We start from the raw sequence: 143,777 nt of genomic DNA, 5'->3' as shown, positions 1-143,777 counted from the left end.
TCAGAAGAGAAACGAGAATCTTAGGTCATGTTGCAGAGTTTATGCAAACATCGTCTAATTCTTATTTATTTGGTTAACACTTTGGGGCAGAAGAAAAAAGTCAAATGTTATAGTTTCAGCATCAAAAACATATGTAAAGCAGCTCTTACTCGCCCACACAGTTGACGGAAACTGCCCCTTTGGAAGGAGCACAGAAGAATGTCTCTGTGTTGCTGAGTTTTTACGTTTTTGACTTACCAGATCAAGGACAGATGTGAGTGTATTTTTCAACTTCATAACCAACAGGGAGTATTGCAACTTAAAGCAGCTGGGGGAGAAAGCTGTGTATAATACAATGTTCTTTCTGCAAACTGACTTATTTTAATGGGCAAAATGGGAGGCAATGGGGCAGATACCTTGATTCACTGGGAAAAACATGATTTGGGTAAGTAAGGGGACATCCTGGCGTTTCTCCTGGTATTAAGGGAAGTCCCTATCACTCCCTCAGAGAAAAGGTCTCTCTTCAAAATGATGTCCAACTGTCTTTTCTGTCCAAGGCCCAAATCTGCTAGGAATGCCATTTGGGGGCAGGAGCCAGGTAGAGAATTTCTTACTAGGTGCAAAACCCTGTTACGTGTTACATGTATTATCTCATTTGATTTCTAGAATAATCTTTCAAGGAAGGTATTGCAGATCCTCAGGGCCTTACCCAAAAATACTTGGGGTCTGATGTGTCTTGGAATTAAGCCTTTTCCTCCCAGATTTTAGTAAAGGAATAATATGGGCACCCAGTACATGACCCCCCATCTAGGATCAGCGGTAGCATGCTTTGATTAAACACATGAGTATTTTTACCTTTAGTGGGACAAAAGTAAAGCTATCCATTACTTCATATTAATTCAGGTCAGACTTTGCCTCTAAATGAGTTTTTGTGCCAAAAATTTAGGGAAAAAGGTGAGGCTTTCTGTTTTCAGAGCTTTTGGGATTTCAGAATGACAAGAAGGCTATTTGGACTTGTACTGTAAGGCCCACACAACAGGTAAGGAAATTTGTTCATTCTTTGTATTTCAGTCTCTTCTAATTTTAAACAATCGTTTCTCCATGAACTCCTTCTCAGCCTTCATAATTTGAGGTCAACCAGTTCTGGCCTTTCCAGGCCTCCTTCCGGGGCCATGGGCCGGCTGCTCTGGCTGAATCTCAAGGGCTGCCCCCCACCCCCACCCCCACCCCCGATTTCCTCAGCTGCTCGGGGAATTAACACCACCCTCCCTTTATGTAAACCCACTTCCTCCTCCTGTCTCCTAAAGAAGGAAGATCAGTGGGCAAACAAAAAGCAAAAATATGGCTCATTTTTTAAAAAAAATGAGGCACCGATGACTCCCCTTCCTGGGACTCCCATGGCTTAGGAGCTGATATTTGTGGCTCTAGAACATTCCCTGTCTCTTGAACAATGTTTCCAGGACAGCAGGGAAGGCTCTCTGTCCATCCACATACAGGGACCATAACTCAACATGTAATAACCCCTTGCCCAGGGTGGTCTTGGGAGGAAGAAATCAAAGGCCCTAGCAGAGGTAGGCAGGCATCTCCCCGACTGTGAGGTGTGCATGGTACCCACAGGAGAGATGCATTTGTGGGCGTGGCCCAGGTGAACACTACTGGCAAAGCTTAGATGGCAAGACTGAGCTGAGTCCACCCTTCTGTGTGAGGGAGAGTGGGTGTCGCTCTGAGCTGGGTCCAAGTCAGCTCCTTTGCAAAAGCAGGAGCATCCTTGACAGTCTCTGCCTGCTCCCTCCTGCCTAATTTCTGGCCAAGGGGAAGCAAGGGGTCCAGAGCCAGCCGATAGACCAAAGCTATGAGGAGTTGGATGTGTGATGGGCTGGCGTCTCCCTGTTCCTGTCCGGCAGGACTGCCAGCTCCTGTATAAATCCCAGGGACAGGGGACAGGGTTGGTGGGTTCTTGATAACTGCTCTGCAGGTTACAGGGAGTTGGAGGGCCCCAAATTTGATTTCTGCCCCTTCAGGCAGATTGTGAGTGTCTTTCAAGGTGGTGACAAAGCCCCACTATCCACAGAGCCAGCGGAGGAGAGCTGGCGATGGAAGAGCTGGGACTCAGTCTCACAGCAGCAGGAAGAAAAGTTCTGCCTGAGTGCAGGAGCTCTGCAGTATACTTGGCTCCCCTGCTGACCCAGCTAATGTTCTAACTTTCAAAGAACAGGTAGGAGTCTGACAGGCTCACCGAAAATAGAGAAAAATAAATCTTCCTCGAGAACTTTTAAAATCATCTTTTTCCCTCCATTTCTGAAGGGACTTGGGCCCACGTTCTTGCCTGGGGAGAAACTGTTCCAGAGAGGGGAAGGAGTGGGGAGGGAGGAAGAGGGAGGGGAGGGGAGAGGAGCCTGGGACGGGGGCGCAGCACTGGGAAGATGCCCCTGAGGGTGGAGGGAGTTCTGGTGGGGACGCTATAAACAAGAGACGGTGCAGAAAATGCAACCCCATCTGGCTCCCATTCGCTGGGTGATGGCTTCATGCCAGGCACTGTGCTGAGGGCTGATGTGGGGACTATCACCCTCTGTCATCAATTCTAGAAAACATCCACTGCATACTTTAGTATCACCAAACTTTGGATGTGTCTGAGTGTTCATGGCATCTCAGCACTGAGTCAGAATTTAATTGGCAGCGTTTTTAGAAATCTTTTTGCAGTGGTACATAAGATAATGGTGCATCTTATAACTGAGGGTGTCTTATATGTGCATAAGTCAAGTATTAGCCCATCTCACAGATGAGACACTTGACGCCCAGAGAAGTTAAGAGACCTGCCCGAGGCCACACAGCTACTCTTTGGACTTGACACAAGGTCCACCTGAACCTCAGTTGCTGGCTTCCAGTGGGGCAGGAGCTGGAAGTGCCATCCCTGCAGGGAGTGGGATGTTCTCTCCCTGTCCTGAGGATGGAGAGGGGGCATTGCAAGATCTGGCCCAGTCTGCTGGGCTATGGGATGGGATGGGGTGGGAAAGAAGGGCACAGGGCTGGCCAGCCTCCAGGTTTGTGGGGTATCTCCTCCCAGGGCATTTTTTGCACCCAGGGTTCTGTTTTTGTCACTGCTCATCCCTTAAACCTCAGCTGATTTTGCAAATCTGCCTCTAAATTTGATGCATTTTAACTCAGAGTAACCAAATGGGTGAAGAAAATTTTCACAAGGTCTTTGTCCTTTGGATCAAGAATGACTCATTCATTCTTGGATTGGAAAAATCAACATTGTGAAAATGACTATACTACCCAAAGCAATTCACAGATTCAACTCAATCCCTATCAAATTACCAATGGCATTTTTCACAGAACTAGAACAAGAAATCTTACGATTTGTATGGAAACACAAAAGACCCCGAATAGACAAAGCAATCTTGAGAAGGAAAGACGGAGCTGGTGGAATCACGCTCCCTGACTTCAAACTATACTACAAGGCTACGGTGATCAAGACAGTATGGTACTGGCACAAAAACAGAAATATAGATCAATGGAACCGAATAGAGAGCCCAGAGATGAGCCCAGAGATAATCCCACACACATATGGGCACCTTATCTTTGACAAAGGAGGCAAGAATATACAATGGAAAAAAGACAGCCTCTTCAATAAGTGGTGCTGGGCAAATTGGACAGCTACATGTAAAAGAATGAAATTAGAACACTTCCTAACACCATACACAAAAATAAACTCCAAATGGATTAAAGACCTACATGTAAGACCAGACACTATAAAAAAAACTCTTAGAGGAAAACATAGGCAGAACACTCTATGACATCCATCAAAGCAGGATCCTTTTTGACCCACCTCCTAGAATCATGGAAATAAAATCAAAACTAAACAAATGGGATCTAATAAAACTTAAAAGCTTTTGCACAGCAAAAGAAACCATAAACAAGACAAGAAGACAACCCTCAGAATGGGAGAAAATATTTGCTAATGGAGCAATGGACAAAGAATTAATCTCCAAAATATACAAGCAGCTCATGCAGCTCAATATCAAAAAAGCAAGTAACTCAATCCAAAAATGGGTGGAAGACCTAAATAGTCAGTTCTCCAAAGAAGACATACAGATGGCCAACAGACACATGAAAAGATGCTCAACATCACTACTCATTAGAGAAATGCAAGTCAAAGCCACAGTGAGGTATCACCTCACACTGGTCAGAATGGCCATCATCAAAAAATCTAGAAACAATAAATGCTGGAGAGGGTGCAGAAAAAAGGGAACCCTCCTGCATTGTTGGCAGGAATGTAAATTGGTACAGCCACTATGGAAAACAGTATGGAGGTTCCTGAGAAAACCAAAAATAGAACTACCATATGACCCAGCAATCCCACTACTGGGCACATACCCTGAGAAAACTATAATCCAAAAAGAAACATGTACTACAATGTTCATTGCAGCACTATTTACAATAGCCAGGACATGGAAGCAACCTAAACGCACATCAACAGATGAATGTATAAAGAAGATGTGGCACATATATACAATGGAATACTACTCAACCATAAAAAGGAATGAAACTGAGTTATTTGCAGTGAGGTGGATAGACCTAGAGTCTGTCATACAGAGCAAAGTAAGCCAGAAAGAGAAAAACAAATACCGTATGCTAACTCATATATATGGAATCTAAAAAAATGGTACTGATGAACTCAGTGACAGAGCAAGAATAAAGATGCAGATGCGGAGAATGGACTTCAGGACATGGCCCGGGGTGGGGTGGGGTGGGAGGGCTGAGGTGAAGTGGGATGAAGTGAGAGAGTAGCATTGACTATACACACTATCAAATGTAAAACAGATAGCTAGTGCATAACACAGGGAGATAAACTTGATGATGGGTGATGACTTAGAGAGCTGGGATAGGGAAGGTGGGAAGGAGTTGCGGGAGGGAGGGGATATGGGGATATATGTATAAATACAGCTGATTCACTTTGTTGTACAGCAAAAACTGGCACAACAGTGTAAAGCAATTATAGTCCAATAAAGAGCTTAAAAAAAAAAAAGTTATTCATTCTTTCAGAGAGGCAGTGGGGAAGTAGAGGCCAAACTTTGAAGTCAGGTGCATCAGGATTTGAATCCTGGCTTTTTCTGCTTTTTAGCAAGTTGGTAAGTTCCTTAGACTCACTGAGCCCCAGAGTCTTCATCTGTAAATGCAAGTAATAATGACAAATACCTGGAAATACTTTTGTGAGAATTTTGTGTATGGAAAATTCCTGAAGTGTGGTAGGAGCTCAGTAAATGAAAATTACTCTTTTATTATTAGTAGTAGTAGTAATATTATTATGGTGATGATGGTGATGATGGTGATAGTGATGATGGTGGTGGTGATGGTGATGGTGATGATGGTGGTGGTGATGGTGATGACGGTGGTAGTGATGGTGATGACGGTGATGATGATGATGGTGATGATGGTGATGGTAGTGATGATGGTGATGGTGATGGTGGTGATGGAGGTGATGATGGTGATGGTGATGGTGATGGTGGTGATGATGGTGATGGTGGTGATGATGGTGATGGTGGTGGTGGTGATGATGGTGATGGTGATGGTGATGATGGTGGTGATGATGGTGATGACGATGATGATGGTGATGAAGATGACGAATGACACACAGGACCTTTCTCTCCAGTGCCTCACACCTTTTACATTCTTCCTAGGCCCTGCCACCCCTGTCGTCTTGGCTCCCTAGTTGCTGGGTTGAGGTTCTCCTTTCTGGCCACAGATGCAGCCCTGACACTGTGATTGACACGATGCCTGCTCCCACCCAGCCCTGCCCTCTCTTGGGCTCCCCCAAGAAGGAGCAGCTCTGGGATGAGGGGGCTATGACTCTCCCCCCAGCACCCCAGGGGTCGGCTCCACCATCACACTTCCACCTACATCCATTTCAGCCCCTTTCAGCTCCCAGCTTCTTCGGGCTAAGGGTCTGCATTGGAGAAGACAACAGTAACAGCCTCCTCCAACAGCTTCTGGGTGTCATTTCCTGACTGGGGTTCCCCATGCTGGGGGTGGGACAGCACCCAACTTGCCCCAAGGGCTCCCTGGGCAGATTAAGCTGTGGCCCTTGCCTAGGTGCTCCTGACACCCTGACATGCCCGGTCACAGCCCCCAAGATGTTCGGGCATCCTGGGATCCACAGCCCAGGCCCTCACTTGAGGCCCCAGTTCACATTTACCTCTGCTACTTCTCACCACAAGCCTGGGAGAAAAGGATTGTGATGCCTGTTTCCCAGATGAAGCAATGCAGGCCCAGAGAAGCTAAGTGTCAAGTCCAAGCTCACACAGCCTAGGTGTGGACATGACCTAGATTTGAGCTCAGGGCTGATCTCAAAGACCTCATGACCCTCTACCATGCCTTAAACCCAGATGCTCAGATCAACTGCCAGGGCAGCTGTCATTTGCCACAGAGTCTGGCCTAAAGCAGGAGAAAAGTGGGGGAAGGACCATTTTGGAAAAAGAGCTCAGGGAGAAAGAACAGGGCTGGAAATCCAACTGCTGGGGGACTGGTACTGCGGCCTATTTCCCAGAGTTGAGAGCTGGGCCCTCAGCTTTCTCTAGCCAGATGTGGGAGTGAGGGTGGAAGTGCCCCAAGGGTTTCCCACCTTGTCCCTTTGGGCTTGTTCTAGAGGAAGATCTGTGATGCCTTTGCTGAGAACTCCCACGAATCTGCTCAGAAAGAATATGACCACAGGAACGTTCTAGAAAAAATGGTTCCCACTACTACCCTTTAGCCAGAGCTTATAGCTCCACTCCTGTGGGTGTTTACAAACCAGTCCAAAAGTGACAGGAGAATTTCAGGTATCTGAAAAAATAGTCATCAAGTTCCAGCCCCTGGCAAGCAGTAAAAAATTCACTTCCATGGCAGTGACTTGTGTGGTTCCCATTCTCCTGTCCCTTTGCCTGAGATACCCTCTCCCCAGCTTTCTCTATCTGGGGGACTCCTAGACCTCCTCCAAGACCCAACTCAAACGTCACCTCCTCCGAGATGCCATCCCGGATCTTTCCAGGAACATGGTGAGTGCCTCCTCTGAGGTTGCAGACGCCTCTCAGAAACCTGTTAGAGAGTTGTCAGTTTACTTCCTCGTCATTCTCAGTAGCAGCACAGTAGGTGCTCAATAAATGCAGGTGGAAAAAATACCTCCATGAATACCAGCCCATCTAGCTTAGTTTGTGTTGGAAACTGCAGGGAAGCCATAAGTTAGATCTTCACATCAGCCTGTTGTGGTACATTTCCTCTGAAGATTAATGACAGTGGCCGTAATTAAAGAAACAACAATTGCTGCCAAGGTCTCCACTTGCTTCTGAGGTCTGGATGGAGTGAGTATGGTGCAATTTGGTCCTGGTAGCCTTGTCTTTACTGCCCTCTTGTGGCCAAAAATGTTGCTGTCACGTGGAAAAGCAGATTTCATCGTGGTCACAGAGAGGGAGATATTTTTGCTTCCTGGAACACAGTGTTTTTCGGATCCCTGAATATTTTGATCCAGTCCCACAGACCCTGTATGTGTCTGTGATCCTCCCTCCAGGGCCTTGAAAATATGTTAAATGCTAAATAAATAACTAATAAGGCCTGATCGGCCTTAAAATGAGCATCAGAGATTCCAAGTGTCCATCAGCTCTGGCTTAGCACTGTCTCGGGTACTTGGCTGTGGAAAGGAAGGGAATGACAAAGTATGTGGCACATTTCTGCCCTTGAAGACCTGACAGTCTATTTGTAAAACCTTCACCAAAAGTGAGTGGTTCAGGGTGACACTATAGGATACTGTACACTAGTAGAGAAACATAAAAATACCTGTCAACCTAACAGCCAAGCTTCAGAACCAGACAGCCCTGGGTGTATACCCTGGTCCCACCACTTACTGCCTAGGTGACCTTGAACAAGTTATTTCACCACATTGGACGTTTCCTCCTCTGCAAAATGAGTGTAGTAAGTAAGAGTTCCTCCTTTACAGAGTCGTGATGATTAAATAAGATGACTCATGTTAAGACCTGAACATGATGCCCGGCACAGAGCAACTCCCATAAGTGTTAGCTGTTATTGTTATAAGTAAGATTTCTAATTGTCACGTGCAGGTAGAGAACAGGGTGGGATGTAATAGAGTGGGATAAATATACTTCTAATTATGGCCTTCTCTAAAGCGGAGCTCCTTAGTTTTTTTTATTCTCAGAACCCACTGTAATAAGGTGTTTATTAATATGATAGTGTATGAATGGCAAAATGACTCATAGGGCTGCCCTGTCTCAAGACTTCATGGAAGAGGTAGGCTATCAGCTGACTCTAGCCAGAGTCACTGGTTTAAATTTCTCCCTCCTTTCCCATGACAGACATCACTAATCAAACATTTCTCCTTCCATACCTGTGGCAGACATCACTAATCAATCATTTCTCATTCCACACCTGCGGCAGACATCACTAGTCAATCATAGCTCACTCTCTTTCTCTCTCTCTCACATAGACCAAGTCTATGATCTCAGAGTTCTCATTACAGAGCTCCAGTGGGAGCTGAGTGGGAAAATGGCAGACAGTCTAATTTACCTTTCCAGGTCTTGACACATGGGTAGTTAAAGATGTATGGAGGGGGGTGCATCTTAGCCAGGGGGAGTAACGTAAGCTAAATTAGGAGCGAGAAGACAGATCTGATAGGAAAAGGGAGTAGAGAGAGGCTGCTTTCTGGAGCCCTGGGACTCCAGGCTGATTGCAGCAGTTGGCGAAGGGAATCTCTGAAGGTCGTTGGGCAGGCGTTATGTGATCGTGGTCCATTGGCGGCAAGATCTGGCAGCTCGTGCCAGGCAGATGGGAAAACGGCCTGAGTCCTGAGGAGAGGCGAGGAGGGCTGGAACTCAGGGCAAGCCGCGGATGGAGACCAACACCTAGGACGCCAGGAAGGCAGCTTTTGTGGGTTTGCTGCTCCTGGCGCAGCAAGAACCGAGGAGGTGGTGCCGTCAAAGCTGCCTGTCTGACCTTGAACTCTGCAGGCTGGGAGAACAACGGCACCTCCGACGGGGAGGGGAGTGGGCACAGAGGAGAGGATGTGCTTTGTTTGGGGGCCGGGGGTGGAGTTGGAGGTGCCTTGGAGACCGACAGTGGCAATTTCCTGTGGGCAGCTGGAAATGGGAGACGGCAACCAGAGCGAGAGCCGCAGATATTAAAAAGGAAGAGAGAAAAAGGTTAATGCTTTACAGGTCCGGCCCCGTTTTTACTCAAAGCAGTGTGGGTAGAAAAAGAGAGCAGGCATTCAGGAAAGAGATAAACTGGGTGAAGGTCACGGCTTAATTAAGAGGCATTTGCGGCAATCCTGTTATTCCAAAAGATACTGCGTATCTGGGTCAAGTGTCCTTTTCACAATATCACCTAAAATGAGTAGGAAAAAAGTGTTCTCTGGTAATAGGGAACAGTAAGTCTCATGCACAGGACCCTGAATGTCCCCGTTGCTAAGAAAGAAAGTGTATGTTTAACTGAAATACCCCAGCAATCAGAAGAGAGGTCAGAGGGATGATTCCTTTAATAGGAGCCTCCATTTCCTAATGTGAAATAAAGTCACTTGGGCTCAAAGGTCAAACAGACCTGGATTTGAACCTCAGCTCCACCACTTCCTAGCTGTGTGACCTTGGACAAGATACTTAACCTCTCTGAACCTTGATTCCCTCCTCCATAAAATGGAGATAATAGAGGACAGTTCATAGGGCTGTTGTGGTAATCAAGTGAAATAATGTATATAAAGGTTTGGTCCAGTACTTGACACATAATAAGCATTGAATGTACAAGAGAGTTTTCTTTTTATCCTATCACCTTTTTTAGGAACAGATTTTAAACAAGCAGCGATTCGTTTCATGACTGATTTGATTCCTGGGAAGCGCTCTGAGGGAGACAGAGACATTTCTTCATCCATTACATCACCTACTGAGTGACAAAGTGTGAGGGGATTCAGGAATTCTGTAGGAGATTAACAGCTCACTGGCCACATTCCGTGGGCTTGTGCCTCAGCTGGGGTCTGGAGGGCTCTGCTGTCTGCTCCCCAGTGTCCTTTCTCATTCCCACCAATGTCTGCATGACACAGGAGTTCCTGAGGGGTCACGTGGACTTGTGTGATGGCCTTCTTGACTCATGGGTGGGGATGCCTTACCAACCCAAAGGAATGTCCTTGAACTATGGCCAGTGAGCAAAGGCAAGGTCCTTACTTGACCCAGGCCTGTCCTTGAAGAGACCTTGGAGAATTCCTACCACTGATGGCCAGTGGCAGACGAGAAAACTGCGAGGTTCTGGAAGGTTCCAGTTCATAGATTAGAGTTTAGGGTAGAAAGGCAATTTGTTGTAGGGGGGTTAAACTTGCAGTATAATAACAATATCTAACATTTACTGTGCAATTATTATGTGCCAAGAACTGTTTGAACTACATACTAACTCACTCCATCCTTACCATGACCTAAAAGGGAATTATCATCCCCATTTTACAGATGGATCACTGAGGCCCAGAGACATTAACAAACTTCTCTGAGGTCTCCCAGTTACTAAGTAGCAGAAGAATGATTTGAACCCAGGAAGCCTGACTTCAGAGCCTGTACTCTTAACCACTGTGCTATAGCTGTGCCCCAGGCTGGTCTCCACACTTAAGGGAGAGGAAGGGCCACGGTTAAGGCCTGGCCTCTTGAGAAAAGGCTCCGCTGGTAAAGAAATTGCCCATAAGTGTGGTTTTCCCAGGCTGAGCCCACCTCGGTGGAATGTTCTGCCCAGTGCCAGGCAGCTGGATAAAGAGGCTTTCCGTCAGATGTTCCCTGGTGGTGAGTCACCCTCAGGATGCTGCTGGACTCCTCTCAGGCCCCTGTTCTTTTATTTCTTTGTTCCTTTCCTGGGGATAAATAGGACACAGAGAATTTCTCTAATTCCTATATTTACTCATATGATCTTCTTAACCCCCAACAATTTTTAATAGGAAAGGTTAAAAGTTCCCTGTGAAACCATCCTTCTCCCAACTCATGGGGACCTGGTGAGACAGCCCAGGGGGTGTGGCTAAATGGCTCCTTGTTGAAAGTGTAACCCGGGGGCTTGATCTCTGTTCCCATCTCTGTATCTGCTCCCAGGAAGCCACTGAGGCTGGGAGGCAGGGCTGGAGTGGTGGGAAAGCACTGATGTTCTCAGGCTCTCAGCTTCAGAAGTAGAAGAAAAAGGGTTCCTTCCTGGCTAGGGGACACCCAGAAAATAGCATCTGTAACAATATTCTCTTGCAGCCACTGGCAGAAAGGTATGATGGTGACCTTAGAGTCTTAGTTCAAACCGCAGGTAGAAGTGGTAGAGACAGAAATATGGAAAGGTGGCTCAGGTCACACTGGCTTTTGGAGACTATAAATACACAGATAACTCCTTGTGATGTCCTGTCCCCGGGTCCACATAGAGCCCGTCAGGCCAGGAATGAACGATGGCGTCCAGTCATTCATGGTTCCATTCATTCATTCATTCCACACACGAGCATCCTGCCACGAGCTTTGCACACAAGGCCCAAATGGACCCAGTCTCCAGGGAGCCTACAGTCTGGAAGAGAGCAGACCTCAGGCCCCCGGCTGGAGGTCCACACAGCCCCAGACTGCTGTTGGGAAGCTCGGAAATCCACAGGGCCTCTCCCTGATGACCTCACTAGGATGACACTGGCCAGGTGACTCCACTGAGGGCTTGGGAGGAGGAAGGGAGGTGGCAGCAGGCACCACTTGCGGTCCCCCACAAAGTGAACCGCCCGATGACCCCGAGACCCGAGCTTGGCCAGCCCCTTTTCTCTGCCCATTCTCAGGAAGCTTTGGGCGGATGTGCTGGTTGGGACTTGCCCAGGTTGAAGGTGTAGAGCTATTCCTTCTTCCTTCCCCTGTTCCCACCATCACCCAACCTATTCAAACCACACTGGGTCAAGGGAACAAGAGGACACAGCACACTGCCATGCTTCTGCTTTGAGGGGCAGGCAGAAGCTCACAGAGGTTAAATGCCCATGTTGGGCGCCAGATCCACCTCAATAGGACAGGCCAATCATTTGTCAGCGTCAGCTCATGTTCTCCTCTCAACATCCGGCCAGGAGGGGATGCTCTTCTCCCCACTGTCTACATGAGCAAATGGATGCCTGGAGGAGTGAACAATTGCCAAAGGTCCAACAGCCAGTGTGTGACTTTTCCACCAGGACCCACAGCAGATATCCAAACCAGGTCAGTCTGATCTTAAGCCAGGCTCTTAGCCCCGGATGCATTTTGCTTGGTTATTTCTGATTTCCATTTGATTCCCCACCTCACACCTATAAGGGAGAACACCACATAAGAAGTCATTAATCATAATCCAACAACCCTCTTCAGCATTTCACGGGTGCTGAGTTCACGTCGGTGACCAACACAGGCACAGTCTCTGTCCTGATTCAGTCAACAGGTTTCTGAACGCCTATGGTGGCCTGGCTCTGTTGGAGGAGCTGGGACTCTAGCAATTGACCTAGCAGACAAGGTCCTGTCCTCAAGGGGCATGAGTTCTGATGAGGAAGATGGGCAGCAGATACAGAATGGCCGGGAGTAAATGGAGCTACGAGGAGAAGTCAGAATAAGGAATAAGGGCTCAGAGCGTGGTGGGAGTGGGATGCCCTTCAAGTTGAGAGGTCAAGGGGAAGATGTCTCAGAGTGAGTGACATTTGAGCAGATACCCAAATAACTGAGGAAATGAGCCACGTGGATACTGAGGAGGGGAAGGTGCAAAGGGCATTCCAGGCAGAAGGAAAGGCAAACACACAATCCCTAATAAGGGAGCAGCTGGGGGCACAGGAGGACCAGCAAGTGTGGGGGTAGCAGGGGAAGAAACATTAGGCGAGGCCAGATCAGCAGATGACACAGGAGCCTGGGGTCCCCAGTGGACTCTGAGTGAGACCAGTAGCCCCCTGGAGATTCTGGTGACCCAACAGAGAAACACAATCACTGTGTCTCTCCTAGTACAGACCAGTGGTTCTCAACTGGGGACGATTTGCCCCACCCTGGGAAAATTTTGTCTAGAGACATTTTTGGTGTTGTGTTACTGGCATCTACCGGGCGGGGGCCAGGGAGAATGCTAAAATGCACTGAACAGCCCCCTCCGCCCCCAAAAAAGAATGATCTGACCTAGGGTGTCAATGGTGCTGAGGCTGAGAAAGCCAGGTGTAGACCCAGGAATGGGCAACATTCTCTTAGGAAGACGGCAGGGAGCCACAAATGCAGCATCAGAGCCCCTCGGTCCTGCCCCACCCCCATCTCCACACACAGCATTTCCTTCTCAGCTCCAAAAACCAGTTCGAGGGGGTGGGGGTGGGGGTGGGGGGGACACATTCCAGGCCAGTTCCTGCTGCTTGGTGCCTGCTGTGTGTGAGGGTGATGAATTTTCTGTGCTCAGGGCCATCCGTGTACACAGCCCTGGCGTCGTGCGCGCATCCTGCATTCTCAAGTGTAATTTATTAGACCTAATCCCCGTCTGGGATAGCGGTACGTCGTCCCTGTAGAAATGCTGGGGAGGAGGATGTGCCCCATTATTATTTCATTAGAACACCACTGGGTATTGCAGGAGTCCCCGAGTAGATGTCACACGCTTCTCGGGTGATTTAGACAAGACAGCCAGGGGCCCCTAGAACTCAGGACAAATACCCACAGATTTCCATACACGCATCCCTTCTCATGACTAAATACCTCCTTTTCACTTCTTGCCAATTTTGTCCTTCTGCAGCGGGAGCGTAGACAAAGATTTTAAAGGAAGCATCAAACACTTAGTGCTTTCTCAACAATGTGAGTAGAAGATTCAAAAGCTAGTGCAGCAGCAAAGTTTCCACCTCAGAACTGTGGCTCGCAGTTTGCCTCGGAGATCAGCATTGACGGAGCTGCTAAGGTAGGCAGCATTCCAGACATTCTCTTAGAATGTGTGGCGCTCAGCCACTCCACACATGCAGAGTGAGGGGAAAGGAGCAGAAGCATGACGCGATCTCGAGCCTCTGCTCCCCTCAGAAACGGTCAGCACTCTCTCAATCACCTGATTGTGCCCTTAATTCCCCGTCCCCCTTCCCATGCGTGAGATCAGCTCTAACATGCTCTAGGTGGTGGGTTTTAAGGTCAGTGGATTCTAATTCCCCAACTCACGAAGGTAAATTTCTCTTCGTGTGTTCATTTCAGCTCAAAGATACCTTCTTGGGGTCCTTGCTTCCCATCCCATTGCATGGAGTCTCCACTTGTTTTGATTTGGGAAAGATCCATGGACCTTTCTTTTTCCGATACCTCAAGGGGCTCACAGCTTGTCCAAGTCACCGGTTGTCATCCATTTGACAGCTTCACCCATCACTAGGGGAAGCAGCTGGCCCAGGAATGGGCAGCAGAAGCCCTGCCGAGTCAGAACCTTGGGTTCAATCCTAATGCTACGCTGTGGTAACTGAGATACTGTTGGGAAGTCATTTCCCTTCTCCAAACCTCAGTCTTCTTATCTGGCAAATGGGAATCATTGCACTTATGTCTTTGCATTGTGGTGAGTGGCAAATAAAACAATGCATGTGAAAGCAGTTTTCATACCGCAAAGGGCAACGTATCAACTCTACTCTTATATGTCATTTTGCTGTGAACTGATGAAATGAGAAGCAGCAGGGTGATGTGAAGGGACATAGCTCCTCCTCCCAGGGTGTGGTCAGAGCCCAGGGCTTGGTCTGTGCCAGGAGGAGGCCACCACATCCGTTGTCACCATCTCATTAGCCAAGCGGGAGAAGAGAGAAGGAAGGGGGCCCGTCTGCCTCCGCGACAGGTTCAAGCTTCCATATTTGAACATCCCGATGGTCAGCCTTTCCCCAGGAAGAAAATATCTGACAACATAAGACACCAGGAGGGCCCTCTCCTTCCCCTTTCGCTCCATGTCCGACCACGCAGTCACAGAGGAAAGTTCACACACGAAGTTTCGAAGACGTTTCTGTTTAGTTCATCAGTAGCGGCCGCCTAAGAATGATTCCAGGCCTGAGAAGCATTTTAAGCCTTTTTAAGCTCCAAAGATTAGGGTGAAACAGGGAGGGGGGTGGGAAGAGGACAGATAAACAGCAGCGTAGAGAGCGTTCTCCATGTGGAGAAGGAGATTCTGTACTTTGGTGAGATTAATCCCCAAACTGAAACCCGCCCTGCACATGTTCTGAGAAAGGAGAGCCGAGATAAGAGAAAGGCCCCCGGCAAAGCCCCGGCGTTGAGCTGTTTGTGGAAACGCAGACTGTGTCCTTTCCCTGCAGCCAGAGGACAGAAAGACAAGCCCGCAGAGGACGAATAGAGGGTGAGAGCTTCCTTAGGACAGTTGGGGGCAGTGCAAGAGGGAAGAGGGAAAGGAGCAGCTGTCACGTGTGTGATGCTCAGATGTTCTGTCAAACCACCAAAGTGTCTTTCCTTCTCAGCCTGGGCACCACTGACCTGCCTGTTCGCACACCATTCAGAGCCAAGACTGAGGGGCAGGGCAGGCTGGCTTTGCAGAAGGACACTCGCAGAGGACCTTAACATGTGCCCGAGGAAGCCACCCCCCTCTTGCAACATGCCTGGTTTCTGACCCCAAGACCCTGGCCCTTTCCAGGGAGGCAGCCTTCAGTTCCAAAGAAATCCAAGTCCTGCTTGAAGACTGAAGATTGCCATCAGAGAGGCTAACAGGATGAAGGACCTGAAGGTGAGTCCCAACAGGGTTCATGCCACCTGACCCAACAGGAGTGATGCCGCAGGACTTCCAAGAGAGCTGAGCGCTTCCAAGAGGACAGCGCACATTTGGAGGCATTGCTGACTTAAAATAACAGTCACAGGAGTTCGCAATCACCCTGTAAGGACTGAACTACCACGTCTGCAGGCAGGAGCCTGCCGGCCGCAGCTGTCAGGAGCAGGAACAGGACAGGACCCAGGGCACAGGAAGGGCCCTGGAAAGAGGGGCTGGTGGGGAGAGGGGCTCAGAAGGTGGCACAAATGACCAGGCCCAAAATCAAGAAAGAAGAGAAGGAGAGTAATGACCAGAGGGGAGGGAGATGGCTCCTGGCTACAAGAAGAACTGCAGTTTTTCCCTTCCCCTTCTGTCCGAGGCTTAGAAGAATGCCAGGTGGGATTCAGACCTGCACTGGAGACCCACATGGACGCTGGGAGGTGGGAGGAGGATGGTCTGCAGGTCTGGGCAGGGCTGTAGGAAGGAAAGAACCCGGAGCATCACCTCAAGGGGCCATTCAGGGAAGGAAAAGACTCTGGGAGCACAAGGAAGGATGCCCGCTGATGGGGGTTTGGGAACCTCGGGGCAGGTGCATTCTGACCTGGTCTGGGGTCCCGGGCTTCTCTGTTGACAAATTAATTTTCCCCACCTGCAGTCATGTGATGAGGAAGGGTTTGCATCCCTGTCCCCAATCTGAAGTATCCCCAGGAGCATGAGGTGAGAGTGGGATGGGGGTGGGGGGGGCATGCCAGAAAAGAGAATAATCTGTGCAGCTAGCCTGGAACCTGGGGAGAGGTACGCTGATGGAGAGTTACACAGGCTTAACTGGGTTTCCATTACATTCCTTCTATCCTTGTCCCCATTCCCTGCTGCAATTTTACCTGTCTTTATCTTTTGAAAAAAAAATTAATATATGAGTATTTTAGAATTTATCAAATATTTTTAAATGTTTATCAAAACCACTGAAATACACACTTAAAATTTTTTTTACATTTTAAAACTGTATCAATGTGACGTATGCAATTAAAAATACAGCACTCAATGGCTTATGAAAAACAACCTTCCTCTCTCAAGCTCAGAGGCAACTTCTTTTTAATTTTTAAAATTGTTTCTGTTTTTAGTTCTTCTGAGGACCTTTTCCAAATACTCTGCTTCCATCATCACTTCTTGTTTTATCGACTATGCACTATATCTGTTGACCTTCTACTCAGATAGATGAGGGTCGGGTTCATTCAGGACACTCACCCATCTCTCCTCCCTCCTCCTCCCCAGTAGAACTAAATCACAGTTCTTGGTTCCTCTATTGGTCACCTTTGTCGAAATAATAAATCGGTCTAAATTGTCTGAATATGTATCATTTAAAAATAGGTATTATTTACACACACGTATATGTCTGTATCTGCTGCAGTGTCTTTCTTTCCTATGTTTCATCAGTTTTTTTCACCATGTCTTCTTCTACATGATCTCAAAATAGCTGAAAAAATTTGGTCAGCTGGGTGGAATTACCACTTTCAATTTTGTTACTGTCCCACAGGGAGGCAAGAAGGAGAGAGTGATGTGTGTGAGGAGGTGATGTCCCCAGCTCTGGAAACTGGCCCAGATGAAGTGAAAGGATCAAGGTCCACCCTACTTTTGCCTACATACATGTCTGCCAAGCCCGGGAGGCACATCAGCACAGGCGTCCTCTTGCCTGTGTGGACCCTCCTTTCCAAATCTCCCCTTTTCAGCAGCCAGCTCCTAATTGTTGAGTCTGCATCCTCACCCCTTCGAGGAACAGTCACCCACAGGCCACTCAGGAAGTCCCCCTCCCCCTCAGCAGTTTCCAGCTCTGCTTCCTGCCCTCCTCAGCTGGTCATGGATTCAACAAATATTCCCTGAGCAACCACCTGTGCTTAGACACTGAGAACACAGATGTGTACAAGACAGACAAGGCCCCTGAAGCTTGGGAGAGGGGCCTAAGAGGCCAGTGAAAGCGATTTCCATGGTGGTCCAGTGGTTAAGACTCCATGCTTCCACTGCAAGGGATGCAGGTTTGATCCCTCGATGGGGAACTAAGATCCCACATGCCTCAAGGCAGGGCCAAAAAAATAAAATAAAAGAGGCCAGTGAAAGGGACAGCCAGCAAATAAACTACCATAAGGGATGTTGAGATCAAAAATAATAGACCTTCTCTTCTCTGAAGAGAAATGCCACCAGGCATCTAAGTTGAGACCAGATCATACAAAGGAACCAGCTTCCTAAAGAGCAGGCTGAAGGGGGGCCCAAGAAGAGGAAAGTGAACGTGCAAAGGCCCTGTGGCAGTGATGAGGAGCAGCATGTGTTCAAGGAACCGAGAGGAAGACCTTCAGCTGGAGCTTGGAGAACAAAGGGGAGAATGGTTCAAGGTGAGGTGGCCAGCAGGCAAGGGCAGACCATGGAGGTTAGCCAAGTAAGGAGTCTGGACTGTATTCTAAGCACATGAGGAAGGCACTAAAGGATTTCAGCAGGGAAGCAACAGGACCCCATTTTTGTGCCTTACGATGCCCTTTCTGGAGAATGGACTGGAGGCATCAATGGAGTTCCTCTTTATGAACCAGAGGCATGGACACCCCATCTTTCTTGAGGCAAGGGGTTCATCTCCCCTCCAGATGTTTTCATCTGTGGCCAGCAAGTGGTTCAGGCATCTGGGAGAAAAGACGGTGCTTAACAGAAGAGCCATTCAAACCAAGGTGCCTGCTTGGCCACATCTAATGTGGCGACTCTCACATCACAAACCAACAAAAGGCGCGCCGGCTTTGAGTGGCACCATCCCAGGGCGAGTGGAGTCTGCTGGGCGGGGGAGGCAGCAGCCTGACAGCCTTCCTTCCCCAGGAGTTCAAACTGGGAATCGGAAGACTGGAATTACAGCCAAATGCATTTCAGTCCTCTATTAACATTTTTTTTTTTTTATCACCTGAACTCTTTCCCGGTCTCCCTGGCTCCACAGCAGGGGTCCCCATGTGATTTCTGCCGGGATCCACCCCCACTTTCAGGGAACAGGGTTTGAGGTGCTGCCCCTCCACTTTTCAAAGCCTTTCCCCTGGTCATCAGAGAGTGTCTGCTCAGGGTTGGGTTCTGTGAAATCAGGGACTTTCTCCCCCGCCTGTCTCCTTCCTCTCCCTCCCTCCACCCCTCCACTTTTTCCTCTTTTTATATCAAGTTATCTGTTCAGAGCAAAGCCATCTCCGGGAGCTGCCTGGATGGGATCTTGTTGCCCATCAAAGCCGCAGAACCTTTCTCGGGCCCAGCTAGCAGTGTCTGTCAAAACTTGAACTGCTGCAGCCCTTTTTGGAGGCAGCTCTCGCCTTCTTGGAGCTGTAGTGCAGGAAGTGTCACTTGTAAAGGCCCAGCGTGGGCTGGCGTCAGCCTGTGGGCTGGTGGTTAGGGTCATGGTTTGCTAAAGAAAGTCAGGCTTGAGCCAGCTCTCAGTTCTATAAGACTCATTCCTTGGTGAGGAAAGGCTCTAGAGTCAGAATGTGTTAGTTCACATCCTGGTGACACCAGTGACTAGTGGTGAGATGGAGGGCAGGCAGTTTAACTGCTCGGAGACTCAGTTTTCTCATCTATAAAATGGGGCTAATGATGGTAGCATCCTCTTCACAGGGGCACTGAGAGGATGAAATAAGATTAAAATACATGTAAAGCACTTAGCACATGGAAATAGTCAAGGAGGTGGGTGCTGGGATCATAGCAAAAGCACAGAAGTTTCCAAATTTGCCACAGGAAACAAAGGCAAGGGGAGGATTTCCCTAGCTTCTCCCCTTCATCAGCCCTTCAATCTTTCACTAGCGCCCCCCAGTGGCCAAGCCTGCCAAAAGCCAGAGGGCAAGAGAGCTGATTAACGTGATTCGCTCCTAAAGCAGGGAGAGGACAGGGAATGGTTCTGAGAACAGGGAGACATCCGTGGGCAGTGTGCACCCACGTGCGTGCCTCCACACGTGGGGTGTGTGCAGTCTGGGCTGCAAGCTCATAAATATAATACATCAAGGAATAATAGCAAAGCCCTTTGCATAACGTACCCTAGTTAATCTTAAAACCCTGTGACATAAGGAAACTGAGGCTCCCAAGGCTTGATGTACCCAAGATCACGCAAGTTGCCAGCAGTGACTCCAGAATGGCAGCCCAGTCAGTCTTACCCAGAGCAGTAGCTCCCAGGCACCACGCCACCCAGCCCCCCAAGGTAGCTTGGGCTCCCTCTGCTGTCAAGACCAGGGTCCCTTTGCACTGAGACGTGGCTGAAGGGGCCGACGTCAGGAACAGGGGTCTGCTCCTTCAGGAAATGCCCCAGGGCAGCCTCTCCCGCTTTCATTTTTTCATATCTCTGTGCTTTACCACCTAAAACTGCTTCCTCAGCAACACTCCATCATCTGGTAGCACAGGAAAACCAGAAAGGATCAATTACCCCCAAATAAATAAATAAGTGGTTGCTCTGGGGAAGAAAAAATATTGAATTCTTTTCAGATAAATGCAGTGTAAATTGGTTTCTGACAAGAAATCCAAATAATTGCCTTCCCTCTCTCCCTCCCCTCCCCAAGGCTCCAGGTAAGTCTGGGCAGGTCCTGGGCAGAACGGTGGGGGAAGGAGGAGGACAGCAGCTCTCCTGTCAACCCAAAGAGCAAGACCCCCAGCTGGACCTGTTCTCCCTCAGCATCAAGGACCAGGGTCTGAGATGGAGTCAGCAGGTCTTTAGCAAGCTGGTCAGCGAGCCACCAAAACTTGTTCATTTTTGTTTTCCTTTTTGGGGGGAGAAAAGGGATGGGGAGAGGAAAGATGATCTCATGTCATTTTTATAATGAATCAGTTGGGCCTATACTAGCAGGAAGACCAGACTCTACCCGCCTTGAGCCCTCCCACTACTGAACTGTGTAATCATCCCGGAAGCTTACTCAATCCAGAAAGGGAATCAGAATCCAAAAACCAGGAGGAGAAAAAGCTGGGAGCAGGAGACAAAGGTCAAGAGCTGGCCTGTGGATGTGCTTTCATGAGACACACACAACAGCGGCCAACACAGGTTAAAAAAATCGGTGAAAGAGTTGTCAACGTTTAGAAATCAGAAGAACTCAGGATTTCTGCCTTCTCTTGAAAAAACTAACCTTCTGGCCACACTAGGCCCACCTTCAGCAGGGCTAGGATGCTGGCATTGGGTGGGGCCATCCCCAGCTCACCCAGGCTCCACCACCCCCTGTTGCTCCCCACCCTGAAGCTGAATGTTAATTACCCTCCATGCCACCCTCTGGCTGTTTTCCTTACGTGTCCCCCACTCTATTCATTTCCAATTACCTGCCTGGCCCCTGCAGGCATCTACATTAGCAGCCCCGGTCTCATTAGCCTGTTGCTGCCATCGCTCTGTCCTTGTCAATTGCCAGCAGTTTCCATGGGGCCACACAGAGCCCCAGACCTGCCCTCCCAAAGTTTCTTCACACTCTGATTCCACTGGAAGCCTTCAGGCAGACTAGCAATTTACTCTCGGTTCCTTGAAATGCGTTGTCCCTCCTGCCCCCAAGCCTCTGCTTAGGCATTTCCCCCTCATCATGCTTTCCTTATTTTTCCTTTAACAACTAAATGCTAGCCTCACTATTAGTTTTCTATTGCTGCCATAACATTTTACCATACTTAGTGGCTTACACAACACAAGTTTCTTTCTTTGTAGTTCTGTGGGTCAGATACCCAACGTGGGTCTCAGAGGGTCTCAAGGTGTCTGCAGGGCTACATTCCTTGCTGATCCCTGTTCTTTCACTGTCTCTCAGCTGAGGGCCATTTCTCAGCTTCTAAAGGCCACCCATGTTCTTGACTCACAGCCCTCTTTCTCCATCTTAAATATCTGGCCTCTCTCACACTCTGGGCATTTTTTAAAATTTTTATTTATTTGCTTTTTTGGCCACTCCCTGTGGCTTGTGGGATCTTAGTTCTGCCACCAGGGGTTGAACCTGGGCCATGGCAGTGAAAGCCCAGAATCTAACCACTAGGCAACCAGGGAACTCCCTTCACACTTTGAATCTCTCCTTTTTCTTCTATCTCATCCCTCTGACCCAGTGAGGAAAAGTTCTCTGCCTTTAAGGACTCATGTCTTTAAGGACTCACGTCCTAGCATCTCACGGTCCAAACACTTAATCACATCTGCAAAGTCCCTTTTGTGACATAAGGTAACATTTTAACATATTCACAAGTTCCGTGGGATTAGGGTGTGGGCATCTTTGGGGGCCATTATTTTGTCTTTCTATTCTGTTCTATTCTATTCTATTCTATTCTATTCTATTCTATTCTAATCTATCTTAGAAACCCAACTTAAATCTTACATGTTCTAAAAAGTCCTTCTTAACAATTTACTTTCTAGACTACTGTGCTGTGTGACTTTGAGAGAGTCACTTGGCCTCTGTTTCTCATTTCCATTGGGTGCATGGTGTGCTAGTGAATGTTTAGTAGCTGGCTCTCGAGGGTAGGGGAGAAGCCCTGATCTATAGCATTTGCCAACTTCTTTTCTTTTTATTTGTGGGAAATTTTTAAATTTGTTTAGCTACACCATACGGCTTGTGGGATCTTAGTTCCCTGACCAGAGATCGATCCCAGACCCTCAGTAATGAAGGCATGAATCCTAACCGCTGGACCATCAGGGAATTCCCTGAGTTTGCCAACTTCTATAATCTCTTCTTATATGATTGATTTTAAGCTACTAATGTGATGTTACTGAACATAGAAATGTGGACAGTCAGCTCCTGGGAGCCAGTGTAAGTCAGCTCCAGCGCACCACTGCTCCTGGGTAAAATGAAGAATTGACTAATTGATTCAAATATCACTGACGAATCAATGATTTCTCAAAATCCAGGAAAATCTGATTTTGTGTGTAAGTGTGTCCCTCTCTGGGGCTGGTGCCATCTCCAGTGTAAATACTATCAGAGAACTGGTTTTATGAGATGGGGCTGGAAGGATATCAGATATCTTTCAAAGATATCAGAGAACTGGTTTTATGATGAAAGGGCTGGAAAAAACTAACTAGAAAGAGACCTAGAGACCCAGAGACCTCTGGGGTCTGTCAACCTCAATGTGATCACCAAGTCCCAAATCCAACCACAAAATGAGTTTGTTTTAGAAAAAGTACGCTTTTTTTCTAGAAACTAATTCAGATGTATAATGATAATTATTGTGATTCCCTTGGGTACACATTTCAAGCAGAGGAATCAAATGAAGAATGCCAGACTCAGAAAAGAACCATTAGGATGTTGTACAAAGTACATCAATAATTTTCTCGTCGTATGTGAATTCATTTGTGATTGCTGAATTTCTTGCTCTAAGGCAGCCCGAGAAAATAATAGCGGCATTTATTGAGCACTTACTACATGCAAGGTACTGTACAAAGACCTTCACATGTGTTATCGAATTCAATTGGCCTTATTCATCCCAACTGGTTGAATAACCAACCAGTCTCAGATCGTTGGGCCAGAAGATAAAGGCACTGGGATCTAAACCCCGAACTCCCAGCTCCATTGTTCCTGCCCCTGAATGACAGCCCTCAAGATGGGCTCCCAGCAGAGATCCGTGCAGGAGCCAGCGGGAGGGGTTGGCCTGGAGCCAGAACTGGCAGGAGCACAAGTATTGACAGAGAAGAGCAGCCTGTTTCTGAAATAACCAGTTCCTATGGGCCCATTGACAGATGCTCCCTGTACTTATTTGCTGTTTCTGCTGCTTCCCTTTACTCAGCTCCAGGGATGGATAGACTCAGATCCAGTCTGAGTCTATCCATCTCCAGAGGGTACCACTGCTTGTTTCTAAGCCTGCCTTCATCTCTCTTTTTCCTTCCTTTTCCCTGTTTCGAGATCCTTGTTAGCTCACATGCCCCTAAGGTGACATATATACACTCACTTCATTCAGAAAACAATTACTGAGCACCTATGGTGTGTCATGTGCTGGACTTTCAAAAATGAGAGAATCACAGGCTCAGCCTCAAAGTGTCCCCAAGAGTAACACACCAAGGTCTGAAGATCAAAAATGTTAAGATGCAGGAGCCCTCAGGGTAGAGAGTAAACGCCAACTTCTAGAGGAAGAAAGCTTCCCCCAGGAGGACTGTGGAGCCGAGATTTAAAAGAGAAATGGGTGGACTTCTCCAGGCACCAGAGGTGGGAGAAGATGTTCCTGGCAGGGGAACCACAACTGTAGATAAACAAAGGCATCGGGCAGGCCTGTGGCTGGAGCTTAGGGTGGGTGTTTAGGATGGACATTGGGAAGTAGGACGGTAGTTGGGAACAGGGCTGGTGGGGAGAGGAGAAAGCAAGTCACCAGAGGCCAGCTTAGCAGGGCCTCCTGTGTCACGCAAATCATTCTGGACTTTGTCCTGTAGCCATTGAGGCACCGTTGATGAGTTCTAAGCAGGTGAGTGACACAACCAGATTGACGTTTTAGAAGATGGCTCTCTGGCACGGGGAAAAGTGGGTTTGAGGGCAGGGCTGAGAAACCGGATGCTACTGTAAAGGTCCAGGCGGGGATATTCAGGGCTTGAGCTCAAACGTGGTGATGAGGGTGGGGCCGAGAGAACAGATGTGAAGTGTATTTGGCTGGGCACACACTCAGGCCAACAAACGCACGTGCATCCTTTGTAGGGACCCTGCCCGAGGGATGAGCCAGGCCTGTGAGCTAGAAGAAGCACATTCCACAGACTCCGGCCAGCGGGAGGAGAAAGTGAACTCTGGAGAAAGGGGGTTCCTCAAGACAAAATCACCTGTCTCCAGGTGAACTGATAGGTGCTGACTACACAAACGGCTGCAGAAGTGGTCGCTGGGTACAAGGCATGGCGACAGCACACAAATCAACATTTAACAGTTCAGGGGAGAGGCAGATCAGCCAGGGCAAGAACAGAATCGAGCCTTGCATTGGGGAGGTCATCGAGCTTATGGAACAATCCAGACCTTCATCACCACCTGGGCAAAATTGGAAGAATGAATGACAGTTTTGCAGTTGAGAAAACTGAGGCTCAGAGAAGTTGCTGGTTGAGAAGCAGCTAGAACTCAACCCTGGTCTCTGGAGACCAAGTTTATCTTCTGGCCACATTGTCCTGACTTCCTCTTCTCAAATTCTGTGACTCAAGTCATCTGTTCTACGTGGTCTAACACCTGACCAGACTCTAGTTATGTCACAGGGTAGTAACAGCTTAACATTTGAGGTCTAGGCTACGTGGCAGAAGATGCTCTAAACACCATAGATGCTGTTTGACCTAAGGCCATGTGTCCATTCAACAGCTGCCAGGGTCTTTGGAAAATAACAGGGTCTCTGCTAACTAGAGGAGGGGAAGCTCCATGGCTTTCCCTCTCAACCTGCTACCTGGTGGCATTACAGTAGAAGTAGTTCTGCCACAAGGACCAGGAGCCACAAAGTCACCCACACGCGGTTACGTCCCCACATCTGCCTTTTCAGGCATCCTGACACCACTTTGCAGAAAAGGGTTACTTTGCAATCACAGCTGGACGGCAGGCTCAGCTGGTCTTCTGGTTGGACCAGGAGTCGGAGACAAGACCAAAAGGAGGTCTAGACCTGGAATTCTTCTCTGAAGGGGTTGGGTGCCATCTTCATCAGCTTCTTTCCTTTTGTTTATGTCTGGGCAGCGGTGCTCACTCCATCATTTCAATCAATCATCTATCTTGAAATTGCTCATTTTATCCACAAAACTTTAATATTTGACATCGTTTATGCTAATTAACTGAGCCTTTGGTGCAACTTTACATAGTAAAATGTGAAGCCCCACCATAGATACTCTGGAGGGTGGGTCATTTAATGAATGGTCTTGCAGCACTCACTATGTGCTGGCATGATTCCAAGCACTGTGAACTTGACACGTCATAACCCATTTAATCGTCGTTAACAGCCCCATGAGGTACATACTCACATTGTTCTCAAGTCCCAAATGAGAAAAGTGAGTCATAGAAGAGTTAAGGGCTGCTTCCCCAGATGGGGTGTGAGGACCCTGAAAGTGAGACTGTGGAGGTCTGTTCTCTAACCTCCATCCACAGAGCCAAGCCCAGTGCTGGACACAAAAGAAATATGTGTTGGTGATAGACAAGAGTCGCCCATATGGCAATTGGCTTTACTAAGTTGCCTGAGGTTAGAATGTGTGGTTAAGTACTAGTTAGCTGAGAGCTACCCTGTAATGACTAATGGAGCCCATTTTGCGTCTATCATTCTTCCAATATGCTTTCCTCCAAAATTGGCCTCCGCAAGGTCTTGTTTTCCTAGATGTCTGTAAGTTTGCTTCCTTGGTCTTTTCTCAACAGAGACGGAAGTCTCTGATGCATCTTAGGTTGCCATAGCACCCCCCACTCAATCAATTCCCCTAAAATGAATGAAAGAATGCATGATTCAGGAAGACAAATCCTGAACCCACAGGGGTGTGTGTGTGTGTGTGTATTGCTGTTGTTGTTGTTTCCAATTTTGTCTCTTTCTATAAAAATCTGCTTCATTGATTGTCATGCCAATTTGCAGGAAGATGTATAGTTTCCATAATAAATTAAAAGTAAACCAAGAAATGGAAGAGAAAAGGTGAGAAAAATGAACATAAATCAAGTACATACTGTGTGCCAGACACTCTCACATGTAGCATCTCATTTAACACAAAAAACGTACATAAAGCAGGCTCAGAGAGGTTAAGCAACTTGCCCAAGCTCACACAGCAAGTAAACAGCTTTGCCACTGGGTCTGTCTGATTCCAACCTAGGCTCTTGCCACCGCACCACAGAGGCAGCAAGAAAATGTGCTTAGGAAAGATGTCAGTGTCAGGCAGTATCTAGAAAATGTACATTTTAGAGAAGTGCTCGGAGGTCTGCCTTCCTCCAAAGAGAAAAGGCTTTTGAAAATTTCTCTGCACCCTCTATTCAGAACACTGACAAGTCTAGACAGAAAGGGACACCCAAATCTCAAGATCCCTCTTGTCTTTCAGGTTTTCCATTATATCGAAGGGAGGGGAAATTTTCCTACATGTAAGATGTATGTAGAATTTTATTCAAAAATGTTTAATAAATCAAAGACGCACTTAGAACTAGCAGCATCACACAACCCAGGTGATAGCGTTTTGTGAGGCTAGAGATCCGAAGGGGATCTTGTGTTTCTGCAGAACTGAGTGACAGGAGGGGAGAGACAGGGTGGGGGAATACACTCTCTGCCGTGGACGACCACGAAACAGAGGAAATTTAAAATGAAAGAGGGAAGATTGAAGCCTCCCTGAAAGACCAAAGAAAGGAAAGAAGCACAAACTGTCAGATCAATTATTGTGTGAAGATCCTGAGGTGTTATAATTCATATTGGATTGCATTGCGTTTGGGGGTTACAAAGTTGTACTGCGTCGATGTTTTTTGTTTGTTTGTTTGTCTTAATTTTTATTTTTATTTTATTTATTTATTTATTTAGGCTGTGTTGGATCTTTGTTACTGCGCCCTGGCTTTCTCTAGTTGCGGAGAGCAGGGACTACTCTTTCGTTGCAGTACACAGGCTTCTCAGTGTGGTGGTTTCTCTTGTTGCGGAGCACAGGCTCTAGGCACATCAGTTTCAGTAGTTGTGGTGCATGGACTTAGTTGCTCCACGGCATATGGGATCTTCCCAGACCAGGGATAGAACCTGTGTCCCCTGCATTGGCAGGCGGATTCTTAACCACTGCACCTGGAAGTTCCACATCAATGGTTTTTATATCTTTCCAAACCTCATACAGGAGCCAGAACTACCAATGACCAAAGACCAGGGATCTCTTTGGCAAGAGGGATGCAGCTTTAATTTGGAGTCCATGGTGAGCCTTTGCCAAAAGAAAGGCTTCTGGCATCTGATCAGCTGCCCACTGTCCCTTTATCCATCCATTCATCCAACCAACCAACCATCCACTCGTCCATTCACCCAACAAATAAATAGTAATACTCCATACCAGGCCCTGAGCTACAGGATAAGTTTGGGCAGTAGATACAATAGACAAGGTCCCTGATCTTACAGAGAATACTGTGTGTCTTAAAAGAATCCACATGAGTTCAGATCAAATGGGATCTCAATAAGAATTTAGGATTTCACTCGAAGTGCAAAAGGAAGATATCAAAGAGTTTTAAGCAGGGGCATGACATAATCTGATTAGGCTTTTCTACAATACATGTGATTCTATGGTGGAGACTGGATTTAAGAGCAGGCAAGAGTGGAAACAGGCAGAGCAGTGAAGGGGCTATTGCAGGAGATTAGGCAGGAGATCATGTGGGTTTGGGCTAGGGTGGAAGGTGCTAGAAGATTTGACATACATTCTGGAGGTAGAAACATGCTGATGAGTTGGGTTTGGGGGAGGAGAGGAAGAGACAAGTGATGATTTCCAGGTTTCCAAGTTGAAAAGCCACGTGTGTGCTGGTGTCATTGTCTAAGATGCGGAGGATTGGAAGAGGGAGGCTGTTGATTCTTCCCATCCTCCAACCGGAATTTTTTGAGTATTTACTATGTGCTGGAAACTCAACACCTGCTTCTAAGAGAAAGAAGTGAATCTATGTCATGGGTTCATCCAGACTCCTGGCTTGGCCTGATAGACAGAGACCCTTCATGGGTGATGTCGATGGACTATGTGGATTTCAGGATCACGAGTGTGTCCGTGAGTTTCCCCATCCTGTTTACTCGACTCTGACTTGTGCTCATCGGATCACAAGGTTTTTAAAAAATGAAAATTGACCTGGAATTGGTCACAGGAAAAAAGTCTTTATTTCTCCTATAAAATTGATTTAAGTATAATGAAAATCATGCCAAACGATCAGGGTTTTCCATTTCCTTTGGTGAGCTTAGCTATAAATTTGTAGCTTGGCTTGCTTAGTAACTACACAGAGTTTATGGTTCCCGTAATAGCATTCTGGTTTTCTCCTTGATATTGATTAGCTCAACTAAACATCTGTCACTGTCTGCCCCCACGGACCTGGATCAGTCTGGCCATGTCTGTGGCTCCAGCCATCTCTGATCAGACCAAGTATTGACTAGGGATGTTCATTCAAAACTTGGCTGAGCCATTCAGGTTTCCTGAATTGGATATTTGAACGAAGGGATGTGGGGTAAATTTCCAGTTAATAGTTGCAGCGGGTGCTCTAGAGTGCGCCCCCAGATCCCTCCTTCGCAAATGAAGCCCTCTTTCTCTCAGCGGCCAGCTGTTGGCTGCTAGGGGCTCTCAGCCATTCCTTTCTGAGTGTTACTCTTACCCAGGGTTGCCTTGCTCAAACTCATGCCTCTTTCGCAGGAATAGCCCCTATCCAGTGACAAGACAGTCTCAGTACAAAGTTCTAGCCCCTTTGGCTCATAGCAGGACAACACTGAAGGCCATCCCAGTGCCCGAACATTCCACGAAATGGGCCTCTGTTGTGACCGCCTTGCTGGTCAACTTTTCCCCTGCTTGCCTCACTCGCTCATGGGTTTTGGTCCTGAAAGTACTCTCCAACAAATTTCCTGCGCACACATCTCAACATGCCTGTTCCCAGGAAACCCAACCTAAAACAAGTGTCGGCCGTTGCTGGAGGACACGATTTCTCTACTAAACACTGGGCACGTTGCTGCCCCTAAGAATAAGTAACAGTAAAGAAGCCGAGATGTGGAAATTGGTCAGGCAATGGGCACTCTTTGCTTTTAGACATGTTGTTTTCTTCAAAAGTTCTTATGTGGCTTGCAGCAAAGAGCAAAACCACTAGCTCAAGACTCTCAAGTCTATGCAGTAGAGTAGGAAGAGCTTCAACCCTGGCTCTGTCTCAAGCTCTGTGACCTTGTGTCATTTACTTAACCTCTCTGAACCTCTGAGTTTCTTTATCTGTTAAATGGGCCAAATCACCTTGCAGGGTAGTTACAAAGACTGTATGAGCTCAGGATTGTAAAAGCACCTGGAATGCAGAAGCTGCTCCGTAAATGCTGGTCTCTTTTCACAAACACGGGGTGAGGGATACCCTGGTATCTTCTAGGCCAGAGAATGGGGTGTGTGGTACAATGGATCTGAGCATACTGAGCTGTGCTGGGGGGTGTGAGGCAGACTGGGGAAAGGTTACTGCCCCACAACAAGTTAACAAGCCATCTCCCTTTCCCCCCAAAAGAGGGGGCCCCTGGAAGTGAATGGATCAGGCAGAGGTCTCTGGGAACAATGGGAAAGAGCAGTGACACGTCCCTGCACGATGTCGTCTCTGATTAGGGATGTCTTGAAGAATTTAGCCAAAGACCAGCCACATGACTCTGAGTGAGAATCATCATGGAAATGTAACTCCATGAGGCTGGCTCCTGGTCTGCTTCTGTATTCCCAACAGCACCGCCTGGCACATAGTAGGTGCTCAATAAATACCTGTAGAAGGAATGATGAATGATCTTTAGTCCCCCTACCCCACAAAGAAGTTCTGATGATTCTGGGGTTTGGGGGGCATAGTTTCTGGGTAAACACTCAGAGGGCAGCAGTTTCATCAGCCCAGGGCCCCCTCCCATGTTTCCCAATGTGTCTCCATTATTTTCCAAGGCCCCTCAAGTTGTGCAATGCTTTGGCTACAGCTGCAGCACTCTCTCCTAGAGTACTGATCCACAAACCATGGCCCTCTTTTCGTAAATACGGTTTTATTGGAACGTGGCCATGGCCATTGACATAAGTACTGTCACCCCTCAGTGTCTGGGGAGGATTGGGTCTAGGACCCTCCGCAGATACCAAAATCCATGGATGCTCAAGTATCTTATATAAAATGGTGCAGTATTTGCATAAAACCTGTACACATCCTCCTACAACATCTAATACAAAGTAAATGCTATATAAATATTTACATTGTAAATACAATGTATATGCTATGTAAATAGTTGCCAGCACACAGCAAATTCAAGTTTTGCTTTTTGGAACTTTCTACAACTTTTTAAAAATATATTTTTGATCTGTGGTTGGGTGAATCTGTGGATGCAGAGCAGTGGATATGGAGTGCCAAATGTATTAGCTGTGGCCGCTATTGTGTGAAAAGGGCAGGATTGAGGACTCGCAACATAAACTGAAGGGCCAGAAAAAAACCTAAAACTTTTATTATCTGGCACTTTCAGAAGTTTGTTGACTCTTGTTCCAGAGAGAACAAGTGAGACAAGGGTGCCCCCAAGAAGACAGTCATTCTGTTCCTGGATTGGAGATTAGACTCACTGAACACAGGTCACTGTTCAAAAGGACTAGTTTGTCATGTGATACAGCTTTATCTGAGGAGTTGGAAAAAACCTGTGAGGTTCTGGGGGCTCAGCAAGTACCATCCCTGACACCTAAGCCAGTGTGTTTTGCAAAGTCCACTTTACACCAGCTGCTGCACTCAGCACCTTACTTTTATGCTGTCATGTACACCTTGTGGTAACGCCATGCAGTGGGAACCATGGCATCTCTATCTTGCAGACACGGAGACCAAGACTGAAAGAGAGTAAATGACTGACCCACTGTCCACAGCGAAGATGTGGCGGAGCTGGGGCTCACCCCAGGTCAGTTTTGAGTCCGGGCTGCTGTTCTTGGCCCCTTCCCTCTGCTACCTTCCCATACTGAAGGCCTGGCAGGAAGAGGATGGTTGTTATTGGGTTGGCCAAAAAGTTCGTTTGGGTTTTTCTGTAACATCTTGTAAACAATAAACATGAGGCGGGTTTGTCCAGGCCCAACAGATGTCATGTAAGCCAGTACATCAAAGCCTGGGTCTCCAGCAAGGGCATCGTGAGAGAGTTTTCCCTTAGGGTAGAAGAATCAGCCTACTAGAGAACCAGAGTCCCAAGGCCTCCTGAGGCAGGACAGAGGCTCTCTCCAGCAGCATGTAACCCTACACAAGAGAAAATGTCCCCCAGAGTTCGAGAGAATAGATTGACTTGATCACATCTGAAACCCCCCCCCCGCCCCGGGATGAGGGCTGAAGTCTCTGTTTGGATTTAAAAAACAGAGATCCCAGGTAGGTTTTGTTCCAACGCCTCAGATAAAGCCATATCACATGACAAACTAGTCCTTTTGTCCCCCTAAATTAAAAGGATTAAGCATCTTTTAGAGAATTCTCTCTTTTAGGGCTATGTGCAGAAATTTACTCAAGTTCACATTGCCATGATAACAAAACTTTAGGGAAATGAGAAAATATGTGGGAGGCCTGTGGTTATTACACGAAGAGCACAATTGTTCACTTTTTGTTGGTGATAAAGGGACGATTACATGTCAGGGAAACGAATCCGGATTCTAAAGGTGAATAACAAACTCACTGGGTCACTTCCTGTTGACACAGGAAGAAAAGCTTCTGGTTTGTTTTCTGGGAATCTCTCCACAAAGTCAGAAGGTCACTAGTTCACACGAGGCTGTGGAGGCTAAAAGAGATGCCTAAGTCACGTGAGTGATTCAGAGATATGCCTTGCCTGGAATTTCCATTTCCACTTTTTACAGCCCTAGCTGATGCTACGAGGGCTCCAGCTTCGAACCTGGAAAACGGCAGCCTCTTCATGCACGCTGCCCCTTTGACCCTTGCTCTGTGACCAGATAACCAGCAACAGTGTCAACACCACACCAATGACCCACTTAGCCACGATCACCACCATCATCACCTTCTAGTCTGCAGAAGCTTCCCACTCACAAGGATGTCTGTTCCATCACCTTGTTTCATTCTTTTTCAGACTTACCACTAACTAAAATCAACGTGTGTATTCTTTCATGGTCCACCTAACGCCCCCTCAACCAGAAAGCATGTTCCATAAGAGCAAAATTCACGTCTGTCTCCTCTGTCCTGGTGTGGCCCACGCCAGGCTCACAGCAGATCATCAGTGGATAATCGATCGATATTCATGTAGTGTCTATGAATAAACGGAAGGGTGTTTACAAGTGCACGGATACTTCAGCTTTCCATACCCAGTTTTGCTTTTCACATTGAGATGGCTATGCTATCTAAGCCGCCCAGGTTACCAAGTATCCAGCTGTCACTGTAAGAAACTGGTTATTCCTTTGCTCATTCATTCATGATGTGTTTATCGAACACCAATCCTGAGCTAGGCAAGTGCCAGGCATCCCCACCAGGAATTCAATGGTGAGCAAAACAGAGTGCCCACCTCATGAGCTTTCGGTCCAGTGGGGGCAGTGGGGGGGGCAGGTATTAATGGAAGAGCAACACAGGTGTGGAATTATGACCTTGATATGTGCTGTGAAGGAAAAGCTCTTGCAGGGCTTCTGAGGAAGTAGTGTTTGGGCTGAAATCCAAAAGGTGGATTAAGTAGGTGGGTATCTAAACGAACTTGCTAAAGAGTGATCAGGGTTAGAGTTAGGAACAGAGTTAGGGGTGGAATAAGGATTAGGGGAAGAATAGGGGAAGGTTAGAGAAGAACTTTTCCAGAAAAGTATGTGTGTATTATAGGGTTCAGATGGATGTGGACCAGGGGTGAGATGATGGCTGCCTAAAATAGGGTGGAGACAAAATAAGTGGAGAACAGAAGACAAATTGGGGGTAATTTGGGTGGTAAAATGGCAGGACTTGATTTGTCCTTCAAGGGCCGTCTATCTGGTGGCTGAGGCACTGACTTTGGCATCCTCCTGGGCTGGTACCTGTGGGGCCCTCCGTGACCAGCAACCTGGCTTCCAAAGGTAGAAGCAGCCACTGAGGAGTCCAAGCACATGGGCCAAGTAGGGATGGCAGATGGGTGAACAGGAGGCCCAGGTCGGCGGCAGGGTTTCAGGACCTGGATTTAGGACCCAGGTGAGAGGATTCCTGGAGCCCTTGCATAGATTATTGTGGGCAGTCAGATGTTTACAGGAGCTCACAGTGATACCTATTAAAGAGATCAATTGTATCCACGAGCACCCACGCTTCAGAGGGAACGTGCTCTGTATAGTACTACCCGCAGCCAGTGCAGCTGAAAAAGAAACATAGGAAACAATTGGCCCCAAATACGAGCACCATGGGTTTCTTTCTCCCTCTTGATCAAAGAAAGACTCCGATGAGAGGAAAAAAAAATAATTAAAAAGTTAAAACCTTATGTAAAGAAATTTAAAAGAAAACTTTTGAAGCCAACAAGCAACCATGGGCACTGCTTCAAAGGGCCCGGAATCAATGTTTGTCAATAGCAGTTTTGCATCCTTTAATTTATCTTTCATGAATATAAAGCGTGATGTTATTAGGAGCCCATCCAAGCCTTAATTCTGCTTGAGATTTGATGAATCAGAACTCTATTAACATTCTGTTCGAATCAGCAATGTCAGAGGCCTGTGGCAGGAGTTTCACCCGATTAGGGCTTTCATCCTGTGGCTGAGATGCCAGTTAACCATCAGGCCTTCTGCACTGAGCACTCGGCAGCCGCCCCCCCCACCCCCCACCCCAGGAGCCAGGGGTACCTTATCTCTGTTGCTTTCTTTGGAGACTTTCTCTCCAGAAAAGAAACCAGCCCCATGACTCAGCCCAGCCCCGAAGTTACCATTTGTTTAATCAAGATAGTTGGTTTGCAAAACATTAAACATTAAACAGTATTTGATACCTAGTTAATAATTTGCATCCTCTTCATTTGTTCCTGAATCCTTGGAGACTGACATCCCCCCCCACCCCCAAAGGCATAGACAACACAAGAAATTGTATTAAGAGCAAAACAAGAGTTCTTAAACTACAAAGATGTTTGCCAGAATGTCTGCTCTCCATGTTCTGCTGTTAATGGTTCTGGCGGGAAAGACAGCCTTCGGGGTAAGTGTTCTTTTCAAATATCTATAGTTGAGAGAGTCTGAGGTTATTAGGAGGACCAAACCAGCTGGGCCAGGAGCGATGAGAAACTTTAGTTGTGAAAGACTAGTGTTGCCAGGTAGAATATGTCCCGATTTCAAGCATTAATGCAGGCCTGTCATGTTGGTTGCTATTAAGCGGCTAGTTCCGTGAAGCCGTGCAATTGACTTGAGCCCTCTTGGAGCAGAGTCTCTAGGAAGACCTTCCAACTAAGGAGATTGGAGCAAGAAAATCTGCTAAGGCTGTGCGTTGTCATCCGGCATGGATCTCAGAGATCCCTTTGGGAAGCCACTGAAAGCTACAAACTCTCTCTCTCTGCACGTGCCAATACACATGCCCAGTTCTCCAGCTATTTCGGGCAACACTAGGGTAAGAATCCCCATGCTTTGGCCTTAGAGGAGAATCCTGCTGGCAACAGGTTTGCTTAGATGGATTAGATTTGGAGAGAAGTTTTGTGGGCAGTACTTCTTCTCCCATCACCCTGTGACGGTGGCGGTAGTGAACGGCGCAGAGAGGTGAGCAGGAGCCCAAGGGAGGTCGTGGTGAGCAGGGAAGGAAAGTGACATCAGGGGTCCTCGCATAGGGGACTCATGACATTTGGGAGCAGATGAGTTGTGGAGGTGTCAGCTCCTGCTGTGTGCTGTTGTGGTCCAAGAGTGTAAGCTGGGTCTCTGTGGGCATGTGAGAGGGGGCCTGCACCAGACATTGCGCCTCTTGGAGTTCCACACTGGATGGGTTTGAGGTGTGAGTGAGGGCTTGGGAGCCAGGATTTGAATCTCAGCTTTGCTGCATTCTAGCTGTGGAACATTGAGCAAGTAACATCATCTCTAAGAGCCTCAGCTTCCTCTGCTGCAAACCGAGTGATAATCTCCCCCAGATTTGGGGAAGGTCACAACTGACTGAACAGAGCAATGCATATGGCTTTCAATACATGTTAGCTCTTTTCCCTTGAAATTTCCAAAGTGAGCATGAGTTCTCTATAAACATCAGAGAATGCGCCTCTTTGTTGGAGTGGGGGTGGGGTGAGTAGAGAACAAGAAATTACAGTTGTAACCTTTTTATCATAGTAAATACCTTTGCATCTTATTTCGCATTTCACTCCATAGAGCTTTTCCTGCAGGAAACAGATTAAATTCCAGGTTTTCTGATTAGCACGCTTTAAAAACAACAGCTTCTCCTCCCCTTTTGGTAAATTGTACTCAGACACCTTCCTTAGTCCCATGTTAAGCTGCCAATGACTCACTTTTGGACAAGTTTTCTTTTCCAGTGATGACGTGCGTGTGTGTGTGTGTGTGTGTGTGTGTGTGTGTGGTGTGGCTACAATGACCAGCTGTTATCAAACCCCCTACATGACTGATTGTTGTTGGATGTCTGGGGCCAAGACCCAGCAGAAATACCTCAGGTCTAGAGAAAAGTGATAGAAATTATCAGAGGTTCAAAAGGGGCCCAGAGAAAGTACCAGTCAGAAAGAATTAGATCCTAAAGTTTGCAGGCAAGGAAGAGAGTGGATACAGCCTGTTTGAAGTTCACCAAAAGATAATGATCCTCCCAAATTCCTTTTTTGCAAGCCCCAGTGAAGTTTTAGGGTTAGCGATGAAATTATAAGTCAATAATGGATAAAAGAGAAAATATGAGAGATAGCCTTTAGGCAATGAGCTTAGTCAATTCCAAAGAGAGGATTCAGTGCTTTGGAATGTTTTCTTGCCCCAGATGTGTGCCAGACAGGTGGTCGGGAGGGCGGCTTGTGTTCCATAGGCCAGTACACAGACATCCAGGGGAAAGTGCCAACTCACTCAGATGTTGAGAGAGTTTGGGGCATCATCGGGAAGGAAGAGGCCACATAGCCAGATGGACGGGGTAGCCTCTCCTGCCACAGGTAGCTAAAAATAATAACCAACTGCTACCATTGAGTGAGAAATCCTGTGTGCCCGGCTCTGTGCTTTTCATGGCTTGGTCTTAGGGTCCTAAGTAGGCACTGTTATTGCTCCCAGCTTACAGATCAGGAGCTGGGTAACATGTCCTCAAGTCACACAGCTGGCAGAGCTGAGTTCTAGACGATGGCTGCTGTCCTTCTGTCTGGATAAGGTCTCTTGCCCAGGGCCCTGGCTGAGGATAAGATTTCTTTGGTCCATGTAGCTTCAGGGCATGGTCCTTCCTGTGGGGATGGGAGGCTCTTAGACCAGGGCCCTGTTTGCGTAACAGGCTCCAGGTGCCTCTGAAACTTTAAAGAAGAGCAGTCACAGGGTCTCTGATTGCTGCCCATTGGAAAGATGCCTAGAGACCCTCCCATGAGTTCAGATCATGCAGCAAACATTATGATGACTTCTCTGTGGGTTCGTCTTTAACTTAGGTTTTTATTCAGATGTGCACGATCCAAAAACGGTGCGGTCAAATATTATTGCCGTGGATTCCAGGGACTCCCTCCTAGTGCCTCCCTGGTCTGGTCTAGGTTTATTTTTCCTTACCTATCAGTTTTGAATACCTGTCCCCAGCACAGTCTTGTAGTGTTACTCCCATTTTCTGAAGGAGAAACAAGCCCAAAGATGTTGAACTGACTTCCCAGCCGGGATTGAGACCCAGCTCTGTCCAACTCCTCGCCCATCACAGGAGGCCCACGTAACTGTACGTGCACCATTCCCAGGGCTCGGACATCTCTCCTTGCTGTGGCTCGTAGGGTGATTTGGGGTGCCGCTGGGCTCAGCCATAACGCAATTTGACCTCTTCCAGGTTCAGAAGCCGGAGGACAAGTCTTGTCAGGCCTGCCCTTCTTATCTCAGCGCATCCTCAACAGTGGGCCTTATAATTAAAATGAATGTTTGCTCCCATTTCTGAGCTTTTTAAACCCTAGAGTTTAAACTCAAGAACTCTAGAACTTCAGAATCCTGCTAGGTAGAGAGTCACAAAAATGTCTGCATAGACCAGAGTTTGCAAATTTGTGGTTTGGGGTACATTCTGCTCACAGTCTCTGAGTTTTATTTTGCGGGTAGAAGTTCAGCCTGAAGAGTATTTTCATTTCCTTTCAATTGCTTGGTGACATCTGAGAATCAGAACATTTCACGTAACAATGCAGCCCCCCACCTTTTCTTGAAAATCAGACATTCTAGTAACACGAGGCTCCCATTCCTGCACAGCACCAGGGGAAGGAGGAACTACGGCTGCTTCTGGTATTAGAAACCGAAGCCTCCCAGATCCCACAGGCCCCAACACTCTCTATTTTTGACACCCTCTCTGCTTAATGGATATACATTGTATGCCTCATTCTACCTTGGAGAGAGAGAGACGAACAGAGAGAGAGTGCTTGTCTGGTTATTGTTTAGAATCACCAAGGATGCTGACGTTTTAGAGCCAGTTTTGGATGGTCAAGTAACAGGGCTCAGTGTCTGATTAATTCAAGCATCCAAATCCACACCAGCCCCCAGGACCGAACAAGGCTTTTGACGAGAAGACAAGAACCGCCCTTTTCAAAGCATCGCTGCTCCAGAATGTCAGAGTCCCTTTCAGGCCTAGGAGACATCCCTTCCTCTTGCTGTAACCCATTCAGAGGCTTATGGAAAAGAGAGGGACTGAGTTGCACTGCATGTTCTTATAGATTAAAAAAAAAAAAAAACACTGATCCTAAGTACAAGTCCAACTCATTAGCTTTGGCAGTGTACACTGGTATTTAGGGAAATCAGGTTGCAGGAAATCGCATGTGTGTGTAGGCACAGATATATTTATATTTTCAATTCATTAGAGTTTCCTAAATGCAAAAGCAATTCTGCTGTCACAGAGAAACAGCATGGCAGAATATTCGGCAGCCGGGATTTTAAATAAAACATGCTTTTTCTTCATAATTAATATAACAAGGTTTCCTGGCTTAGGACTTGGCAAAGATCCCAGGAAAAATGGGGGGGGGGGGTTCGTGTGACGTGCTTGTGACCCGACGAACAAATTTCAGGAAGAGTTGGTGCTGAGCGAGCTCTCCTCAATCACTTCGTAATTTGAAAAAAGAAAATTCAAACTCATTGACCACAGTGACTAATAATGATAATTAATAGCAGCAAGTATTCATTAAGTTTATTGTCTTTACCATACATCAGCTATTGTGTGCTTTACTTTCATGATCTCACGTAAAGCTTCCCAACAGCCCTATGAGGTAAGGACCACTGTCATCCTCGTTTTACAGATAAGAAACGCAGCTTTACAGAAATTAAATAATCTGCATAAATGGCCGCCCTGTGAGGTTTCAGAGCTGGAATTCAAACCCAGGTCTGCCTGATGCCAGTTCCATGCTATCACCGTGGTATTAGAGCTTGCTGTGCCAGGCACTACCCTGCAATGACTGAGACTTTCAATGCGGAATGGCACGTGTCCAGAAGGGCAGTGGCCTCAGACTCCAGCTTCGGGCCGGAGGAAAAGCCACTCCCATCTGGAGGCTCCTGCAACAATCCCTGAGGCTTTGCTTTCCAACACCAGAAGGATCAAGTCTTGCTAGGTGGCTAACCCATTAGCTCAGTGCTTTCAAAACTTCAGTCATGAATGAATCCATCTTCCGAAATGTTGCCAAAGCCCAGACTAGTTTCTTAATACTTTTGTTGAACAGACTCACTTTTTGTCTGCCTAAATAGATATACTGTTAAAGGAAATCATCACTACTATAAGTGGGAAAATCAAAGAAAATGAAATAATGCCATTGAACTCTAACTGGCTGCAGCTGTCATACTAAAACTCAGAGCGGAAGCCTGTTTTCTCCTTATTAGGCGGGAAGATTGGCAAGAGGTAGAGGGTAGGGACATATCAGCACCACCCCAAGACTGTCTTTGTGATGGGATTTAAAGAGTTAACAGTAAAACTGAGAAGCGAATGACTCTTTCACACTGTGGGTTTTTTTGTTTTTGTTTTGCTTTTTATTTATTTATTTATTTTAAGCTGTTTATTGGAATATAATTGCTTTACACTCTTGTACCAGCTTTTGAGGTACACCAAAATGAATCAGCTGTATTTATACATATATCCCCATATCCCCTCCCTCCCGTGACTCCCTCCCACCCTCCCTGTCCTGGCCCTCCAAGGCATCACCCATCATCGAGCTGATCTCCCTTTGTTATACAGCAACTTCCCACTAGCTATCTATTTTACAGTTGGTAGTGTAAATATGTCTATGCTACTCTCTCACTTTGTCCCAGATTCCCCTTCATCATGCTGTGTTTTGATGTGATGTCTCTCCTTGGCCAGGCACCACCCAAATCAGCTTGGGTACCAGCAGTGGTTCACATCCCACACCAGGGAAAGCACAGAAGTAAAGACAGCTTCAGGGGAGGTGTTGGTTCCCATCAGTGGGAAGTTACTTTCCTAAGAACCCCTGGGCTTTTCCCAAGAACCAACTGGCCAAGGAGGTGAACGTGGGTGCTTGTGCCCTTGTGGTGGGCCTCAAACTCAACCCCAACCCACTCTTTTGTTTTGTTTGTTCGTCTGCATTTTCAAAGGGCTCAGAAGTGCAGTATCACATCCAGAAACCAGTGTTTGTTTTCATCCAATCTCCTTATCTTGGATGGTCTCACTCCCTATCCTTCAGCCCCTCCCCCTAAGCTCCTGGGATGACCCATTTGTACCAATATTTCTCACCCAGTGCTTACCTGAAGAGTAACCCATTGCAAATGCTGTAATTTCCCTGAGCAGATAAATCCTAAATCGAACATCGGGTTGGGTAAGAGAATTCTTTCTTTTATCATTGGGAAAACTGAGGCACAAAGAGATTTAACAATTTGCACAGGAGCAAAGATAGACTCACCCATCTCCTTGGCCAGGAGCTTCAGACCTAAGAGAGGTAAAATCAAAGTGTGGCCGAGGGCAGAGTCAGCTGGGGGCTGGTTGAAAATGTATGTTCTGGGCCCACTCCAGGCCCATGGCAACACAACCTCTACAAGTGGGGCCCACGGATCTGAATTTTTATCAAAAGCTCTCCAGAAAAAAATAGAAATTCCCAGGGTCTACAAATGGGACTCTCCTCTCCTCCCTGCCCCATCCCTGCTTGCCTCACGAAGCTGCAGTCCAGTCCCCAGTTAACTGGGCAGAGGTCTGTATAGGTGGCTCTGAGCCAGGCACAGGTGACTGGTCTCAGAGTGAGGAGATCCCGCCTTGAGTTCCTTCCCTGGCCCAATATACCTGTGTCCTTACAGGAGCCATGTCACCCTGTTGGGGCTGAGCTTCCTCCTCTGCACATCAAGGGTCCAGACCAGCTCCTCTTCATAGTGCCTCCTGGCTCATTGCTGTGGTCCTGTCAACAGCTTCATCCAGGCTCTCCAGAAGGAAACCAGCCACAGGGACCACTGGCTGATGCCTTCTCCTTTGGTGTCTGAATTTCTCCGTTAGAGCCATCCCTCTTTACCCTGAGCTTCAGATGAAAGCAAAGCCACAGTGAAGATGCCAGTCCTGGGACAGGTTGCACAGCTGTGTGCTAAAGCAAGAACGAGATTCCTTATGACTACAAAGGACTGAGTGGCACCACTTCACACCTGTTAGGATGCCTAGAACCTTTTAAAAATGGAAAGTAACAAGTATTGGTGAGGATGTGGAAAAATCAGAACCCTCATTTATTGCTGGTGAGAAAGGAAATTGGTGCAGCCACTGTGGAAAAGAGTATGGTGGTTTCTTAAAAAGTTAAGCATAGAATTACCATATGACCTAGCCACTCCACTTCTAGTATCAATCCAAAAGAATGGAAACCAGAGAAGCAAACAGTTGTCTGTAAACCAATGTTCACGGCAGTCTTATTCATATAGCCAAAAGATATAAACAACCTGTGTCCATTAACCGATGAATGGATAAACCAATTGTGATATACAATGGAATACTATTCAGCCATAAAAAGAAACAAATTCTTGAGATATGCTACAACATGGACAAACCTTGAAAACATGCATCGTGAACTAAAGCCAGTCACGGAAGGACACATACTGTGTGACTCCACTTATATGAGGTACCTAGAATAGGCGAATGCATAGAGGCAGAGTGGAATAGAGGTTACTAGGGGCTTGGAGGAAGAAGGAAGAGTTTATGTTGGGGACGATGAAAACGTTTTGGGTATAGATAGTGGTGATGGTTACATAACATTGTGAATGCAATTAATGTCACTGAGTGGTATACTTAAAATGGTTAAAATGAAAAATATTATGCCGTAAATATTTTACAATTTAAAAAATGACTGAGGCTTTGCACAATTGTTCATCTCGTGATGTAGCTTTTTTTGCAGGAGAGGCCAGAGCTGGAGGATGGTGTGAGGCAGCAGTTGGGTTGGCCACTGGGGCACAGGAAACCCCTGTCCTCTGTCACCTCCCCCTCTCACCCTACCCTTGGGGACTGGCCCTGCTAGGCTGTGTACTCCTGTCCCTGGCTCGCCTTCCAGCCCTGCAGCTACAGCCTCACTTGGCCGTGGTGCAGAGTTCTCTCCTCCCCAGCTGCCTTTAGGAGCAATGCAAATCCTTCCCTGGAGTGCAGTGACATCAGGTCTACCACAAGGTCATGGTAGAACAGCAAGGAGAAAGAGGTGGCTGGAATTTGAATCCCAATCTCTTACCTACCAGGCGAAGGATTTTTCTGCTATTGGTTCATTCTAAGTCGAGCTTCTGACCCCAAAGGTCAGGTCTAGCCCCACCTCTCCCCTCTACTGCTTCCCAGTCCTCTGAGAACAGTTCCTATCCGTTAATTCCTGGAACTCATCATCGCAGAATTTTAGCCTCTGCCTTTTTGTTTTATTTTCTAGAATGTTTAGAATTGTGAAAGGTAGAGGAAGAACCCGTGTTGAAACAACTAGATTAAAGGTAGGACAGATGAGATTAGACCTCAATGCCCTCCACCCCTGAGGAGATTACGCTGTAAAAGCTGAAATCAGTATGACTCGGACACAGGATCCTTCTTTCTGCCCCTCCCTGCCTTTCCCACCAACCATCTTTAGCCTAGAAGACACCAGGTCATGAGACATGCTCCCTGGTGACTGGGGTCGGGGGGGTGGTATATTAACATTGCTAATAATTTGCTTCTAACTGGAGAAGGCCAAAGTCCTGAGCCACAGATCCATTGTGAAAGCCCAATTGTAGATGGACCAGCAGTTGTATCTAGAGGGGTGTCTCTGAGTCTACTGCAAAGCAGCTACCTTTTCATGTGCAAGAAGCAGCTATTCCCAGCCCTCTAAGAGAAACTGGGGTAGTTGTGACCCCTCAGCCCTGGTGAGACTGGGAATAAATGTGGTGGAAGAAGCAGGCAGTGGCTTGTGTGTTTTTGATCTGGGTGGAGATGTTTGCTGAGATGTGTTTGTCACAGTGGACTGGCTGACGTTCCAGATGACTTTTGTCCCTTCCCCAGATGGCCCTGGAGCCCAGTGGCCCTCCCTGTGTCTGCCAGGCCTGGGCTAGTCTGGAGAGGACTTTCACAAAGCTTTCCAAGAACAGGAGCCTGATCTCTTCACCAGGCTCAATGCCCTGCCTCTCTTAGGGTTAGGTAGCTCTCCCGCTTCCTTCTCCATCCTTGCATCACCATTTGTGCAGGCCGTGCGTCCCTCATCCTTCACAGCAAGGCTCTGGCGTAAGACTGGTTCCGTTCTAGTCTGGCTCCAGGGTTTACTGGCTCAGTTACTTTGGCCAACTTAATCTCTGCAAACCTGTTTTCTTACCTCTAAAATGGACATAAGTATAGTACTTCAATTATCAAGGATTCTGTGCAATCAATGAGACAAAATGCACATAAAACATTTAGCACAGTCCTTGGCAACTGTCAGGTCTTCATAGATGTGAGCTGAGATCATAGCTCTCACCACCACCACCCCCTCCTCCTTCTTCCCTTACATCAATGACCTTCCTCTTTGGATTTGCAAGTCCCAGGAGTAGGAGTTCTTATCATTTCCCTGTTTCTGTGGAAAAACCAAATGGAATAATGGGATGAAAGGAGGCAAATATTGTGTCTGTCCATGCCCCCAGCCCTCACCATCACCCAGGTTAGTTTCAGGATCCAGGTATATGGCACAAAGAACTGGCTGTTGTCTTAGCCGTTCTCGTTTGGTCCCCCAACATCCAGCCTGGTGTTTGGGCTGCTGATGTGCACATTTCACCACAGTCTCTTTCTGTGGGTGGATCTAGTGATTCACAAAATGAGTGGGCCTCCTTGGGACCCCTGGGACCCCCCTGACATGCAGCCCAGGCTGCACAGCTGGGTGGCAGCTGCTTCAGACTCCCTGAAAGCCCGTAGGATCTGAAGGGCCCCCAGCCCCTGAAAGTCCTGCTTTCTTTTTGTTTGGTTTCCCTCTGGGCTCCAGCTGCGGCTCCAACTCCTGGGAAGGGCACGTCTGCCACCTGCTGGCAGTGGGCCTCACAGCACCTGGCTGTCCCTCAGGCTCCAGTTTTCAGCTAAGATTTGGGGCTCTGGCCCTAGCTCATGTCCTGGAGGGCTGGATGAAGACAGGTAGAGAGAGTCAGGCCCTGCCCTCCAGACAAGCTCTACGGAGAGAAGATGAGGCAGGCAAAGGACCGGGACCAAGGCCGCATCGACTAGCTGTGATGAGGATGAGATTGAAGGAGGGGTAACATTTGTTCTCAGGGTCCCCTCACGCCCATTCTCTGGCATCTGCCTGGCACTCAAGCCCAGCGGTGTCAATGTCAGATGCTCCCCCTCAAGCACCCCAGGCCCAGAAACACCCTGAGACCTGAACCTGCCCTTCCTCTGCCAATCCTACCCGCCACTACCAACCCCCCACCAAACAAAACCCCCACGTCTTGTCTCATTTCCTGCAGAAACAGGGCAGGGGAATTGTGACGCATTTAAACAGGCACAGTCCAGACAACGAATGGGCTCTCTCCCTTTCTTTGCAGGCTTTTCTCTTCTCCAGCTTTTTATTTTGTAATTTGTCAAACCTCCAGAAAAGTGGAAAGAATAATACACTGAATATCGTTCACCCAGATAGATGCAACACTGAACATTTACCACAATTGCTTTCTGCCGTGATCACCTATGTGTATGCATTGGTTTTGCTTGGTTGGTTGGTTGGTTGGTTGGTTGCATCATTTGCTGCATCATTTGCACCTAAACTGCAGAAACCCCCCTCCCTACTTCAGCATCTTCTAAGAATAAGGATGTTTTCCTACAAAACCATATTACCAGTATCACTCTCAAGGAATTCAACATTGACACAATAATACTCTCTAATGTAAGTCTTTATTCAAATTTCCCAATTGTCCCAATAATACCATTTAGGGGTCTTTCTTTCTCTTTCTTTTTCTTTCTTTCTTTCTTTCTTTCTTTCTTTCTTTCTTTCTTTCTTTCTTTCTTTCTTTTTCTTTCTTTTTCTTTCTTTCTTGCTTTCCTTCTTTTCTTTCTTTCTCTTTCTTTCTCCTTTTATTCCTTTTTTCCTTCCTTCCTTTCTTTCTTTCTTTCTTTCCTTCTTTTCTTTCTCTTTCTTTCTCCTTTTATTCCTTTTTTCCTTTCTTTCTTTCTTTCTTTCTTTCTTTCTTTCTTTCTTTCTTTCTTTCTTTCTTTCTTTCTTTCTTTCTTTCTTTCTTTCTTTCTCTTATTTAGGATCCAATAAATGACCCCACAGTGCATTTCGTTGTCAGGTCTCTCTAGTCTCATTTAATAAAGAACAGTCTTCCCATCTTTTTTGTCTTTTATGACACCAATAATCTCGCAGAGTCGAGACTAATTGTTTTGTAGAAAGCCCACGATTCGGGCCCGTCGTGTTCCTCATGAGCAGATTTAGGATAAGCACTTATGTCCAGAGTACTACAAGTTGATATTGTGCCCTATGTATGTACATCATGTCAGAATGCATTCTTTCTTTTTACCATATTACCCAAAAATGGCTGAGGAGGCTACAGAGAAATGGAAAATTAAAACTTCTGCTGAGGGTAGAGGAAGAAAATATACCAAACTGCCTAGACTGGGTACCAGGAAGATGCATCACACTGATGGCAGCTTCCTGGTCACCAAGACCCACCCAAAGGGAAACAAGACAGACCTCTTGTTTTCTAAGTCAGAGGTCAGCAAACTTTGTCTGTAAAGTGCCAGATAGGAAATATTTGGGACTATACTGTCTGTGTCAAAAATTCCCTGCAATTGCAGCACAAGAGAAGACAGACAATATGCAAGCAGGTGGGCGTGGCCATGTTCCAGTAAAACTTTATTGGCAAAAACACAACTGCTGGATTCGGCCCAAGGGCCTTTGTTTGCTGACCTCTAATTTAAGTGAAAGAAAATATTCCATCTATTACATAAGTAAAATTTTCCTTTTCTGGTAAGTACTGCATTGTAAACAAACAAACAAACAACAACAAAAAACCCCAAAACCACTACCACCACCAACAAAAAACACTATTCCTATCATTATATATTTTTTCAGCAAAACTTTTTGAGGCATGCCATGTGCCAAGTACCGTGCTCAATATTGGATAAATATGTCAGTGATGAAACAGACAAAAGCCTCCTCTTCCTTGTCGAGGGCAGAGTTTGATGTGAGAAACAGCTAACATGCACATAAACATAAAAGTACAAGCTGTGATGAGGACCATGGAGGAAATGAATGGGTGCAGAGACAAAGCAATGGGGGCATGTTATACTGACGGGGAGGCAGGGAAGATGACATTTAAGCTGAAACTTAGTGATGGTCATGGGGGGGTGAGAGGGGGGAGAGCTTTCTAGGCAGAGGGAAAAGCAAGTGCAAACACCCTGAGGTGGAAAGAGCTCGGCTAGTGCCATTTTGAACCCAGGTGTGGCTGGAGATTAGTAAAGAGCAGCAGGAGAGAGGGATATGGGGGGAGGTTTATAGGTCATGGTCGGTGTTTGTATTTTATTTCAAGAATAATAAGAAGTAATTGGAGAGATTATGCATCTGTCCATCTCCAACCTTAAGGAGCTGTCACTGGAGGCAATTACCTAGACTTGGGCATGAATCCGAATCCTATCACAGCAGTGTGATAGCTGAGCTTCAACTTTCTTGTCTGTAAACGGCTAATAAAAGCCTCTTCATAGGGTTGTTGTAAGAGTTAAATGCAGCCATGTATAGTCAGGCAGAGGAGATGCAGAGTCCACGCTGATCACTGTAACTGACTAGATGGTCAGTACCCCGGGGGGCCATGCATGGTTCCAGCATGGGAACAGGTAAGTGCAAGCACTGCCCATCTATCCTGGGGAGAAAGAGTGATGTTTTGGATGCTCAGCCAGCCCATGAAGAGTGGGGAACGTCATCAAATAGGCCCCGCCCCCTCGCTCTCCAATCTACGCCTCCTTCCCCACCCCCCCCTCCCCAGCCATCGGAAAGTATCTAGGGCTCCTGTGCCCTGGCTATGACCCCGAAAAGGCTCCTTTCCGCTTGCAGGGGCTCAGGAAAGCGCCCAGCCAGCTCCGAGGACTCAACCTTGCTCCGCTCTGTGTTGTTTTGTTTTTCAGTTCTCCTGGCTGTCTTTACTCACAGACGCGGACCCAGGTGAGTGTGCGGACCACCCCGGGGCTGCCCACCCCACAGGCTGGTTCTGGGATGGAGAAAAGGGGGCCTATACATGTGAGCGTGGGCATGACCTCAGGGTTCCGATGGTTCAGAAGTGGACGGACCCCTTCGAGGATTTTCCCGGAGAAATACACTCCCGGGTGGTTCTGTGTCCACACAATGCTTCACACAATTTCGAGTTGCCTGTGGATGCCCCTGATGTCCAGTCTCATGACCCCAAGGGAAAAAATCACTGAAGTAGTTAAACCTCTTCATTTTATGGAGAAGGAAACTGGGGCCCAGAGAGGGGAAGCAACCTGCCCCAGGCCACACAGCCTATTAGTGGCTGAGATGAGACAGATAGGCTAAGGTAAAGTGAGGGTGTCTTGAGCAATGGCTCCAGGCAGGCCAGCCCTGCGCCACCCTGTTGTCTCCACCCCTTCAGCGGGGAGCCAGCACCTCTGTGCTGAGAGGGTGGGGCCATGCAGGCAGCCCCAAACTGGCCCACCCCTGCCGAGGCCTCCTACCAGCTGCCCCACTGGGTTGCTCCTCCGCCTGGTTCATTTCCTCAATGTTCTGTCACATAGGCTCTTCTATCACAGACACAGATGCCACCTCTCACCTACTTCCTGTCCTGTTTCCTCTGCCTGGTGCCCTCAGGCCTGGGCTGAGCAGAGCTGCCCCTTCCTGCCACACCATCCATCTCTTGGTCCCTGTCTCCGGGTCCGAGTCTCCCCTTTGCTGCTCTGAGATCCAAGGGAGAAAGCTCCACTCACTATTTCACTGGGGCAGAGGACGCATCCCCCTGGTAGCGACCTGTGTTGGTCACCCGCAGAGGATAAGAGCCAGGCACACAGCACACGGAGGTTACAGTCACGCCTAAACTTTGGATCAAGGGTCTCTTTGGAGCAAAGATGGTGATAACTGGGTCAAGTTCAGCTTGACAGTCAATATTCTCTGGCAGCAAAGCCCTGGATGGTAAGACAGACTTGTGCCAGCTCAAGGTAAGCGATGCTTGGACCTTGTCTCACCCTGTGTGCTCAGGGAATGTTTGTGGACTTGGATAGAAAGATACATGAGCATGGTGTGGGGGTTTTGAAAGGATCTGTGTCTTTCCCCAAAACAAAGGAGGACGTTAAATTCAACAACATACAATTCAATTCCTTGGAAGACTCACATTTCAGGGGGCTACCCCCGCTGGCCAGGCCAGCATCTGCACATGGCATCCAGGGAGGGTTCAAAGCCAAGGGATGGGAAGAGCTGCCCCCTCCGCAGCCTTCAGCACGAACTGCTCAGGCACCACTGAAGGGGCTGCTTTGGTCTGGGTGCCCGAGAGACAGCGCTGCAGAGCTGCAAGTTCGCACAGAGGAAGAAACAGGACATTGAGGACTCAAGGAACCTCAATCTCTTCAAGTATTTGAAAAGCAGCCCCATCCCTAGTCCATGAGGTGGACTTTGTGGGAACGAAGAGGAGTATTTACCTCAAGACACCTTACTGCCACCTGCCAGAAAGTTGCAAAAGACATCTACAACGACTATGTGTTTATGACACCCTGGATTGGGCAGTGAACAACACGAACAACTCTATGCAGTGGCCCTACTGAACAAACATCACAGAAAGGGGAGTGGATGCATTCTATGTGTCCATAAGGCTTTCAGCTTTAATTAAACAGATTGGAAACTATAGGGTCAGATTTGATCTGCAAACAGGAAGAACTTCCTAACTGACAGAGTTGTCAAAAAATCTGAATGGGCTTTTGGGCTCTTGGAAGGTAGTGAGCTCTCCATCTCTGGTGGTATTCAAACACAGGCTGAAAAACCACTTAGTAGGGAGTGGAAAGTGTGGGATTTAACATACTGAGATTCTGGGCTTTATAAGAACTCTGCCAATGGCTTCTGATAGTTTGGTAAGTAGATGAAGGGACCCTGGAACAGGCCACCTGCAGGCTCCCAAGTCCATCTCAAGGTATTCTGTCAGCCTCTGGCTGTGGAACAGGGTGAGATGTAATGGCTGAGTGTTCTAAAAACACCACTGTTTGTGTCTGATTTAATTTCACCTGAGGGTTGTACTTTGATGGAATTTGTCAGATTCCCTGCTGGCTTTAGACAACGGTGTAGCCAGGGAAACTCTGTGCTCACGTCCACAGGCAAGCTGCTACTGTAGTTGGTCTTGCTGGAGACAGCGCATGGTGAGGGCCTGGCTGGAGCAGAAGGGGCCCGGGCCACAGTCCCCAACGGGTGGCAGAGGAGGTGACCATCAAACAACACAGACTCTGCCCATCTCCCCAAAGCAGGTGACGTGACAGCTCACAGGCCTGCGGAAATGCCTCTTCAAAGCTGGCTAGACTCTGCCCAGCAACACAGGCTGAGCCCATCCATCAGCTGTCCTGCCGCCTGCCAGCGAGGGTCTCTGCTGGGCTTGCCCTGTCAGCCGGATTGGAAGCGTCAAATGCAGGCCGACAGGGCTGGGGTTTGGGGGAGGCCTTGGAGGACCTGTCTGTGCCGTGGTGATGGATGGTGCCAACAGGGACGGCATTCCAGGGATTTTTATTCTGTTCTACACATCTGGCAAGCTCTTTAACCCGAGCAGCTGCAAAGCCCCATCCCAGGACCTCTTGAGTTTTTCCAAGAGACCCCGTGTATGGACCACGATAATCCTGGTCAAGGGCCCTGGAGCCTGGGCCGAAAGAGATGTCCCAGTGCGTGTTACTTCCTGGAAGCTAAAACCCACGGAGTTTCAGGAAACAAACCCACAAGAGGCTCCCAAGCTCATAAAATAGCAAACCAGACTTGGACTTAGGTAGACCTGGGTTCTGATACCATCTCCTTCTGCCTTAGTTTTCCCTTTTCTACAAAATAGGAATAATAATACCTATGCCATAGGGGATTTTTTTAAGGTTGAATAAGATTACATGCAACCACATTTATTTCGTATAGTCACCAATACCTAGAAAATACGCAGTACGTAATAACCTGCTATTTGGATTATTTGAGTTAACTCAGGATACTCTTACCATTCTTCCTGATAAATTCTAAAAACAGACTCCGATAATTAGACAAATCCACAGGGTTTCTTTTTAGACCTGATATGAAATGCTTCTGACAGCTGCACCATTCTTCCCCCAAAGCTTTCTCCTTTTCTGTAGCCTAGAGAAAGTCTCAGATAATCTGTATTTGAACCTGGGGTGCTTTTTTACAATTTACCAATGGAACCAAATTTCATGTCAGGCTGCATGCGATCCTCTCTCCCCAGGACAGCCCTTGGACAAATTTCTGCACTCCTACTGAGCTCATCGGGTATTTCCTTCAGCAAATATCCATGACCCAAATCTCACAGAGTCTGTTTCCCGAATTCCCTGCTGATTCTGCACCCGGCAGACCCCATCTTTGCTGGCAGACCCCACTGTGTGCTGGCCAGTCAGAAGGCAGGGAGGCTTGGCCACAGAGGGAAAGCTTGAGCTGTCAAATACACGTATTTGTTGCACGTAGGACTCTGTGCTGGGCACAGTGGGGTGGAAAGAGGAATAGACACGGCCCTTACTCCTAAGAAGCCAACTATCTAGTTGCAGGAAACAGATGAGATAGACCAAGTTAAATGCAAAACACAAGAGAGACGTGCTCTTTGAGATCCACCCATAACACCTAAAACTCTGCAACCACCTGGGCCATAGAGGGGTTCTACTATCTAAACTTTGTATCCCACTGGCAACTCGATATTAATCAAGCCGTGCATTATTCCTGGTGATACAGTTGACCCTTGAACAATTTGAGGGTGAGGGGTGCTGACCCCCCATACAGTCACAAATCCACTTGGACATCCCCCAAGCTTAACTGCTGATAGCCTACTGTTGACTAGAAGCCTTACCGATAACATAGTCGATTAACACAATTTTGTATGTTATATGTATTAGAGAGTGTATTCTTACAAATAAGCTAGAGAAAAGAAAATCTTATTAAGAAAACCATAAGGAAGAGAAAATACACTTACAGTACATATATGTACGTATTTACTGAAAAAAATCCACATATAAGCAGACCCATGCATGCAGTTCAAACTGTGCTGTTTAAGGGTCAACTGTTCATTACCCCAAACTTAGTGTCTTAAATTCTTAACCATGTATTAGGGCTTAATTCTTTGGGTTGGCAATTCAGACTGGGTTCACCTGGTCAATTCTGGCCTAGACAGGGTCAGCTGAGTTGGCTGGGCCTCCTCATGTGTCTGTATTCAGCTGGGAGATTAGCTGGGCTTTCTTACGTGTTTGAGGCCTTGGCTGGGTCCTACTGCTGCCTCACATGTCCCATTATCCTCCTTAGAATAGCCACAACTTGTTCACATGGCAGTCACAGGGGTCCACGGGAGAGAGAAAGAGAAGCTTGGACCTGGCACACAATGCTTCCACTAGAAGCAATAGGCAGAGCAAGTCCCAAGGCCAGCCCAGACCCAAGGGGTGGAGAAATTGACTCCATCTTTTGGTGGGAGGAGCTGCAAAGGCACATTGCAAAAGGTGTGGCCACAGGGAGGGGTGAAGAATCAGGGCCCTTTTATTTCATCAGACCGGCTCACACCGCACCAGAGTGTCAATGTAGAACTTGAGGCTACCAGCTAGACTCGGCCACATCCAGCCTCCCTCCCTCTTCACTACCCTTTTATCTCTTTCCTTGGCTGCCTTTCTTCCCTGACCCATCCCAGACTCAAGGCTCCATTGACTCGAGGCCGCATCTCACTCTTTTTTTCATGATTCTCCACTGTTCCCAATACTTTCCTGCACCTGGCATAATATTTGGTCCATTGTAGGTGCACAATATGTATTTCTTACACAGGCAATGGAATGAAGTAAAAACAGAATAGAAAAGACAAAATAAGCTTTAAGTCTGGAGGTAGAGAAACCCTCCCAGGTGAATCTTCTAAAAGCATTTTCAAAGATGCTGCAACCCACCCCAAGGGTCAAGGATGTTGGTGCCCTCCCTCGCACAGTCTTCTCACCGGATGGCTTCTGGTGATCTGGGGCCACTGAGCCTCTGCTGCTTCTATCCAACCTCAGCCAAGGGCCCTGAGCCCTGGAGAACAGCAGGGACTCACGGCCTCACTTAGCAGGGGTATAATTCAAAATCTATGTGTTTTATTCCTTCCTAAGCTGCACTGAGAGGTGATCAGACCTTGTAAATAGGGCTGGATTCAAGTCAAAACCCTCCAACAGACATCTCATTTCATCCATCCCCCATCACCTGGAAAAATCATAGCATTCCATCTGTATGTAAAAAAACCTTCCCTTGTTTCCAAATACCTGCAAAAGAAATGATTCTTAATGGTCTAACCAAGATTAGCCAATCTGACCCTCACCTTGTGGCAGTGATGGGAGAAATTACAGGAGCTATTCGAAGGCGTTTATCTATAAACACCTGTTGGAAAAACAAAAATCACTTCTTCAAAGAAAAAAGAAAGAAAGAAATGGGGCGATCATCTCATTACCAAACCCCTTGTCTCTCCCAAATGTCAGTTTGAAAATCTTTCATGTCAAACTCAGAAAAACATTTTTTCCCCTCACTTTCTCACTCCCTTTCTCTGCTTTATCACGCTAGATGGAAAGAAACTTTATTTGCTCCAGGAAGACAATGGCCTTATCTTCAGCCTCGATCCTCATGCCCGGAAAGGTGGCCTCCTCTGGGAGCATTTTCATAGTTGGGGGAAGCAGCTCAGGAGAAATAATGAGGAAGCAGAGGGAGTCTTGACTTGACACTGCGATAAATGAGGTGAAACTTTGGCAAGGAACCAGAGTTGGCGTATTCAAAAAGGAAATAAAAAGATAGTTCCATTTTAATGGGAAATATAAAACAGCCATTGTGCAAAAGTCGATTTTTCAAAAGCCAGAGAGATAAAGACTATACGGGAATGACTGAGAGATGAGTAAGATAATGCGATTGATAATCAGGCTTAGGTAAAGTGCCATCCTCCAAGCCATCAGCTGGCTCCGTGGGAGTGCCTTTTCAAGTCGGCCCTCTGCACTTCCTATTACCTCATTATCATATGCATCTCTGGACAGCTTCCTTACAGCTTCAACTTACCGACTTGCCACACGCCTGCTAGCAGCCAGAGAGAGCAAAGTCAACCCAACTTTCTTCAAATCCCAAACTCCTCTCCATCCGCCACAGAGCTACCAGCATCTTCCAAGGCCCCAGACAACAGAGAGTTTGAGTCCAGCCTTACACACACCTGCTCTTCCCAATGGACCGGTCTAGTGTGAGGTTTACGACCACGGGCAATGCCATACGCTGCCCTTTCTTTCAATGGGCAAGAACCCTGAACCGTCTCAAGGTTGTCCTTGAGCGATTCCTAATTAGCAGGCCGGATATACAAAGGGAGTGATTGGACCCCTTTCCCGAGGGTAAGTGTGAATGATGTGAGGCAGCGTGAGAGGCCTGCTGAAGTAGCTGAGAGAGTACAATTTAGGGCTATAAGGAGATCAACTGCCTTAGTTCATGTGCTGCCGTTTAATAGTATGTGACCTTGGACAAGTTACTTAACCTATGTTGGCCTCAGGTTTCTAAGCTTAAAGTAGAGATGATAATACACCTCCAAGAGTTTTATGAGAATGAAATGGGGTGGTTCATGTGAAACGCTTAGTCCAGAGCCTGGTACATAGTAAATGCTCAGTAAATATTAACGGTTATGATGACTCTATAGAAACAACTTTGGAGTAATTTGATGCTGCAGCCGGAAGGAAAATGACACGTTTCTTTGACTTTATTAAGCTAAGGTGACTGTTAAAGTCCCACTGAGAAATTTCATTCACAGAACGACCCAACAAAGCACTCAAGTGCACTGGATCTGACCCTGGGCAGATCTCATATAGGACCTCGGAGACGTCCTAAGCCCCAGTCATCTTCCTGCTATTTACAGGTGAGGAAACTGAGGCATGGAGAATATGGTTGGCTTGTCCAAGGTCACGGTTAGTGAAAAGCCAGAACTTGATGTCTTATTCCCATTTCCAATCACATGCTCTTGAGCTTGCCAAATGCCAGTGCTGGCTCACTAGGTGATAACAACCCCCTCAAATGAAACCTCATGGTACCCAACCCCTTCTATCCATCCCATCAGTGTCAGGAGCTGGAAAGACACATGAACCCTCCTTCAGGAGCTAGATATCATCGGAAAAGGAGGTTTTCAGTGAAATAAAATGGTGACTTCTTTAGGTCTAACAATTAGGGTTTCTTCTGTCCTGTTCCATGTCTGTAGATTGGACTCCTGACCAGAACGAGTACAGCCAAGAGTATTATGAGGAAGAGAATGTCAGCAGTACAGCTGCCTATCCCGAGAACCCTGACTGGTACTACGCAGAGGACGGTAGGTACCAAAGCTGTTTGGGGGGCCCTCCTGGGAGGAGGGCAGCACACCTGGCAGAGAGTTTGTGAGTGACCACATGCAAGGGCTCTCTCTCCTCCTCCTCTCTGACCAGCATCATAAAACAGGCATTAAAACATTATTTAGACTGGCTTTTTTTTTTTCAGTTAAAATCATATATGATGAAAACTGTGGAGGTTCTTAGAGACCATCCCTCCCCCCCTCAAATGACACGTGAAGCAAGTGAGGAGTTGACTTCGCCAAGGTCATGCAGCACGTTAGTGCTTTTTCATTCAGGTCTCCCGACACTGTGGGTTAGAGTCACATTCAACATCATTCCTGAGCTTTCGTGACAGGCGGATCTTGATGCAGACGAGTCTCAGTCAGCATTAGGCATCAGAATGTCGCATTCACAGATTTGGCACGGGGATGTCCCTTTCACCTGTGCTGGGTTTTTATTTCTCTTTTCACTCTTTGGAAGCTTTGCACAGTTGTTAGGTTGTGTGCATGTGTGTGTGTGTGTTTGTGTGTGTACTCGTACATGTGTCCTTCAGCCACATTTGTTTTTGTTTTTGTGGCTTCTTAACCCAAGCAATGGGACAGAAAGGAAAATGAGAAGCTGGGCCTAAGCAAAGCCATGTGACTAAACCAGGAGAAGGATGGAAAGCACTTAGCAGCTGGAATAAAAGCTGTGCAACTGCGAAGTGGCCTGGAAGGCAGGGCCAAGATACGGGGCATCAGGGGAACATCAGAAGGGACCATCAAAACAAGAGCCAGGCCCAGGGATCCTAGTTCCTGAACCAAAGAACAATGTGTGTGAACAGAAGGATAAAGAATTCCCCAAGGGCACATCCATTCAGACAACCATGAAAAGCCAAAGGCACAGATGAAATATGACAAAATCTAACTGAACAAGTAGTTGAAGAAAGATGAAGGCCACTGGGTCATTTCCTCCTCGCCGTCAATTCTTCTGTCCCCCTCTTGCCTTTGGTCTTCTTTCCTGATGTTCAGAAAGCTTGTGTTTCATTAGGGGTGGGTTTTCGTTCCCCACTCCTGACCTCCACCCCTGGGCACTGGGAGTAGGGGAGGTCTTCAGGCTTGTGAAATGCCTTCAGCATCAGAGACAGACCCCGTGGCACTCCCAGCGAGACTGGGAGGAGAGAGACACTGGTGACGGGAAAGGGGAGTTACTCAACGAGAAAGGCCCCATCCAAAGCTGGGCCGAGGGAGACAGTCACGACTCCTTCTCGCCTCTCCTCTCACTAACCTGAATCCCTCCCTCTGGTCTAGTGATGGCAGTTTTCCTGGCTCTTTAAGGGCAATGCGTGTTTCCCTCTCCCCAATCACTGGCTATGCAGTTTGTCTCTCATTTGGGGCAGGAGATGGAAATTCAATGAGTGGATGGGGGCTTCTTGCCTGCTGTGCATTGCAACATTGACCTCTGCCCACGTGTTCTTAGATCCATGCCTATCCAACCCCTGTGCGCATGGTGGGGACTGCCTCATCAGCGGGGCCACCTTCACCTGCAGCTGTCCAGCCCCTTTCTCTGGAAACAAGTGTCAGAATGGTGAGTGCACCTTCACCAGATTCACTCTTCCCTCTGTGTTGAACAAGAGGCAGTTTCCTCTCCAATTCTAGGGGGTAAAGACAGGTTCAGTAATCCCGTGGATAGCCTGACAACCACACATATATTATGCATAATGGGTTCCTCAACATGGTCACAGGAGCGTCTCACTGACTCCTCACCCCCACATGTTAGATAGGACTAGTATGTCCATTCACAGATGAGAACATTGAGGGTAAGAGGAGATAAGAGCTGGATTCTGAACAAGATGTATTCTAAACTCAGGATGCATCATTGTTGTTGTTTAGAGGGTTTAGACCAACTTTAACAGAGAGATGTTGTTCTCAAATAGGAGAGCAGGAAGGCTCTCAGGACACATAAGGCCTAACCTTATTAGATAAAGGGAGCCCAGAGCATACAGGGGACTTGCTCATGGTCACACAGCTAGTTAGGGGAAGGGCAGAAATTAGAGACTTGGTGCCTGACTCCCAGCCCCATGCTCTCTCTTTCTGCTGTTCTCACTCATGGAGACTCTGATAAAAGATGTGTCTGCCTTTAGTGACCACTTGTGGGCATAACATGAAGCTATCTGATAAGGTGTTGGGAATAGAATTCTTATGGGCTAATTGTACCCCTAGAGCGAACCTGGATTCTGTCCCATCTAGCAGTCATCTAAGTTGGGTGGGGGAGGCAGTGAGGGTATTATGGTTGACTTCTTTTCTCTGTGCCCTCTTCAGTTATTCCTACCAATTTCAATCCTACGAAGTCTTTCAATAAGTGTTTCAGGGTGGTTTGGGATATCAGGCACAAACATAGTACCTAGGTTTATCCCTCAGGTTCTTGGAAGAATGACAAAACTGTAAATGGAATATAAAACCAGCTATAAAATGGAGAAACTCAAATTGCAGCTCAGCTCTACTTTTTTTAAAGGTGTAAAAATTGCCAAGGTGTTTATAAAGATAGAATAATAAAGACTGTGAGCATTAGGAACTCATAGGGAACTGGGAAGCAATCATCCATGAACGAAGGATAAGAGAAAAGCCTTGACTGGGGCGGGGGTGGTAGCATGGTGTTTCAGAACCATGGACAGGGGCAATGCTCTGTCAGTGACCATCACCATCTCCCCCGCCCCCCTCCCAAACATTGTACTGTACAGGTACCTTTCAAAGTAAAATGTGCCCCAAATAATGTCCTGTACTTTGGCCCTACTTCTCTATTGATCTCCTACAGTGCAAAACAAGTGCAAGAACAACCCCTGTGGCCGGGGAAACTGTCTCATTACTCAGAGTCCCCCTTACTACCGCTGTGCTTGTAAACACCCTTACGGGGGTCCAGACTGCTCCACAGGTAAGTGGTGGAGGCTTCTTCTATGTTAAGCTCTCTCTACCCTGGCTTGTGCCTGGGATGTCGGTGTCCTACCATGGGGAGGTCCAGATACATCCCACGTTTTGGTAGCATCCAAGATGGCCCTTTTAACTAGGACTTTTTAAGATTTGTTATCTCTGGAGAGTACAGTGGGAATTGACTGGTCTGTGTCCCTGCCAAAAAAAATCATCTTGAAACTCACTTCATCTAGGAAGTAAGCCCCAGTCTATTTCTAGAGTGGTCCAAGTATATTTCTTCACTGCTATGAGTCAGGCATTGTCCCAGGAGATTTACACTCTCTCTCACGTTCTCCCAAAAACACTACAAGAAAGAGTTTTACAGATGAAGAAACCGAAGTTCAGAGAGGTTAGCTAATTTGCTCATGGTCACACAGCTGTCAAGGGGCAAAGCTAAGTTTCAACCTAGCTCAGACTAGCCCCCAAATTCCTGCTTAGTCTCTGGGTCTTGCTATTCCTTACGGAGCAACCCATATACTTATACACTCTTTTCTGCTGGCCTCCGTCTTATTGCTTCATCCATGTTTGCTTATGTTCTTAAGGTTTGTGTGTATGTTTCCTAGTGTGTCCGTGGGTCTCTTTCCCCTTTGATGACCCATCTTTTGTGAAAGGATGGACACCAGAAAAGTGCCATCAGTATCTCCTCATCAGCTCAGATGTAGCTGCAACTCCTTCTAAAGAGGCTTCCCAGACCCACTTCCTGTGTTCACAGTGGCTCCTGCGTGCAGGCCAAATCCCTGCCAAAATGGAGGAACCTGCTCCCGGCACAGGCGGAGATCCAAGTTCACCTGTACCTGTCCCAACCAGTTCAAGGGGAAATTCTGTGAGATAGGTATGGGTCTCTACCATTACTTCATCAGAAACTCAGGGACACATGTGAGGCCTCTGAAATCCTTTATCTGTTGGGGTTTTGTTGCCAGAAGATGGTTCAAGTCTATTCCCAAGCTCTGCTAGTGTCTCAGCCTTCCAATCTAGGGTGTAAGATATATCTGGCTCCATGAAGAGGGGGTAGTAAACTGGGATGCAGTGTAGGCAAGTCAGACACACCTGGGCACCCTTGGGCCTCAACCCACCTACCACCGGTTCTTGTTTGAGCCAAAATTAAAGAACTCAGCTGCCACCCCCACCGCCACGATATTCCATGTTTTTAAGCTGAGCTGAATGTGGAACATTCTCAAACCACTTTCTTTCTGGGAACGTGTGGTGAAATCTCAGGGTGATCAATATACAGGCCCAATCCTCTCACCACCTGATACACTTGCCAAGTCCTTTCCAGGCGTGGCACGCCAGTTGGTCTCAGTTCTCACGTTCCCGCTTGCTCTCTCCGAGGGTCTGATGACTGCTATGTTGGCGACGGCTACTCTTACCGAGGGAAAGTGAGTAAGACAGTCAACCAGCACTCGTGCCTTTACTGGAACTCCCACCTCCTCTTGCAGGAGAATTACAACATGTTTATGGAAGATGCTGAGGCCCACGGGATTGGGGAACACAACTTCTGCAGGTAAAACTTACCTTCCTCCCTCTGCTCCGTCTTGGCCACTTGTCATCATGAAGATTTGTTTGTCCCTTCCCCCTGCTCCTAGTTTTCCTGGGCCAGCTTAGAAATTTTGGAACAGAACACTGAAACTCATCACCTTTCTTTCTGGGAAGATTTTCTGACTCTGAATAGGTTAGGTTATGCTGCTGTAACAAACAACCCCCAAATCCCAGTGGCTTGAACACACCAGTGTTTATTTCTCACTAATGCTACATGTGTCATGCAAGTTGGGGGTGGTGGTGGGGGGATCCTTAGCTCCACAAAGTTACTCAAATACCCAAGAAGGGCAAGGAGACACTGGAACATGGAGCATGAGATTTTTACTACCTCAACCTAGAAGCGACGCATCATTTTAGCACACATATTTCACTGGCCAGAGACAGTCATATAGTCCCACATAACTTCAAGGGAGAAGTGGAACTTCAGAGGAGAAAACGGGACATTTGGCGAGCATTACAGTCTCTGCCACAAGGATGTGCAGGTTTTCCCAAATAAGAACATTGCTATTTCTATCCCGTGTGATGACTAGTTACCTTCTTCCCCATCTGCTGCCTCCAGACCATTCTGTCAGCTTCCTCCCACTTGCTCATTGTCTAACCAAGGCCAAGGACATGCATGGTCTGCATATAGAAGCAGGGGTTTTGTGTATGGCTTTAAACTGATTCCGTTGAGCAAGAGGATTTCCCTTGCACAAAACACAAGTTCCCTTCCACTTTCACTGATGTGGAGCTGTTCCTCCCATGGGGCTGTCTTCTGGATAGCCGCTCTCAGAGAATTCCCATGCACAGAATTTGAAGGTTTGGACAGAGGAGCCCTGCTCTCACCGTGTTTCTGTAGTTATTTCACTTTCCTGACAAAGAAGGATCTTCAACGGGGATCTCAGTTATTTCCCTGCAAACGATGTAATACGTCCCATGAATCTGGCACAAAGCTTGTGAACTACTTCCTTGTTATTGAGATTCTCCTCCGGAAGTTAAGATTTGACCCCAAAACTATAACCACCCTTATATGTCAAGGTTTGCTAACCTGTTGGAGGAACGGAATGGAATGTGGTCCCAGAGGGATGCAAGAGCTTAGTACTCTCTTACTCAAAGGTCCTTTAATGCAAGAGCTTAGTACTCTCTTACTCAAAGGTCCTTCCAGTGTGTTCACCAAGTCTTGACCCTGGCTTATTTTGTCTTTTATTTTAGAAACCCAGATGGAGACAAAAAGCCCTGGTGTTTCTTTAAAGTGAACCATGCAAAGGTGAAATGGGAGTACTGTGATGTCCCTGCCTGCTCAGCCCTAGGTAAGACTGTGACTGTCTGGAGGCGAGCGTAGTGGGGAGGTTGCAGAGCCATAGGCATGTGTTCGTGGAACTCCCTGTCTCTCCTACCCCTGTCCTCCCACAACACCTGCTTTACCACTTGCTGTCCCAGTGGCAACCCAGCTGCCCAGTCCTCTGCTCCCCTCTCGGGAGGTTGAGCAGACCTGGATACCTTTGTAAACTCAGGCTTCCTGACTCCCAATCAGTACACTCAGCAAATATTGATCGATCACTTGCTCGGTGCCATGTACTATGCCGGGACTTCAGTGTAAGTGGTGATCAGACATCGGCTGGGCCTCCACAGCCTCTCAGGATGCAACATGGACTGAATTCCACCCTCACAGTCTTCCTGCCAGGCTGCCTTGGTCCACCTCTCTACCCACGTCTGAAGCAATGCACCCTTCCATCCTGCTCAATGGAATTACTTCCCTGGACAGTTTCATTTCTGTGCCTTTGCTCTTATGGTCACCTCTGTCTGTAGTACTCTGTCCCACACCTGCTCTTGTCCATATCCAACCATTCTTTGAGAATCAACCCAAGTAAGCACTCCTTCAGGAAGTCCTCCCTGAATTACCAAGTGAAGTATTATCTCTCCCTTCCTATAAACCCTATGGAATAGATTGGGCACCACCCATACACCATGGTTGCTCTCTCCGTTGCACGGCAGTCATCTGTGCAAATGTCTTATCTCCCCCACTCTACTTCATCTGAATATCTTCCCCTAGGCACCAAAAAAGCCTCCAAAATATATGTGTGCATTAACAAATAGTTAAATACATACCCAGGGAGGATTTATATACTTATACACACATTTTTATTGAAATATAGTTGCTGTACAATATTATGTAAGTTACAGGTGTACACTACAGTGGTTCACAATTTTTAAAGGTTGTACTACATTTATAGTTATTATAAAATGTTGGCTATTTTCCCCCTGCTGTACAATATATCCTTGCAGCTTATTTTATACCTAATAGTTCATATCTCTTAATCCCCTACCCCTGTCTTGCCCCTCCCCTCTCCTGTCTCCCTACTGCTAACCACTAATTTGTTCTCTATATCTGTGGGTCTGTTTCTTTTTTTGTTATATTCACTAATCTGAAGTATTTTTAAGGTTCCACATATAAGTGAAACACATTTTTATGTGTGTGTATACACGTCAAAATAGGAAAAGGTGACATCTCCATCATTAACTCTATAGACTTGCTTTGTATTAATCAATGTCCACAAATGTTAACTGCACACGTGCCTACCCTGTATGCACCAGCATAGTCTCTTAGCTCTGGACACTAGCTAAACTTCTGGATGCAGAGCCACACCTCTGACAAGGTCCTTCTGAGGAGCTGGAGGGAGGGTGAGACGTGTGATTTATTTTTCTTGTGTTTCACAGACATTGCCAGCCCAGAGGGAAGCCCCACAGAGTCCTTGACGAAATTTCCTGCGTTTGACTCGTGTGGGAGGACTGAGATAGCAGAGAGGACGGTCAAGAGGATCTACGGAGGCTTAAAGAGCACCGCGGGCAAGCACCCGTGGCAGGCGTCCCTGCAGACCTCATTGCGACTGACCATCTCCATGCCGCAGGGCCACTTCTGTGGGGGGGCGCTGATCCACCCCTGCTGGGTGTTGACTGCCGCCCATTGCACCGAGTAGGTGCCTGCTGGGAGCAGGGCTCAGGGTGGCTGGAATCTCTGGGGGTGTTCTCCTCTTCCTATCTGATCGGCATCTTGGTGACTCTGGCAGGACTAGGGGGTCTGGTCTTGCTCCAAGAGCAAAGGAGTGTTTCCTTAAAACCAGACGGAAGAGAGCTCCCATGCTAATCATGTGCATTACGTGTGTTATGACATTCGAGCCTCAAAGCTAGCTACTGAAAGGCAAGCAGGAGAGTTTTGTTAGCAAGACCATGATTCCAGATGAGGATGCCAAGGTGCAAGAAGTTCAGGTCATCTGTCAAAGGGCACACAGCTCACCAGGAGCAGATCCAGGGCGTGGCTCCAGTCTCTCAAATTCCAGGGCTAGCTCCTGATCATCTTACTTTCCCTTGTAGCTTAAAAGCCAAATATCTAAAAGTGGTGCTAGGGGATCAGGACCTGAAGAAGACAGAATTCCATGAACAGAGCTTTGGGGTGGAGAAGATACTCAAGTACAGCCACTATGTCGAAAGAGACGACATTCCCTACAACGACATCGGCAAGTCTCTTCTATCAGGGCTCTCCTGTGGGTCTTGTCCTGGGTGGATTTCTCTACTGACGGAAAGCTGGGGTTTGGTTCTAGAAGGTGCTCCTGTCTTGTCGCTCCCTCATAGACCCTGTCAGGTAGAGCATTTATTCCAGAGCTTTTTAGTTCTGAAAGGTCTGTGTTACAGTTGCAGGTAAATGTGCACAAGCTCTTAAATCTAGGGGAAGAGATGCTGGGAGCATTGTGTTGTGGAGAGAGCTCAGCCTTGAATCCCAGCTCTCCCACTTACCAGCCGGCTTCACCCCTCTAAGCCTCAATTCCCTCTTCTGTAAAACGGGGACACTGATGTACAGCGCTCCACTTCCTATGTGCTAAGTGACATGATGTACGTGTCCCCGTGCACATTTGGCACCTGGTAGGCAATGATGTACTTAAGCTTCTTGCTCCTCAGTTCTGTATCCTATTTCTCCATTCACCCAGCCCTCACTCTTCCCCCTCAATATTTTCCCCCCTTAAAGCCTGTTTTTTAAAAATGGATTAGAAATGATTTCAAGCTCCACTATTATTTCTTGATATTACTGTCAGCCTGAAGTGTTACTACTCCTCCCCAGATGCAGCTTAACAGAATGACCTGATAAGAGAAAAAACTTTTGGGAGTGGGGCTTTGCTATGAGCACCTTCCAGTCAAGTTGAAACTGATGCTTCTTTGACAGAGAGGGTATCATTGCCCATTTCCCCTTTCTCTACCTAGCTCTGCTCAAGCTAAAGCCCGTGGATGGTCACTGTGCTCTGGAATCCAAATACGTGAAAACTGTGTGTTTGCCCAATGGTCCCTTTCCCTCTGGGACTGAGTGCCACATCTCTGGCTGGGGTGTTACAGAAACAGGTGAGTCTGGCCATGCGTTCTCCTGAGGTCCAGGTGAGTTACATCCACCAGACAAGACAGGGTCACATTCACCTGCCCTCCTGAATCAGTGTTATAGTCAAAATGTATAAACAAAAAAAAAGAGATTGCCCCATATCTCAAGCTCTAGTTGAATCTCATCACCTTCAAGGACTCTTCTCTGATCTCCATATCTGTCCTTGGCCCCAACCCTAGATCCTTGACTTTCACCCAGCATTCATCCTATATCCATGGAGAACTTTCTCCTTTCCTAGGTAGACTGGAAAGAGAATAAATTAGAAAGAAGATGGATTTTGGAGTCAGACAGACTTGTGTTAGGTTTTTAGCTTTGTCAGTTGGACAGCTGCGTTTCCGTTTCCCAATAACCTCCTAGGTTTGGAATCATGATAACAGGAGACGATAGATTTCTCCAGAGATATTCATTAAGTCAGCCCCTGGGGGGCAGAGGTCAGGTTTCATTCTTCGTCTCTCCCCAGGGTTTGTGGCTCTAGTGTGACCCTTGGCCCCTTCCCAAGGGGCCACAGACATCCACCTACTCAAAGGAGGGGTGTGGGCAGGTGGGTTTGATTTGCCCCAAGTCCCTAGAAGATGAATAAAAATACAGATTGTTCAATTCCCTAGAAATTTCAAGGGCTTCCCTTGCAGGCTTTAAAAACAGGTGCTTTGTTCCAGGCTCTCTACATTAATAGCATTCTATAAAATTGTGTTAAATCAAGCTATTGATTTGTCTTTAGGATTTGGTCTTATCTAAAAAAGTAACCGAAAGTCTACTTTTGTTGTAGTACTGACAAGATTATATACTCTGATATATGAAATTCAGAAGTATATATCATTTCTTTCAAATATTCAGAATAGATTTCTCTTCCTCCCAAATTTTGTTCTTAATAATGGAAAACAAGAATCACTTTAAATAGGCCTGTATTCATTAATAAAGTGAAGTGTAATACACAAATTTGTCAGAAGATTCTTCTTTTGGAAAATAAGATTTCTGGTAGGTAATTAAATTTAGGGTTAACCAGAAAACTTTTTTGTAGCTAACTTTATTGGAGTTCATCTAAACCTTTCAACATCATCATGCTGATGAGAGATTGAGCTGAACAGAGGTTCTTTAGGGGCAGAAATACCTGCTCTGGGAAGTAGATAATCTAGGTTATCAACCAGGGCACTTCATGCGTCCTAAAGAGTCTAGTACGTGCAGCCCTCTGCCAGGCATGGGACATTAAATATAGGTTTAAGGCAACATCCCTGCTCACCCGACCTCACCATCTAGCTGGGGAGACAGAGGAGGGTATAAATGATTCTGCCCCACTGTGATAAGCAGAGCACTAAAGGTCTGTAAAGCCATCATGATGGCTGAAAGCAAAGAGCCCCCAGCCCTGAAAGATGAGGCATCTCTGCCCATCTCCGGACAAAACCCTTTCTTTTTTTTTTTTGTTTTTTTTGTTTTTTTTGTTTTTTTTTAATTTATTTGTTATTTTTTGGGGGGTACACCAGTGCAATCAGCTGTTTTTATACACATATCCCCATGTTCCCTCCCTCCCTCAACTCCCTTCCCACCCTCCCTCGAGTCCACCCCACCCTCCCTGTCCCAGTCCTCTAAGGCATCGTCCATCCTCGAGTTGAACTCCCTTTGTTATACAACAACTTCCCAATGGCTATTTAACAGTTGGTACTATATATATGTCTGTGCTACTCTCTCGAAGGACAAAACCCTTTCTGTCTGAGCTCAGGGCTGGTGGTCCTCTTCTGACTGCTGCTGGCTTCTGGTGGGGCAGGTTCCACCCTGGTCTCTACAGTGGCAACCTCTTTTCTCTGCCCCTCAGGAGAAGGGTCCCGCCAGCTCCTGGATGCCAAAGTCAAGCTGATCAGCAACACTGTGTGCAACTCCCGCCAATTGTATGACCGTATGATCGACGACAGCATGATTTGTGCGGGAAACCTCCAGAAGCCTGGGCAAGACTCCTGCCAGGTCAGAGACTCCAAATGGCACTTGGAGAAGGAGAAGCCAGCAGGACCTTACACCGGGCACAGAGGGCCCATAGAGTCCTGGGCTGGGAGGCGGGTTCAGAGACCCCCCTGCCATTCAGCTAAGGTGGGCATGTCTGTCTTCAGGCAAAGCCGAATCCACATCAAACCAGGACGACTCAGCATAATAATCACAGTGGTCACTTTGCCCGCACTGTCAAATTTAATTCTTGCAACAGTCTGGTGAAGGGGATGTCATTATCACCATCGTACAGATGCTTAGAGAAATTGTCTTGGCCTGTAGCACCTGGGTGGTGAGTGGCAGAGCGGGCATTTGCTCCACTGTGTTTAAATGTGAAGATGGTGCTTCTGGCCTCAGCACTGGGCAGCTTGTCTGCAAATCCCAATGAGCAGGGAACAGTCCCAAAGACCAGTGGTTAGAAGGAGAAAGATGAGAGGCCCGAGAGTTCACAATAACATTGGCTAACCATTAGGATTTAAGTGTGTGTGTGTGTGTGTGTGTGTATGTGTGTGTGTGAAGGGGGGGAAGATTTAGCCCTAATAAATTCACTGGCTGAGGGGCTCCTCTGTGGCCAGAGCCGATTTAGAGCCTTCCTGACACCCGCCCCCATCTGGGACTTGGGGGACCAGCATGGGCACATTTAAATCTGAGCTCCTCCCCACAAAAGGACCCAACAATGACCTGCCGGCCTTGAGTCCTCTTTGGGGTGGGAAATCGCGGTCACTCTCCCCAGGGTTTGTGGCTCTACTGTGACATTCTGCCCTTTCCCAAGGGGCCACAGACATCCACCTACTCAAAGGAGGGGTGTGGGCAGATGGGAGTGATTTTCCCTAAGTCCCTAGAAGATGAATAAGAAAACAGAATGTTCAGTTCCTTAGATATTTCAAGGGCTTCCCTTGCAGGCTTTAAAAACAGACAGTCGTGGGTTTGAAACCTGGTTTTCTCCTTCACTTTGTGACCTTTATCACCGAATGGCTGAGTCAGCTCGGGCCTCTAGAACAAATTGCCCTAGGCTGGGTGGCTTAAACAACAGGCAGGTATTTCTCACAGTCCTGGAGGCTGGACGTCTGAGATCAGGCGCCCGCACGGGCGGGTTCTGGTGAGGACCCTCTTTCGGGTGGCAGACTGCCTACTTCTCACTGTCCTCTCATGGTGGAGAGAGAGCTCTCGAGGGTCCCCTCTACAGGGCACTGACCCCATGCATGAAGCCTCCGCCCTCATGACCTAATCACTTCCCCAAAGCCCCACCTCCTAATAACATCCCAGTGAGGATGAGGCTGCAACATATGAATTTGGGGGCAGGGGTGGGGGAACGCAGACATTCAATCCACTGCAGGGAAACAATTCGCCAATCTCAGGTGTCTAATCGATAAAACGGAAATAATGTATCCATAACAGCAGGAGATGGTGGCTAAGATTGAAAGAGACAGTTCACTACAACTCCTCCCAGTCGTGGTACACAAGCAGTAGCGCGTGTGCGTATGCGTGCGTGCGTGCGTGCTTGCATGTGCGTGCTTGCATGCGCATGCGTGCGTGCGTGCGTGTACGCGTTATCGTCCCCATGCTTCTCCTCCTCACCGCCGTCGTCCTCTCCACGTTAACTGGGGGTTTAACATGAACCAGGCACTGTTCTATGTGCTTTGCAGACATGAGTCCTCACAAGGACCCTCGGGGTGGGGCGGCGGTTCTGTTGTTACCCACGGTTTACAGTGGGACACACCGAGGCCCAGGGGGCCAGCAGGCGGTAAGCCTGGTTTGGAGGCCAGCAGATCTAACCCCGTGGACCAGGTTGAACATCAAGTCCATGCTGCCTCTGGGCCCCTCCTCCCTGCCCTGTGTGTGCCCTGGAAGGGCTCTATCCAAACAGGGCACTGCACCCCAAGATTGCTGCTGGAATGGGAAGTCGAGAGGCCCCTTAGTAATGGCTGCATCGGTAAGAGTCATGGTGGGTCAGGAAGTAGGGGTGGGACCCCGGCGCTGGGCTCCGGCCCCGTGGCTTCTCTGCCAAGCCCTCCCTGACTCAGGATGTAGGCTGGTATCTGCTTCTCTCCCCTCAGACCGCTGCATCATATGTGGCATAAGAAGAGCCTTGTTGACACTTTCCCCAGGACTGTCCAGCGATCTCACCCCTCACCCCCTGGCATCCCCTCACGGAAGGCAGGGAGTGTCTCCAAATGTGCTCTGATTCACAAAGCTGACTCCTGCATCCTTTTCCCATAGGGTGACTCTGGAGGCCCTCTGACCTGTGAGAAGGGTGGCACCTACTACGTCTACGGGATCGTGAGCTGGGGCCTGGAGTGTGGGAAGAAGCCAGGCGTCTACACTGAAGTGACCAAATTCCTGACTTGGATCAAAGCCACCATGGAAAGGGAGGGTAGCTTCTGAGGTGCCTCCTAAGGCTCGCAGCCCATCCTCGTTAACACCCAGACAAGGGGAGGCCTCGCGGGCAGCGGTGGACACCCCCTGGAGCCTCCCAGCATCCAGGCTCCAAGCAGAGGCCACTGCTGCCCAGTCTGGGGCTCCTTGGACCAGCATGGCCCCCACTTCCTCAGGCTCCCTCCTGGGAAACCCAGAAATGAGAGAATCAACCTGAAGTACCCGATGTTTGCTTCCCTTCCAACAATTGTAGCTTCTAGAAAACCAGTGTTCACAGACTGCCTTCACCTCGGACATTTGCAAATGTGAGATTTCAGATGACTCAGCATCGGTGGGGTCACCTTTACATCTTTATCTCTCATCTCAGACACTCAAGGCACGCAAGAGGACCAGTCACCCACTTCTGGGTATTCAACAGAGGACCAAAATACAACATTCTCCACCCACTTTCAGAGTTGTTATTTTAATAAAGGAGGATCGGGGCATGGGCTGGGGTGCCGTTTTCACAGTTGGCCCTGACTGAAGCCATGACTCTGGCGTGCAAATCTCCTCTGCAGCTTCTCTCCCAAGAATCCCAGGTGGACGCTGCCCACTCACAATGGCAGGGCCTTCCTCCTTTTGACGTGCAGAATCTCGGTGGCATCCGGGTTCACGTCCCCCCTCTGATCTTCTCCAGTCTCTGCGGTCTCCGGCCCCCGCTGCAGAAATCAAACACACCTCCCTGAGTTAAGAGGAAGCTCCTGCCGTCCTCCCACAGGACACACTGTCTACAGTGCTCGTCCTTCTCTTCCTCTCCCCCTCCTCCATCCTCCCCAAGAAAAAGGATCCTCAAGGCAAGAAAGAGAAAGAAGCAAAGCCAATCTCTCATTTAGACGTGGCGTCTTTCTCCTGAACAAAGTAGGGTTCAAAACCCAGACTGTTGTAGCCAGCAAGTCCCTGACCCCTTCCGCGAATATAACGAGCAAGCAGTCCGCACAGCCTGGGCTGCCGCGGCCAGGATTGATGCAGCCCCAGCACGTTTGTCTCCGAAGAACTAATGGCTGTGACTTCAGAGAAAACCCTGCAGGAAGTTTAACCCGGGTGTCATCCGCCTGGTCATCTCAGACCCATGAAATTAGGCGCCTTGTCTGAGCTGCATTTCACGTCTTTAGAGCCAGCTGACCTTTGGCCAAAAATAAAGTTTGAAAAGAAACAACGGGTTTGCCTTTCCCCCATGGCCTTGCAAGCCAGCCCACTACTCACGTAAGCCCCCCGGAGACCCAGGCCCCTTGCGTTGGCCAGTTCTGCAGCCCGCCGAGCCATTTCCACTTTGTAGGAGCCAGGAGGTGTCCAGCCAATACCTCTGGTCAGGTTCAAGTCTGATTTGTACTTAACCTTGGGGGAAGGAGGGAGGCAAGAAGAATAGGTCAGCAGGGTTTGGGAGGGGGGGGGTTGGGCACAGAGTGGAGAGGCTTAAAAAGACTGCCCTGGAGAACATGTTGTCAGTGAAGCCAGGACAGGGGGGCCAACTCATCTTAAGCAGGAGCTCCCTGGCACTGAGGACCCAATGTGCCGGGAACTGGGCCAGCATAACTCTGTCCCCTGCATCCTTCCACTCAAGTGATGGGGACTGCAATGGGGGTGGAGGGTCAGAGGCCTGAGTCAAGGTCAAGCTCCTACCTTGACTTGTTCTATGGCCTTAGGGAAGTCATTTCTCTTTTTTGGGCTTCAGTCGCCTCCCAGAGAAAGGGGCACAGGCTGGGCGACTACTAAGACCCCTTGGAGAGAGTATAACACAGCAATCAAGAGCTTGGGCTCTCAGATAGAACCCAGTGGGGCTCAGATCCAAGGCCTGCCACTTATTTGCCATGTGGTCTTGAGTTATTTCCTTCACCTCTCTAAGCCTCCGGCTCCCCACCTGTAAACTGGGGCAGTGACAGGGTGGTTGTGAGAGCTACGTGAGACAACGCTCAGAAAGCATTTGGCACAGAGCCTGGCCCCCAGGAAGGACTCAGTGCATTGCAATTCTTGTCATATCTTCTGGCACTATTGAGTTAGGTCTCCTGGGTTCTACCTCAGCCCAGCCCCTCCCTGAAAGTAACACGGGACGTGGGATTCCGGCCATCTCTTATGAAGGGGCACCAGAAGCCGGGCCTCGGCCACGGGGTGAGGGCAGCTCACATCGCTCTGCAGCTTGTGGGCCTTCTGTGCATGCTTCAGGCCCAGCTGCTCCGGGTCGCAGGTGGGCTGAGGCAGGGGCTGCCTGTAGCGCACATCGCTGGCCAGCTGCTGGCTCCTCTTGGCATGGAGGAAGCCGGGCTGGTCTGGGCGGCTGTGGAACTGGGACCGGCTCTTGGCGACGTCCTTCTTGTACTCATTGTCACTCTGGAGTTTGCCAACGCTGAGGAAATGCTTCATCCTCGGGTCATCGTGGATGCTGCGGTACCCAATCTGCAGGCCCCGGTCCCGCAGGAAGGCCTCTTTGTACCGGAACTGCAGGTCAGAAGAGTAGAGAGGGGTCATGGGTGCCCACCTCTGCTCCAAGGTCAGCCCTCGGGGTTCTCAGCAGGAAGTTCAACAGTGGGTGAAGGGCACAGCTTTGGATTCAAGGAGACCTGGGATCTGGAGCTCCCTCTGTTGCCTTCTAGCTGTGTGGACGTGGGTGAGTTACCATGTCTCTCTGATTTCTTGGTTTCCCCACTTGATAAAAATGGAAGAATGAACCTCCACCCCATGGGACACTGAGAGGATTCAATGGGGGCTGAGCTTCACGTCTGGCCCAGGCCCACGCCCACGCCCACGCCCACCAAGTGGTGGTTGCTGGTATTACTGCTGCTGTAATAATTAGTAATCCAACAGCAAGAAAAATGTGTCCATTCTCTCAGCAGCCACTCATCCTTTGATTCTTTCCAGCTTCAGGGACCCAGTCCAGTGCTCCTCAAACCATCTATAGTGAAGAACAGGATTCATTTTGTTTTGCCTTTAAAATTTCCCATCCATCGAAGTCCCATATGTGGTCCTCCTGCCTGTGATTAGTATGTGGCGATAACACCCAAACTGGCCTCTCCTCTGCTCAGCCAGAGGAGTCCACCAGTCACAGGCTTGGAGGCCATAATGTCTAATTGCTAAACATGGTTCTAAATGCTTGCTCTTGATTTCTGTACTTATCTCACTTTGGACCAGTAACAAGCCATTCATGAATAATCATATATCTAGTTAATGATGTCTTCCTCTTTGATAACAACAGCTGCCGTGTTTTGACCACCTGCTCTGTGCAAGACACTGTGAGCCATTTTGGTTTCATCCCTACACCAATCCTAGGTGACAAGGATCAGCTTTCTATTTCACAGATAGAGAAATTTGAGCTCAGAGAATTTAAGCAACTTGCTCAAGACCACAGAGCCAATTCCTAAGTGACTGAGCCAGGATTTGAACTCAAGTCAATCTAGGGGGGAAATCAGTCTCCTTCCATCCCATTTCAGTGCATGGGGGGAAAAAAAGTCCCTTAATTGAAGGTCAACAAATCAGTCATATGTTAATTGACTTCTAGGTACTGTCAACATGCATCAACTTTTAAGACTGCCTCTCTTAAAAGAGAGAGAGGAGTGGGAATACAACCCTCCCCAACTCCAAATTTCTGGCTAAGATGCTAGAAAATAAGGCCAAGTTTTTTCTTTCACTTGAAATATTTGTTCAGTTTTGGTTCCTGGTGGTTTGCCTTTCAACAGAACTGGGAAAACCAGAGCAAAACCTATCAGTGACAGAGGCAGGGAGAGAACATGAGGTCTTACATCACTGGCAATCTCCCTGGATGCTCGGGCCGTCTGGAACGGGATGGCGTCCAGCCTGAAGTCGTAGCCACTGGCCCGGGTCTGTTCCCAAGAGTTTCTGTAGACTTTCTAGTTGGGGAAATAAAGAAATGAGTGGTGGGGAGGGGCGGGTGAGTAGCTCTGTGTCTGACATGTTCCTGGTTCTTAGCGGGAGGCAGTTCCTCTGTCTTGCAGGTACCCAGAAAGGCAGAGCCCACGGCCTCACGTCCATCCTGAGGACCACCCCAGCTCTGGCCACAGAGGGCTTTGGCTCTAAGCCCCCAGCCTGAGCATCAGGCCCTGCTCTTGTGGGTCTTGGGGTCTGTGGGTCTGGCTCCTTTGCTACATCCCACTGGTACCAGATGCCCCTGCCCCACTTCTTCCCGTCTTTGCTTTCACTTCCGCATCTCAGGTGTGCAGCTCCTAGCTATCAGAACTCAGCGTTCAGGAATGCTGTTTCTTCCCACATGCTGAAAGTTCTGTCCCTTGGGTCCTGGCGCCCAGTGTTCACTGACTGCAGTGACTTCCTGGGGCCCCTGGGCTGCCTTTGAAACCACGTCACAGCATCCCTGTGAAGCGCGCTGCATCCCCCCTGCACCCCTGGTGCCTGCACTGAGGGGAGAGCCTTCCCCTGAATTAAATTGATTGTCAGGAACCTGACCGAGTTCCTGACCCCTGCATTTCACATCTTCCTCTTTCATTTTTTCCCTTTTCAAGTTGTTCTCACACACCCTCCGGGAGTCTGTAATCACATCCTCTTAGTCCTCAGGTAGACCCACATCACCGATGGCGGCATCAAAATCTCCCATGCCTTCATGCAGCTCGTATTTTTTTTTTCAAGATAAGGGAATGGCTCCATGAAAGGAGTCATCTGGAGATCCCAGCGGAAGGCTGGCCTTTATCCCGCCTCAGAGAAGGGAGACCGCAGGCGAGGCGCGTCGCCAGCCGATGACAAAGTGACAGCCCCAGACCGTGTCAGTCGCTCGCTCATTCCCAGAGCCACGGTGGGTCAGGGGGCCCTTAAGAACCTTACTTTTGTCACTTGGAAATAGAGGTCAGTGCTGAGGCTCTGTTCTACAGGGGGTTGGGGGGATTAAGCACAAGATAAGTGGCAGAAAAAAAGCAAAGTGCCCTCATGCCACCCCACAAGCGGGCCCGGAACTAGAGGGGACCACGGAATGCTCGAGCCGAGCGCGGTGGAGCCCATTGCTTTTCGGTCCTGCTGCTCAGTGTCACCTTCACCTTCCTCACCGCCTCCAGCTCGAGCATCACAAACCAGGAGCTAAATGCCTACTCTGTTCAAGCACCCAGAAATACAGAACCAATCGTCGCTGGTGTAATCACCTAATTGGTGGATCACAAACAGGGTCCAAAGGATTAGATTTCCTGGGTCACCACTGAGTTCAGAGGGCAGGACTGAGAGGTGTGCAGAAGGGGAGGAGCACTGAGACAATGACAGACCAACCAGCCCCTCTAGCCATACGTTTGCTTGTTTTGATGGTTCTGCAAATATCAGACCAGTGCGTGGAGTCCAAACCCTTATCATTCCCTGGAAGGGGGTCAATCGGTGCCTTCTTAACAAGAGCCTCCACACCAGATCTGGGCTAGGAAATGACACCAATCTTTTCACAGCATCAAACTCTGAGGTCACCCCACTTTGGTGTTCGATGCACCCATGCCCCGAGTCTCTGTAATTGAGGGTCGGCTCAAGGGCATGGCCCAAACTGGGGTTCCCCCGAGGCGCTGGCTCCCCGTCTCCCGGCCACTGCCCCCTGTATACTGTTTGCTTGTTCTCGTCACTTCGTCCCTGAGTTTTTTTATTCTGTTGAGGTTTTTGCCTTGCCACTGGGAGTCTTTAGATTCCGCAGGCTCTTTGATTTGGAACCCTGGGCGTTCCTCTTCTTTATCACAGTGGGCACAGTTTTGCCCTCATCCTCACACATTAGAGTCATTTGATTTTTAGTTATTTCGGCTGCCTTACACATCTCAATGGCTTTCTTTGCCCAGGAAGGTCACTTTCCCTCCACATCTTCCTCACAGAGCACTTGATCCAATTGTGCGTATCCTACACGCCCCCGAAGAAGTGCTCTTTCAAAAGAGGTTCACGAGTCCTCCATACCTGCGTGCCCCGGCAGCTAATTTCAGCTCCGGAACTCTGCAGACTGGCATCCCTTGTGGGAGGAAAGATGCTTCTGCCACCAGCCTGGGGTGGCTGGCCTCCTTAAGCTGGGCCCCAAACGGACTGGCAGTTTTATCCCAGTTTCCAGGGCGATGGGCCTCCGGTAGTCCCTCAGATGGAGGCCTTGCCTTCCCCCATTCTTGAAGCATTAATGAGATGAATGTTTTGTCCACGCTCTGCTGAGGGGGAGGTCCCGCTTCCCCAGATGGAGGTCAGCCCACCAGAGCTGCTGTTCTAAAATTATCCCTCGCGCATCCCTCAAAAGCATCAAATGGCCATAATAACTCATATTTACAAAGCACCATCACATTCACTGCGTGGGATCCCACAGGGCTTTACAAACGCAACAAACTAATACACACGCTAACTAGAAGGCACGTCGCGCCGACCCCTGTGAGGCAGCCGCCTCTGGGGTGAACGGCAGCAGCTGTTGATCTGCACGGAGCCCCAGGACACAATGGCAGGGCCAGGGCGGGAAGAATGGCCGGACTCTGGGAGGCCCCACGCTGCCCCAGGCCGACACACTCAGCCTGTGTTATTCTGATCTGACAGCATCTTTTGATTCTGCCGCCTCGATACCTGTTATCCCAGGATCACAGCGTTGCTGGCAGAGCGGCCGCCTATTCTATTACGACTGGGGGCCTCCAACCCCTGCCAACAACAAGCCTGGGTTTAGGAAACGGCATCTTGGTGGTGCACGCAAAGGGCACACATCCAAGGGAAACGGACGTGTTGGGGGCCACAGCCTCCGGCACAAAGGAGCGGATTGTGTTTGGACCCGACGGACTACAATTGCAGCATCTTTCTAAACTGCAGAAAGCAGAGAAAGCGCCACTCTGTCTCCAAACTTACACTGCCCTGAATGGCTAAGGAGAGGTGTCCAGGGAACAAACAGAGCAGGTGTCTATACCCGCGGGGCCAGGGCACTGCTCCTCTGATCATAACCCAGCATCTGACTGAGGTCTTTGGAGCCATGCCCGGCATTAGGATTTGAGAGCTGGAAGGACCACAGGTGTTGGCTAGCACGGCTCCATCCCCAATTTACAGCTGAGGAAACTGAGGCCCAGCGAGGAACGTGGCTCAAAGTCACACACGCCATTTGTCCTACTCTCAGTCCAGGGTTCTTTCCACCCAGCCCCTCTTCCCATTTTTTTTCAACAAATAAAATCCTGTTTGGGAACAGATTATTTTACAGAAATGGGCTCACACCACGTGAACTGCCAGTTCACTTACATCGCTCAGATGCAGCGCGTTGAGGCGGGCTCTGGTGAAATCGGGGTGGTCGGGGACCAGGGTGTATCTGTGCAGGGACTCGGCATCCCCCGACCTGTACAGGCGCTGCGGGGAAGAAGGCTCAGGGTAAACGGGAAGGTAAACGGGAAGCCCCACTTGCTGCAGCCACAGGTGAAGAGGGTGCTGATTTCTTTTCCTGTCCCTGCCACTCGCGTGCCCCGCCACCCCAGGGCACAGGAGCCACCCTGCACGTGGACAGCATCCCTCCAGGAGCCACCCAGGAAGGGAGGGGCCCGTGTGGCCAGGGTCAGACTGGGGGGAGCTGGTTGTAAATAAACCCTGCTTAAAATGTTCATCAAGATTTGCCCCGAAAGGGTCACAAACCATCACCCTAGTTGGCCGTGCCTGTGTGTTTCACAAATAGTAGAAGGTGGCTGGATATTTCAGAGAAGCTTTGCAATCGGGCATCGCCCAGGCTTTTTACTAGTAACGAGATGCCTCACTGCCTTTGTTATTTGACATTAATAGCAATAATAAAAAGACACAACCGCTGAAATGCCTCATATGCCCTAATATCTGTTCAGAAATGTGAAGTTTTTTCATAGTCCGCCCTGCGTCTCAAGAAGACATGATTTTAAAACTCAAGCTTTATTTTAGCTGCTATTTTTAGGGCAGTGATTTAAGAATTGCAAACAATTTTAGGAAGTGGCTGAGTCTCATCCAGTTTTAAAGCAGAAATATAATATTTAATACTCTAACCCTTACCCAAGTTCAATTTGGGTTTTGTGAACATGAACTGGTCAGAACAACATTTGGATTCTGTAAGCAGCTTTGTCAGTGTGCAGAATCCAACCCCTGGACAATTTCAGAGAAAAAAACATGTAACTTCCTATTCTTTGAAATTAATACAGGAGAGGGGAAATGGGGCTAAATCATACAGAGAGTAAAAGCAGAAAGAAGCTTTTGATATAGCTGTCCTTTTTTTTTCTCTAATTGGCTTATGCTAAGCTTTTAATTTCATTACCATCTATCAACAATTAAGATGTATCTGATCTAGTGTTTGGTAAGGGATCATTAATAATACCTAGTATTATTATTGTTACGATTACAAGTCAAACTAGGGACATTTATTGAGGACTTACTATATTCCAGATATTTGCTAAAGGCATCATGTACTTTTATTCATTTGATCCTTATTTAATTCACTCCATCTTATGAAATGGTTGCTCTCATTACCCTCCTTTCAAATAAGGGAACAGGGGTTAGAAGACAATAGAAAAAGTGATCCAAGATCGCCCAGGTAAGGAACAGAAGGTTTGCACGCCTATCTTAAGCACTGACCACTGCACAGCACTACCCACTACTGGGCCTGGGCTGAGTGAGGAGAAAACACCCACCTCATTGCAATGTATGTAGCTGTTCTTGGCATGAACTAGGTCCGGGGAGTCAACCACCGTGGTGAACTTGATAGTGTCTGGTTTTCTACGGTATTTGGTCTATAAGAGAAAGACCAAGATTCTCGTGAAACAATCCAACACCATGCATTTTTTTCTGGGTGCAGTTTCGCCCTGCCTACTCAGTACCAAATGTACCAATGACATGACAGGAAAACAAGTCCCTCTTCTTGGTGGGCACCTCACCAACACATGGAAGAGATCCAAGCTGCCTCTGTGATAAGGAACATTGTACACATATTTACATTCTTGAAATGAGAGGCTGCAAAATGCCATAGCTCATCACAATAAAGGAATGCGATACAGAGAAGGGTTTAGCATCCAGGTGGCCTTGCTCAGACCCTATCCGATTCGGTTGTGTTATCAAGGAACTGAAGAAGGCAGTGCCACCCTCAATGAGTTCCCAGGGCAAGAATCTCTAGGTCATCAATGTGGTGGGGAGTTCAGTTAATGTAACCATCCCTGTGCAACTTTCAACACCCTCTGAAGTCCAATAACCCCCAGATAATTGGACTCCTTGAGTAAACGCAGGAGAGGGGTGGCAAAACCTCTCCCTGCCTCTGTGAAAATAATGGGCCAGCTTCGATCACAACTGTACAGAACGCATCTGTGAGAATCCTCTACCACATCACCCCTCTTTCACTACCTGACTGGAACATGCCCTTAACTCCCCAGCAAGTGAATTCACTGGGAGGGAAATCTTGTTCTATCTTGGGATTTGGTTGCAAATGGCCCCAGAAAAATATCAGGAGTCCAGTGGCCTGGGGCCCTCTTGGGATTTCCAGTTCATCTGCAGTTTCCCTCGTCAGGAGGAAATAAGTGCCAGGTTGCTTTTGTGGTAGAATCAGGTTAACGGTACCTCACTGATGAGTTCTCCGGCTTTCTTTGCACTCTCTATCTGTGGGGAACTCAGCGCCAACCATCCTGTCCCCTTCATGCCCATCAGGTCTGACTTGTAGCACAACTGCAGGAAGAAAATCATTGGTTTTTATCAGGAGAGGGTTGAAGACTTGTTGGGGCATTTGTAAAAATGCTTCATCGCAACATTTCAACAACTTCATCCCGGTGCGTTCTGCATGTCATCGAGTCAAACTCTTTGAGTTTGTGCACTCTGCCCAGAAGTAAATAATGGAGCATGTGTAAGATATAAGAAGGCCCTACCGGTAAACTGGCTGGATCCCAAGCGAAGGCAGTAACCTGCGGGAATGATCCCTTAAGAAAGATCTGAGATATACACCCCAGCCCACACATCAGCCCCCATTATTTTGTTTCATTCTGGCAGTGAGGCGACTGACCGCCTGCCTAAACAGAAACGTTTTACACACTTTCAGTTGATCAAAGGGCTTTGCAAAGCTCTGGATCAAACCTGCTGTGACTCGGAGCAAATCACTGTACCAAAATGTGACTCAGTTTCTCTCTGTGATACCTGAAGGTCATGACAACCCCTCTGTTCTCATGAAAACACCTGAGAGTCCTGAGGGCTAAAAGCCACTCTATGTGTTAGATTTGTTTTATTCTTGCGGTGGTGGGGGGAGGGGCACACAATTATAGCGGGGCTTTCAAAACTGAAACAAACCTGGCTACAACTGGTGAATGGCGTGTAAGTCATTTTAATTTTTCTGTGCCTCGGTTTACCCCTCCTCCTACTTTTACTCATGATTTGCTTATACTGCACACATGGCTTAAGCTTTATCCACTTTCTTCCTTTTGGGACACAGAAGATCAGAAGTATAGTATCAATTTTGGGGAGAAAACAGTAAGTGGTGTTTTAAGACAATGGGTCTGTAGTATGTACTGAACATGTCACTTGCAGCCTCTAACACCTGTTTATGTAAAAGGGAAACTTAAGGCATTAAATAAACTCAGTTTTTACATTTTCAAAAATAAAAAATAAAAAAGACAATGGGTCTGATTAGGAATCTCCTAAAACGTTAAATCTTATTACCATTCTTTGATCTGCCCACCGTTACTTACGATGAGACAGACTCGTGAAAGCTTTTCTTCCTCCCGGTATAGAAATCAGGCATTTTTAAAGGTGGAAAAAGACTCTCTAAGGAAATCTGAAATTTGGATCTAAACGAAGTTGCTAGCATTTCTCTAATTTAGATATGAGCTCTGCTGTAACGCAAAATACCCACTCCTGAAATCAGCCTTGCGGCCTTTTTAGTTTTCTTTCATTTCAGGAATCACAGTGCTCCTCACAGCTGGCCTCAAAGAGGGTCCGTTTCTGATCTACTGTCTGCTGGTTAAGGCCCCTGTGCAAATTCCACTCTGCTTTCCAACTGGTGCAGGGAGACATCACTCAGGTCCGGGAGCACGTTTCAAAACCCCATGTCAGTGAGATTGCTTTTTAGCCCGCGATCTTTCAGTCTACACCGGCAAAGCGTTTGCCTTCCACTCTGATCAAGAACAGAGAAAATTGGATAAATTTCTAAGTTAGAGAGAATAATCCTACAGGGCCTCTTCACAGCCAGGCCTTGCTCCTTTCATAAGTGAGATGAAGTGGGGGAGCACGCTTTCAACGTGCCTTTTGTGGAGCTGAACAGTGCGGGCGCAGGTGAGTCAGAAGGCAAGATGCAGGTTTCCCAAAGATCTGACTGCGCCTCAGACTCTCTTATAAAGGGATGGTCTATTGATATTTCTGCTCCCAGCCCAGCTTTCACTATTCACGCAGGCCCTAAAAACAACACGCCTGCCCCAGACTCGCGAGAGAGGAAGGGAGCAGAGGAGAATTGGCCCAAAGGTGGTTTTGAAGAAGGATGCGAAGATAATAAGAGACCTTCTCGGGCTTCCCAGGTGAATCTGGCTTCCTCAGACGGCAGCCTCGCTATTTGCCCTTGTACACGCGAAGGCCTAGAAGCCACCTTCAGAGTCACACGTGGGGTTTCCTGGCGCCCCATCATGGAGCACAGTGTGGCAGGTGCACGAGCTGCAGCTTTGAGACCCTGAGTTCTAACTGGACTGACATAGTCAGATGCACCCAGCAGGTGGCCAGGGGAAGGGGTATATGAGTCATATTAATAATAAGAAGCGTTATAACCACTACCTTGCTGACTTGCATAGGGTATAGTTTGCTTTAGACCCATTGTCTCATTCAATCCTCGCACCGTTCTCAAAGGATGAGCTGTTATTCCCAACTACAGAACAAGCTGGGGGTTTAAATGCTTGTTCAGATTCTCAGAGGAGTCACCAGCTGCTGTCCTCTGGGGATGCCGCAGGTGGTCCTTGAGAGAGCACTCAGGAGCCAGAGCAGCTGGGTTCCTAATCCTGCCACCAGGGAGAGCCAGAGAGCACTGGACCCAGAGTCAGGAGCCCAGAGCCCTGCTTTCCCTCCTACTAGCTGTATGGTCTTGAGCAAGTCATTTCCCTGCTAGTTTATGACCCTGAGCAAGTTACTGAAGATTAGAGGTGGCTTAGTTACCACATCTGTAAAAATGGGAGCGATAGCAGTACCTACCCAGATACTACAGGAGATTATTTGTGCAAAATATTTAAACAAATGCTCGGCCCAGGATACATTTTAGAAATTGTACATTTTGGAAATTGTAATTGTCACTGCTGTTATTTCTGATGGGGAAACTGGAGCCAGGAGAGCTTAAGGATTCTCCTGAGGCCATGCAGCCATAAAGGGTGGGGCCAGGACTGTCCCCTCCCTGTATGTGCTTTGCAGGACACCCTGCAGCCCCTGTGTGAGATCACGGAGGGGAATGTGGAGTGGCAGACTTGGAAAGGACTAAGAGGTGACTGAAGCAGCACCCATTCGTGGTGGAGCACGCCCTGGGCGGAGCGCGTGTCTCGGATGCATTCCTGAGGTTAGCATGTCTTGAGCAACCATAGCCTTGAGGATCTTCCCCCAGGGGTGAGCACCTAGACCAACGACATTCTTTCTGGCCTGGCTGGGAGAGGGCAGGAGAAACGGCTGAAGGCTACTGGGGGCTACTGTTCCTTCCCTAGACTCTGCTGAACTGAGTGAGCTCATATTAAGCCTTTGTTTCCTTTTTGTTATAACAACCACATGGAATTGGATTTTCAATGATAACTGCGAGAAAACTGAAGCCTCAGAAACATCTGGACATTGTGGGGGGGTCTACGGTTCATAGCATCTTGGAATCCAATGTCCCACAAGTTAACAAACCTGAAGTTTCAAAACAATACATGAAGCACAACATGGTCATTTTTTAAATTAGGCAATAATTTCTCAGCACAAGTCATGTCCCATCTGGTAAAATGTCAGTTTAAGATTGCCAACGAGCATTTCTTGGGAAGGGCTCTCCTTTTTGGTTTGTTCTTCCTATTTCTTTCTTTTTTTTTTTTTTAGTGTTAAAATATCCTTTCTTTTCAGAAGTAACAGTGATATAAATGATAGCTTGAGGTAGGAGTTGGTTTTTGGCCTCATTCCTTACTTAGTAAAATAATCTGACATTATGTTGATGCCAGCATTTTAAAAAACATTTATCTATGAATCCCTAAATCTGAGATTACCAGTCAAATCAAACTTCTCTGCTTTTCCAGTGGAGACACAGAGGTCTAGAAAGCCAAGTGGCTGCTGCAGGACAACCAGTGAGTGACAAATCTGGGCTTCTAGCCTATCCCCGCCTCCCCCACCTCTCCCCGGTGGCCTCTGTAACTTCCTCAGGGCTGTCCTATCCCAGGAGGTTTCTCTTCGCCCCAGGAATAGGCCACCGACAAGAGGGTCTGAGGCTGGGCACCGCATCATGCTATGAGCTCTTCCTGGGGGCCTCAGGGTGGTCTGCGAGCAAGTGGAAGGCTTTCTCAGTGGGTCCTGGGCTGTGCTTCGGTGACCACACGCCCTGCATGGGGCCCTGCTCCTGGCTCTGCTGGCCGGCACCCAACGCCACACGCAGTTCCAGCAGATCTCGATTCAGAATTAGATGATCAGGATGTTCGTTAAATCATGGTCCTAATTAATCACTGACTACGTGTTTTTACAACACTCTGCCTGTACCACATAACTAAACAAGGGGTCGTCACTGCCCCGAAGGCCACCAGCATTGGCAGGCTCCGTGGAGGGCATCATTTGAACAGCTCACACCCACTGGCGTGGTCCTACGGACCAGGCTCCGTGCTCAGTGCATCACGTAGACCAGCCCTCAGCTGAGAGCTGGGTTCTCAGTCAGGTGCAATTTTGTCCCCCAGGTACATGTGGCAACATCTGGAGCATGGACATTTGACTGTCATGCAGAGGGGAGCGCTACGAGATGTAGAGGGGAGGGCAGAGGCCCGGGATGCCGCAAGGCACGGGACAGGCTCCCACGACAAAGCACTCAGCCCAAAATGTCAAAAGTGCCCAAGTTGGGAAACCCTGACGTGGATGCTAAGGGTTGGTGTGACCACCGTCCCACGAGTTCTGCTCTAAAACGAGAGCGCCTTCCTGCTCGGGGAGCTGCGGGGTTGGGGAGAGGCCGCGTGCAAGCCTGAGAGGTGCAGAGCCTGCCACTCGCACATGCCCAGAAGTGCTGACCACGACCACCGTTTCATCGCGACCCTGACCCTCCTGAGGGAGCCGAGGCGTGGAGGGGCCTGGGACTGACGCCAGAGGGGCGGAGTCCAGAGCCTTCCACTACGGGTGCCGGGGCTGGTGCCACCCGCCAACTGGCTTGATGCCCTCACGTGGGCCAGGACCTCCTCTCTCTCTGGGCCTCAGTGTCCACACCTGCATCATCAGAAATGGACAGGAGGGCAGGATGGCTGAGAGTGTGGAAGAGGCCGTCCTGCCTGGGCCCCTCCCACGTGAACTCATCTGAGAAACAGAAGTCCCCACGGCCCCCGCCCTGCAGTGCCGTCGCGAGGGTGCCAGTACTGGCCAGCTGTCAGCGAGTGTCAGCTCCGGGGGCAGTTCTTCTCCTCTCCTCACCACCACCCCTACTGTGCACAGTCCAGCCCCGAGGCTCTCCCTTGGACCCCATCCCCAGGCCTGGAGACACCCTCACTCACCTACCCACTGACCCACTTGCTTCACTCCAGCCTCAAACATGCTGAGGCTGTTTCTGCGGCTCAGGGTCTTTGTTCAAATGTCAGTTTTGCAGTGAGACCCCCATTTTAAGTTGCGCGCACACACTCACACCGTCCTACCCACTTCCCTGCTCTGGTGGTCTCCATCTGCCTTACTATACATCTCACTGATACTTTATCTCCCTCCCACAGAATGGAAGCTCCTTGACCCCTGGAGTTTTTAGACTCTTTTGTTGACTGCTATATCCCCAGGACCTTGGGGGATGCCTACAACTCAATAAATATTTGTCGACCGATTGAATAATTCCAACCTAGATGGCACAGACCAAGCAAATCGTCTGGGGGATCCTGAAGGCTAAGGAGGAAGCAGAGCTTTACATCCAGGCCTGGTGGGAAGAGGAAGGTCGGGGACTGATGTGTGATCCACGGACCCCCCCTACCTCACTCTGCAGGGCATGAGCCTTCTTGGCCCAGGCCATCTTCAGGTCCTCAGGCAGCACCGTGAACACGTGGCACCGTGTCCTATAGTCGTGGTCGCTGGCCAGGGCCTGCGCCTTCCTGGCGTGGACCAGGGGCACCATGTCCATGGGCAGGTGGCACTGGGCCCTGCTGCCCGCCGCCTCCTTCCTGTACTGAAGCTCACTTTGCAGCCGGCCCATCCGCTGGCAGTGCTGGAGCCGGGGGTCGTCACTCACACTCTGGGCCCCGATCAGCCTGCCTCGCTCCTTCACAAAGTCGTGCCTGTAGAGAAACTGGAAGAGGGGACCAGACGGTCAGGGGCCGGCATTTGCCCCGCTTACATTCTATCGGTGCCTTTTCCTTGCAGACTCTAAGAAAATCACCTGTTCTTGCACTAGGAGGGGATGATTATAAGAAAAACCCCAGTGAGGTTAGCCCGAGAGCACGCTTCCTCCCTGGGGGAGGAACAATTAAAACACTGCTCCCTTCCTCCCATCTAATTAAAACCAGATCCTTAGAACCAAAGTGAGGGCTCCACTCCCCTTACGTGTCCTATGGCCAAAAGGAATTTATCAAAAAGGGTAAAAGAGAAACTTGTGCTTTATCCCCTCGCACTTGGCAAAACATCAAACCCAAAAGACAGGATCCATTCATTTGAAGTCTACATTTCCTGCAATTTGTTTGTGGGAAAGAGAAAGTCACCTTCATGTCCCAAAGCTATGGACGCTATCAACAGAGCGGCTGAAACGCAGCTGCAAATCCTACTGCCGATGCGGGAAACTACAGAGAGCAACATCGCCATTTCTACTGCGAGTTCTCTTTCTACTTCTGGGTGGAGTTAGAAAACAGGCAGTTCACACATTACGGGGAGATGGTTGCCTAGACACTGCAATTAGAAATAAACTGTCATCTCCTTGCTGCTGGAGACCTTTGCCTGCATTTAGCTTCTGAGCAACAGGGCCTTTCTTTCCCTCTCTCCTTCAAAGAATCTCATTCATAACTAATATATTCTGCAGGTGACATCCTGTCTCACATGGTGATAGATTTGCTTTAATTCAGGAAAATCAGCCATAGACATTGTTTTACGTGAAGTTAACGGAAATTAGGCAGGATGGAAGGTCATGTCATTCAACTCACATCACTGGCTATATCTCCAGAGAGCCGAGCCGCCTGGAAGGGCAGTGCGTCTGTTGTCAGCTTGTAGCCTTGAGCACGGAGATTGCGCCAAGACTCCTTGTATTTTGCCTACAGTAGGAACACATGTAGATCTTCTTAAAAAAAAAGAAATTACATGACTCAACGAACAAACGCTACCCCCTTTCATTTGTAGCGTGGTGTTCCAGAATCAATTTCTGACAAGCAAAAGCTTTCGATTTTGCAAAGAAAATCTCATTAGCACCCTCTCGGAAGTGGGCTCAGCCACGTATGACTCAACTCATCCGTGGAATGGTCTATTTAAGAGGAGTCTCTACAAGATACACTGTTTAAAGTTGCTGCCAAAGCCAGCAGGGTCACTGCTGGACCCCATCACAGACACAGACGTAGGTGGCCTTGGAGCACGTCTCAACCTCAGCAACGCAAAAGGCTTACGTCACTCAGATTGGCTGCGTTCATTTTTGCTCGGACAAACTCAGGCAGGCCCAGGGTCGTTGTGTACTGGTGTCTCGCATCCTCTCCTGCTGCTTTATAGAGGCGCTGGATGGGAAAAAGGAAAAAAAGCAAGAAGGTAAGTGCTGTGCATTTCTTCAGGGCTGGAGGTCCCTCCTTTGCAACTGGGAAATACGTTTGTAAAAGGCCATTTGCTGTGTCATGGATACACCTTCAGCCTGGGGAAGATGTTTCTTTCAATAAAGATAGTGCTTTGTGAGTCAAACTGAGTACTATGGACGGAATATGTAAGAGATTGCAAGTTGCTTGTGACGGAGTTCAGGACACGTTACCCCAAAATACGGTACCTTGGCATAGTACATATTTTAAGCTGAAGGAATTTGGCAACAGCTGGAGATGGAAGCCCCCTCTCTGACCTTCTCCCCTGAAGCAGGTCATACCCCTCCTGTGGGAGCTGCCCTCCCTCCGCCGCAGGAAAGGAGCAATCTTCTCTCTGAACTCAGAGGGACTCAAGAGGCATTTGAACAAACAGACCTCACTAAGTGTCCCCCAGTTTCCTACCCTTAGCTCACCCCCTTTTGTCCTACCACATCTTCCCACCGTTTTACACTGTTCATCAAACCTAGAATAAAAACGCTCAGGTTTAACCATTCCTCCTGGTCTCCACTTCCTCATGAAGACTCCTACATCACTGAAAGCTCACATTAAATAAATGCATATATTTCCTCCTTGTTAATCTATCTTTTGTTACAGAGCCCCAGCCGAAAATCTAAGATGGGTCAAAGAAAATATATTTTTTCCTCCCCTGTACTTTGCTCAATAATAGGCACAGGGAAGAAAAACACCTTTAGGAATACCACTGTGGTTCTTCCCATTGTAGACTTTTTTTGCTGAGGACACAGTGTAAAGACAATATTAAGACTGGGGAAATTTAGGAGAAGCTCCACTGGTTGGAAGGAAGGTTCCCAAACCCCGGTCTGCACACTTCAACTAAAGTCCCGGGAGCCTCTCACGGGTGCACTCACACCCGTGCTGGTGTGCACGGCCTCCGCCGGTACGAAAACATCTGCTCTTGTGATTAGAACCGGGTCTGTGGTTGCTGAGTTCTCCGAGGCCAGAGGCCACTGTAGGAGGCGTTGTTACCCCGCAGCATCCTGATCACAAAGAAGGCAGGAAAGGTTCCGTGGGAATTTTAAATTGATAACGTCGTGCTGCACAGCCCTGTGGGTTTCCTTATTCCAAGCTTGGGATGAGCGTGGGCACTGATATATAAATACCCAAATCTCAACTGACTTTGCAAAGTTAGGGTCAGAAGGTGAGTCTTAAAAACAAACTCTGATTCTCTGCCAAGCTCATTTGCTATTTCAAACTTGTCAGAGAGCCACTGAGAAGAAGTAGAGCTGGAACGATGATTTTCCAGAGTGAGATTCTTTCCCCTGGGCCCCCTCTGCTAGAATATTCAAGTGCGAATTGGGTAAGTGGTGAGTGAGAAGATGAGGAGGCAGAGGACCAGGAAGCCTGGCAAACATCACATTGCATCACTGTCCCCGGACAACCACAAATCCTCCCCAGCATCACGGTTGGAATGACAATATAAAAATGGATATCCGCCTAGCTAGAACAGACGAACGACAGGGCAGCACTTCTCAAACTTTAATGTGCAAAGGAAACCCGTGAGGATCTTGTTAAATGACGGTGTGGACTCAGTGGGTCTGGGGTGGGGCCTGAGGTTCCTCATTCCTAACAAGCTCCCAGGGGACGCAGATGCTGTCGATCTATGACCGCATTTGGGGGAGCGAGACTACAGACTAAACCGGATTTCCTACTGGGCCTTTTTTCCTTCTGGAAACTCTTTAGGCTCCGTCTAATGATATTCTTTTCTTTCCATGCAAACACCCATGCTTCCTCACCACCCCCACCCCCCATCCCACAAATATTCACTCATGTTTTCTTTTAACAACCCGGCAGTTTTTTAAAAGCCCATCCCAAAGCCATCCGAAGACTTTACCTCATTTGTAATCTGGTTGCTGAGTTTTGCATGAGTGAGGCTAGGAGTGTCTGTCACGGCTGTGTACTTGAAGGACTGGGGATGCTGACGATATTTACTCTGAAGTCACACACAAGAGGGAATAAGAAGATAAGGTAAGATGCAAAACCAGTGGGAGAAGCAGTTTTTTATGCACTAGTTATAAAACCGCATTTTGCAAAGGCCGCTAGTCTGTGACCCAGAATCCGGTCCGTCACCTGCTCTTGTGACCTCAAAACCCAGTGGGATGAAGACGCAGGAGGAGGAGAGGACAGACAGAAGCAGAAGCTTCCCAACGGGAAAGGGGGAGCTAGAAGGATGAACCACGAATGTAAACACAACTATTGAAATCTGCGTTTTGCTCCCAAATTTCCTTTGCTCACTGGAGACCCTGGGCTCCTCAGCTTTGGGGGTATACCAGGAACAACCGTGCAGCTTAAAATAATCCACGTGCCTGCGCACCACCCCAGGAGATGGGATTCAGTGAATCGTCAGTGGGTTCAGGCCTCTGTATTTTTTTTTTTAAGTTCCAAAGGGGATTCTGAGGCGCCATGAGGTTTAGAAACCACTTGCTTTAGAGATTTCATTGGAAAAGCGAAGCACAAGGTTAAATCTCAACTCTCAGAGTGAGGCCAGTTCCACTTGCTCAGAGCTTCTGATCAATGCATAAGCCATTCTGATGCACCCAGGCTGGACGCTGACTGCCTTTCACTTCCATTGCCTTCCATTATGCCCGTCTACCATGAATGGAAATCCCAGAGCCCTCCCAGGGGTCAGCTAGATTCCTCAGGAGTTCAAAGAGCTTAGCATCCCAGACTTCTGTACTTTTACCGAGAAATTATCACCAAGCTTGTAGCAACCATTTCATATACAGCCACTAAGAGAAGCGCACTTCTTAGATTAGCGCTCATCCTCCCAAAAACTAAATGAGAGAGGTCTGAGTATTCCCATTTGACTGATGAAGACATTGAGGCTCAGAGAGGGCAGGTGACTGGCTTGAGGTCACACAGCAAATGAGTACTGGCCTGGAACTTCAGTCACCATCTGTGTCTCCAAAGCCCGCCCTCTTTCCATTGTACCACAAGCCACTCTTCAAAGGGACCCTAGGAAAGTACATCCCATGAGCCAGCGAATAATTCTTATATGTTAATACAGGAACTGACTCGAGATCTGCAAAACTGTTTTAAACGGCATCCAGTCTGAATGGAGAAGGGAGTAAGGAGAGAGGCCGGGTGAGTTGCCACTGCTAACAGTGTAGCATCTAACTGGCTTTAGTAAGAAACAAACAGATGGTTGTATAACCTCTACCATGGAATATACTCAACACCCCAGCACCATCCTGGGTCCCCGGTTACCTCGCTGATGAGTTCAGATGCTCTCTTTCTCCCTTCGATCTCTAACGTGCCTGGAATGACACAGGCAACACCTCGCATAAAGTTCAGGTCCGACCGGTACAAATTCTACAAGGAACAACATGAGGAATCAGAAAAATCAAGCTCGTAGAACGAGGAAGGACCCACGACAGACAGCATCATAATTAGAACTCAAGGCCAAGGCAGTCTCTGCTGATACATCACACACGGCAAACGCACACCCGCTTCTCAGTAAATGCTCATTAGGGAAACAAAAATGTAGGTCAGAAGAAAATAATTCTGCTGTCACTTGTCTCCGTAGCTGTTAGAGGGATGCTTGGAGGATTTTTATTTTAATATGGGCTATCAAAAAATAAACGCTGGAGTGGATTGTGGTTAGAAAGTCAGCTGTCTTGGGGCAAATGTGGAAATGGTTTAATGGGGCTTCAAAACAAAACCCAGCAGCAGAGGGCGGCATTAATTAATCATGGGTTAAGAAAGAACTAATAAATGAATCCCAAATAATCTGGCAAAGGCCTGAGTCTGTGTGGGTGGGGGCGGGTGTGTGCACCTGAGGGGTCTGGGCTGACAGTTTAAAGGGGGCCCCAGATTCACTCCCCTTCAGCCACCGATGCGCCCCCTGGGCGTGCCGCCTTCCAATTGCTATGGCAACGAGAGGCAGGGGAAGCCAGGGCTCTGCTCAAGTGACAAACGAGGCCCCTGAGCTGAGCGTGGCGGCTCCCTCGTTCCTCCAGCTGCTCTCGGGTTCCTGACAGTTTATGTCACTCAGTAAATGCTGTACACAGACGGAAAATTCCAACAGACGACAGCAACCCACATCTGAGCACCGCTCAGCTCTTTTCTGGTTCTGCCAAACCAGAAAGCGGGTTTGCTGCAGAGGGGTGTTTTATTTTCCAACACAGGCCCATTACTTGCAAATCTCCTGGCATGGAAATGCAGCAAGCTGGAGATGAGGTGAGTACCAAAAAGGATGCTGCTGCCTGTTGGGAAGACATATCCTGTATTTCCTTGGGAGTGAGGAAATCCTCCAGAGCTTCCCAATGCCCCCATGCCTGCCCGCTTCAGAAGAGGACGGCACGAGCTACAAATGCCCTGGCGATGGGGGAGCGGGGGAGCCTGAAGACCTCTGAGACTCCTTGGGAGGATCCAGGAACGGTCCCTGGGACCCTGATTTCCCTGCCCTCTGCCCAACCCTCTCCCCTGCCTGAAGTGGGTCAGTTCCAAAGGGGCTCTGAGCAATTCTTCCAGCAGATCTCAGGCCTCTTTAGAAGATGGGTGGCCCGGGAACATACGAGACACCAGGAGGAACCCTCAGCCCAACCTGGGGGCAGAGGCAACACCCCTGGCAAGTCTTGAACATGTAAAACCGTGAGCTTTGAAGGCATCTTCCTTGGACAGCATCCAAGTCTCAGCACCCCCTTTCTCATTTATAGTTCTGTGATCTTGCACGAGCTATTTAACTTCTTTGAGAAGAAACTATGGTTCCTCTGTAAAATGGGGATAAAGACTATTGATACAGGGTTATTTTGAGAATTAAATAAGGTAATGCCCGAAAACGCAATGCTTAGAATTCAGCAGAAATACTCAGTCAACACTGGTTACTGTTGTTATTGTTAATAGATCTGTGCAATTGTGCTTATGAAGAGGGAGGCAGGAATAACTGGGACAGTGTTTCAAAAGAAAATCCAGGTACAGGATTCCTCATCTCTGGAGCCCCCTCTGAGCCACCAGGAGTTTGTGGGTTACTGCCCTACAGTCAAATTTAAGAGGAAAAGAGCCCTGAGAGAGTTCAGGACCCCTTACCTCGCTCTGCAACTTGTGAGCTTTCTTGGCACAGCTGAGCCTCAGGTCCTCCGCCAGGGAAGTGTACTGGGGGAGTGGGCGTCTGTAGTCCTGGTCACTGGCCAGGGTCTGAGCCTTCTTGGCATGCACCAGGGTTACCATGTCCAACGGCAGATGGAACTGTGCCTTTAAGTGTTCAAAGTCTTTCCTGTAATTCACCTAGATGGGCAGACAGATCAACAGCAGCTATTTCAAAGCCGCCATTTGCATCAGGACCATGAGGGAGAGCAATGCGATGCGACTGTCCCAGCTGAGCCCGGGAGGCTTTCCTGACAGGGCCAGTGCTCCTTTCTTGCAGGGTCTGGCTTAATTAGCAGGACTCCTCTCCAGGTCCTGCCACTCACCAGCCCCAGCTCACGGTTCCCCTACTTGGGGAAAATACAGAAGTTCAAGGGACAGAGATAATGTCAAGGGTTCCCTTGCTCAAGTCTTTAGATCTTCCCATTTTCCAGAGGCAAGAAGATGCAGGGATAAGCTGCCTCCTGCTCCCCGTAGTTTCTCCCCATCACTCCCTCAAGTTCAGATTGAGACACTATGGTTCTCCTCTCATGCTGGAGAGCTTCTTCAAACATCAGACATCATCCTAGTAAATCTGGGAGCCAGGAGCAGTGGGCGGATGCTTGAAAAGCCAGTTTGGAGGGATGGGTATTCCCAAGAGCCCAGCATGCATCCTGAAAGAGGAAGGGAGCAGCCCATTTCCAGACCTCAAGCTCCACCACAGTCCTCAGAAGAGTTGTTTGAAGGCCCACAAAAGCTCACTCCAGGCTTTCAGGGGAGTCAGATGCACAATTGCCACCTCTCCTCCTCCACCCTTCCTGTCGCCCTCCAAGCCCCCACCACTCCTCCCTAACCTCCCAAACCATCTCCACGCATCCTCCCCTACTCCTAGCATACAGCCAAGGACAATTCCTGTCCAATCCCACCCCGGGACAGAAAGGGGAAAGAAATGTTAGAAATGGGGAAACTGAGGCAGAGAACAAAATGGCACAGAATACATGAAACAATGGAAAGAGAATGAGACGGAGAGCTGGCTCCATGTCCTAACTCTGACCCTTTCTAGCTGACGTTGGGCAAGGGATTGAGTCACTTGGAGTCTACGTTTCCTTATCAGTAACCAGGATGAACGAAAGTGATGTTCCTAGAAATAAGTTGATGATTAAATGAGACGCTGCATGTAAAAGTGTTCAGTCCTCTGCTACATGTTGGATACATATTGGATTTCATCATGGCCATTAGCCAACTCACGTATGTACAAGAAGATACCATATGCACACACGTGCCAGCATCCAGAGAACCAACTCAAGGACTACAAACTCAGATGCTGCCAGAAGCCAGACAGGGAGCATAAATGAGTGAAGGAGGAAGTGGGGGAGGAGGGCTTGGCTGCGTGACCAGGAGAGCATGGCTCCCTTCCACATGCCGCTCTCAGTAATCAACTTCAGCGGTAGCCTTGAGGAATCCAGGCCTGGCTTCTGCACAGAAGTTTAAAACTTTTATGCAAAGTGTTCCATGTTGAAAGGTTTGCAATGAACTCGCTCTGCGGACCCAACAGAACACCTCTGCGGTCCAAATCCAGCCCACAGGCCCTCATTTGTGGCCACTGGTCAAAATCATAGAATGTCCAGCCTGGAAGGGAGCTAAGGGGTCAACGAGTCCAACCTCTCACTTGACTGAGGAAGAAGCTGAAGCCCAGAGGGGCCGAGGGACCTGACCGCGCTACCTAGCTACCTAGCTAGCTAGCACAGAGCCAATACCCGCAACCAGAAGGACACAGGACATCTGCTGGCTGTGCGTTGTTGGGTGGGGGGCCCCCAGCTCCACTGTGTTCTCTCCCACTTACTTGGCTCTGCAGAGAGCTCGCGTACACTGAATGTGCAAGGCTGATATCATCTTCCAAGCTCCGGGAGCCAAGCATCTGCCCTTTCATTTTCTCAAATGCCTCTTTGTATTTGTACTAAAGGGAAAGAGAGCGGGAGAGAGTCACAGCTCGGGGACAAGGGACACGGAATGGAAGAGGTGGGTATTGGGCGAAAATGTTTTGTTCTTTTGACAGTAACTGGGTGAGTTAAAAGAAAAAGCGCGGGAGTCGTCAAAAGGCCTATTCTTTCATATGCAAGCCTCCCAATGACTAAAGGGCTGGGATATGAAATGGCAGGACATGAGAGCGCTTGGGCAGCCCACGCAGGAGGAAGGTGGGCGCATTGTTAACAGTCTCTTCCCGTGGACTTGCTTTAGGAAAGCGCTTGGCGGAGGGTGCATTTCATCTGCCCAGGGTCCATATTTACAGTCTGGCATCAGCTTTGTACCCCGGCTAGGGGATTTTGTGGTTGCTGTAAGGCATGTTCTTTCTCACTGGCCGTTACCTGATTGCCCTGACACAGTCCGCTGGGAGAGCAGAGGATATTATCCACAGGCAAAAGAAGGCAGGGGTTAGGGGCAAAGGGAATACAAATTGGTGAGTATTCAACATTGTCACAGTAATGGAGGTGGAGGCTCACATCGCTTATGATTTCACCAGAAGCCTTTGCTGCCTGGAACGGAATGGCGTCCAATCTCAGTTTATAGCCACCGTCTCGAAGTTTGCTCCAGGATTCCTTGTAACGTGTCTGTTGAGAAGATGTGCACCAGTAAAGACCTCCCTGTGACCTGGTGGTTTCCTCAACTCCCATTGTCAGAACACGAATCTGGTTTCTTGTGGGGTGTTTCCCCCCAGTTAGAGATCACTGTGGCTTAGCAGAAACCAACAAAGAGCTGGATCCCGCCTTACGTCCACCCCTGGAGGGGAGCCATGGGGCTGGGGGTGGGGTTTCAAAAGCAAGGGCTTTGGCGGCAGAACCGGATTGCTCTGAGTAGCAAGCAGATCCGAAGAAGGAGGCATGGGGCTGTATGTGCACAGCTCTTGATGGAGAATAAAGAGGACTTGACTGTCTTTACTGAAGAAGAGGAAAGGGGGTGCTGATAAGGATAACGGAAGGGAGGAGTTAAGTCTCCCAACTCGCTTTGGCTGGATGTCTTCACCTATATTCTGATGCTCCCATATTCCAGCCCCTCAGCACACGTGTCCTTTGCACTAAGGAAGTTTTCCTAGTCGCATCCTTATCAGTGTGCTTGACTCTTCTGCAGGACCAGCTACATGATTTGCAGGGCCCAGTGCAAAGGAAAATGTGGGGCCCCTGTTCAGAAATCTTACAAATTTCAAGAGGGTGACAGCAGAACCTTAAACCAAGTGTGGGAGCACAGGATGCTTCTGAGCACGGGATGCAGTGCAACTGTGCTGGTCCTGGGATCCCGTGTAATTAAAACCAGCACCCCCTCCATCAGCCTCACCTCACTGATGTTCATGGCGTTCAGCTTGGCCAGCAGGACTTCGGGGAGGTCGGCTGTCTGCGTGTAATGATGCTTTATGTTTTCTCCTTGTTCCTTGTATAACCTCTGTGGATGGAGAGAGGTTTTGTGTTAAACCCAGAAGCCTCCCCCATGCAGCCATCAGCCAAGTTACACTCCAGGAGACACAGGCACTGCAGCTGCCACCTCCCCATAGAGACAGGGTCGTGGGCGACTTGCCTCCACCAGGATTGCACAGCTAGTGTAATGACATGCACTTCATTCCTTCCCGAGTTCTACGTCCCAGCCCAGAACATGACAGGTTGAAACTTTCCTCTCAGTTAACACTCCACTTGTAGCATACTGCTGAGATGGGTGTCAAATGAGAAAATGAGGGCTGGTTACCATCTCGTAATTTCGTGATTAACTATCAGCTAGGAGAGGACATCAAAATTCAGCAGGCACAAGAGAAGATGGCTCTTCCACAGGTGAGATTTTCCCTGTACCTACTTTCATCCTCCTCCCCTCCCCGCCATCTTAAGGAGTCTGGTGCTAATAAATGTCTCCTTGGTGGGTCTGGGGCGCTATTCATCTAGAACTCTGACCTGGGCTTATGATAATTCTAGTAGTTAGCAATGACACCTGGCGTTGGCATCCACCACCAGAGAGAGTTTCTAAACTGGGCTTTTCCATCCCAAATCTTATTAGTTGTGTCCAAGTTTCTACGTATCACAGCAGTGCCCCCTAGAGTTGGTTAGGATAAGGAAAAAAAGCAGGTCTTTTTTTTTTTTTTTTACATACAAAAGTTCTTGTTTGACCATCTATGTTTCTCAGAATTAAACTTGCTTATAGCGGGCTGATTGTCAAGAAATTATACATTTCTAAACCCATAAGTTTGTAAATCATCCTGTAACGTATTCTGACAGGCAGTCAAGCCATCTCAGAATGTCTGCTGAATAAGGCACAACAGGAATAATCTGTGCAATTGGAAAGCACAGGAGACATTGTGAAACCCTCCCCCACTAAGGTCTGTCAGTTTCCCTCATGGCAAGTTAAATGGTCTGAAGATATTTAAAAGGCATGTCTGCCCTGCACAATGACCTGGGGGCCCTCTCAGTAGAATCAGCCAAACAGGGCTAATCCATGTCCTAATGTGAATTTTTAGAGGACCTCATCACTCCCTCTAGTCTCCAAGGAACCCTGCGCTGAGAGGGCAAAAGGCCAGACCTTAGCTGCAATATATACAAGTAAAGGGAATATGGGAAATGACTTGAAAGTTAGTCTAATGGACATAAATCAGACCCCAATCATGTCCAAAGTCTTTGGGGGAGTTCAGAAAGCAAGAATTCCTGCTGTGGGTCCCAAGAAGCCCTAAACATTCCAGTTCCTAGGTATTCCAATTACCAAGAAGTTCGCCCAAAAGTCCCATTTCTGAAAACAATGCTTCAACACAAAAGGAGAGGGGGAAAGGCCTCGACCACAGACGCATGTTGGAGACATGCAAATGGGAAGGAATGAAAGCATGGGGCAGCGGGGTGGTGGAGCCTCACTTGGCATCCCAAGAGCAACGGTGACGCCCCATCTACATCCTGATGAGGAAGCACCCCCGCTAAGGTGAGCCTCGACAAAGGATAAGAAGCTCCTTCATCCTTAGAACAACAGAAGGAGCAAGCCAAGAACCCCTCAGCTTCAATCGCAGGGTTGAAAGAAGGGCCCACTCTTAGAGTCGTAATGTATATACATTATCGCTTACATCCACTGCTTGGGTATAACTAATTCTGGCCTGGACCATCTCCGGAGTGTCTTTAATACTGGTAAACTTCAAAGCATCTGGATGCTGACGGTACTTCTTCTGTTGAGCAGAAAAAGATCAAAGCTGTGAATTTTGTGCTGCTCTTTCATGCCATTTGAAAGAGAAAATCATAGGTTGCTTGAGATTAGAGTGAATTTGTGAACGTAATTATTATTCGGCTTGCTCCGTCTTTATATCCTAGGTGCCTTCAGGTTAATATTTGTTTCAATTTAAGAATAACCTCATGTCAATTAACATTAAAGTATTTCTACCTGGTGCAAAGAAAACATCTCAAAATGAGGTTATACCAGTAAAATACTGGAGGAGATACACTTAGGAAAGGATTTTTTTATATAGCCTTCAGATACTGTCTTGTTGTTTACATATCTTAGCTTGGGTCTCCCGACCAAGAAAGAACACTCACAGTTACATTTATCAGTTGAAGCTTTCTATTCTCCTTCCACAATAGAACTGGGCAGAGATTATCATAGCCAAAACCCTTGCATTTAACAGTCAGTGATCGGGACGTCCCTGGTGGTCCGGTGGTTAAGACTCCGAGCTCCCTGGTTCAATTACTGGTCAGGGAACTAGATCCCACGTGCAGGCACACCTAAGAGTCTGCCTGCCACAACTAAAAGATCCCACGTGTCATACCTAAGACCCAGCACAGCCAAATAAATTAAAAAAAAAAAAATTAACAGTCAGTGACTGTACCTTATCTAACCACTTTAGAAACTGGTTCAGTTAACATATGCAACAATTCTATAAATGTTACAAGAAAAAGGGTGCTATGATTGGAAGGAGTCATCATACAATTTGAAAGAGACTGAGACAAACAAAAAAAAGTTACAAGAAATTCAATTGCTAACAAAGTCCTAGATATCCAATTTTGAAGTATTCTGAAAATTATGCTTAAATTATGTACTGTATTTTTTTAATCAAGGTACAATTCCAATAGACTAAAACAGTTGCTATCTTAATGAAATGATGACGTATACCTTTTCTCCAATCAAACCATTATTTTTGAAACCCTTCCTTACTTATTGGGTTGGATATTTGTATATTGGGTTGTCTGGATATTTATATACTGTACATTTGTATACAGTTCAATATCCAGCTGAATTTGGCCCATCAATTATTTTTGTAAATAAAGTTTTATTAGAACCCAGTCATGCTCATTCATTTACGTATTGTCTATGGCTGCCTTGTGCTATATGTTACAACAGAAGCAGTGAAGTCCACAAAACCAAAAATATGTACCATCAGGTCCTTTACAAAAAGGTTTGCTAACTCCTGCTTTAAATAACAGGTGTGTGTGCATTTGTGGCTCTTTCACAGTGCCTAGCAATCTATCTGAAAATTCAGAGGTCAATCCAATTTGACAGTAAACTGGCAATGGGCCAAACTGGAAGGAGGTGGTTGGGAAAAGTTGCTGAAAGATGTCTTGCCTTCCTGAAGTTTGAGGACCGGTATAAAGCACAGAAGATAAGCAAATCTGTTGAACAGGTTTGCAAAATGCAGTGGAAGATTAAGACCACCATGGGAAAAATGGTTCCAAAAAAGTTCCCTTGGATGTCAGACTTAGATGCAGCAAGGAATCATCGCGAAGTCTAAATGATGTGTAAAATGGGAAGCGGTGCCATTAGCATCTAGTGCATAGAGGCCAGGGATGCTGCCAAACATCCTACAAGACCCAGGACAGCCCCGCAACATAGAATTATCAACATGTCCACAGTGCCAAGGTTGAGAAACCGTGGTCTAGTCTTTAAAAGATCTGCTCAAGGATACTGTCCTGAAATGTGAGGAAAGGGCTCCTTTCATAGCCTTCCGGTCCAGCTAGGGTGGCTACACGTAGAAAGGAGTGAGATTCAAATAGAAACAAGACCCTGCAACAAAAAAGAACGGTCTCACATGTTCAACACCACGTGAATATTCAAAAACTGTTTACACTGCCTGCTGCAGAAAGAAAGAAGAAAATGTACGTTAAGTCACAAAAGGGCTTTCTGGATGCAATAAATGCATCTTTTTTATCATCTCTCCCGTGTTGCTTCATTAAAAAGGTACGTTGGTGGGTAGCAATTGAGCTCTGTTTGATTGTCATTATTATTCATAATATTATTTGTCACCCACTTTGTTTTTGCCAGGGCTCTCTGGGCCCCCACTGGGGTGTGTTTGGTATGTGGTTTCCCTCTAATTACCAGCCCTAGTCTGGGTTTTGAGGCCTTTCATGTAGCTTTGCCTTCTTCTTTGCCTTTTGAGTGGAAATTATTTTAATTTTATACAGAAATGCTGCACGCCTAATGCAGCCAGGCCTGCTGCACGCTGTCAGGGAATCTCACCTCGCTAATGAGTTCTCCTGCCTTCTTCGCCTGCTCCACATTTAATGACCCGGTGGCGACCCAGCCCGTGCCTTTCATCCACTTCACATCTGCCCTGTATTGGTTCTAACAAAGGAGAAAGGGGAAAAAAAAAAAGGAAGGCCATTGTTGGTGTGCAGACATTTAAAGGGCTATTAACGGCTCCCCAATGTCGCCTTGGTGCCAGCTGAGTCAAATTAGATGCCACTTTTGTCTTATCCGTTTCTGCACAGTCACAGGTAGGGCTCCAAAATGTAAATTAATTTCCCTCTTAATTGGAGCCGACCTGCTGATGGCGGCTTTGGCCCCACCCGACACTACTGGGGGTGGAGCCAGAGAGGCCAAATCAGCTGCATCCCTCATTACAGGCCCACGTCGACCTCGGAGAGAAGCGCGTCCTCATTGTCTGCTTTCCCCCCGTTTCTTGTTGAAAACGACATGCAGGGGAGAAGAAAACGAGCATTCACAACAGAACCCAGGTGGGGAGCTATTCGAGGGAATCTCACAAGACATTTGAGGCTTCCCACGGTGCCAGTTCCTTCTTAGGAACCTCGGTGCGGGGCGGGGGGTATTTCTCATTTCTTTCCTTGCCATTGAAGGCGTAGTTTTGATGGAAAGCCATTTAAATGGACCCGTCTCTAAAACTAGCATATCACCTCTCGATCCTGAAAGAGCTCTACCTGGAAGGGTGTGTCTATGCTGCCCCCACCTCACCCCTGTGTGTGACAGTCTGGCTGAAGCTGACCTGTCTTTTCAGTGTGCCCACTTTCTCCTGCAAGAGTCAACTGAAGATGAAAGAATATAACGAGAAAGGGGAGAGGGTTGTAGACAGTTGGCAAGCTGCTCTTTCTAAAAATGTGACTACCGACGTTGGAATGAGTACCAGGGATGCTCTCCCAGGGCAGGCCACCGTTAAGAATGTCACAAACACAACACCCACCCCCCACCGGCCCGTCACCCCCTGCAATAAAAAGAAAGATGGAAAACATATGTAGATCAGATTTCCAAGAGGAAAAAAGTAGCTGTATGATCTTCTCTTTGGTAGTACAGAATGTAAAATGGGCACAGTTTGAATAAAAGGTAAAGCACTAGGAAGCTAAAATGTTTCCACTTAGGGATCCAGAAACAGGTATCTCAAAGTATAAACTATGTCCTGACAGGTTTGGGAAAACCCTGGCACCTATACTAGCACGCGCGCACACACACACACACACACACACACACACACACACAAGGAACTTACATCACTCTGTAAACCGTAAGCCTTCTTGGCCCATTCCACCTTCATGTCTGTGGGCAAAGCTGTAAAGTGATGGGATGCTGTCCTGTAGCCTATGTCTGTGGCTAAGTGCTGAGCCTTGCGGGCGTGCACGAGGTGGATCATGTCCAGGGGGACATGGCACTGGGATCTGGTGTCCTCGAATCCCTTCTTATACTCCAGTTCACTCTGCAGCTTGGACATTTGCAGCGAGTGGCTCATTTGTGAATCCCCCTGGGCACCCTTAGCCCCAATGAGCTTCCCTCTGGACTTTTCATAATCCTCCTTGTACTTCACCTAAATGAGAGGAAGAGAGCAGAGGTACATTAGCATCTCCTAAAGGAGTTAAGTGTCAAGCCACACAAGAAAGTTAAGACAAAGCTATACAACAGAATCCTATTAGATTTAGTGTCATAAAAAGTTTGCCTCCTTTGAACAACTGATATAATTCCTTTCATCGAACAGTGAAAACGAATTTTACTACTCATTATTTCCCTCTACATCACACCTGGACTGCCAGAAAGCTCAGAGCTAAACGGAAAGTTTAGCTATAGAAGAGTTTTCTCCCAATTTCCTGATGAAATTCCATCTTGTCTCTATATTATTTGAGATTACTCTTTCCGGGTTTATTTTTCAGTGGCCTGTTGCTTTCTTGAAAGCCACTTTATAATCTTTTTTGGTAACAGGAAGAACAGTATAAATAAAAAGTCATCATGAAGTGAAAAAGACACAGAACATCTAAAATACAGTTGCTGTTTCAGAAAGAAGCTCAAATTAAACACAACTGGGGTACATATAAATATTAGGAGTTATGGGGAGCAAAAGGGAGACATTGGCCTGAAAAAGAAACTCTAGGCCAACAATAATGAGGATCCGAAGAAAGAATAACTTATGGAAATGCTTTGAAAACTGTAACGAGATGGTGTGTGGCCTCATTTCAACATCACCATTACTGCGGCATCAGGGGATTTCAGCTCTACTCTCACATCTGCCCCCAAGAACAACAGTATCAACGTCTGCCATGATTTACTGAACACTTACAATGAGCCAGGCATGGTATAAATCTGTGCCGCTCAAAGTACATCTGCAGACAAGTGCTGGTTTGTAAAATGTTACCAGCTGATGCGATAAGGGGCTTGTGTCATAATGTAAATCAACCACATTGCCAAGCTACTGTTTAGTTCAGCTGATATCGCTATACATTTATGGATATATTTTCTGTGTATATATATGTACAATATGTATATACACAATAGATACAGAACATATATATGTGTGTGTATATATACATATATTTGTGGTTTTTTGGAAGCAAGACTTTCTCGATGAAAGAAGCAGAGTTTGACTTACACTCTGGTCTAGGCACCTTATCTCACATCAGACTCGTGACAGACAGCATTGGCATACAGAACACTTAACATACATCAGTTCATTTCACTTCCTCATACCCATTTTGCAATTACCAATTTACCCATGAGTTAACTGAGATTTTGAAAGGTTAAACAACCTGCCCCAAATCACAAACTGGTAGGTGATGGAGCTGGGATTTTATCCCAAGTCTATCCATCACCAGAGCCTATACTCTTAACCATCGGCAGGCCTCCACAACCGTAGAAAATCATGAAATGTCTCTGGGCATCAGTTCATCTCTCATGCTACTACCGCTGATAGTAACAGTTACCACTTACCTAACCAGTGCGTGGCAGGCAGTGTGCTAGACACGTCACACGATTATCTCACTGCAAGGTGGTCATCTACCTCCGTTTTACACATTAGAACCCTGAGGCTCAGAGAGACTAAAAACCACCAGGACACTTGCAGACTCTCCCAGATGCCAATGTCAGGATTCGTGGTGTTGAGTACAATCGAGTACAAGTTGGGGACTGACTTACCTCACTGGCCAAGTCCCTCTTGGCTTTGGCCGCCAGAAAGGTCAAGGAGTCAAGACGCAGCTCAAACCCTTTCGCCTTCTGGTTTTCCCAGCTGCTCTTATACAGTTTCTAAAGGGATTTAGGAGAAAAGACAACATCCCCATGTGAGAGGGCTTCTCTTAGACTCTTTAATGACCTCTCCAGGAGGAAAACACCTGTTACATCCTTCCACAGAAACCCTGAGAGCCAGAGAAACACGTAACCTGAATACAACCAGGCCTTCTTGTTCCTGCCTTAAGACCTCTTGCCTCACAGGGCTTCAGCCGAAAGAGGCAGAAATTGAACTCCAGAAACCTTGGAAAATACTAGGAGCCTTCACAGAAGTCTTAATGACATGTCACAGGTTGAATAACATCGCACAACACACAGCAGCATTTCTAAAAAGTCTGTTCTCCATCTCTGTCTGCACACCCCACGCTCCCAGCAGCTGCTCCAGCTGCATCCCTTTCTCTCTCCGAGCCCGGTCTCTAGTCCATGTGGGTCTTTTCTTTGCCCCTCCCATTTCCTGTCCTGCCCCCACCTCCAGATTTCAAGCTCCCTCCATTTCTGTGTGTGAATCAATTTAGCTTCTGTTGCTTCTTCTAATTCTCCCCTCTACCCATTACTCGGATCAGGACCCCAAAGATCTGGGAGCCAAGCAGAAGAGCCAAGAAAGGCCCCACCTTAGAAGACAGAGAAGGAAAGTTAGAACTATGCAAGCTTTCATGTCGAAGGAATAACAGCCCTGTGTACACTGACTCCTCTAAATGCTTTCTCTATATCAGCTCATTGACACTTCAAGGCAACTTAATGCAGAGGGGACTAGAAGTGCCCTCATTTACCAATGGGACAACTGAGAGCAAAGAAATTTGTTAAGGTTGCACACCAAGTAAGTGTTAGAAGCAAGGATCAAACCCAGGCAGTTTGGAGCTAATGTCTGAGCTCTTATTCATTCCCCTCTCACACTGTTTCAACTCTAATCCTGGAAAAACCACTGCCTCCTATCCCATCATATAGTCAGTGGTTCAAATCTCCCATCAGTTCATTCCTACCAAGGCTGTCCTTCCCCTGCCCTAAAATACTGGTCAGGAGCTGTTTACAATGTCCAGATGTATGCAGCTTCAGTTGACACAGACACACCAATACGGGCGGCAGGTTTTGTGGACCAGGCGCCTACACACAGGGTAGCAGAGCCCTCGGCTGCCCACTCCCTCTGGCTGTACCTCGCTGAGATTGGCAGCGTTGGCTCGGGCCTGTAGGAAGAGAGGCTCGTCTTTGCTGATGCTGTACTGATGGATGGACTGCTCGTGCCCTGCCTTGTAGGCCACCTGTTGGGAGAGAGCACTGGGTCAGAAGCAGGAGACAAGGGAGGAGGTGGCTGGCTGCTTGGCTCTCTGTGTCTTACATGGGAAGTCCATTACAAGACCAACCAGAGCATACGCTGGCTGGCAGCGAGCAGAAAGTGAGGATTAAGGCAGCAGAGGTGATGAGAGAAGGAGCAGCAGCAGTGAGGAGTTAGGAGGAGAACGTGCCCAGGGGACCAACCTGAGTTCCCCTCTAAGGTTTCCATTTTCACACCTTTCCCTTGAGGAGGCATCGACTTCCCCCAAGCTGTTCCCATTCACAGCGTCCATGGCCACAAAATATAACCCACCGGAGGGCTCGGATAAGCACGGATTCCCCAAGTGAGAAAAGTAAGAAACGTCCTCTGCCTCATGCACCCCATAATCAAACCTAATGCACCCAAAGGTACTCACACCTGGAAAGTGAACAGTGACCAAAAAGGCAACATGAGTGAATGTCTTCTCTATGGAAACCATATCACTCATGTTCTTTCTCTCTTCCCCTCTCTTCCACTCACCAGCTTGAGTTTCCACACAGTGGCTTTCTGCTGACTGAATTATGCTGATTGCATCCTTGCTGGCAGGTGTACCTGGACCTTCAGGAAGGAAAGCTGGGAACGTCCTGGCCAGATGGTAGCAACTACACCTGTTCGGCTGTTGACCACTAATGTGTAATTAACATATGTGTTGTTTCATTGTCCTACCTTCCACATTTGAGCTCGAGTGGGCATGAAATGCACGCATCCCACAAGCAAATGTTATCCTCCTCCAAGATAATTCTCTACTGGCTCCAGAAGTATGGAGTGTTTGATGACAGGGAAAAGAAGGAGAAAGAAAGAAGAAAGAAGGAACTAGGCGAGACTGAAAGCTGAAAAGGAATTATGTCCGTTGACATCTGTCCTTAGCAGCCAGAGGAGAAGTGTGGTGGATGAGGCAGGGAGGCCCCGTGTCCAGTTCCCAGAGGCGGCCTGGAAGCCTGTGAAAAGCTGGGTCCAGCCTATTTTAAGGGGAAGGCTCTTTGGTCCCTGGATCATGCCTGGGCAGCACCTGCTGTTGTCCCCGGAGGTTCCCAGGCCCATGACACAGCAGCCCGGTGGAGAAAGGGCAGCCCGGGACTCACCCCGCTCTGCAGCTCCTGGCTCTTCTTGGCGTGCTCCATCTGGGAGCTGTCAGCCACACTGGTGAACTTCAGCTCGTCCACCCTCTGTCTGTAGTTTTTCTGTTTCCAAAGAAAAGGGACCTTGCAGCATGAGGATCGGACTGCCCGCACCATCACACACACGCATACACACTCCCACTGTCTACGACCCAAGCTTTTCCCCGGGGGGCTGCACCAGCTGGTCTTACAGCTTAAAGAGGACCAGACAGACCTGAGACTTCCAGCGCTGGTGAGCTTGTTTTCGTTGCTACTACTCAATGGGGACTTGAATTTCCCCTTCAGCCGCCCCTGGATGTCACCGTGAGCCCTGGCATAGATCCATCTTATAAACCTAGATCTGACGCAGGAGAGTGGGGTGGAGGGAACTTGGACTTTACAACCGTGAATCCTGAGGTCCAGATCTCCCCTCCGCCTCTTTTCGGCTTCGTGGCCTTGGGCACGTCACTGGATCACCTGAGCCGCTCAGGCTGGGACCGTACAATGTGGAAAACAATAGAAGCTGCCTCCCTGTGGGTGGTGCGGAGCTTCAATGCCACACTTCCCACGAGCGGAGTCCTTGGACAGAGCAAGCATCCACTGGGCTCACTGCCACTAACATTCACGGTGCCGCCAGGACGATCCAGGAGGTACCAGCTATAAGGACAGCACATGCCAGGAGCCACATGGAGAAGGTGGGTGGCCAGGTGGGATTTGCCCTCACAGTTCTCCGTGTTCCAGATCACTCGTCTTCATCGTGTCCCCATCTCACAGCCACAAAGTAACTGGCAAAATTCGAACGTGCTAATTCTATCTCCCCACAGGGACTTCTTATACCTTCCCTGAGGTTGGTTCCTCTGGCTTTTCCATTGGAGTTGCCAAAGGTGATGGGAAAGGAAGCTGCCAAGAATGGCTTATTGAAGCAAAAGCTTCACGTGGTGGGGAGATCAGAGGTGAGCAGAACCCCCCAGTGCTGTCAGCAAGAGGGCTGTCGATACCAACCGAACCCAAAGTATGGACTGGAATATTGAAAACTCCAAATTTCCTCCCTTCGGGAAAAAAAATTCTAGAAAACATATTCCAAAGAGACTTGTACTTTTCCATTATCATTCCAGTGTATGGAATGGGAAAACTCCTTCACTACATGATTGAAGGAAGTCACATTGCCTCTTCCATGCTTGGAAACTCCCGGGCGTCCCAGCCTCTGCATTGGTCAAATCATAAGGGCGTAGTGAGGAACCCAGGGCACAGCAGGGATATGAAACAGGCGAAGGAAATGATACCTCCCGGCCCCTTGAGGAGTTTGAAAACCAGTCAGCACAGGAAGTGAAATAGGAACTGGCATTCCTAAGGCAGAAGGTCCCCTTCCCACACCCCCATCCAAGTCCAATGGGGCTCAGCTTGCTCCAGCTGGATTTCAGTTGGTCTCAAAGAAGTAATGGGACCCCTCAAGGGTATTCTCTTTTCTCTACCTTCCTTACCAATACCCTCTAACTTTAAATGCGTCCGTGTCTGAGAGAAGGATGAGTACGGTGAAAACTAAGCATCAATTACAAAACATGCATTGGGATCCAATTTTGCTCAGTGGTCCGGAGCTGGGGCATCAGACCAAAATACTGGGTACAGATCCCAGCTCTGCCACTTACGGAAATGTGATTTCGTCTCACCTTCCACATATGTAAAATGGGGATATTAATAGAATAATAATAGTGTCTACTCACATAGCAGTAATAGATGTGGGCAATAAGTGAACAACAGGTATGTAACACACTCAAAGTCATCAATGAAGGACAGCAGTGGTTACAGAATTATCGTCAGCCCATAAATGGCAGCTGTTATCATCACTGTTATCACCATATGCAAGAGAAATGCCGACTCAGCCTTCCTGGCACCGAAATAAGAAACCCCTTTGAAGATCCCAAACGGAGCTCCTGAAATAGTCACATTTCCAAATGAAACGTCCTTCAAAAGTCCTCCTCTGCCTGCTGCCAAAGACAGCTCTACACAGTGTGAAGAGAAGCACAGGCTTGGAGCCAGAGGGACTTTGTAGAGTATCCTCTCCAACTTTCTCATTTTTATAAGAGAGAAAGCAGATTGAAAGGGTTCAGTGACTTGCCCAAAGTCTGCAGTGAGTTTAAGGCACATGCATGATGAGAATGCTGACCTCCAAACACCAGATTCTCTGATTCAGAAGGAATCACACACTCCTTCCACAAGAAACACGTTTCCTACGTGACCGAGTGCATATCACAACCGTTCTGAACTATGCTTTGGATGCAACTACCAAAAGTAAATTGGTCAGCTTCTTAAAAATACCTTCCTGGGAAGCTTAAGGGTGTGGAAAGTTAGTTCAGGGGGTGCTACACGTGCAAAATGAAAAAACACTCCTCTGAGTCTCACTCAAAATAAGCCCGGGGGCTGGGGAGGAATCAGAGGGAAAGATGGCTCTCGGTGGTGACTTGGGCTGAGAAGGACTAGAAGCCAGGGGCCTGGGCTCAGGTTACCTCGCTGACCAGCTGTCCGGCCTTCTTGGCCTGCTCCAAATTGAGACTGCCCTCTGTCAGCCACCCGACTCCTTTCATCCATGCAAGGTCGGCCTTGTACTGCAGCTGCAAGAGAAAAGCCAAGCTCCAATCAGACACACGGATGCAGACGGGGCAAAGTTAACAGGAGAGCTGGGAAAACCCTCCGCTCCTATATTTGTCTCTGTGGAAGAGCTGCCCCCTCTGGGAAGAACTCTGCCCAGGGGTGAAGCCACTGGCCCACCTTGTAACCAGAAGAGGCTGTTCTACCTTAGCTCTGAAACACCACCACCTTTACCCAAAAAGAGGGCTTTTCAGACTTTTTGCCTAGGGATCTTATCGGCCAACCTACACTTCCCAGATTTACTTTTCAACATTTACTAGATTCACCATTTTCAACACTTGCCTCCTCTTTGCTTATGCCGTTACCAACACACCTGGACTTTCGAGAAAGCTCTGAGTCCCAACCCCCCACCCTCTAGTCTGCACTGTCTCGACTCCGTCCCTCTCTCTGCCTCCTCTCCCGGTCCATCCTTGCTGGGCCTGGCACATCCCAGCAGTTCTTCCTAGTCCCCTGAGTCACCTAACAGACTCACGCACAGGTTCTAAATTGCTCTGAAAGTGTCTCTGTGGCCAGCTGCAAGAGGTGCATGGAGAGAACTGTCAAAGAGTCAGGGCTCACCTCGCTCTGGAGCCCGTACGCCTTCTTGGCCCAGCAAGTCTTCATGTCTTCGGGCAGCACAGTGTACGCATGCAGTTTTTTCCTGTAGTCCAGGTCACTGGCCAGAGCTTGGGCCCTCTTAGCATGCCTGATGTTGACCATGTCCATGGGCAGGTGAAAGTGAGTCTTACTCTTTTCAAAGCCTTTCTTGTATTCAACCTTGAATGCACCAAAACACAGTGTATTACCTGAAGCCTGACTTGGCAGGAGTGATGTGAAAATACAGGAAAGTAGCCCAGGTTTCCATGAGGAAATGGCACTCTGGCCAATGCCACCTGTCCAAAGGGTATGACCCAAGTCCCGGCTCTGTAAGGTGGTGGCACCTGGGAACGGAGGTTTCACACTGCTCTGTCTCTGGGAGGAATGCCTCCTAACTCTGTTTTCCTGGGCTGCTCCAGGAAGAGAACACCCTACCCATGGTTTCTGTAGAAGCCCTAAGAGGCAAAATAACAAAGCTTGGGGCTCTGGGGCCAGCCAAGCTTGAGGTCAAATCTGATCTGCCCTTTGCCAGCTAGATGACTTCTGGAAAGTCACATCACCTCTCTAATGGCTCACTTTCCTTGGAGGGCTATTGTGATAAGTAAACAAAACAGTAGCCGAAACCCACTTAGTGCAGGCGTACAGCAAACACTTGATAAATGTTAGCCATGAGGATGGATGGAAGTGATGATGGTGGTGATGGTGGTGATGGTGGTGGTGCTGGTGATGGTGGTGGTGCTGGTGATGGTGGTGATGGTGGTGGTGCTGGTGATGGTGATGATGAGGAAAGGGAGTATAGTAGGAGCAGCATGGTGCCAATAAGTAAGAGTTCTAGGGTCTAATTCCCTATTCCTCTACCACTACCTCTAACTACTCTGTGACTTTGGGCAAGGCCATCTTTTTTGACCCCATTTGCTCCACCTGCAAATAGGAGATACCCATTTGTTCTCTGTCTAAACTGAAGCCGAACGCTCATGGCTATGCACATCACAGGGCTTGTCCTGTAGGCACTTCCAAAATGGCAACGCAGATGCCAACTCTCTTATTCTATTTCAAGCCCTGCATCCCTAATGACTCATCAGGTAATTATATCTGACTGCACCATCAAAGCGGCATAAGCTGTCCTCACAGCTTAGAGCAGCCATCGTAAAGCAGAAACCCGATGCCCATGCTTCCTTTCGGCCTGTTCGGCATTGACAGGGAAGTCTTAATTAGAAATCAAGTCTAACCCTTCTGGCAGAACTCTCCTTCCCCAAAGGCTTCTGGTAAGTGACATTTACCAAGGTTAACCTCCAGCCATTTCAGTTGTTTACAAGCAGGGTCGTTTTGAGTGGCTGGAACCTGGGTGCCCCAGCTGCTGGCTAAACATTCTGAATACCATGTGTGTTTGGACGAGAGGATTCATCCAGGACATCCCCTCAACAAACAGGATGCTTCCTGTCTAACTCTCCCAGTAGCATTAAGTTGCATTAGGGAGGAACCAGTTATGTGCTGTCTGTTCTGACAGCCCCGCTGTCTCACACAGTATCTCGAGCAGAGCAGTTGTTTGGTAAATATCTGCAGAGTGAATAGATGTGGCCGAACATCCTGTACTGTGAACAGTAGATGCCGGTCACCCTTAGGGACCACACGCTGCTCATCTACTTTAAAAGAACAGTATCCTTTGCCAAAATAAAGAAAGAGAAGACACTTCTCATGAAAGCCAGGAAAGAAATTATAAGTAGGAGTGAAAAAAATAACCGTCTCAGATGAAGCAGGCCAGGGAAAAACTTTCACAGCAACTCAACTCTAAGAGAAGGGCTGGGGAACAGAAAAGAGTTTACCTCGCTGCTCATCTTGGCAACCTGCAGGGAGTGCAGAAGCCTGGAGTCTGTAGTTCCCAGGACTTTGCCTTTTGCTTTTTCATATTCTTCTTTGTATTTAATCTTGAGAGAAGGAGGAAAGTCGACTGTGAGAGAGAAACTTTGCCATCTAAGGGGCTGTGGTTTTAACAAGTGCAAGACGAACAATTTCGAAAAAAAAACACCTCCCAGTCTTTCTCGAACCCAGTAGAAGATTAAAGCATGGTGATGTTTACAACGTTCACAGTCATTATTTTTTTCTGCGGGACCACTGACGCTTCACTGGAACCATTTCTTATGCATTTCTGAGTTAATGAGAGAAAACCTACATTGCTAGCGAGCTCTCCGGAGGCTCTGGCGGCCAGCAGAGACATGGCATCCAGCTTCATCTCAAATCCTTTCCCCTTTGTCTTCTCCCAGCCTTCTTTGTACTTAACCTGACAAATGAAAACACAGGTGAATGGGAGTCGCTACCCAGAGTCCTGCCAAAAGTTGAACAGATTTTTTTTTTTATATAACAAATTTGGAGTCTTCATCTGTTTACAAACCAGAATCTTGGCTATTGTTATCAAAGTGATAACAGCAATTCTTAACGCAGTTGATTCCCTCACTGTAGGGTCATGGGGGGCAGTGGTAATAGGAGAGGACAAAGAGAAGACCCATGGGTTCATCCTACTGCTGTTGTTTCCTGATCACGCGACCTTGGGCAAATCATTTTACCTCTTTGGGCCTCAGTTTACCATCTGCAAAAATAATATTATATTATCTGTCTCAGGGTGGCTGTGAGAATAAATTGTATACATGAAAACAGATAACCTAAGCGCATAAGGGGCAACACAGATGTAAGGTATTGCTGTTGCCATGGTAGTAACACCTGACTTTCTCTGTCTATCTGATACCAAAGCCCACGCCACCAACTGTGTCTCTGCAATAAATACCTCCAAGGGGTTATAACAATTTAATAATTCCATATGTAAAGTGCCTATTCCAGTGCCCAGCACAGAATAAATATACAAAAAAGGTTAGTTCCTCCTTATTTATTTATTTTTTTATTGAAGTATAGTTTATCTACAATGTTGTGCCAGTTTCAAGTGTACAGCGAAGTGATTCCGATTCTATATATATATTTTAGGTTCTCTTCCATTATAGGTGAATAAGATATTGAGTATAGTTCCTCATGCTATCCAGTAGGTCCCTATTGTTCAACTATCTCATACACACTAGTGTGTATATATTAATCCCAAACTCCTAAGGCATCTCTCCCCATCTAAGGGTAGTTCCTTTTTACATTCTCCTGCCCTACAAATCCCATCTAGAATGAGAAGCCTAATCACAGCCTAGTTGTGACTCCCGGAAGAATCCGGTGATGAAGACTGGTCTTCTTAAAACTTAAATTTTACCCACACAGCAAAGCACAAGCTAGAAATCATCAGGATGATGATGAGTGTGTGCGTGTGTGTGTCCCAGCACACACCATACACGTGCACACACAGTGAGAGCTCAACTGCTATGATCACTTTAGCCCTGTGAACTACCACACGCCATGAGACAGCAAAATTCAAAATTATAACCAGACGGGTGCCTCTGATGAGCCTCTCCATGCACAGAATGGTCCCTGGTCCCTCTTTCACTGGACCATCCTTGCATCTTCACTTTCATGTCCGTGCATAACACGCCCCCCCCCCCCCCACCACATTCTCACCCGTGCCACTTGCTTACCTCACTAAACAATTCAGCATTGGTTCTGGCCTTCACCAGCTGAGGTACGTCCTGTGGCAACGTGTAATTCAACTTATTTTTCTCATAGTCAGCGCGGTAATTCACCTGTTGAATTTAAAATAAACCCGCAGGGTAAGTGCATGGTTTTTACATGGGCAGAAGGAGAACTTTGAAGAGAACACTCTCTGTTTCCCTTTTTCTTCATAGCGCCATAGCCGAGAAGGAGTTTCTGGAAAAGGCATTATACAAGGAAGCCTGTAATTTTATAAATGTTTTAAATTAACAGATTGAAGATGCCAAAGATTTCCCTGCAGCTACCTCACCCACTGTCCTCTGAAGCACTTGGGGGTATAAAACATTTTTTTAACTTGCTGCAGTGCTGAACCTCTTGCTCTATGCCAGGTAGATACTCAAAGAGTAATTATCAAATGCCTGCCCCCGTTGGAAAAAAGCCATCTTAAATCACACACGAAAACAGCCAACTAGACATTATATGATTCCCAACGGAAGAACACAGCATCATCTGAGGAGCAGTCTTGCCCTCAAATTAAACCTGAACCTGATCAAACCTATAGATCCAGCTACTATGTTCCAGGCATTTGGAGGCCAGAGGAATACATGGAGTCCACGGTGGGATGCAGTCAGCAAAGCTCAGACGTGGGAAACATTATAGGATAAACAGTTCAGGTCCTTCAACGAACAACTTGCAGGAAAAGAAAAGTGATAAAGAGGAAAACTTAAAGATGAAAAGAGTCTTGAAGACACATCAACCAATCACAAAGTGTGGACCTTATTTGGAGCGATATTCAGACAAACTGTAAAAAAATGATAACCTTGTTGAGACAACTGGAATGCTGAATGCCACCTGGACATTGGTGATGTTAAGAATTGTTGTTAGTCTTTTGGTGTCACATCTTAAAATTGTATAAATACGTTTAAAATTATTTTTATCTTTTAGAGATTGATACTAAAATGTCTATGGATTAAATTTACAATACTTAGGATTTTCTTCAAAAAAATACAGAGGGGGGAAGTGGATGGGCATACAGAAGCAAGCCTGGCCACGAGTTAAGAGTCACTGAACTCAATGATGGGTACCTGGGGATTCATCACACCCTTCTTCCTACGTTTGAATGCATTTGAAATTCTGTACAATAAAAAGTTTAAATCAAAGAGAGTCATTTCATGGTTGTAACAGGACATATGTCACCATCAATGAAAGTCAAATCTTTGGGCAACCAGATATCTGGACCCCGCAAAGCAATCGCAAGTCCCCCACATCCAGCTGCGCAAGGGCAGGTCACTTACATGACTCAGTTGCTGGGCATTGATTTTGGCTTGAACAATCTGAGGGGTGCTGGTCACAGAGCTGTACTTCAGCTTGTCAATGCTTTGCCTGTAGTTGACCTGGGTGCAAAGAGGCACAAGAAGATGTCACTTGTACTTTTCTCTAAGATTTACTTAGCTCCCTCCCCTGCAGCCCTGCAGAGCCGTGATTCTCAAATTACCAGAGAAAGAATCAAAGATTCCAACTGGGGACCAACAGACACCCCAAGCCAACAGATGGAAAAAACAGTCCACTGAAGACTGAGGGACTTGAACAGGCAGCTCCTAAAAGATGTCAACTAAGTGGCTGGTGAATGGAGGAAAAGGTGTCCATCCACATCGTTAATCAGAGAAAGGCGTTTTAAAATTTATGGGCTCCTGGCTGGGCCCTTTAGACAGCTAGGCTTTGGCTCTGTTTGCAGCAGTCAGATCACCATCGAACACCCCACATGGTCCTCATGCCGCTGCTTAATTGCCCAAAGGCCAGGGTCCCATCCAGTATCCCACACAGCGTGGCAGCTTCTTCAGGCCTTAGTTCTACCTAAGACCTCCACACCCCTTTCCTGCATCCCCAGTAGCTACTGCCATCTCTGTCCAGACCTCCACCTACTGCCTCTGGTCATACTCCTCTGGCAGTCAGCTCTGCCTTCAGAGGGACAGCACTGTGGCCAGCACTGCACTTTCCTACCATTTCCTGTCTGTCTAAACCTGAGCCTGGGGTCTTTGCCGTTCTATCTGCTGCCACCTCCCTGGGCGACAGCCCCCCTCGGTGAGTCACAGACTACGAGCTGGATGGCACTAGTCTGGGCTCAGTGTTTGGCCTCATTGTTGGGGAAGCAGTAAGGAGTGGTGGGGACTGTGGCAAAGGGCAGCAGCTGCCTCTCAGCTCCGGGAGATGGGAATCGTGCATCAAAGTGGGGCTCAGAGTGGCCAGGTAGTCTAAGCATTCCAAAGAAACCAGAAATCTACATTATTATATAAATGCTCACATTTTTTTAAATGCTGGAAAATAGTTCAATATTTTAAAACCCAGTGACCCAAGTGAAACAGACCCAAGGACCCGCTCGATACTGCTTCTCTTCCTTGTACTCAACTCCATTCTTGCCTGTCCCAACATCAGCTGATAATAATTATGGCTAACAAATAGCACTTACTATGTGCTTGGCACTATTTCAAGCGCTTCACACATATTTATGCATCTAATCTTCCCAACCACTCTGTGGGTAGGCACCGTTATCACCCTCACCTCACAACATGAAAACTGAGGCACAGAGACCTGAAGTGACTTGCTCAAGGTCACCCAGCTAGTGTCAGAGCTAGGGTTCAAATCCCAGCAGTTGGCCTCCCAAAGTGGCTCCCAGCCCACACACTATAAACCCGGTTTGCCAAAGCTGGTGTTCTTGGAACGGCTACTTGATATCTTACAGATGGACCAGGGGTTCCCTATAGCCAGAGCTAACTTTGTTTAGAGAGGGAAATGTATTCTGACTGACAAATTAGGGGGAAAAAAGACTTACAAATTAATTTCTAGAACAAGATCTAGGAAAAGCAGAGTGTTTCAGATATTGGGCCACAGACTCTTTTGTTGGATTTGGAGAAAAATGACAGCATTGCTTCACGCTTTTTAGTTAATGATTCAAGGAGAAAAGGTTTTGCACATTCTGAGTTTTGGACATGGGGTACGTAGGGAAACTAGGAAATGTGAAGTCATTTCAATGTCAACTATTAATGAGATTACAATACAGTAGCTTCCTAATGTACTAAGTCAGAGGGAAAATTATCATCTAATAATAGAATCTATTAGAATCCAGAATTATGCATGATAAAATGTCACAAAAATGTATTTTTTAAATGGCTCATTTCTTCCTGATAGTACTACAGTAACTGTGCTGCAGAGCACAATTACTCTCCTCTGCAGGACATAATTAATACTCTCCATGATTAATTATATCTTTGCAACATCACGGATGCTTGGTCATTGCTTCCATCTACTTTCCGAAAGGTCCCTTTGCTGAGGGTAGAGTCTCATTTTAATGCTATTAGTGTTATAAAACCCATCTGAAGGGAATGCTCTCTAATTAAGGACCCATGTTTGTTTATTTAATTTCATAGCTACTTGACCACCTTTAAGACTACCAGACAGAAAGAGAGACATCTTGTAAATGGATTCCTCAAACTTCCTGAATACTAAAGTTCCTGCGTTAAGGGTGACAAATTCAAATTCACACAGGAGCCAGGAAAATAAAGTAAAGGAGATTAAGATGATAAAAGCAGCTACCACTCGGTCCCAGTCAGTCGTTGTCATGCAGGAACTAGGACCACACTTCCTGTGTGATCTCTCACAATTTCTACATATTGGTTCAAAAGCAAATTTTTTTAATGCTGTGTGGCCAAAAAAAATACCTCTGCAGCCTGGATCCAGCTCATGGGTTGCCAGTGTGGAACCTACCTCTGTTTCCAACTAATATTTCTAACCCAGTCTAGTTTAATTCACCTCTCAGACTTCCCCAGGTGAGCTGGCTATATTTCAAGGGCCTGGTTTGATCCACCATCTTATATAGACAAATGTAACAGCAAGTAATGATATAGTGGGAATGCAAAGTTGTAGGGCGCTCTCTTTTGTTTGTGCTACTAAGCATTGTTCTAGAATTCTGCTGTGAAAGTACATACTCAGATTTTACAAGGTGCTCTTGATCCCTCAAGTTTCCCAGGCAACGTACACAGCCAAAAAAGAAACTTGGCTTTGGTAGCCAAATTTAACCTTGAATTTCATTAAGGTGAAATGAATAAGCCAACTCAACCAAACTTTCTGGGGAAAGGAAAAGCAAAATGTAGGCCCCTTATATTCTTCTTCTTCCCATCTCCTACTTTATCACACGTCTGAAAAGCTCCTTCCATACATCAAACCATCATCTGCCAATGATAAGCTTTTGTTGTCCTGTAAACTATGTTAGACGCTGGAGATGCCCCACTGAACCTGACACTGCATCTACTCTGAGCAAAAGGGAAAGAGATGCAAAGACCCACCTACCAATAGCAAAGCCCAAGTCAACTGCTGGAGCTGTGCTGATCCCAAAGGAGTGTGAAAGAAAGTAGCCCTGAGCATTCAATTAACATGTTGAATGATACATTAAATTATTGATTGATTGGTGATAACTTTCACTGACAACCACACTACCAACTCAGTTCTAAACCACCTTATGTATGCTTTAAAATAGTAGATAACTTTTACCTTTTTCTTTATACATTTCTGTATTTTCTAAATTTTCTGTACTAAATGTAATAAATTTTTATAATTAGAAAATAACAAATGCAATTAACTATATATATTTCATGGAGACAAGCCAAACTATAAATAAATAAAATCACTGCTGTAATAAATTAGTGATACATATTATTCCACACATATTTCCCAAATGCTCCTCGGGAAAAAAATTAAGTCAATGCTACCATTTCCTCTCAACTTACAGTTATTTCAGTTTATTTCCTTTGGTCCTTAAACATACCACACTCTAAAACTTTAAAAAAAAAAAAAAAGGCTCATCATTGCTACGGAATAATTACTTTAAATGTACCCAGCAGCAGACACAGTCCCCAAATTCTAACAGGTGAAACAGAACCTTAGGATTTTTCAAGATGAAACCAGAGTTGCCCCCGCCTTATGTTGAAAATCTAAGAGTTTCCAAACATGTACATATGGACTTTCTCTTGGGAAAGAGTTCCGCTTTCTCAATCTCCTCCATCTCCTGTAACTGTCGTATCTCGTTTCTTTCCATCTTACTGTCTAAGAATCACTCCATGGAGGGGAGTGACAAGGAGTAAAGCAGAAAGGACTATTGGAAAAGGACTTACATCTTTCAAGGGAACCAGTTTCATTGTTGTTTGATAGGAAGGAGTAAGAGTGGCTGGGTAGTTGTAGTCGACAACATCATGTTTGTAATTGGCCTTGTAGGCAACCTGAAACACAAAGAAACAAACAAGAAAAGAGAAATTAGTCCCCACTCTCTTTTAACCTTGTTCGAATGTCATAAAAACATTTTTTTTTAAATAACTAGAAACAAAATTAATTCCGTTTCATCACCTCCAAGGAAAATTAAATTACGTTCACACTTTTGCCTTTAATTTGAATTCTTCTTCTTAATTAATACAAAATTAGTTAACTTCATCTGTAGCACATTTTTTTAATCTTCCTTATTAATCATGGAACCCCTTGTAGTTTTTTGTTAAAAAGAAGCATTTGCATACAAGTATATAATAAAAGAGCTTCTTGGCTAACCCCCAGAAAACAAATGAAAAGCCAAGAGTCTTCAGAGTATTAAAATTTTTTTTTTCTAAAGGTCAAATTTGACATTCTCAAGCAGAGGAAATTTGACATTTGTATGTTTTAATAATGAAATCAGTTTTTTCTCAGTGTCCTTTACCTCTAAGATTTACAATTTGGCATTAGCAAACCTGTAAAGTGAATTGGTAAAGCCAAAGAGAGATTAATAGATCACTGCTATGGGGAAAAGAGGGACCTGATCTATTTTGTTATTCTACTATCTTGAGCAGTGCCTGAACGCAGGAAGCCTTCAACGAACACTACGATTGAATGAATGAATGAACCAACCAACCAACCAATTCCAAATAAATCACAAATGCTTTGGAAACTGGAAGCATTTCAAACGAAAATTATGCCCATCCGTTTCCCTTTATCTCTCAGAACCTGAAAGTTTTTCTCACATTGGATCAATTACAATAGATCTATTACTCTTCAAAGCAGAGAAAGCTGAGATTAACAAATTGAAGCTTTTAAAAGTTTTCAAAGATTTTTTTACCCAGGCTTGGTTATATTGATTAACATTTAGAAACTCTTTGGGGTCAGTCTTTACACAATAAAACACTGAGTTTTTTTAAAGGGGGAGGTTGAAAAAGAATTGGCCGACTTCCTCTTGCCCCACCTCCCTGCACCCTGAAAGACCCCCAGGACCTGCAGGCCCTTCACAACAGGACTCACATTGCTGGCCAGGCTGCCAACTTTCAGAGCATGGAGCATCCGTCTGTCCATCCCAACTCCTTCATAGTGGCCTCTCATGTGGTTCTGGTAGTTTTCTTTATATTTATTCTACATGGGAACACAAAACCTTCAACAAAAGGATTCTCTCCCCAACTCGCTGAAGATAAATTACTCATCTTAATGCACTAAATCCAAAATATAAATGATTAAATAGAACCTATTTAAGTATTCAGTGTGTCACTGAATTAAAAATAAGACAAACCTTAAAAAAAAAATTCAAGAAGCTGGGGTGAGACAAGCACATAAGCAAATGTAAGATCTGATGCACACAGACAGCACAAAACAGACCTGATTTTTTTTTCTAATTTTCAGTTGTAAATATACCAGATTTTTCCAATGTGAAAACCCATCAGGCGGGTGTGGAGTATTCCAAGGACAAGCACTGATTGTATGGGAGCTGCATGCAAGCCCCACGCTGGAGACTGGTACACATCACTGCATGCTATTACCTCCATTTCTAAACATATGAGGAATAAAATCTGAGCTCTGCCAAATTATGTGACTCTTACACGACACATTGGTCACTACCACAATCATGTGAAATAATGATATGTCCCAAATGCAGCTTACCAAACGAAGAACAAAACAAGATGAAAAAAGTCATAAACAGGAAAATGTGGGTAGCTTCTAATGAAGCTATATTAAAATCACCTACCTTGGGAGGCCATTGAGTTTCCAAGCACTGACAGTATTTCAACATTACACTATTTCTCTACATCAGACACAGTTCTACTTATCTCAGTCTATCTTCACAAGCACTCTATGAGGAGGAAGGAATTATCATCACCCCCATTTTACAGATGGGCAAAATGGCTCCAAGAACTTAACCTGCCCGAAGTCAGCCACTTGGCTAATTGTGGAGCCAGGTCCGTCAGCTCCAAAGCTGGTACTCTTAACCAAGACATTTATGCAAAAGAAATTCCTTACTGAGCCTCAGGAAGTCCCATGTGATTTTAAATTCTACTATTATATGCAGCTAAGCAGAAGTAAAATCATATAAACTAACCCTTGCTGTTCTCAAGGATACATCCCCAGACTTTGAGAATTTCCAAATTTGTAAATGCCACTCCAGCATATATCTGCTCACCTGTAAGATGGGGAAATAACACCTGGCTCCCCAGGTGACTGTGCAGGTTAACTGAGATTGTGTACTAATTTAAGAAGCACAAAGTTAAGTTGAGAGGGGACGTTGCACCCTCAGCCAGGCTCCCTCGCCAGCATTAGCCACTAGGAGCCGGATACTGCTATACACGAAGGATGCAAGAGGACAGGTGCAGCCCTGAGGACTCAAGGTGAAATGCATGCTGGGGAGTTAACACTTTGAACACTCCGTGGACCAGCCCCAGCAGTCAATCTCTATCAAAACTCATAGTATTTGTGCCTAAGAGGCCATGCTTCTCCAAGACACCCAGATACATTCACACAGACTGTCTCTTAGCAGACCTAGAAATTAAGGTCATAAAAAAAGCCCAAACAAATGCTTAGGCATTCAAAACTCACATCACTGGTGAATTTTGAGATCTTGCTCACATTCCTGAATTGAGGTGTTTCACAGTAGTTGATGCTATGACCTTTTCTACTTTCCAGATCCTTCTTATACTCCACCTTGGAAACCAAAACACCAGATGCACAAGAGAACCAAACCCAAAGTCACTCTTGAAAATGGCACCAGGACTCGACTTAGGATATTTTTACAAAACTTTCAACCCAAGATTTTAAAATACCATAGGATACGGTAGGTTAACAATACATGTTTTCCTTTCAAATTGTGAATAAGTAAATAATCAGTTTGGTTCTGAATATTTAAAAAATATATATATATATAGTCCCTTTCAAGAGTAAATACTTTCATATATTGTAACCTCAAAAAATGGCAAAATGGTTTTAGAAATCAGGACAGTGGTTACTCTTGGGGACAGGTGTCTAGGGGGATGTCTGGACTTCTGGTCATGTTGTGTTTCTTGATTTGGGTGCTAACTATATAGATATGTCCACTTGTGGAAATTTTTCCTATTGTACACTTACAATATATGCACTTCTCTATGCAGTATATAGAGTATACAAAAATTCTATTGAAGTATATACAGGTATACTTCAATAGAATTTAACCAAAAAGGTACTTTACAAAAGAGTGTAATAAATGAGACCACTCATAGATGCAGAGTGTCTTCCAATTTTAAATGGCTAGTTGAGCTCCCCTGGATAGCTGGATGTAAGACGTGAGGCCACAGTTATTAAATGACTCCAAATCATCCCGGGTAATTGGAGAAGGTAGCTGAAGGTGGTTACCATTAACAGAGGCATGGCTGGTTTGTCTTATCAGATAAACATAAGGGCAGAAAGAATTGGAAGATTCCCTTGTGACCACTTACCAAAGGAAATACAATTTGTTATCGTATCTTATAAAACATTTGGTGGGAATATGCCTTTTAAAGTACAAAAGACGCATTATAATGCTTACAATATGATATAAAATGAAAAAAGTACACAAAGCTGTATATACAACTGAATTCTAATTTTATGAATATGTTTTTATACTTATATATTTATTTATAGTATATTCACATAGGAAAAGGCCAAAATGGTAACAATGTTATTTCTGGGTAGAACTATATTATCAGCGGTCTGGTTCTAGTTCTGTCCCTAAAAGTCTATCTGAACCAGAAAAAGACACTTTACTTTTCCAGGTCTATGACAAAGCCAGGGCCTAAAGACTGCAAAGATCCCATCTAGATCTAATGTTCTATGAGTCAAAAGCAAGGTTCAGCAAACCAAATGACCAGATAGTAAATATTTGAGTCTTTGCAGGACATACCATCTATTAAACTCTGCCCTTGTAACTCAAAAGCAGCCACAGATAACATGATGTGTTTCAATAAAACTTTATTTATAAAAAAAGGTTGTGGGCCAGATTTGGCACTCAGGTCATAGTTTGCTGTCCTCTGGCCTAGAGCACAGAATCATGAGCAATACTTGTTTAAAATGCAGGTTCCAAGGGCTCGGCACCCATCTTCTACTTCAAAGTATCTGAGGCTGCTGATAAGGCCCAGGAAATGTCATCCTTGTGATTCTGATCAATTAGAGCACCACAGGCTAAGGAACATTTGGGGTAAAAGACTGACTCTTAGGGGTTAGAGAAGAAAAATATTTTAGGATATTTGCATACCCTTTTTTGAGTTTCAGGTAACATGTTAGGTGAGGCCTAGGAATAGCCTGGCAAGAGGCTGACAACTCAAATGCCTTCAGGGTCCCAACAGGTAATGCAAGCAGAGAAGCTGCTATGAAGAAACTCTAGGACATAAAAAGGACATGGAGAGCTGGAGGGGATATTTTCTTGCCAAACAGTCCTAGCAATTCTAAAAATCCTAACCACTGGGTTGGCCAAACAAAACACAGTCTGAGGCAGCCAGGTCAGCCTCTAAGCCAAGGGGAATTCACACGGTACACACAGCTTCTAGAAAACCTGACTACAATAATAAGAGAATGAGGGAGGTTTCATGTTCAAAACACTCTTTCCCATCTTTGATTTCCACTCTATCAGAATGATGTATTGTTATAAAGGTTAGCTCATTCAATATTCTGGCAACTAGAAATCAATTGCTGGGAACTTTGGAATATCCACAGCCCTGTGAGAATTCCAGGAAGAAATTTTTGAATTTTGAATTAGTTTGATCCTAGGCTCTCTTGTGCATTGCTTTTTACTGCCTATTTGCTCTTTGGAAACTGGTAACCCACGTGCAGTTTATGTGGCGTTACACGGAACTTTTCATTCTGGGGTCGCCCTTCACTGTCTGTTGGAGATAAAGGAGGTGACAGCGCACTGTCCCCACACGTACCTCACTCACAAGCTTGTTCACGCTCTGAGCCCGCTTAAGGACCAAGTTGTCTTGGGCTGGGAGAGAATGAAAATGTGCAGCGCCCTTCATCTTATTGAAGTCCCGTCTGTATTTTATCTGAAAGAAGCACACAAAGAGCATCTGGAGTTGTTTCCATTTTCCATGAGAGAAGTTACTCCACATTTAATGTCAGCATTTATTTAATAGAATCTTCTGGAGGAAAAATTATCACATGGGTTTTTTCCTCCACTAAGTCCATAAACCACTCAGTCCTTTATATTAAAATTTTACTGCCCCCTTTCACATTTTTTTACACTTTATATTCTAATTCTGCATGAAGAAAGGTCTCAAAATCATCATACCTAAAGGTAAAACCCAAAACCCATTCTGCCCTTAATTTTAACAATCATTTCTCATCCAGCCTTGAGTGATGAATGTGTCTTTTACTTCCCCTCTCAGGGCAAAGTGCACTCTTCTAGGGAAATGGGTAATAATTGAATAGTAACAAAGTAAAGGAGAAGGGCAAAGGGGTATGAAACGAATGCTGGGCTTCTGATTAGAGATCAAATTCAAGTTGGTGTAAGATCTGCACTGTGCGTGTCACTTTTCCAAGTTTAATTATAGCTTATCTTTCAAGAACTGCCAGCTGGCTAATATTCTGCAAGTAGAAGTCATTTTATCAACTGGGTTACACCCAGTTTGATAATCATATGATTTATTTTAATCAGCTATCCCTCTTAAGCGCTCAATTTCTAAGGTGGCTTATTTTGCAAAGACTCTCCTAACCCCAGCTTATCTGGCTGGACTGGTATTTGCTCTTGCTTCAGCTGACCTCAAGTAAGTTATGTGGTTTGTCCGTGTCAATCTCCTGCGAAGCAGATAAATGTGACCTAACAGTATGAACCAAAAAGCAGATGCCAGAAATTTGGATAGGAATTGAGGGCTCACATTCTGCTTTGACTCAGCTCCGATAAATTTAACTGTGTATAGGTTTCAGTAAGCACAGCCTTCAAAGTTTCATTTCTCCTCTGCTTCTGTAGCTCTGTGGGTCGTCCTAATGTGGTACTTACATCACTAGCGAGTTCGTTGGCTTTCTTGGCGTTCTGATAAGCTGGCGTGATCATGGCCGGGAAGCTGCCCTTTCCTCTGTGTTCACCATACTCTTCTGAATAACCCTGCTGGGTCAATCAAAAACTTTAATCAGTAATGCTCAGGACTTCCTAGGTGGTGCAGTGGTTAAGAATCCACCTGCCAATGCAGGGGACACGGGTTCGATCCCTGCTCCAGGAAGATCCCACATGCTGCAGAGCAACTAAGCCGGTGCATAACTATTGAGCCTGCACTCTAGAGCCCGTGAGCCACAACTATTGAGCCCGTGTGCTGCAACGACTGAAGCCTATGTGCCTAGAGCCCATGCCCCGCAGCAAGAGAAGCCACCCCAATGAGGAGCCCAAGCACCACAATGAAGAGTAGCTCCTGCTCACTGCAACCAGAGAAAGCCCACGCGCAGCAACAAAGACCCAACGCAGCCAGTAAATAAATAAACAAATAAATAAATTTATTTTAAAAAAATCAGTAATGCTCTACCCCTGGAATGGGTGGGGAATTAGCAATGATCTCTCCTAGAGCCTGTTCCCATGGAGGCCCATCCACATCGAACATTCCTGTGATCAGCCCTAAGAGCAGTACCATGGGGTCATTAAGGTGGTGGGCACTGGAGGCAGCCCCACTTACTGGGGTCAATACTAAATAAGTGGTAACTATTATCACTGGCATCATCATTTCCATCAGATAAATCAAAATACTCTATGAGTCTCCTAGGCCCATGTATTATGGAGTATTCATTTCTTAAATGACACCCGGAAAGTCCCTCTGTCTTCCAGGAGCCTAGAACATCACCGTTCTCAGGCCCTTGGGCAGGTCTATGCAAAGACACATTGACACTCCACATACTGTCTCCCACAATGATGGATTCTTTCATTTACCAAGAAAGAGAGATTATATAACTATTTGAATTTCCATAATTTGGCAGAAAGAACTTCAAATTCCAATAAGATGATCTCAACTGGGGCCAAGTGTATATTTCAGACTAAGGACTGATATTACAAATTGAGTCTTAATTTCTTCCTTCCTCCTCCCCACGTCACGCAGCCACTCCCACAAAGGAAAACCTTCCTTCTCATGGACCTGTCATCACGTCACTAGTGAAAGCCCTCCCCGGCAATCGGATGTATTTCAAGACCCCGTCAGATGCTACCTTCTCTATGGGGAACTCCTCCCTCACTCCCAGCCCCGCCCCAGGCAGAATCCGCTGCTTCCTCATCTGTATCCCCACAAATCTGGAGCAGCCCTTAGTGTGCCCCCTTGGGCTCATGATAACATCTCTCTCCAGCCTCCTCCAAGGCAGGGGTTCAGAGTCTGGCACACATACTCTCTTAAACAAAATAGTTGGACCAAATTAGAATGTCCAGGCTTCCTTTTAATCCAATAATGACAACTGTTTAGCCTGAGTTCTCCTTTATGCTTGGTTGCCAGAATTCTCTGGCCAAATGTAGTAAGTGAAAAAAATAATAATAAAGACTCTCAGATTCTTTGGTAACCTCCTTTTGTCCATTCTGCTTTACGGTTTGGAGTTGGCCTGTAGCTTTATTTTAACTTCTCTGCTTATATGAGTGTATGTTGTGTATGTAAATCTTTTTGAGACCCTAAATGCTATTGGGGAGTTGGCTGGTTACAAATCATAGATTACATGGTATAGTCCATTAACCTAAAAAAATACTCATTGAAAAAAAGAATGAGGCTCCCCTGGTGGTGCAGTGGTTAAGAATCCACCTGCCAATGCAGGGGACATGGGTTCGAGCCCTTGTCCAGGCAGATCCCACATGCCCCGGAGCAACTAACCCCATGCACCACAACTACTAAGCCTGCACTCTACAGTCAGCAAGCCACAACTACCGAGTCTGTGTGCCACAACTACTGAAGCCCGCACGCCTAGAGCCCATGTTCCGCAACAAGAGAAGCCACCACAATGAGAAGCCCACAGACCGCAACAAAGAGTAGCCCCTGCTCTCCACAACTAGAGAAAGCCTGTGCACAGCAATGAAGAACCAATGCAGCCAAAAATAAATAATAATAAAAAATAATAATAAAAAAAGAGGACTGAATTGTTTGATCTTTTAGGCACTACAGATATTTATAGTTTATCTGTCTTCCTGCTTCTCTCTCACTCCCTCCTACTCTCACCCTGGCGAGTCACCGTAAATCACAGTGAAATGCCACAGGAGACAGAGTCCTCTTGACCAACAGCTGCTGGCGGTGGTATCAGACGACACCCACTTTAATTCTTATATTTGTTACTATCATGACTGGAAACTTCAATCAAAATGTCCTAATCAAGGCTCTACTATGATAACTATGAAGTTACATTTCATCACTGTGAATAGAGAGGTCTAGATACACATAAGAAATTACATGTGTGTTATAACTAGTGGCAGATAGGACAGTCCAAATACAGAACAAAATATTTTTTGCTAAATATGGAAGCCAAATATTTTTCAAACTGACTTTTAAAAGTTGTCCTGAGCATCTAAATAACATATTTACAACACGAAACCAATAAAAACATATTTTCATTGCGTTTTAAGCACTAAGAGACCGTTTCACTAACTGATCATGGAATTTAATAAAATGGCCTTTTAAATTCAAAACCAAACTTTTTTGCTTAGATAGACATTTGCAAAAGGGTCAAAACCTATCTTCACACGCACTCTAAGTTTCACATGAGTATATCCCCAACATAAGCAACTTGGTTTTCTGAGGAAGAGAAATAAGTTGTTGGTTTCCTTTTATAAGTTATGTATATTGAATAAGTCACATATGTTGTAAAGTCTACCCAGTACCAAAAAATTTAAACAACTGTCAAATTAAGAAAAAATATCAACTAAGCTCACTGAATGTACTCTACCGATACACACACTTGGTCTTCCAACATTCTTTACTTACAGTCATGAAAAAATAATGCTCTCTTTCTCCCTTACAACACCTGTCTAGTACCAGAAAATCAGAGGGATGTGAAAATAAAATTAGCTTGTAATTGTCACTCAACCTTTTTACATCCTGTCAAGACGTGGTTCATTTAAGAAGTGAAATGGAGGAAAAGGGTTGATTTCTCTGGCATATTGCTTTATCTAGCAAAGGAGATAAGAAATTCACTTTCTAAGAAAATGAATCCTGCTATTCAGTGAAGTGCTCAATATTTTTCAAGACATGCAATTTGATCCCTTTTGTGCCTATGCAGTGACAGGCTAAACACAGCCAGTCTTAGTCCTTGGGACTTTTCTTCAGTGATAGATGAGGATGCTTTATTCCTGGCAAACCCGCCATTTTGATATGAGTCCTTTATTTTTTAAAAAGGAAAGAAAAAGTGCTTAGAATCTGTTTTCTTAAGTGAGTCAAGCTGAGCCCTGTGTAATTCTTTGTTCAGTACTTTCCGGCTTGGAAATTCCACCTTCCGTAAACAGGGCAAAGAAAAATCACCCCTGATTAAATGGTCATAGTTGTGTCACAGGCTAGAGGGCTGCCAAACTGAGAGCTGACCATCAAAAAGGGTAGTCTCCCAGGATGGCATCTGATCACATACCTGGCCATACTGGTCCACATATTCCTTTGTTGACGTGCCCTCAGCTCCAGCAGCTGGACCAGTCATTCCCTTCATTTCTCTTTGATGCTGTTGATGGTACCTCACCTATTTGAAGGGGAAGGACAAACCTGATAAATTTAACCTCTTATGCACAGGCACCGGAACAGTGAAAATGAATGTCTTGTGGAATGTTCCTTTCCTGCTTAGGTCTAGGGAGTGTGTCTTAGACACAGACGTGCCTGATCATCGTCCTGGCAAAACCAGTTGAAAACAATGAAGGAAAGCTACTTCCTGTATCCGCGGTGCACACAAAAGGAGACAGGAAGTTGGACTCGCCAGGCCCAGGTAACTTCCTGCTTCCTCCCCTCACATGACAACACTGCCCTGGACACTTACATCACTCGCCAGCTCACTGGCTCTTTTGGCTATCTGATAAGCAGGTGTGATCATAGCAGGAAAACTGCCTTTCCCTCTCTGTTGTTCATAGTCCTCTGCGTATCTCACCTGGAAAATGAAAACAGATTTTGAATCACACGCCACCATCCCACCATCTGCCAGGCAATCTGAGTGAGAAGCCTTGCTAAGGGCTCCCAGAACACCCTGCACATCTCCTGTCACAGCTCTTATGCAATGTAGTGGCTTAGAGCTTGATGGACCCTGTGTATCTTATTTACCATTTTATTCCCAATACCCAGCTCAGTGCCTGATACATGGAGAGGCTCAATGTAGAATTCAACACATACTTGTGAGCACCTGCTGCGGACCAGGTGCTGAGGCCAGGCAGCGCGACAAGGCTTCTGCCCTCGAGGAGCTGTCAGTCAAGTCCAGGACATGAAAGAGGCTTCTCAACCCATGGCGCGTGGAAGCCGCTTGTTAAGCTGAACCTGGATTTGTGCTTAAACATCTCACTCAGAACAACACTAAATTCTCAGTCTTAGTGTGCTGTGGGGCAACTGGGCTATGAAAAGGCAAATGATAGAAATTCCTTGGAAGTTATGGTCTATAATTCGCGGTGACAAGGAGAGAATTCTTTCAGATTAATCAGATATATCTGGTTTGTTACTAATACTGTATAAACTTTTCTCTCTAAGGAAGAGTTTTTGTGAGGTCTGTGCTAGCTTCCAAATCTGTCCTGGCCATCCTTGACCTTAGAAAGTTCTTCCTGGCCCCCACACAGGATTGAGATGCTGCCTATATTCTCCCTGCCTCCTCCTCCACATAAGGAAAGAATCGGGAAACTTAAATGAGAATCACTGCCTCTGGCCTCCATCACTTCTTACATCACTTTGAAGCTGTGCCCCCGCCTTGGCCCGGAGCAGCTCAGGGGTGTCCACCACTGTGCTGAACCTGGAGATGCGTTCGTCATGCCCTCTCTTGTACTCCACCTGGTGAGGGAACAACACAGAGTCAAGGTCACACCTAGCAGCCTTTGTAGGACCTCTCTTTGTGGCTGCCCTGAAGCTATGCCATCGGGCAACACTCAACATAAACATATGGCAAGTCTTTCTGGTTTGTTTTATGGGCTCCTCTCCAGAAAGCATCAATGCTCATGTGTTAACTTCAAGAGAGTGCCAGGAAGTGCTGAACGTGAACAAATACCCATTCATCTCCATACAATCACATAAGGCAGGACTGTGATTTTCCCCATTTTACAAAAGAGCAGCTGAGGAACAGAGAAGTTAAATAATTTGCTCATGGCCGCACGGGTACTAAGTGAGAAAGCCAGGATTCAGTCCCAACATCCTGGCTCCAAAATCTGAGCTCTTAACCAACAAGCTATGCTACTCTTCAGGAGGACCTGCCATCCACTGAGTAACAAAAATCAGTGTCCTCAGTGCTAACGACACCTCAAGAAATTACTTGATTGTGTCTTGGGGTGAGCCACATGGTCTTCTCTCCATGTGACAGATGTGGCCCCATCAAGCCACAGAGAATGGATGACGGGGAAAAGATAAGAAAGTAGTTTTCTCCATAATATCACACTAAGGGTACCCACTGCCCCAAAGCACTCTCCTATTGGATTTTATCTGGATCCCAGGGGTTCGCTAAGGACAAAAATGAGTGTAATCAATGGTGAATAAGGACGAAGACACTCACTTGGCTGGCCAGCTGGTTGGCTCTCTTGGCCCTTTGATAAGCAGGTGTGATCATGGCTGGAAAGCTCCCCTTGCCCCTCTGTTGTTCATAGTCTTCTGTGTACTCCTGTTGGTCAGACCAATGTCAGCATGAGAACCAGTATGATATCCAATAAGAACTAATAAAACTGCAACAGCAAGCATCAACAGAACCAATGCAACTGGATGTAAAAGGTACTTGGAAAATATTTCAGTCACCTGGAATACATCTGAAAATGTTATTCACTTGGTGATTTAAATAACACCTTCCAAGGCTGCAGAAAGCATATCTCCCAGGTCAAAGGGTTTCCCCGTCAATGTCCATATTAAGCTATGTGGAAGCTGACACACCCCAAGGGATGCTCTTTGACCCAAAGGCTTGTGTGACAATCTAGCAATTATTATGCAGGAGACTTTTCAGTCACTTACCCACCAGACACAGTTCTACAGCATTGGGGGTGAAATGTCTGTTCTTGTTTGCTCCTTACTTTTGAGTACCTCTGGTGGTCTCTTTTCCACCTTAGCATTTGTGTTTCTGTTGTTTTCTTTCCATTTGCTAAAGAAATGTTACTAAAGACTAACAATATCTTCCAACGTGGTTTCTTCAAAGGGCAAGTGCCCTCGGTGTATGGAGAGGGCTAGAGGATACCGTGTGCAAATCATTAAGGATTTCCATTATCTGGGTTAAAACTGCCTTCTCTACGAAGAAAACATTCTACGATCTTTCTTATGGCGCTACAGGTCAGAAGTCTAAAATAGGGCATCAGGGCTGGTTCCTCCTGGAGGTGAAGAATCCATTTCTTTGCCTTTTCCAGCTTCCCGAGGGCTGCCCGCATTCCTCGGCTTGTGGCCCCAAACAGCTTTGACCTCTGCTTCTGTTGTCACATCATCTTTTCTCTGACTCTGATCCTCCTGCCTTTCTCCTTATAAGAACCCTTGTGGTTACATCTAGTCCACCAGGATAATCTTCCTATCTCAAGATCCTTACCTTAATTAGGAGTTTATATACAAACTACTATGTATATAAAATAGATACACAACAAGGTCCTACTGTATGGCACAGGGAACTATATTCAATATCTTGTAACAAATTATAATAGAAAAGAATATATATACATATATGTATATATGTATGTATATGTATAACTGAATCACTTTGCTGTACATCAGAAACTAACACAACATTGTAAATCGGCTATACTTCAATTGAAAAAAACCTGACCTTAATCACATCTGTAACATCCCTGTGGCCATGTAAAGTAGCATATACACAGGTTCCAGGGATTAGGACATGGGACTCTTTGGGGAAGGGCCGGTATTCTGTCTACCACAATCTTAAAATAAAGGAACATTCAAACTAATTGCGAAAGTAACTTTCCAGGGCTCTTACCTCCCCCAGTGACTTTCGAGCCTCAACCATCCTTACGATTTCAGGGTCTGGTAGAGCTCCTGGGTGCCAAGAATTCCCTTCCCCGTATCCAGTCCAACAGGCTCTCTGTAGAGGAAAAACACAAATTTGTACAAACACACCCCCCCACACACACATTTGCCTGGTAAGATCCCCTTATCTATGCCACTCTCCCAGCAGCACTCACATACACTGTCAGTAGAAGACAGAAAAGATAGAAATTCTCTAAAAACTATAAACTCCCATTGATACAAGGCAGGTCTCACCTAACCAGAATGTTCTTTTTTTTTTTTTCAAACTAGAAAATAACCTAATATCCTAAATAACCAAACTTTCTGAGATTCGCTTGTATCGTAGGAGAGTTCCAAATGTAACTTATCATTTCTTTGCTCATTATGGCACCAAGATTGGGTAGTAGGGGGTTGCTGTGGACAGGCCATCTGAGATTCATCAGCACTATTCAGCTAAGCTTCAAAAACCTGCTACCTGTTGTGTACCAAGCATTAGATTAAGCAATTAACACTAGGAAAAGAAAATCAAAAACGACAAAAGAAGAAGAAGACAAAGTACCTCTTTTAAGATACTTGTGACCTACCTAGGGAGATAAAACTAACATATGAAACAATTAGCTATTAGAGAACATTTGTGTGCTTAAACGTACTGTACTGAAGATAAACACAGTGAGAGTTTTGAAAAAGCAATCTGTATGTGATGATTCCTATTTTGGACAGGAGTTTGAGCTTGACCTCCAGGGCTGAGGTCAGTTAACAGATGATGCAAAGGGAGAAAGAAAAGCATCTACTCTAGGAGGTCAGTTCCACAAAGGCAGGGATTTTCATCTGTTTTGTGCACTGACGTATTCCAGCAGACTGGAACAGTGCCTGGCACATAATACTCAATAAGTGCATGTTGAACACATTCTAGGAGCGGGGACCGCCATGAATGAAAGCATGAAGGCAGTGATAGGCTTTGGGTGAAAGACCATGAGGAGGCGGGTTTGACTGGAATTGGTGGGGAGAGACGGGAAGCCAAGCAGGCTGGAGGTGGGGCAGATTGGACAGGGCGAGTGGAACCATCCTTTGGCGATCTGGAAACACAGATACTTCATATGTGAAAATACGCTCAACCACACTCCCAGTCAGGGAAGTTTAAATTGAACCAAGATACAGGTTGTCAAAACTTTTATGGTAACACCAAGTGTTGGTGAGAATGTGGGAAAGAGGTATTCTCATACTCTGCCTGTGGGATTATAAAACGTACAACCATTTTAGAGAGAAATTTGACAGTCTGCCCATTAAAATTAAAAAGGCACATACTCTTGACCTAGCAACCTCATTTTCCATTAGTTATTCTAGAAAAGTGCTCACTGTGCCCAAAAGAGGTCATGCACAAAGGTGTTCACTGCAGCTTCATAATAGAAAAAAAAAAGGGAATAATCCTGCCCATCAATAAGAAAGCATGATACATCCACTCTTACTGATTGCACCTGCCATCTACCCACCCACAGCTTAAAAGGATGCTGCCATGGAAATGTCTCCAGGGTATTTGCTGAATGGAAAATGCAAGTTGTAAAACAATGCATATTGTTTCATAGAAAAACAAAAGTATACATTTCAATAGAAATATACATATATAATTTTATACAAGAAATACTAGCTGATATTTACCGTGCCAACCAATGTTCTAAGATCTTTACATTTACATATTCTTTTAATTTTTACAATAGTTCTGTGAATCGGGAACTGTTTGAAGTTCATTTTATAAATAATAAAACCAAAGAAAAGAATGGTTAAATAACTCATTAAAAGTTCTTCAATAAGTGACAGTAGTCATATCCAAATGTAAGTACCAAAAAAATAAATTATATACGAGGGTGATTCAAAAATCATCCACACTCTGGCTGCAGAATTTATAGAAGTTTTAATATAAACAGAGTGCGGATAATTTTTGACTTACCCTCATAGACATTAATTTGTAAACGAGTAGAGAGAGCCTGGAAGGACACCCATGAGACTGACAGCAATGGGTACTTCTACAGAAGGAACAGGGCTTGCAGATGGTGGACAAGGAGTTAGCTTTGCACTGTTCGGACTGTTTTACAAGAAAAATGCAAGTAGTATGTGGATCATTGAAAATAAATGGCCGGGGAATTTTGAAATGACAAGGCTGTCAATAGAGAATGACCATAAATTCTCAGGTGCTGGGAAGAATAAATCAGAGACAACCAGGAAGATGTGTGTGACCAATGTCACATGACAGGCCGGAGAGGGGCCAACCCAGGAGACGGAAAGTCCTCACAAAGGTCCAGGCAGGAGATGATGGGGCCCAGAGCTGGGACAGTGAAATAGGAGGGAAGGGGTGGGGCTGCGTGAAGGGTCAGAAGAAGAAAGGGCAGCCTTGGCTCCCAGCCTGGTTGCTGATTCCAGTGACAGAAACACAGTGGTTGGAAGGAAGAAAGTGAGCTCAGACTGGAGCAGATATGGTTAAGGTGATGCTGAGACACGCTGACGGAGGTCTTCTGCAGACAGTTGGAATTACAAACTGGATAAAAGACAGCCTAACTGATTCCCTCTAGAAGTAATACTGAAAATACATTTCATTTGCATAGTGTATCATTCTTTGTTTCCAAACCTTTGTTTTATAACTCTTCCCTCACCTCATCCACCAATGGTTGCCTGTTAGGTGCAGCTGCCCCATCCTTGGATTTCATGTCCCAGTGAAAAACCGATTTAAACCGTTCGCCATCGTCTCGGTCAACAACCTGCACAATGAAGATATTGTCAGTAATGTTTCTAACAGAAAAGAAAAAGGAAACAAATAATATAGAGCTCAACTGGGGAGGGGGGGCAGGGGTCAGGCAGGGATGCTAGGTCTCAACTGCAAAGCATCTGAACTGCTCTACAAGCCACACTGTGCCGCCACTGTCACCACAGCGTCATCTGTACCACCAGCCAAGCGGCATGTAGAGAGCACCTGCTGTGTGCAAAGCTCTATCTAGCAGTGCAATTAAAAAGACTTAACATCACTATGAGCTTATCATACAACACCAAGTGTTCAGCTTAGAAAACACTAGACATCAGAGCAGTGGATCTTAACGTTAGCCTGTGCAATACCCGGGGAGCTTGCAAAATGCTGGCTCCCCAAATTCATGCAGGTGTTCTCTTATGCTTTATAATTTCACCTTTCACATCTTGATCTATAACACACGTTGAGTTAATTTTTATGTATAGGTATGAGGTAGGTATCAAGGTTTATTTTTTTCTGTACAAGTGTCCAGTCACTCCGGTACCATTTATTTAAAGATCATTCTTGCTACACTGAATTGCAGTGGTGCCTCTGTTGTACCTCAAGTGACCGTAAATGTGCAGCTCTATTTCTGGACCTTGTATTGTATCCCACTGATCTGTCTAACTATTCTCATGCCAATACTATGCTGAGTTAATTACTACTACTTTTATACTAAGTCTAGAAATCTGGTAACCTAAGTCCTTTGATTTAGTTCTTCAGGATTTTTTGGCCATTCTAGAATCACCGTAGGATCCGCTTGTCAATTCCTATGAAAAACATCAAGATTTTGGCTGGGATCGCATTGAATGTGAGGATCAATTTGAGGAAATCTGACATCTAACAGCGTCTTCATGACTTTAGAATAGACAAAGATTTCTTAAGGAGAACATAAAAAGAAGTAAGTACAAAAGAAAAAAGCCAGATCTTAGGTCCCAACCCAGATATCATGATGTATGAGATCCAAGATGGGGCCCAGAAACCTACAACTTCAACAAGATGAAGTTTAAATCATTAATTTTACAGATGAGGAAAGAAGCTCAGAGAAGAGACGTGAACTCACTGAAATCATTCAGCAAGTTAGCAGAGCCAGGTTCAGAATCCAGGAATTCTAGTTCCCTGTCAACGGTACTTTGTCTGGGCTTGTTTAATGCAGCTCTAAAGTGTACTTTTTAAAATATATACATTGAGAGATCTTTACATGCTTTTTCCCTTGGATTTTGAGAAACTACCACAAACATTACATAGACTCAAGGCAACGTTTTTTGTTGGCAGCTCCACTGATATCTGGGGCCAGTTCATTCTTCGTTGGGGGGACTGTCTAGCGCATGGCAGTGTGCTGAGCAGAAGAGGTGGTCTCTACCCACCAGATGCCAATAGCATTCCTACCGTTTTAGTTTTGACTTCCCAAAAGTCCCCAGATATTATCTGGCGGACAAAACTGCCCTCCTTGCGAGCCATTGACTTAAGGAATCAGAGTCACATGACCCAAATAAACAGGAAGCCATATGTGCTGCCCCCTCCCACAGGACAAATGCATCACGGGGCGGGGGGCAGGGGGGCAGGCTGTGCCTGCCTCCCCAGGGACATTTCACAGGACTTGTGATTACTCAGAGGAAGTAGGAAGAGGAAAAAAGCCATAAATGTTATTAGTGGGGTAAGGAAGCATTAAGGGCTAAAGTTCATTCTCCAAACAGAAGAGAACCTAGATAGTCTATTCTGCCAAAAGTTCCATTCACATCTACCAAACAGGAAATTTTGTCTTAGTAAATATTTATTTATTCATTTAATTTTAAAGAGTTACATTTTAAAAACAGAAAAATGTTGACCTGCTTCAAATGCCAACTTAAAACCTTTACTTTTCTCCTTCATCACCATTACTGAAGCATCCCTTTCTTTCCTTTTTTTTTTAATTTTAGCACATGCACCATGAATCTGTTTCTTATTCAACTGGCAAAGTCTCTCAAAGAAGAAAAGGGTGTAAGAAAGTAATCCACCACACTCCCTAGGGTGGTTATAAGATCTGGGGCCTAGAAGGGACATGGTTGTCCATTTGATTTTTTTCCCTCGTGGGAAAGGAGGAGGAAGGGGTCTCAGCAGTCAAATGTTTAGTACACAGACATACGCACACGTATGTATGTACACACATGTGTGTGTACACTTACCCACACTCATGCATGTACACACATATGCATGTTCACACACACGTACACCCATATGTGTACACACACGCATGTAAACGCACATTCACCATATACACACAGAGATAACACACATGTACACATACACACACCACACACACACAGACGTGCACACAGACAGGTATACACAGGTATGTGTATATATGCACATCCATATGCACTATGTACACACCTATGTATACACGTGCACATATTCACACCTACATACACACATACATACACTCCCCATATGCACACATACATATTTATACATATACACACATATTCACACAGATGTGAACAAATACACACACACAGGCTTCCTGGGAAGCTCGCATCACTGTCTGTGGCTGGAAATAGAACCAGCGATAATCTCGCTCCAGGTCGCGCCTGTCATGCAAGTTAAAAGAAAGTGAACCCACTACCACCTCAAAAAAAGGTAAATACTGTGTGACCTGCTGTGAGATTGTAAGGGGGACATGCCAATTGATACCTAGCATAGGGTGAAAGATGTTACGGATCTTCTCGTAATAAACACAAATAGTACTCTGATGTATAAGTACATCTCCTTGTGTTCAATCTGTCAAACACTGGCCCCAGAACTGCAGAAATATCTGGATGTTTGTAAACATAAACAAGTAATTTTGTTTTGCTTCTGGAGAGGGTGCCACCCCCTGGGTACAGGGGAGAGGCCCAATGCAGCAGCTGAGGATCTGGGTCCCAGAGTGAGACAGATCTGGATTGGTACCCAGTCAACTTGCTCGGTAAAACTAGGCAAGTTACTTCATCTCTCTGAGCCTCAGCCTCCCCCACTGGAATATGATAATACGACAGAGGGTTCTTGTGAATAAGAAGTGAGGTCACACAGACAAAGGTCCTCACAGAGTGTGTGGCACTCTACTGAACTGAGAGCTAAATTCAGTATGGATTATAATTTCATGTAGTTGCCCTCAGACAAAAAGAGAGGAAAACAAACAAACACCACCAACAACAAAAACCAACCAAACAAAAAGAGATGAAAGCAAAATCCTAAAAGAATTAGCCTTCTCAGTAATCTAGGATGGCTTGTGAATTCCTAAGGCTTGTTAAGGCTTAAGGCTTGTGAATCCTTAGAAATCAATGATATATGAACAACACTCCGAGCCTCAGTTTCCTCACCAGTAGAATGGGGTAATAATAGTATTTACTTTATTGGACTGTAATGTATTAAATGAACTAAGCGATTGTACAATAAATATTATACAAGCTTGTTAAAAGATAATAATCTCACAACTGGCGCAAAGCATCTAGCAAAATAAGCTACTTGGCAGTCTGTGTAGAGAGCCACATGATAAGGATAAGCTCAATGTAAACCATTTTCTTGAGAAGGACGTGGCCTAGGCAGGCCAGAGAGTCGGGATGAGGTGAGGTAACAGGAGGAAGGCAGATTACTAGAGAGCCTTCCACCTCGTGTGTCATTTTCTAATTTTAGGAAGTGGCCAGATCTGTCCCACAAAACAACTTGTTGCGGGGCGGGGGGAGGGAAGTGAAATGATTCATCATTTTAATAAATGCAAGCATTCAATCGATAGTTATTTGACAAAACTCTGCTGTTGATTTTTCAAAAGAGGTTGGTTTATCAATATGGCCTCCTGGTCTATCCAAACTTCAGTTCCAAATCAAAATATCTTTGACCTCATAGGAGAAGAGATCTGAAACACTGCAAATAACCTTAAACACTACTGAATTCAGAGAGATTTAAGAGTACGGAGCTAGAAGTTTTCAACATCTGTACCAAAATATCATGAGGAAAGAAAGGAAAGGCCTTTATAATACTCTCCAACTATATGAACTTTGTTTTATGTTTTAAGCACCTAGTGTATGCATGGCCTATTGTACTAATGTGTCCAGAGCTGGCAGACACAGAGAGATTAAAATGGCTACAAGGACCTCAGATATTCAAGCAAGATTATCCTGTGTATTGGCCTCTATGTTGTGGTAGAACAAATAGCAATATTTGTTACTTAAATATACTTTGCTTGTATATGTGGAGAAAATGAACAAGTTCACATCCAGGCAGAGATGCTTAAAAACCTAACAGGTGCCTGAGCTAAGAAATTTTCTTTAAAGCCTGTTTTCAAATTCAAAATTAAGTAACTTACCCCACAAATGGCCTCTGGAGCTTTCCTCACATTTAGATTTAATGGAGTGTGATAGACACTTGTAAAAGTGTTGTTCTTGGGGTTATGGCTACAAAAAGTAGATATAAACCAAAATTAAAAATGAACTTTATCCAAGATGATTGAGTGACTATTCTTAAAGGCAGAGTCATTTTTTAAATCAAAAAATACAAAACCTAATAATTAAATTCAAGATTTTCCAGGCAATGAGTCTTAAAGAAAAAAAAGGCAAATCAAATAAATTCAACCTATTTAACTTAAAGACCAACTATAACTGGAAATGATCACTTAAAAACTTTCTGAAGAAATGGAAAAGGATTCTGAAATTATTTAAAAGAAAACATTTTAAGTTTTATGCATATTCATGGCAATTACACTGTTCTGCACAATATTTAATAATTTGACATGAGGTTATAGTGGATAGATTTGATATTTTACTTGTAAGAAATTTCTGTCCATTGCATAAAATCCCGTCTTAGGTCTCTTTAATGATTGTATGCAAGTAAAAACTTTTGAGAAGACATTTCTTGGATTTACCCCTGGAGGGTTTGATTTGAACCTCTGGTTGGCTACTTGTTAAAAAAAATAAACACAACTCAAGAGATGGTGGGGAGGGGCATCAAACACTTACGCATGACAGTATGGTTTTTTCTGGTGACTCACAAAGTTATTAACCGATAGCATCATCTTGCAAACTTCACAGTGAAAACATGCTTTGTGCCATATCTAGAAATCGAATAGAAAAGATTTAGCAAAATTACCTTTCTTTTAGACTCAAGATTCTCATATATTTCACGGTTAAAAAAAAAAATGAGCTTTAGGGATAAAATGGTGATAAAACACACACGCACGGCTACAATTCATAAATAAATGAATAAAAAATTTTAAGACAATACAGGAGATGTAGCTAGAGATGGGTAGAACTGAAATGGGTAGAAATGGGTGGGAAATACATCTTATTTTGGTGGTTTAAAAAACCCACATGTCCATATGTGAGGAGATAAATTTCCCATGTTTGTTATGATTCCCAAAGGCCAAGAAATGTCTACTGACCTGGTCTAGACAACTGATCTTCTCAGCAGGGTACACGCCATACCCACACCTAGAGCAAGCCTGAACATTCATCTTGAAGTCCGAAGAGAGAAGACAAGGAGAGCTAACAGGCAAGAAATCCAAGGAGAAGCCCCAGTGTAGTCGTTCAATTCTCCAAAATCTCGACCCCTATTAAATTCCTGTAGGCACCTTGACCATTCGGATTCCAACTTCCACTTTCCTTTGCTGACCTTCTAGTCTGAAGTCAGCAGCTGGATGGTTTTTAAAGCTGCCACTTACTCAAAGGGCTATTTTGGCAACTCGCTCAGCACGCATGCGTCTGGGAAATAAGGTGGAAGCATTTCTAGCTGACATGCTTCTCTAAATAGAAAAGTGATCTCACGACAGCATCATGTTTATGTGGATGACCAAATCCTCATGTGTGATCAGGCAGCGTGTAGTAGTTTATCACTAGCTGTGATCATGCCCCAAGAAAAGAACGCGAAAGCACACTCCACGCCCTCATCCAACGACCAAATGAGAAAAGCTCGCTCTGTGAGGCCTGTGACTAAAGCAGAAAGTCCAGCTCCCCTCCCAAAAGAAAATAAAACAGGGTTGATTCACTCCACAGGAGGGTAAATACCATATTTGAAATTTAGCCTTATCTATTAAAAATGTTTAATATTACTCAGCCATAAGAAAGAAAGAATGCTATTTGCAACAACATGGATAGACCTAAAGATGATCACACTAAGTGAAATAAGACAGAAAGAGAAAGACAAATACCATACAATATCACTTATATGTGGAATCTAAAATATGACACAAATGAACATAACAAAATAAAGCAAAAAAAGACTCACTGATCTAGAGAACAGACTTGTGGTTGCCAAGGGGGAGTGGGGGAGGGAGGAAAGGACTGGGAATGTGGGATTAGCAGATGCAAACTATTATATGTAGGATGGATAAACGACAGGGTCCTACTGTACAGCACAGGGAACTATATTCAATATCCTAAGACAGATCATTATGGAAAAGAATATGTGTGTGTGTGTGTATGTATATATATATATATATATATATATATATATATATATATATAAGACTGAGTCAACTGAGTCACTTTGCTGTACAGCAGAAATTAACACAACGTTGTAAATCAACTATACCTCAATAAAATTTTTAAAAAATCAATTAAAATGTTTATAAGAGTAGGACGGAAAATTTATTAAGGTATCAATTCATGTTTAGCTTCCGCAAGAATGCAAAAATAAGAACAGATGAGAACTCTCTAAGTGCTGGCCTCTGTATGTTATCCTGGACGGTTCTAAGAAGTCCTTGCCTTCTAGATCTTGCTAGTCCCTTGCCTCCCAGGCCTGAACAGGAGCTTGAAGATAAACTCTCTCTTCCTGGCTTTGTGAAGCCCTTTACTGCCTTCAGGGTCTACCTAAATGTCACTTAAAACAGACCTTCCAGAAACAGCTTACAAAAGATGGCGCCTCACCTTTCCCCACCCCTCAGCTCGCTGCCTTCTCTGACCCGCTGCCTGTTTTATGTCCTCCACAGCGCTTACCACCACCTGACACCTTAAATATTACCATATCTACTTTTTAAAATTATCCACCTCCTCCACTAAACTATGAGTGCCGTCAAAATAGGATCCTTGGTCCTTGTTATCCTTTCTATATCTCCAGAGCCTAGGTCTGATGTAGAAAAGGGGCTCAACAAGTATTTATCGAATCAAAGAAATCAACTTAATACTCACACGAAAATGCCTGCAGGGGACAGAGGTGAAGCACAGGTCACACACCCCATCCAAACCACTCCCCCACCCCAGCAACTTGCCATGAGGGAATCAGTACCCAGCACTGCCAAATATTCCAATTTTTCCAGAAGAGCCAGATATACGCATCTTCACCTGAAATTCTCTCTTTTGTAAAACACTGGGAATAAAACAATAAAACAGAAACACGGGCAGTACTTAGTTGGCAGTCTACCCATGAGTGATCTTAAGCCTAAAGAAAAGGCTCTGAGGAAACTCTGCTGTGGTGCCCCAGGTAGGGCAGAGAGAAACCAGCAGAGCTTTTGTGTGGTGTTGGGAGAAGCAGGGGCGGAGGCCACAGAGCCAGTGAGGAAGAGCAGCATTGCCATGACACGACGGAGAGGGTGCAGCGTGAGGTTCCCCGCAGACGGAGAGGGGGCACAGTGCTGACCCCTCAGCACCGGAAGGAGACTCTACATAGGGGCTCCTGATCCAGGAAGACTCCCAGGCTGAAATGTGATACAAGGCAGCCTGAACCAATGGAAACAGCAAAGGCAAAGAACGGAGCCCTATAGGTTCCCCAAATGTTTTGCTCTCTGTGGGATTTCTCCAGCCGTACCTGGACCTGGGCTGCAAGCCCCAATAATCACAGAGAAGCAATTCTGCCTCATCCAGAGGGATGAGGAATCGCAGCCAGGTTTCCCTTAAAGAATAAAATGACCTAACATTTCTCTAAGGTTGTGACTGCATCATTTCTCTAAGGTTGTGACTGCATCATTTCTCTAAGGTTGTGACTGCATCATTGCTACAAGTTCTCAGTCACCCTAGTGAAAACAAGGATGACCCAAATGAAAGATGTTAAACTTGACTTGTACCATCACTTCTGCTTTTAAAAGGCACTTATTATGTATCAGAAATCGTGAGAGAAGACAACCCCACAGAATTGGAAATGGGACAGTCTAAGGACCTAAAATGAACACTCATTGCTGGGGCAAGATACACACAGTCCTCTTCTGCTCGACAGACCTTGTGGAGGGTCTTCCCTGTGTCCATCTGACTGCTCTCACATCCAGTAGACAGTTGGTTCAGACAACATGTGTTTTCCTGGTTTCCCCAAAAAACAGAGCCTGGGACAAAGGCTTATGAACAAGGACTTTATTCAGAAGTGTGGTTCCAGGGAGCAGACGTAAGAAGGCAGGAAATGGAGGGGGGAGAGTCAACACGAGAGTCTTTTCCCAAAGAAGCCACCGGACATTGGATCTCGTGGGCTCTACCTTCCAAGAGGACACCTAAGCAACTGCTACTCAGGAGCATCTGCTAGAGGAAGGAGAGGGAAGGAAGTATCTGTTGGCCCCTGTCTCCCATTGATGAAAGTTTGGCCCCGTTGGGTGTTAACTCCCCTGCACATCCATGCTGGGTAAGTGCCCAGGGAGTCCTACAGCATCGTATACCTCAATAGCAACAGGAAAAAAAGCAAGGGCAGCAGGAGGTCAAAGACACTGTTGGCTGAACCCACACAGAAGTAGCTGCCACTGCCAAGGCTGGACCACCATAAGTGGGCAAAGGTCTTAAGACAGCGGGCAGAAGTGACTCCTGAGAGGTGTCTGATACAGTGTCCAATCAGCAGAGAGCCCAGGACTTGGGCTTGCCGGTGGTGAGCCAGAGCCAGATGATGTAGAGGCTTGCTAATCCTTGATCTGGATGCTTCTGCCAACAGTGTCCCTGTTGCTTTGGCTTTTTTTTTTTTTTTTTTTTTTTTTTTAAGCCTTGACTCACAGGGAGATTATGATCAATGACAAAACCCACATTTTGTCTCACATTAATGACTATCATGTTCAGTACACAGGCAATCGATTCCCTTTTGGAACTTCAACACAGTACTCGTTTCTCTCTTTTAAACTGCATCCTGTTGATGGTGGCCCCATTGCTTCAGCCGGTCAAGGTCTTTTTGTACCCTGGTTCTGTCATCAAGAATATGAGGTAATTCCTCCCAGCTCTGAATCATTTCCAGTGCCCTCCAGGGCCATGGATGCAAAATGGCTTTGAAATTACAGAGAGATGACAAATGTGAAGTAAAAAGAAAGCTACCAAGCCTTCACTTCGTCACTGTCACCCTGGTTAGATGGGGCTTGTTCCTCCCATGCCGGCGGTGTGTGCCTACCCTAGTGTAGGTTCTCCTCGAAGAGGAGTTTGAGGTGAGGACTTGCTGCAGGTAGTTTATTTGGGAGGCGATCCCACAAGGCAGGAGTGAGGGTTTGAGATGAGTGAGCCAGAGAAAGAAGAGTCAATAAAGGGCACATCCTGAGCTAATTACCACTGTGGGCAACTGGGGCTCAGTCTTGCTAGGGATCCTTTGAGGAATCGTGTAGAATGTGCCCCCAAACTGTCCCACAGAAGAGAGGAGGCTGGGACATTTAACCACCCAATTCTCATCTCCCACTGCTGCAAGTACCCTCAGGGGCAATGACTCCCTACACCTCGAGGGTACACCTGTCCTCACAAGCTGAACAGACTTCTACAGAGAAAGCCCAGAAGCAGAAGAGCAGACGGACATCATTGCAAGAACTTAAGGAGGTCCTGGTGCCACACAGGAAGCTATTGGTGAGTTGATGGGATGTGGCATAGGGTACCCCAAGGGTCATTCACGCTAAGAAACTGTGCTAAAGGTAAACGTGAGTGTTTGTATGAGATGCACCATGAACTCCCACTGTCCGCTTTTCCAGCTGATGGTGTCAATTCTGTTCCATCCTTCCTCTCCTCTGCACTGGGCAACATGTGACCGACACTTGGCATGGAAAACGTAGGAAGCAAGGGCTTGTCTCTAGCTGTCATGCTTTCCCAGGTCAGAACTCCCACCCCACTCTCACCCCCAGCCCTTGAAGCCTGGGGGAATTTGTTGGGGGTGATCACATGGGATTAGACAGGGGCAGAGTAAAGTTCCCCAGGCATCTGTGGGTGGCTTCAGAGCCATGTTCTTCCATGCAGTCATGAGGCCTGTGCACTAGACGGTGGTGACCATAGTTAGGTAAGTATCTTTCCTCGCCCTGGGGAAGCCTGTGGTTACCTTTTTCTGGGCCAGGGAGCCACAAGACACACTGTGCATGGGGTGGAGCTTTTCCTCTGAGTCAAGAAATGGATATTCCCACTGCTGGAGGCCACAGAATTAGAAAGGAGGCAGCCCTTGGATTCAGGATACATAGGTCTAGCTGTCTGGGTCTAGTCAGGAGCGGGAAAACACCCAGTAATCTGAACAGCGAAAGGTCGATATGTCAAATGATTAACTGTAACAGGGGACTGGACTAGCAAGAGATTGGCTAGTAAGTAGTACACAGAACTTTAAAAAATACAGAACTTAAAAAAATACATAAAATGTACTTGCAGATAACATTTGTATTAGTTTGCTAAGGCTGCCATACAAAGTGCCACAGACTGGGTGGCTTAAACAGCAGAAATTCATCTTCTCACAGTGCTGGAGGCTGGCAGTACAAAATCAAAGTGTCAGCAGGTTGATTTCTTCTAAGACCTCTCTCCTTGACTTGGAGATGGTCTTCTTCACACACGGTCCTCCCTCTGTGTGTATCTGTGTCCTAATTTCTTACAAGGACATCAGTCATACTCGATTAGGGCGTACCCTAACAATCTCATTTTACCTCTTTAAAAATTCTGTCTCCAAATAAAGTCACAATCCTTGACACTGGTGGTTAGGATTTCAATGTATGAATTTGCAGGCAGGAGACACAATCCATGCCATAACATGACATAACAACATAACATAACATATAACATAACATAACAACATATAGCACAACATAACATATAATAATATATAACATAACATAATGTAACATATAGCATAACATGTAATATACAACATATCGTACCACATAACATGACATAACACATATAACACAACATACAACATAACATATAACATAACATAACTTGCCACTGCCCCTAGAGGGCCTAAGGAAGAGTTCCCCCACCTTCTCCCCACCCCAGGCTGTGACCCAAACCTTACTGGAGAGAGCATGTTCATGGCTTACTAGATGCTGGGAAGTTATTATGGAGCTGTGCCGGTGGAACTTTCTAGAAATTTGTCCTCTAGACTTTTCTAAAAATCTTCCCTCCAGGTGCCAGAGAGAGTGGTTCATGGGGAGGTATCTCAGTGGAGGCACCCTGCTACAAAATCACCTGGAGGGGGTGCCAGGGAAGTCGCTAGCTGCTGGGTGCTGCTGGCCAGCGGGCACAGGTAGGCGCTGGGGAAGCCAGGTGTGCTACAGGACCCTGAGAAGCCATCCCTTCTTGCAGGGGCCCAGTTCCTCAAGAGCATACCAGACACAACAGAACCAGGGAGCAAAACCTTTACCTCCCGCAATCTCTCTCCACCGCCCCCTACTGGCAAAGCTGAACATGGGGCCACATGCAAAGGGCCCAGTTCCATTCTCACACAACAGACCAGGGAGCTTAGAGGCAGTGGTTAATAGGTACAGCATCAATTCCTCCTTCCAGGGAATTCCGCCTGGACCCTGAGCTTCCCGCTCACCCCTCCGCCCCTCTGCAGAAGCCTGCTGATGCCTCAGCCAGAGTCTGGGTTTGGCCTGTGAGTCCTAAGAGTGGCATTTCTGTGACTCAAGGGATTACCCTTCAGTGGCGTCCTGTATGAAGTCATAGCCCAGCCTTGCGCTGTCCCGTGAACAGCAGGAGAAGCAATCACCGGTGGCACCCCTTGGGAGTGCAGTGCCCCACAGGGGGAGGGTAGGATTGGAGAGCTTGGCGGGAACGGCGGCAGCAGCAGCCTGGTGACCAGAGCGGAAGGCTGGAAGCAAGGCCCAGAGCGACCAGCCCAGGAGCACCCGTGAGGCCAGCCCTTGGGAAACCACCTCAATAATGCAGTTGGGGGTTTTTCTGGGGAGAAGAGGAAGACCCATGCTCTAATCATATGAGTTTGGAAAGGAAGCAGAAAACAATGACATAGGCCAAGGCTAGAGAAACACAGGAAATACAATTAGACGAGAATAACACTTGGATCTAAAGAGTCAGTATAATTATTATAGCAGGGAAAGTTCTAAATTGTGTCTTACCTTACATATCTACGACTTTATTTGTTGGTATTGTGACAATCCAGCCTTGGAGCAATACTCTTGGAGTCCCCATGCCAGCCCACACTACAGAATTGAGAAAAGAAGGTTTCCCTTCAAACCGTCTTTCTGTCTGACAATTGCATGATACAACTTATCGTAGAACCTTCTTGTGGATGGAAAATTCATTATTTTTCCAGCCAACCTGATCCTGGTTCTGCCACTCGCAAGCCTGTGACCCAGGCAAGCTCTCTGAGCCTCCGATTCTTCATTTATAATATGTGCAGAGGGATTGGTTGTTAAGGCTCCTCCACATCTAACACGGTTTTATCATATTTCAGGAATAACTTGCAAAAACTTAATTTTATAAATCAGATAAATTAAAGAGTAATTTATTGGCCTTACAAATAGGATTTTTTTTCATTTCTCAAGTGATTCACAATTGAACGCCTTCAAAAAGTAAATTATCTTTGGGTCTACAATGACTTAGTTTGCCCTGATATTTAGCAAATATGGGTATTAAAGAAAGGGTAGCACAGCCTGTCTTAGCCTGTTCCGGCCGCTATAACAAAATACCACAGACTGAGTAGTTTATAAACAACAGAAATTTATTCTTCACAGTTCTGGAGGCTAGAAGGCCAAGATCAGGGCGCCATGGTTGGGTTCTAGTCAAAGCCCTCTCTGGGCTGCAGACTGCAATTTCTCTCTGTGTACTCACATGGTGGAAAAGGCCAGGGAGCTTTTCTGGCCTCCTTTACAAAGGTGCTAATCCCGGTTCACCAGGGCTCCACCCTCAAGATGTAAGCATCTCCCAAAGGCCCCACCTCCCAATGCCATCACTTTATGATTAAGTTTCAAGATACGAATTCGGAGGGGCAGATGGCACAAAAGGTCAGCTGATAGCAAAGCCATAGTGGACATGGTGTAACTGCTTGTTTAAAATATTCAGAAACTCAGGATTCTGGCAGAAGTTAATAAACTATAATTACTCCCTTACACTTGCCTGGGGCCAGTCTTCCTTAAACCAAGAAAGTGTTCTTACCTGGTGAGATTTTATGGACAATACTGAAGTCTCAGGCCCAAAGGAGAGCAAATAAAAGACAAGATGTGGGTTCTCGCAGGATGTCACACCGTGACGGTTCACTCCTTTCTCTCAAGGCGTTGATGGTTTCACAGCAAATATCTCTG

At 46.5% G+C, this 143,777-nt stretch overlaps 2 protein-coding genes across 7 annotated transcripts; one reads left to right on the top strand and one right to left on the bottom strand.

The window, feature by feature from the left end:
• The first annotated feature begins 34,176 nt into the window (after window positions 1–34,176).
• On the top strand, window positions 34,177–68,571 carry HABP2 (hyaluronan binding protein 2). Its single transcript, XM_057734949.1, has 13 exons — window positions 34,177–34,328; window positions 46,773–46,809; window positions 54,044–54,151; window positions 55,608–55,715; window positions 56,943–57,059; window positions 57,807–57,926; window positions 58,424–58,595; window positions 59,822–59,919; window positions 61,328–61,583; window positions 61,982–62,124; window positions 62,864–62,998; window positions 64,840–64,985; window positions 67,224–68,571. The coding sequence occupies exons 1-13, from the start codon at window positions 34,260–34,262 to the stop codon at window positions 67,386–67,388; spliced, it is 1,674 nt and encodes a 557-aa protein (XP_057590932.1). The 5' UTR covers window positions 34,177–34,259; the 3' UTR covers window positions 67,389–68,571.
• NRAP (nebulin related anchoring protein) lies at window positions 67,832–136,050 on the bottom strand. Of its 6 annotated transcripts, none has more exons than XM_057734943.1 (42): window positions 135,771–136,050; window positions 135,349–135,443; window positions 134,700–134,787; window positions 130,251–130,355; window positions 127,577–127,681; window positions 126,170–126,274; window positions 125,353–125,457; window positions 124,469–124,576; window positions 124,073–124,177; window positions 120,504–120,608; window positions 119,434–119,550; window positions 117,098–117,202; window positions 115,538–115,645; window positions 114,394–114,498; window positions 110,524–110,622; window positions 109,216–109,320; window positions 107,826–107,933; window positions 107,479–107,580; window positions 105,638–105,835; window positions 104,938–105,042; window positions 102,419–102,517; window positions 101,179–101,283; window positions 99,938–100,045; window positions 98,031–98,342; window positions 96,770–96,874; window positions 94,392–94,490; window positions 92,642–92,746; window positions 91,813–91,920; window positions 91,155–91,268; window positions 89,276–89,473; window positions 87,455–87,559; window positions 86,082–86,180; window positions 84,056–84,160; window positions 83,603–83,710; window positions 82,447–82,758; window positions 76,893–76,997; window positions 75,977–76,075; window positions 74,580–74,684; window positions 71,150–71,257; window positions 69,540–69,851; window positions 68,622–68,753; window positions 67,832–68,077 (listed from the first exon to the last, which is right to left on the bottom strand). In XM_057734943.1, the coding sequence occupies exons 1-42, from the start codon at window positions 135,840–135,842 to the stop codon at window positions 67,973–67,975; spliced, it is 5,193 nt and encodes a 1,730-aa protein (XP_057590926.1). In that variant the 5' UTR covers window positions 135,843–136,050; the 3' UTR covers window positions 67,832–67,972. The 6 variants fall into 6 exon arrangements, with proteins under 6 accessions (XP_057590926.1, XP_057590925.1, XP_057590930.1 ...); XM_057734942.1 differs by having other exon boundaries at window positions 120,504–120,611; window positions 135,771–136,007; XM_057734947.1 differs by lacking the exon at window positions 91,155–91,268 and having other exon boundaries at window positions 120,504–120,611; window positions 135,771–136,007.
• Window positions 136,051–143,777: the final 7,727 nt, after the last annotated feature.

This window comes from Hippopotamus amphibius, chromosome 5, assembly GCF_030028045.1.
Source record: "Hippopotamus amphibius kiboko isolate mHipAmp2 chromosome 5, mHipAmp2.hap2, whole genome shotgun sequence".
Lineage (NCBI taxonomy): Eukaryota > Metazoa > Chordata > Mammalia > Artiodactyla > Hippopotamidae > Hippopotamus > Hippopotamus amphibius.
Note: the sequence above shows the minus strand (reverse complement) of the source record. Positions and strands in the feature narration are given on the sequence as shown.

What these genes read in the sequence shown, in the direction of transcription:
- NRAP (XM_057734942.1), bottom strand. Translation starts at nt 135,842, where the DNA reads ATGAATGTTCAGGCTTGCTCTAGGTGTGGGTATGGCGTGTACCCTGCT. An exon ending in TGAACAAGCTTGTGAGTGAG is followed by an intron (nt 117,203 to 119,433) that starts GTACGTGTGGGG and finishes TTGGTTTCCAAG; the next exon opens with GTGGAGTATAAGAAGGATCT. An exon ending in CTGGAGATATAGCCAGTGAT is followed by an intron (nt 82,759 to 83,602) that starts GTGAGTTGAATG and finishes CCCCTCTTCCAG; the next exon opens with TTTCTCTACAGGCACGACTT.
- HABP2 (XM_057734949.1), top strand. Translation starts at nt 34,260, where the DNA reads ATGTTTGCCAGAATGTCTGCTCTCCATGTTCTGCTGTTAATGGTTCTG. An exon ending in ACTCACAGACGCGGACCCAG is followed by an intron (nt 46,810 to 54,043) that starts GTGAGTGTGCGG and finishes CCATGTCTGTAG; the next exon opens with ATTGGACTCCTGACCAGAAC. An exon ending in GGGTCCAGACTGCTCCACAG is followed by an intron (nt 57,060 to 57,806) that starts GTAAGTGGTGGA and finishes CTGTGTTCACAG; the next exon opens with TGGCTCCTGCGTGCAGGCCA.